At 38.0% G+C, this 123,321-nt stretch overlaps 7 protein-coding genes across 7 annotated transcripts; 1 reads left to right on the top strand and 6 right to left on the bottom strand.

Moving 5' to 3' along the window:
- Window positions 1-12,857: 12,857 nt before the first annotated feature.
- Window positions 12,858-18,866, bottom strand: oacyl (O-acyltransferase like). Its single transcript, XM_054613170.1, has 15 exons — window positions 18,851-18,866; window positions 16,777-16,910; window positions 16,613-16,691; window positions 16,377-16,512; window positions 16,058-16,260; window positions 15,714-15,926; window positions 15,520-15,622; window positions 15,328-15,429; window positions 15,027-15,192; window positions 14,866-14,945; window positions 14,663-14,773; window positions 14,388-14,511; window positions 14,034-14,220; window positions 13,066-13,208; window positions 12,858-12,962 (listed from the first exon to the last, which is right to left on the bottom strand). Coding segments are annotated over exons 1-15 (1,887 nt in total). The 5' UTR covers window positions 18,852-18,866.
- Window positions 18,867-21,930: 3,064 nt separating this feature from the next.
- On the bottom strand, window positions 21,931-29,328 carry znf532 (zinc finger protein 532). Its single transcript, XM_054612857.1, has 8 exons — window positions 27,013-29,328; window positions 26,680-26,861; window positions 25,750-25,926; window positions 24,848-25,010; window positions 24,309-24,620; window positions 23,292-23,404; window positions 22,541-22,684; window positions 21,931-22,430 (listed from the first exon to the last, which is right to left on the bottom strand). The coding sequence occupies exons 1-8, from the start codon at window positions 29,326-29,328 to the stop codon at window positions 21,947-21,949; spliced, it is 3,891 nt and encodes a 1,296-aa protein (XP_054468832.1). The 3' UTR covers window positions 21,931-21,946.
- Window positions 29,329-39,158: 9,830 nt separating this feature from the next.
- grp (gastrin-releasing peptide) lies at window positions 39,159-40,308 on the top strand. Its single transcript, XM_054611849.1, has 3 exons — window positions 39,159-39,309; window positions 39,903-40,129; window positions 40,223-40,308. Exons 1-3 carry the CDS (start codon window positions 39,159-39,161, stop codon window positions 40,274-40,276), a joined length of 432 nt encoding a protein of 143 aa, XP_054467824.1. The 3' UTR covers window positions 40,277-40,308.
- Window positions 40,309-42,344: 2,036 nt separating this feature from the next.
- On the bottom strand, window positions 42,345-44,506 carry rx3 (retinal homeobox gene 3). The gene is made up of 3 exons (XM_054613114.1): window positions 44,242-44,506; window positions 43,639-43,877; window positions 42,345-42,791 (listed from the first exon to the last, which is right to left on the bottom strand). Exons 1-3 carry the CDS (start codon window positions 44,504-44,506, stop codon window positions 42,345-42,347), a joined length of 951 nt encoding a protein of 316 aa, XP_054469089.1.
- A 6,324-nt stretch (window positions 44,507-50,830) lies between these two features.
- On the bottom strand, window positions 50,831-55,735 carry cplx4a (complexin 4a). The gene is made up of 3 exons (XM_054613140.1): window positions 55,572-55,735; window positions 53,666-53,753; window positions 50,831-51,058 (listed from the first exon to the last, which is right to left on the bottom strand). Exons 1-3 carry the CDS (start codon window positions 55,733-55,735, stop codon window positions 50,831-50,833), a joined length of 480 nt encoding a protein of 159 aa, XP_054469115.1.
- A 2,519-nt stretch (window positions 55,736-58,254) lies between these two features.
- lman1 (lectin, mannose-binding, 1) lies at window positions 58,255-70,122 on the bottom strand. The gene is made up of 13 exons (XM_054612130.1): window positions 69,849-70,122; window positions 68,417-68,571; window positions 67,551-67,658; window positions 66,938-66,999; window positions 66,512-66,611; window positions 66,218-66,341; window positions 65,507-65,565; window positions 65,216-65,348; window positions 64,845-65,032; window positions 63,924-64,003; window positions 60,153-60,315; window positions 59,934-60,058; window positions 58,255-58,756 (listed from the first exon to the last, which is right to left on the bottom strand). The coding sequence occupies exons 1-13, from the start codon at window positions 70,108-70,110 to the stop codon at window positions 58,720-58,722; spliced, it is 1,596 nt and encodes a 531-aa protein (XP_054468105.1). The 5' UTR covers window positions 70,111-70,122; the 3' UTR covers window positions 58,255-58,719.
- Window positions 70,123-78,134: 8,012 nt separating this feature from the next.
- ccbe1 (collagen and calcium binding EGF domains 1) lies at window positions 78,135-110,729 on the bottom strand. Its single transcript, XM_054613005.1, has 11 exons — window positions 110,503-110,729; window positions 110,319-110,399; window positions 89,469-89,521; window positions 89,126-89,260; window positions 88,258-88,395; window positions 86,932-87,041; window positions 85,442-85,550; window positions 84,460-84,599; window positions 82,976-83,011; window positions 79,736-79,771; window positions 78,135-79,296 (listed from the first exon to the last, which is right to left on the bottom strand). Exons 1-11 carry the CDS (start codon window positions 110,604-110,606, stop codon window positions 79,024-79,026), a joined length of 1,215 nt encoding a protein of 404 aa, XP_054468980.1. The 5' UTR covers window positions 110,607-110,729; the 3' UTR covers window positions 78,135-79,023.
- Window positions 110,730-123,321: the final 12,592 nt, after the last annotated feature.

Here is a 123,321-nt window from a genome sequence, read left to right as displayed (position 1 = left end):
GAACCTTGGATCAAAACAAGATCAAAACTTACATTCGATTGTCTTCGTGGAAGGAGGGATAACGATCTCACTGAGAACTGTAAAATAGTCAAAAAGAAGACATTTTAAAAACTCAAAAATGTGACATATACAAAAAAACAAACAAACACACATTTATGTTGTAGATTGTTGTTGAAGTTAAACCATGATTTCTATACCTTCATATGTGAGCAGGTAGTCCAGGGTGACTGATCCATGTGAACTAGTGAGCTGACACTGGTACTTGTCCAAGTCTTTGTGAGAAGCATTGGAGATGGTCATTGACACTCTGCTCTCGTCCCCTGCACTTCGGAGAGAGGCACAGTGTCACAAAATGGTATTAAATCCGAAATTTTGATTCACTTTTACATTTAATTATACACATTATGGCAACCCAGGATCATTCCTATGCCTTTGGTCAAAATAGATAGCTAAAAGTGTGATTTGTCTGTCCAGTGCCGTCATGCTTTTTTGAGAGACTTTCTAGGATTATGATCTTTTAGTGGGGTTTTTTTTGTGTCTATTGTCTGTCTTTGTTTTTTTGTGATAAGTTAACTACATGTGTCTTCTGTCTTTGGGGTTTTATGTTTGCTGTGTTATTTCCTTGTCCCATTTTATTCATTTGTTTCCTGTTTTATCTTGTTGGTTAACTTCTCATATGTCATGTTTTGTTTTACTTCCTGTCTTTGTGTGTTTTCCCGCCTTCGTGATTGTCTTCCCCGCCCTGATTTGTTCCACCTGTGTCTAATCACCTGCTCTCCTTCTGGTTTGTGTGTTTCCTCTATTTCAATCTCTGTACATGATAAGTCAGTTCCAGTATTTTAGTATCCCATTGTCTGTTTTTTTTTTTATATGCCTCTGTTGCCTGCCTGTCCTGTAAGTTTATTTTTTGTTATTAAATCATTAAACACCATCTGCTGCCTCTATTTGTCAGTGTTTTCTCAGTTGTGACAAAAAGTAGTAGATAATCAGTTGAACTTTAGCTTAGCTAAAGGTAGTTAATGAATATTTATTTAATAATTAGCTAATAGTAATGGATGAACAGTTGAAATGTTTAGCTAAAAGTAGGTTAATGGATAAATGAATGTCTAATTAGGCAGCTAGTTAATCTGTTTGGTAAGTTACTGGTACGATTAGAAGACTGGTTGGTACATTGGGGTGTGAAGCTGAGTTATATGAAAGTACAGTGTAAAGATGAGGATAACTTTGGACAAAATACATTGTAAAAATCCTGTAAAATGAACCAAAATACCTTCTCTTGCTCTCAGACAGGACAGTGCCCCCTCTGCTCCAGGTGATGGTGTATTGGGAGGAGACGGCCGTAAACTGACACCACAGGCACAGACTCTGAGGATCCCCACTCACTGAAACCACCTGGATGGGCTGCAACACCTTGGGGTCTGCAGACATTGTGATATGCTTTTATTATGTGAGGCTTTTACAAACCATCATGCAGGAGAACAGGTGGACAAATTGTGTTTATAATCTTTAATAGATGAATAGTCAAATGCATATCCTTACCTTCCTTTGGTGGGATTTTCTGTTTGACCACTTCACTGTAGGCCTTCTTGCGAGTTGCCAGGGTGTCGACCTTTGGCTCCTCTCCCTTTGTCTGGATAGAAACGTCTGGCTTTGATAGTTTAGTCTCAAACACACCGACAATCTTCCCAAACTTATCCTCTGACAGACGTGGTCTTTTTATAACATCATCGTTCAAAGGACTGGCAAAGTTTATAGGTTGGTGGTCTTTATGATCTGCATGATGCGGAGGTTGTTCTCCCTGGGAAGCTTTAGCTTTAGCTTCTGGTTGCTGTGACTTTTTCTCATCCGACTGATCTCTGTCCTTCTGAGCTTTCCCAGCTTTAGCCCCCAGCTTGGCCTCAAACATGTCAATCCTTCCTCTTGTGGTCTTTGCTTTTGCTCCGTTCTCTACTTCCACCAGTGGCTCCCCTACACTTTTTACTCCTGTTGCATTCGGAGTGTGTTTCTTTTTCTTCTTGCCATGGGGCTTGCTCGGAGCCTTCTCAGTTGCCACAACAGTTTCAATCACCAATTTAGCCTCCTTGTCCTCAAACCCGACTGCAGTGTTCTCGCTGGTGGGATTTTCTCCAGTGAGAGGATGAGTTTCTTGCTGTTTGCAGACCTGCTGGGCTGGAATATGATGAGATAAAGTCTCCTGTTTCTTGCATGCTTGTATACCATGATGATGACCAGCGCTTTTGTCCTTTTTAGAGCGTGCTTTGCTCTCTGAGGTGGATTTGTATGTTTTGTGCGGCATCTTTTCAGCTGTTTTCTGATTCAGTTCAGATTGTATGCCTGTGGAGATTGGTTTTGCAGCTCTGGAAACAAATGGGTCATTTATATCTAAAGTGATGATTGCAACGCAGTTCCTCTTTGAGACGATGAAATTATCGGCAGGGACAGCAGCCCAGTTTGATAGTTCTCTACTGAGGTCATGAATCTCCTCAATTGTTGTTTTTCTTGCAGTGATCAAGTCCGGTTGTTCCTCTGGTGAAGACTTCTCGGCAGACTTTCTTGTGTTTCCCTTTTTATGAATCAGCTCATCACCTTCCAAAGATTTTTGGTCAGTAATCCCCTCCGAGGTTGGCAAGAGGGCGCCGGTTTGTATGTGATCACAACAGGGGTCTCTGTTGTCATTGAGAGACCTTTTAACACAAGTTTGATGTCCTTCCAAACTTCTGCTTGTCCGACAGACGAGGGAGCTCAGTGCGAAGATACCGAGAGGGGCTAAGGGCATAATAAACTCAGGATTTCCACACTGTGGCTCCACCTGACTTGCTCCGTCAAGGTCTGGTAAAATGTCAGACGACACGTGTGTGTGAACATTAATATCTAAACCAGGTTTTGTGGGCACGTGTGAGCTGGTCAGAGCATGTTGGGTGGGATAATAAAGATCCGTTTGAGGTTCAGTTCCTTCACGATTGACCTCAGCTGGCCCACGGCTCCTTTTCACTTCCTGCTCAGTCACCGAGTGCCACTGGGAGACACTGTGTTCATCTGTCACTTCACAAACTTTATCTCCAAAGGGCTGAAAATGAAAATAGACAAATAATAATAAAGATGTGAGGCAGTTTTATAACGCTGAGACCGTGATATTCATTCAAACCAAATACTCTTAAGTAGAAGACTGCCAGATAGTTAAATAACAAGTAATATGACAGCATGTAGTTATACTTTTAAAGTGCTGGTGTCAATAGCATTAAACTCTAATATAATTATTTTAAAGGCAGGTTACAAAAACACAACATTCAGATTGGACACATACCTTTCTCTAGAGACACAAAGCAGACGGTTATGAAACACCATGCTCCTATATCCAATCCCACAGTCCATATGTCCTGCATGCAACTGAAACCCACACAGTCGCTGTTATAGACAGGAGCTCCAGCTATGCCCTGCGTACCTTAGCCAATCAAAAGCAAGTCTCCTAGACCAACGAACCTGTTGGCGTCCTGATTCTGGGTTTTTAAAGGAGATGTGGTGGGGAGATGGGTGTGTATAAAGGGTGTATACGTAAAGGGAGAGAGAGAGAGAGAGAGAGAAAGCGAGGGAGGGTCATGTTTCATTCCTCAGCTGTGCTCTCCTCTCACCTCTCTCCCCCCTGACACGCCATGGATGCATGCTATTATCACTGACCTGCCCGCTATTATTAGATGCCATTTCTAGCCATCTGAAGTTTTCCTCTCATGCACTCCCGCTTCCTTCAGCACACACAGCTGTCAGTCTTTGAGATGGGAGCCAAAAGGACTTATCCACTAATACAGAATCATGACTGGGTGAGAGTCCTTCATGGGTGCAAAATGAGTGGCACCAGTCCAAAGTAAGGCGACAATACTCGTGAGTCTCATACGTGGATTTCTCTCTCTCAGAATTCTCTCTAAGTACCGGCTGACTGTCCATCAATGCAGTAGGTATGACAACACCGACAAGGGCAGGAGCGGGAATGTCTCTTAACGTTCTGGCCATGTTTCCAAAGCGCATGACTTGATTTATCTGTTGGCCAGCTCAACTGATGTGAAGGTGATTGCTTGTTCTTTGCTCTAGCATAAAGGGTGAATCTTTCCGCTGCTAGATCTGTCAATCTGCCACATACTTCAGTGAACGTGGTGTGTGTTCGAGAGTGTGTGGAGAGGCTGGTGTGTGGAGAGGCTGGTGTGTGTCTGACCCGACATACAGGAAAAACAAACATACCTTCCACAAACACTCATATTTCATGCTTTTCATATAAATACAGCAGAGAACAAGTTTTCCACCTGTCACTTATTTAATTGTACGGGATTATAATGACATTATAATGATATATTTTGTAAGTCATCTTACCTTCTCAATCATCAGTTCTCCAGGTGTATTTTGTCCGTCCAAATCTGTATCCTCTGTTATATTCAGCAGGATTTGATCTTCTTCATTGCTGATGAAAATGTCTGACTCGACAAACCTCTCGAAGGTATAAGGGTTAGGGTTAGGGTAAGAAGTAGATCCAGGGATCACATCTACACTGTGTCTTCCAGGAGAGGCCACCATATCACCGGATGATCCCATGGTTGAGTGCTGGTGTGTGGAGCTCTCAGCCTGGCTGCTCTGGATTTCTTCCGACTCCCTTTCTTCTTGTGCGGTAGCTGTTGAATCACACAACGATTCAACGCTCTGGGATCCCTCTCTGTCTTTGAGCTCAGGTCCTGCAGCTTCAAAACACATAAAGAGACAGCCCTGCCCAGAGAGGACGGAGTTTTCTGAGAGGTTTCGCACCTCTGAAGGCTGATCCTGGACACCCATGGGTGGCTGCGAATGTGCCCGCACTGCCGGCTCTTGACCCTTTCCCTCTTTGGGCGTCTCTGTTTCTAAATGAGTGTTTACCTCTGCTAGTGCCTGTGTCAGAGCATCTATCTCTGCCCCTATCTCTGTGAAGGCAGCCGTGAAGTCCTCTGGTGGAGCCGCGATAATCCCAGTCCAGTCAGAGAGTGCACTGGCCCAGCTGTCCACGGATGACCACCTCTCAACCGGTGGCCCCCAACCTCTGGTGTCATCGCTGGACCAGCCAATCCCTTCCCCACCATCAAGGCTGTAACCTGACACTTGTGTCTCTCCTGGGGGAAAGACAAGTCACTGGTGAGCCCTCCTGGCACCACATAACACCTTGTCTTGTCCAAAACGTTCCAGTCTTCTGTATCCTCACCTGCCAGATACTGGCATGCATCCAGCCACAGCTCGATAGGGCTGCTGCTTTGCTGTGGCTGGGGGGTTAAATCGATAATCTCTGCATTCCCTCGCCTCCCATCGTTTACCGACATCATGCATGCCTCGCCGGCATCCGCAGCAGGTGGTTTCGCATGTTTGCTCACATCTGACTCATAGTCCACCAGAGCTCGTTCCTCACTGGAGCCGTGATGACATTGTGTCACCACGTTGTCTGAATCACACATCAGAACCTGTGCATCGCAGTCAGGGTTCCCCCCTTCCCCAGGCTGGTATTCAGGACATCGAAAGTCCTGGGGATCTACGTGGGGGCTCAGGATGAAGTCCTGCGTCTCACTTTCAAAGATGTAAAGGTCTGACACAGGTGCTATAGTTGAATCACTCTCACAACTATCTGACCGATGTGAAAACGATCTTAATAGATAAGTGTCTTGTCTGTGTTCAGAGCTGGAGAGAGGCTCAGTGATAAATGGCTCCATCGAACCCTCTGAAGTAGATGACATGGCCCCAACAGGTTGAGGTGTACTATCATCTGGTATTATAGAAAAGGAGAGTGCTGGTTCTTGTTTAACGTGAAACTCTGAAAAAGATTCAGATAGAGTGGAAACAAGGTCATGAGAGAATTGAGGTAAACGAGGTAATACAGGTTCTGATGAGCCAAAATAGCTACAAACCCTGAAATCATCATTCTTTGGTGCAGGCTGGGTGCAAAGTGACAAACACTCTGACATATTAAAGCTGGATGATGATGATGATGATGACGACGAAGGCTTCAGACGGTCTGAGTCGGTGCTTCTCTCCTGAGCGAGGCATTTTGAAGCGTTTGATAAAGGCTCAGTGGATTTGTCTTTAGGGTCTGAGAGATGTGACTCTGCTCCTGTCTCTTTTGCAGACAGCATGTTTTCTGTGGGACTTTTCAAAAGAGAGAAAGTCTAAATCCTCAGTTTGTCTGTAAGATTCTGGGGAGCCCGTTTTGCCATCCGTGCAAAGGAGTGACAGATTCTTCGGGACTTCTAGTTGCGTTGCTGGAGGAGGTTGTCAGCAGAAAAGACTCGGGCCAAGTTTTGGGATAAATTGCATTAAGCTTTTCTGGTGTCATATCCTCCTCTCGGTCCAACTATATCCTTAGATCCTCAGATTCAGTTCCTGCAAAGTGAAGTCAGAGAGTTAAATAATCTTTGAATTAAGGCTCTTGTGTATTTAAACCTCCCTGATCTGAAGTATGCAAGGTAAGGCCCACTATCTCCCTCAAGCTGTTTATCTTAGTTGAAAATAGATGCAACACGTCATTTAAAGTGTCACTTTAAATGACGTGTTGCGTCTATTTTGGAAGCTTTTAAAGGACACTTGACATGCCTTATCACCAGGAAACCTTCCTGTTGTTGTTACTTTATAGCTTATAAAAAGTCTGGTGTGTGGGTGGCTGTGTTGTTACCATCAGCACACTACACTCTCTAGTTTCTATTGTCTTGCACAAGTAAAACATGCGCTGTCTTTGCTATCAATATATATTGATATACACTAATATGTTGGTTGTGCAATAGAGAGTGAGGGATTCAGCAAAAAGTGATATTGATCTTGTACAAAATCCTGTTCACTCACTATTAAGCTATTTACAAGATAAAAAACAGGAATATTGGGTCACAAGACTTAGAGCTGCAAGTAGTTACATACAGAGAGAATTGTTAAGAATCACTGGTATCAAAGGTAGGACAATGCAGTAAGAAATATTGTCAGGAAGGTACGATCTCCAAATTAGGAATGATTCCACTTCTCTTGTATTGTATAACTAAGTTGAAAATACTGCAAAGAATCCAGATATAAAGGTTATGTAAAGAAATCTGTAATGCAAATGTAACAAACAACATTTTATTTTGCATTTCAGGTCTTTCTGATTTAAGAAAGTTGATGCACACATTCAGAGAACCGGCTGCTTTCATGCCAGATATGTATGTAAGCTAGAGTCCACGGATGTTTCTGTGGAATCACTTTTGCTAATGCCCTCAACATTCATGATACTCCAAACTTCATAATTTGGTAAGAGACATAATCAAATTGGAGGAATTTCCATCTTAAAATGTTGATACACTTGATTAATAACACCATGGATTTTTCATTTGTTATTTTTTAGATTAAAGTTACATTGATTTAGAGACTTAAAGTGACTTTAAAAGCATAGCTGTGTCTTTAAAATCTCAAAATCACATTGCCCGTGTTGCAATCTGAAATAGAGGCCTGCTATGAAGTGTTGAAGGGGGAATCTTCAAAACATGCACCCTGATATACAAGATTGCAGGAGGAGAACTAGTGGCACAGACACTGGAAAAATACCAGCACATCTTCACCCATGACCTGCATTTGTCACATTCCTGCTGCAGTGAAGGACGCAAGCCTGAGATGTTGACTATGTTGTACAGCACTAACTCTAGTTAGGCTATTGACAAACAACCTTGAATTCACAAATTTCAGGAAAAGCACAATAAAACAAAAATCAGATTGCAATAAGTTAACCCCTTACCACTCCGAATTCCGGAGGAAATCGGAGTTGTAAGGGGTTAACTTATTGCAATCTGTTTGATAGCCACAATCACATTTACTACACTGACTCCATATTTAATTATGGCATGCTTATTAATAATCCCATATATCTGAGTTGTAACCCACTTTTAGAAGCACATGGAAGGCTAAGTTGAATTCAGAAATCAGTGTGGCTGATTAGTGGATTAGATAGGACTTGATCTGTACCGACATTAAAAAACAATAAAGCTGTCAGCACCTGCGTGACTGAGAGCAGGAAAGTGTAATTCGATTTCATCTTGACTGCTGCCAAAATAGACCCATCCCCGGTCACACAACACCCCCAAGAGCCTGCTGCATCTTTAAAGCGTCTGTATGTGAGCGATCTTGCTCATAAGAAGTGAGCTTGAGTGAATATGAGCCCAGTTTTTAATATAATATTAACACTTGCTGCCTCAAAACATCACACCGAGTAGAGAACTGGACAAATATACAACACACTTCATGGAATCTATTCTGATGCTTGACAAAGTGTACCCTGTGTATCATGCAGCACAGCCGAGTGTGTCAACCTGTCAGCAGTGTGAGACGAAGCAGTGTACTTTTGCCAAAGGAAACCACAAACTAATGTCTAACATGTTGTTAACTCGCAGCTGAATCACACAAGATAAAATAAGATCACTCCTTGAGGCATTAAAACAGTTGTCTCAGCCCATGAGGGGGATTTTCAGCCGTGCATGCGGTACATACCCGAGTCATAGCCTTGTGGTTGAGGATATAGACCTGTGTTGTAGGACTTGAGCATGAGCTCCGGCTAGAGCCGGAGGTCTCGGGGTATGAGTCTATTTTAAACTTTTGCCCCCCTCAAGTACAAAGTCAGTTACCTGATATTGACGACATGTGCCGATCTTAAACATTTAACTTCAATATCTATATTTACAGGCTGTTTCAGTGCTGGTTAACTTTTGTTTATACACTAAAACTTGTGTGTGTTATTGAGATTTAATTACAGGAAGTTTTGCCTCTGGAAAGTGAGATAAATAATAGAAAACTTTGAGGAATCGCATACTTGAGTAATAATGGTAATGTTGCCACAATTAGACATCCAATATGTCTGTCCAACTCAAAACTGTATTAAGAATATAAGAAATAAAATAGAGACAAACAGCTAATACAATATTAAACATAAGGTGGTTTGTTTTTTTCTAAAAGGTTTATTTTTCCAATGAAGTATATAAGAAAACACTCACACTACTAAGTGTTTTCTAATTTCTAATTTTCACCTTGTAAAAAAGATTGTATATTATATTTTGTGTGAGAAACCTTTAGCACATTGAGCTCTTATCCACTTAGATTCAAAAGGTGCAAAGAAGCAAATAAACGGAAAAAAAGGTTACAGCTTGATGTTTAGCCTGCATGGGAAAAACCTATAACAAAATATATGTTAGCCATTTTCCACTTAAATTATATAAGAATGTAAGTTATGATATCAATGTCTGTTCTCAGTGCAGCCGTGACATCGAGGGTCACATTTCTGGCAACATCAATGCCCGTCTAACTGCTTTGGCAAGGCAACAATGTGCTGTTGTCAGTGGCCAAAACAACCTAATGAGGACATACTTTTGTTGGCTTTTAAATAAAAGTATTAGTCGCCAATTATCTCACAGTGGTGTGACGCTGATTAAATGTGACTTTGCCTTTCATTTAGCCAAATCACTCATCTGATAGTGGACACAAACTAATCTAACCCTAATGACGTAGATGCCAGGTCAGTTTTTAATCATTTGAATGGTCCAATGATTCTAATTTATTGGAAAATTATAATTTGTTGTTTGTACTTAAAGGCATGAAAACAATTATGCGGGTTTCCAAGTTCCCAGAGTTCATAGAATGCTTTGGTAGAAGAAAAAATATATATTTCAGTGGAGTGATGATGCTATGATTCTGACGGGGATTTAAAGGAATAGTTAGACATTTTTGCTTTCGAAAGTAAGATGAAATAATTGACACCACTGCCATGTCTTTATGTTATGCTAATTTTGAAGCTACAGCCAAAGGACTGTTAGCTTAGCTTATCTTAGTTTAGCATAAAGACTGGAAACTGGGAGAAAAAAACTAGCCTGCCTCTGTCCAAAGGTGACATTTTTGACTACAATACTCCAATGGTCTGATACATTTGGTTATTTAGTCAGCTTTGGTGCAAGTATGAGGCTTATTTGTTTTAACCTTTGTACAGAACCAGGCTAGCTTCTTCCCCAGTTTACAGTCTTTATGCTAAACTAAACTAACCAACTGCTATCTACAGCCCTATATTGAACAAACAGATAATCTACTTATCTAACATTTAATAAGGCAGCAAATTAGTGTATTTCACAAAATGTCGCATTATTTGTTTAAGTGCCGTAGCACCAACTTGACTCAAAACCTTGAAAAAGGTAGCAGGCTGTTCAGGTGTTGAGCATAAACTAAAATTAATTTTCATACAGCAACTTTTTACGATCTAAAGGGGCCACTTGTTACACTTCTTTTTTTTAAAAAACACTCATTATCTTGGGTATATAATTTCACTTTATATAACTTTAAATCTTTACATCTTGGTGAGTCTGTTTAATTATTTTGGGAATTTCTCAGGCTCCTAAAGATTACTGTCTTTGACTTGTTTACACTTGAAACAACCCTGGATAGTGGTCTGTTTGGGTTGTATGACAGTAAATGATAGATTTATAACCAAGAGTAATGTATGGGTCTTACATCATTGTTCTTGTGACAGTTGGGGGGGACAGATACCTTACAGCTTTAAAATCACCCATGTTGTAAATAGTGGTTTAACAACAGAGACCCCCTCAATAAAAAAAGAAATGTCTTGAATCCCTTTTTAAAAAATGAAGCAAGAAAATATACTTTTTTATCTTATTAGCTACTACTACTGCTTCCCTACAACTCATTTGGCAAAGCAATGTATGAAGTCACTTTTGTTAGTGACACACACACGCACACACACTACAAAGGGTTTTTATTACGAGCGCAATAAACAGAAGAGGATGAGGACACAAACCATTAAAATGATGTCGTAACCTTTTGCTCTTTTCGTGTCATTATGTAACACTTGTGTTTGTGCACCTGTTCTTACCGTGACTTGTAAATCTACTAAGCAACAGAGGGAATATTATTGGACTATGTGTGTGGGAGTTGTTGTGAAAAATATTTCATGGCAGCTTTATTACTTTAATTAAGTAAAGCATAAAGAAATAAAAAATAAAGAAATAAATGAGAGCAATGTGATTTAACCGTTAAAATTAAGCTTTGCTCATAATGTGTCACATCACCTGACAGACTGTTAGATTAATTGAGTCCCCAAGCAGCACTTAAACAGGACTTTAATAAGGTACATACTTTATATCATGTTACTTTTTAAAGATAAGTGCATGAGATTTGCTTCTCGGAATAAACACATTTATGGTCTCTGCAAGGAACAGCTGATGGGTTGAGATGGCGAGTGGACTTTTGGGCAACAAATCAGTTAGAGGCTGATTAAACAAAACCAAAAAATGAACCACCTTCTGTATTCTGATGCCGAGTACAAGCGTATGTTATCATCTAAAAACAGGCAAATTTGAAATAACACAATAATAAAACGTATCTGGCCACAGCATGAATAGTTGTATCTCCACCATGCTCAGTATTTCTTGAACTATTAGCATACTCATTTTTTTCCTTTTCCAAAACAGTGTTGTTAAACATTTGAAACAGTCTCAGACATGTTACACCCTCTTGAGCATGTTGTGGTGGGGTTTTGGATTGGACGTGGCCCCATGGACTCTTGTAGTCATGGTAAGAGAAGTGTCATCTTACCAAAGCAAGGTATATTTTTACACCATGTTGTTGCTCAGTCTGCCTCAGCTCTGGCGTCTACTCTCCTTCCCTGAGCTCCCTGCCGGGACCGGGTGGAGAATGATGTGCATCACAACCACACTTTGCTTGCACGCTTTTCCAGAACCAATTAGGGCAGGAATTACCACAGCAGGCAAATGATAGATATGACACACATCTTTAGAGCCAAAGCGTTATGAGAGAAATAGCAAACCATATTTGGCTTTTATCTTACACCACTGAGCAAAGTGGTCTTGACTTAACTAGTAAATAAAACAGGATTTAAATAAGCACATTGGATGCTAAAACTGTAAAAAAAAAATCACCCCAGTGAAGATTACGCATAATATGTTAGTTTCTGTGTGAGTGGAAAAGACAAAAAGTGGCAGAAGGATCAAGGTATTTATTTGAGGTTGTTCTCGACGCATTACTCAACTTAATGCAATGTACATCAGAGTACATGCCCGGCATAACTAAAGTGCTACGATGGAAACGTTGGCTGCGCACTAATGCGTCATAAGAAACTGAAAATCTTTGTTATGAGCTCATCAGCTGAGTCAGTGTCACTCATAAATTCTGACTCACTACCATGGAAAGTGCACTGAAATATGTCCCGTGTTATTGTGATGTCTTCCAACAGATAGAGGGGAAGGATGGCAGGGGGATACGATGTGCTTTGGGTCACAAGGAAGTCAGCCATACCGGTCTTGTCCTGGCAAGAGGGAAGTACTTCAAGTCATTTTCTGTAATCTTAGACCCCTCATCTTTTTATAACTTCAAAAATTGCAATGAGGGGAGACAGAAAAACATGTCATGCTTTTTTTTTTTTTTTTTTTTTTTTTTTTTTTTTTTTTTTCTGATTTGTAGATTTTTTGGGTTATGGAGATGAAAACTCAAATAAATTTTAAATATAATTTCACCATTACCATGTAGAGGTTCATGAATGTGTTGATCTTGACCTTGATTTTTATGACATTTGCAGGATGTTAAACTATTTAAGGCTATATAAACTGTTGAACAATACTGCTTACACTGTCAAAATATTAACACTCATAACTCAATCACTATAAAAACCTTCTGACATTTATTTTTCTTGGATTTTCTTTTTTAGAAACAAACAGGTTTATTATCGACAAAAGCAGAATTGAGCACTGGCATAACTTACAAGGCACAAGCAAACATAATATATATATATATATATATTTATAATGGTGATAGCTAGATAAAGACTCTTCTTGTTATGTACTGCTCCATTTTAGGAGGAGGTATGGCTTCTCAACCAGCAGGGTGAACACATAGCTGACCACCAGTGTGAGCAGCAGGTGGCCAAAGAACAGGTACATCTAAAGAAGACAGGAGACAAACAATACATAAGAAACACAAGCAAATAATGGTAAAAACTGAAACATCTTCACTGAAACCACTGAATGCAATGTGCTGATTTACGAAGTTGATGTCTGTGTAGTGAATCGGGGTCTCTTGCAAGCCGATGTAGAGGATGATGAAGACGGGATGTGTTAAATAGCAGGCAAAGCTAATGTTAGAGAGAGGGACCCAGAAACTCAATGACAAGAGGCTCTTGATACAACCTGGAGAGTATGAAACACAGAAAAAAAATGTAGCATAGATTTTTAAATATATATTTCTGCAAGAAGTTTACAGATATGCTAATACTGTATTTCTATCCATATTTTTTTAATCAAATCATTGCACTCATAGCCCATTTATTATAATCTGCTTTAATCTACGATACATTGTTTAAATCATCTATGTAATGTTGTTGCTTTTATGTGTTAAAATGTTTTTTTTAACTTATTGTTATTGCTTTAATTGTTTCTGTTGCGGTTTTTACCATGTAAACATTTTAAAGCTCTAAACCATAAAATATTATTATGATTATTAGGTTTTTAATCATGACTATTATTATAATATGTGTTCTTATTAATATTTTGTTAGTGTTGTTAATAATAATAATAATAATAATACAAATATATTAATAATAATAAAAATAATAAAAACAATAATCAAAAGGAAATAATTTTGGTCTCAAATAATGTAGATTGGTAGGTGAGGGTTTAAAAATATATATATAAGTATTGCTTATGGCTGAAAAGGTAAAAATCGCCCAATTGTACAGTATATTTTTCTCATATTAGGAGGTTACAAGGTTATTTATTGTACTTGTACAGCAGGGCTATGCAATGAAATTAGGTTTGTAGTCCCATTTTTCTACATAAGAATAAACGCCATGAAGTTAGAAATCACTAAACAGCAAGTTACTCTATAAGTGTAATCAATGATTAATCAACATGATCAATAGTTACAGAATGCAGAATAAACAAACACTTGAATATTTGTTAAGATGCATATTAATATTCTATTTCATGGAATATGGACTCTGTTCTTGGTTTCACCTCCGTAACCCTCCTCACAGGCCAGGATGATCCAGGTCACAGCCAGAGCCCAGAGTGGCCGGTGCAGTCCCTGGTAGAGGGCATGTGGCACAGATGGATGTGCCGGGGTGTCCCTGAGGACGTAGGCCAATCCCACCAACGAAGCCATGACTGACAGACAGCAGAACCAACCAAGTGCTGCCTGCCACTGGATTAACAGCAAGACAGGATAAGCGAATGAGTGTGATGGCATCTTAGCCGCTTGTATATGTGCTGAATCTGTTTGACTTGACAATATCAGTAAAAGAGCTTATGTTTACATTTCTACAAAAAAGAATAAGATGTGTGAAGCTATTCTGGCAGTGATTTCCTCACCTTTTGCTTTAGCAGCTGATCTTTCTTTGTTGTTAAATAAATTCCAGTCAAGATTCCTATTAAAAATGGCCCATATCTTGTGTGCGGTCTCACATAATAATACAAAACATAATTCTCAGATGTTCTGCAAAATAAAGAACATCAGCCATTACTCTCTTTTAAAATGACTTTCACTGTATTAAAGTAAAACATTGACATCCCAGTCACTTAACATTTCATGCATTAGGTTCCTAAGATGTTTGCATTAATATTTGATCACATTCACTGAATCTTACAGTGTAGATGGCTGAAAGACTGGCAGCTGCAGGAGTGCAGTTATGACAGCACTGGCCACAGTGGTCATCAGCAGAAGGCCTCCAGCAACAACCACAAACACACCTTTGTTTCTGACAGGATGAAGAGAAATAAAGTTGTTATAGTGAGCTGTGGCCAATATTAATTATTTGAAATTTGTCCAAGGTAGAAATTAATAACATACAGTCTGTAAAAATAGACCAACAGAGGAGTGGTAGCGTAACACTGGAAGTCCAGAGACAGGTACCATGTCCAAGGAATACACTGAGGAGAGATAATGAAATAAAGTGTTAAGAAATAAGTAAATATTAGAATTGGAGCTACTGAATTATTCTTCAAACTTACTATCTCATGGACCGGGAGGAGATTGCTTATCAACAGTAAATTAGCCCACCAGTACGTCTTACAATCCATCATCGTATCTATAAATGGGAACCAGTAGGGTCCCCACTGGACCACCGAAATGAGCCCAATGGTTAGACACATAATGAATAGATGCAGTGGTTGAATCCTGTAACAATGGGAAGACAAAGAAAATTCACATTTATGTTGCTGTTTTTAGATCACACATACAATCAAGAGCTTTGTTTTTATAACAAAGAGAAAAAATAATTAAGAATGACACAGATAGATTATAAAACAGAACCTTTTAATCCTCCTGAAGAGGTATCTGGCCACCAAACTGGGGCTCAGTTTGTCTTCAGCTCTGTCGATGGAGCCCAGCAGAGACCTTGCACTAAGCAGACCCCTACAACACAAAGAAAGAAATTAATATTCACTTTTTCTTTCCTTTTACAGACACTTTATGCCTTTAAACTTTGTGTTATTTCAGTCTCACCCTAGCAGTAAAAATGTGTCCACAGCCAGAAAAACAGGTCCGCTGATGGTTAGCACATGCAGAGGGTTTCTTTCAATTGTTTTCTTCCAGTCTTTGTAATTATCTGCAAAAGAGAAAAACACATATGAAAGAATATATAAGTACGTTAATCTCATGCAGACTAAATTATCAAGTGGCAGGGAGTGCGGTCTTACCGATGTTGTTTATTACAGGGAACTGTGCCGAGTGTCCACATATGATCCACAGCAGGCTGAGGACACGGATGCCATTGAGGGAGGAGTAGCCTCCTCCTGCGATGGATGAGGAGGTGCTAAGGACGCCCTGGCTGGTGGTCTGAATAGAGAACGCCTGAAGGCACCGGTGCACACAGCTTCGAGGAAAACACATGGGATTGGGCCTGCTGCTGTCTAAGAAAGATGATATTCAAATCAACTTTTTCCGGTGTTCAATGTTGACTCGTAGTTCACATACAGACCAGCATTATGCTTGTAATGCATCATCTGGGACACATTTTTTAGGGAATACACATAATACTTACTATTGCTATTGTCCTCTGAGGTGGCACTATTGATATCGCCACTGGAGGTGCCATTTGTCTTCAGGGTCCCATAAAGGTTGAGGCCGGTGTTCAGACAGGCAGACTCCGCTGTTGGATTGACCTCCCTGTTGCGTTGCCATGTTATTATAGCTGTAAACAGCGTAGCCGCAAGAGGTACTGCTACCATTACACAACACACAAACCTGCAGGAGAAAAGGTTTCTGCTTGAAACGTAAAAAGACACTTCTCCTGTGCAGTTTAAAAGTACTCTTGCATATAAAACAGTAAAGAAAAAAGGCCCATCCAATCATATACTGACAGACAGGTGACGTCTGACGCATCAGGGGCAATGGTGTTGGACAAACAGTGGGTCATGATCATCTCCTGAGTGGAATGATTGACCAGGATGGGAGGTAAAGGAGGAATGAGGGAATTCTGGCCAAACTGAAGTCTCCCTGTTAAAAAAAAAGGTGAAAGAAGTCACAAGTAACACAAAACAAGTATTGGATTTACCAAATGATGTGTCCAGAGAAAACAGATTTTAAAATGACTGACCACACAGCACCAGCAGATGCACATCGTCTTCTCCACAGGAGTCAGGAACGCAAATACCCACAAAGTACTGGACTGTTTCCTACGATGGTAAAAACACTTTGTTCAAAATCTAAGCCGACTGTCAGGATGACATTTTATCTTGCATGATTATATTGATGTTTTACCTGCCTGAGGAACACCTGGCAGTACTGTCCAGAGAAGGCAGGACCGTGTGCAGAGCGACACTGTTGCAGCAGGCCAGGCTGGTTGGCATTGCCTCCTTTGACGTTGCTACCCATCTTTCCAAATGCATCATACACTGACAATGCACAAACAAGCACCACCAGAAGAAAACACAAAAAACCAACAAATGCAAAGAACAAAACAGTGATCCTCAACAGTCCTTTTGGGTAAAAAGAGAGACTGAATTCATAACAAAAAACATGTCAAATTTGATATTGATAATTGTTTATGATTGCACAAATGATCTGCTTCCTTGATTAAAGAATAACAATCCTGGCGCCTCTCCAAAAAGCGTAATTCAAAGCTTTTAACAGACTAGATTTTAACAGATTTGACAGATTTTAACAGAATAGATAATTGACTATTTAATTGTGTGACTATAACCAACATAATGAAGCGCAAGAGGAATATGTCTTATGATTCAACACAAATTAAGTTTTAATATATACAATGTAAAAGATAAAAATGTAAATACAAATAAATCTCAAAAAGGGAAATAAGTTTGGCCTGTTTTGAGTACAAATTTAAATAACACAAATAATTGGAACTCAGAAATTTACTAAATAAATACTATTTTCCCAATCATTTTTTAATTCAAAGATATGAGGACAGAAACGTTATTTCGTTGTCTTCCCCATTTTTTTTCATCTAGTTGATTTAATCGAGTGAAACAGCGCCCCCATGTGTTACCGGTCAACAATGGCGTTGCACCCACACATGTGGTGAAGACAAGACGCGTGAAGTTGTAACTTAAAGTATCAAACAATCATGTTGCCACTGTAAAACTGTGAATGGACAAGTGTCTGGAAAAGAAAATCAAACGTTAATTAATTAATTAACGTTTTTCTGTGTTGAAAGCTTACCTAGAAGTGTTGTTGTGAGGATAGCAGCTAGTTTTGTAAGAAAAAAACAAAACTATCTAACTAAATGGACATCTGAGCAACCAGTGTAAGGACATTATGTAACTTCATCCCCATGAATGAAAGAAGGACTGACCTCAAAGGTGAGTCAAATCTGTCTGTCTGTTTTTCTCTGTCTGTTGTCTGTGTGTAATCAACTACCATTACCTGGCTGCTGTGTAACTTAGTTATTATGGAGATCATAATATGTAGGCTATACCCTAATATATTGTTTTATTATAGTGTGCAGGGGTATAGCTTTCATGGGCTTTAAATCATTTGTAATTTCTCAATTTCTTTACATCTGCAGGTTGTTCATTCACCTGTTAGTTGTTTGTAATTTTTGAATAAGCCTGAGCAGAAGGTATGCTATCTCTTTGTGAGAATTCATTCATTCCTGTTTGGGTTATAAACTCTTCTTATACACTTTATCTGTAAAGCACCTTTCATAGACAAAATGCAGCTCAAAGTGCTTTGCAAATATTAAAAAAATAAAATAGCAGACGATTTAAGAAGAATTACATGTTTTAAAAAGGAGGAAGAATGTAAAATAAACAATCAAAACAATGAAATGATCGTAACCATAAGCAAGTTCACCTTAATAATAATAATTGTAGTTTTTTTGCATATCCTTTAGCATTAATAATACAATGAGGGGGGCTTTTTGTAGGCTACACCTAGATAAGACAGATATGTATAAGACTGTGTAAGTCATGTATTGGATACATGCATTGATGCTTTTTGATGTGAACAATAACTCTTATATCTTGATTTAATATTTGTAGAACAGTATATATTTCTGGTTCACGTGCATTCTCTCTTTTTTCGTTGTGAACAAAGTCTGTCGTCTTAACGTTTATGGGTTTTGTTGCATTGCACTGTAGTGATACAGTACAAAAAAACATGTATTGTCCTGTTTTGAAACATTTCTTAGCTGGCCTTTCTAACTTGATTTCTGGTACAATCCATGGCTTAAAATGAACACTTAAATTTCATCAACTGGTCCCTTTAAATGCAACCTGAACCTCCACAGCCCCAGACACATTGCAAATGCACAAGTGACTTTTCAACTTAATATACAGAAAGAAAAAAAAATTCAAAAGTAAGCAACACTTACTGAGAACAGCATATTCCTTCGGCCTGTCCTGGTTAATTTCCCAGAGGAAAGTCTTGGTGTCCTCTGTACATTTTTGAGACACAGTTAAAGCCTTCTTATTTTCCAGCGCTACACTACTACCTGCAAACAGAAGGAACGCCAGCCAACCCAGGGCCATTTTTGAGAAATGAGTGCACCTTTTTAGTGGAGAATGTGTTTAAATAACATAGGAGGGGACACATCATCACGAAGAAGGTAGCGTGAAATTCATCTTGCATGGGGTAGGATTGTAAAACTGCTTTGGCAACTGCAGAGCGTCATCACCTGGTTTTCTGTATTAGGTGTGAACAGGATTTGGTTACATGAGGAGGAAAGGCGAACAAAAAAAAAAAGTGCATGCTGTGATTATGGTCGCCACACAGGATCAACATAATTAGAGTTCATGTCGAATAATGATGTCTATAAAAGTCAGAGTAGGGTGGTACCATCATTACTTCTGGAATGACAGATGTTTTACAAAGTATCTGATTTTATTTCCTCTTATCATTGTTTTCTTCCTGTTATTTCCCAGTGTGTGTTTGTTTTTTACTGAAACCATTTGTCTTGAGCTAAAAAATTGGAGAAGCAGCACCACACAGTCTAGTAATTAAAATAAATCAACAATGGCCACTAGAGGGTTCCCTTGTTCTAAAGACCAATGCCATGACAACAGTGAGGGAAACTCTCTACACACATTCACTATGACGAATTAAGAAATAAATAAGAATTAATAATTTAGTAATGCAGCACCTCTTGTCCGCAATCACTTTGGGGACTTTTGGACCTGAACACAAGTCATTAGAGCTACATGAATCATTTAACTCCACAGCAGGAACTCAATTTTGTGTCTCACGGCGCAGCATCAAAGTAAAAACTAGTAACTGGAGAAATGACATTAATTTACTAAAGCATTTTGTCATCAAAGACACATTTGGTTTATGTACGGTTTTTTTTTGCAGTCCAGGAAATGTTATATTCTTCTACCACACAGAAGTACCAGACCATTCAACATTGAGGGTTAAACTGGCATTAATTGATTTTTGGAACTCTTGTGTGAATACAACAAGCTGTAAACTCAACACTGACATAGTGTCACCTTATATTGTTGATATAGTGAAGTTCATATGGCAAGACAGTTGTCTTTAGACACATCTAGTATGCATAATGCAACATTAATATTGATTTGGGTGACCTAACGAATGTTTGTTGAATTGTCTTCATTCACACAAAGAGTTTTCAAAGACCCCTGCCAAACCCCCCAGACAAAATCAAGACATTGTTTACATTTTCCAAATGTCCACTCTTTTAACAGAAACCACTGCTAGGTTAATCATGCTTTAGTTTCCACAAGTGGATATTTCAGTGAAAGCAATAAAATATATTGTCATTTTGCAACTTTGCAGATGTACCTATTAACAACTTTCCTTATTGATAAAAAGTTGAATCCGGAAGCCATTATGTTTGTTTCAAAACCTATTTTCTGTTTCAAATAAGTAGTGTAACACCTTTTTTTATATGACAGGGTTGGCATTTAGGATTTAGGTAAAGGGTTTATGTTTGTTTGATATCATTCAAAATAAGACAACCCCTGCCACTCAAAAAAGAGAGCTGTGTGAAAGTCCAATTATTCATAAAAAAAACTGAAAAAATATCTGCTAATATCTTTCTGTCGAGAAGAGCTGATGCATCATATGCAGTCGCCATAAGATTTGACTTCAGGCAGGTTTCATCATTTATTGACATAAAGAACAGCTTTGTACACAAGCATCAGAAATGTCTAAAAACAGCAGCAGCAGCAGGATACATTCTAATCAACAGACAATTCACAGACTGCTTCTCACATGCAGTTTTACAGCGTCAGACAGTATAAGTTTCATTGTCAGAGTAGAAAAAACTACTGTCCAAAAACAATCATGGTTTTTTTTTGTGGAAATGCTCGGAACAGAGAAAGTAATAACAATGTTGTGGTTCTCACAACTTTCAGTTATGTTAATTTAATTTAACTGGTTGTCTTGTATACATAATTCAGTTTCACAGCCAAGTTTACTATCAAATGAGTTTTTCTCCAAGATGTTTTCCCCCAGTGTTATTCCTGTCAATGTACACACGGTATGATTTCACGTTAAAACAAAAGAACCAACAACAGAAGAAATAACACAGAAATGGAATGGTTATGATGTAAAAAAGGCCGCTGTTAAAAGAAAGGCAAGTGCTATTCTATATCATTTTAAATATTCAGGTAAATACACCTTCTTCCCATGACCTATAATCACAAAAAGCTGCCATATACTGTATATATATTAAATCAGGAATGAAACTTAAAAACAAGTAAGACATTCTTTAAAAAAATATACCTTTGAAACATATTCAAATTTGGCCCATATGTGTTTTTTTTAAATACTTCCTGTTTCTGATGTGGATATGTAAATTATAATAATTTCACACGGTATAATCTTTATATTTCATGCAATTTCAATCGAAACGTAGAAATTTTGTTTTAGCATCAAAAGTTTCAGTGGCAGAGTTTATTGTAGAAGTCGCAGAGTGCTAAGGGAGAAAAATTTGTTTTCCATGAAACTTAAAAAAAAATGTTTATAGCTGATCTTCTTCGCTACTTTTAAGTTAAGTGAAATTGAAGACATCAGCTGAACTGGGGAAACCTGAAGCTGCCAAAGGTTGTATATGGTTTGTTTAGACATTTGTTTGAAACTAGCAGCATTGAAAATTCAGAGCACTGCTGACTGGATGAGGATTAATCTCATTACAACAATTATACATACATTATCTAGCCCTAGTGAGAACAATGGAAACTCTTTTTAAAATAAAAAAAGATCTTCTATATAAAAAAAATCTATTCAAAGCCTATACAAAAACATCTATCTATCTTGTTATGCATAAAGTGACTTTGACATATATTACATATGTGTGTAAGTATATCGTATACATATTGTAGTACCCTACATGTACACATATATATATATATATATAAAGCGTAATATACTGAAGGTTGTCTCCGACGCTTCAACAATCTGTATTCGTTTAAAACAGCAGTGCTTTAGATGGAATGGTTTAAAAGTGTCACTTGTCGGCCGCGCTCAGTCTCTTGGACTTTATGAACGCCATGCCGTGTGTCCTCATGTGAGTATTCAGGTTTCCCTCCATTTCAAACATCCTCCCGCACACTTTGCATTTGGTATTCGGCGTCCCGTCCGTAACGTCCAGCTGGTTCTCTCGCTGACTCTCATCGTCGTCCTTGCCCCTCCCGTTGTATCGGCCGAGACCCTGCGGCTCCCTCAGCCGATGGACGATGAAGAGGTGTCGGGCCAGCGAGCGGTGCGAGGTGTAGCACAGGCCGCACTCCTGACACTGGAATGACGAGCTGTCGGACTTGTGCTGGGGAATGTGGCTGTGGAAGGCTGCGATGTCCTCGGTGGTGAAGCCGCAGACGGCACACTTGTGAACTTTAAGGATGTTCACCTTGAGCCTCTTCAACGGCTGTGAGTCGGTGCCCCTGGAGTTCAAGCCCGGAGACCCCTCATCCTCTTCTTGCTTCCTTTTGGGGCTTAGAGTCTGTAGAGGACGTTAAAATCATCGGTTAGGAATTAAAGATCCATGAAAAGTTAAAAAGATTAACTTCCTCCTAATAAATGTATGTCTCAAAATGTGTGCCACGGTACCGTTTCCTTGTCAGGTAGAGCCTCCATGTGATCAGAGTTTACAGTTTTCCCATCTGGGTCTTTGACTCCATGCGTCAAATTGATGTGCTGATCCAGCAGCACTCTTTTAGTGAACGACTGACTGAGAGCTGGACAGTGTCTATCAAAGTACAAGAAAATAACAATTAGAACCCTTTTGCAAGCTGATTTTTGTCCTTCTGTTATGTGCATACATTCAGTTTGCTTGCATTTTTATTTTTGTTATTATCTCTGCCAGGAGAATCATGTGAACCCTTGTTTCTATGCATGGGTCTGTGAGTGAGTGAGTGAGTGAGTGAGTGAGTGAGTGAGTGAGTGAGTGAGAGTGAGTGAGTGAGTGAGTGAGTGAGTGAGTGAGTGTGCACCTCTGTATCTGTCCAGGGCTAATGTCGCATTCTGCTGCAGCAAACTGAGTAATATATTGTGTGGCCAATTATGGCCGCATGCTCAAGGACATCTGTTGGCTGCGGTGACTCACACTTTCTTAAAACACCTTTTATTGCCTGTTTTATACTGACATTGACTGCCTTCTGACTCCTCAGTCACTATTGTTAACCGGCCCTTGCAGGCAGGGGTCTTTAGTGATAACACAGCTAAGTGCATCGCCAATCCACAGCCACTACTCAGCAGCCAGAGATGTAGTGAAAACAATAGACTGTATGTGTATGGCAAACTCTTATATGTGTCGTTCTGGAAGGCATGAACCAACAAGTATTGTGTGTACTCACGGGCAGGTGTAGACCTTCCGCATTCCCTTGTGTTTGAGACGGTTGTGTCTGCAAAGACTGTGGGAGGAGCTGAAGGATTTGTCGCACTGCCGACATGGGTGTTTCTTCAGAATCTGCAATGCAAGGAGAATGCTTTATACCTTTTTAAAATAAAGACAGTTGTGGATTTTACTCTAGTGTGACTTATGGTGGAATGTAATTAAGGACATTCACTCAAGTTCTATACCAAGTTCAAGGCACTTGTACATTTAAAGGGGAATATTGTACTGTGTACTCAACTACAAGTATTTGACAGTTATAGCTACAAGTTACTTTACAAATTAAGATTTTACATTCAAAATGTATGAAGTGCTTATGGATTTTGTGTGTTGTTTGAGATTAAACTGACAACAGTGTATACAATTAAAGCTAAAAAAAAAAGTTGATTAATCAATTAGTTCATGGACAGAAAATTTACTGAGAAACTGTTTTGAAACGTGTTTTATTTCTATTTATATTATGCAATGCATTATCTTGATATATATTTTATTATTATTTGTTTTAGTTAGTCCAATATTGTTTTACAAAACGAGCAATGTGAAGGTGTCACTTTAGCATTTCTCAAGTTTTACCCAACAAATTATCAATAGATTGATAAATTGAGAAAATATTCTACATATTAGTCAATAATGAAGTAATCATTAGTTGCATCATAGTATACGATATTTAAAAATTAGCACAGACTCGACCAACGATAATATAATGTACGATATTATGACATACATTTTTCTGCGCTGAGCACTTTTACTTTTTGATCCTTCAAGTACATTTTCCTAAAAACTTTTTTACTTAAGTTACATTATCAATGGATGACTTTTACTTGTAACAGAGTATTTTTACAGTGTGGTGTTAGTCCTTTTACTTTAGTAAAATAATAATGAAAAATATATTTTTTCTCTATTAACTATACTTCAATTTCAAGAAAGGACCATTTGACAGATCATAAACTTCCTATAGAGAAAGGTTCTTCTCATTTACCTTGGCATGTTCGCGCCTCATGTGAGCCACAAAGACCTCCCTGGAACTGAAGAGACTACTGCAGTCTCCACATGTGTATCCTGAGCTGGGCGGGTTCTTGAGGTCCACTGAGCAGCTAATGTTTTTTTTCTTTAGAGTTGAAGGTGAAGGCTTCTTTTCTCCCTTGTCTTGACCTTTGACATTTCCTCCATCTTTGTTGTTATTGTTACTGGGGCTGTTGGTACTATTAGAGTTAGTGGGTTTGGTGCTGAGAGGGAGGTTGATGCCCAAGTTTGGTGGACCTTCGATGGTCTTCAGGGTCCCGTGGATCGTCTGGAAAGGATCCGCAGATTTAATTACAACATAAAATCTGTAAAGCACTGGTATGTGAAACATTTATAGACTAAAGTTATTAGTAGTACTCATATAACTGACCTTGAAAATATAAATAAAGATAGTAATATGGTGCCACACATCATTAAGTCACAGCGTGAGGTACATACATTAAAAGTGGGTGTTATTCTCAATCAGCCCCAGAAATAAGTGCTCTTTATGCCCACCTTGATATGGTCCAACATGAGCTGTTTCTGTGCGTAGTGCATGGAACAGTCGGGGCATTTGAACACTGAAACTTTATGATTGGCGATATGCTGGTCAAAATGCGAAAAGAGCAGGGACTGCATAGTGAACACGGTATCACACATGGAACACTTATGGATCAACCTGAAAGACAAAAAAAACATCCATAAATACACTGCGAATTTACTGCAAAATGCACAAATTTATATTCAAAGGCAACTTGCGACCAATGTATCTCCAAACAAATCTTTTAAATAGATTTATATGGTGATGTGATCAAATAATTTAACATTGTGAAATAGATTTTTATTTACTTTGAATATTGTTCCACGTCAGATATTTTTATTTAGCTTAGGCTTGGGTCAAAAGCAGGGCCAAACCAAAACAATGGTAAAAGAACACCTGCTCCTGAGCACCTGTATCATCACTATTGCTCATGATGGACGGTATGTAAGTCAGTGAAAGGTTTCCATGTGGAAAAAACAAATCCAAGTTAAGCCTCCATGTCTCAAACCCACAAATCCTGCTACTGATGAAGCAGCGAGGATGATTTTTCTTTGACAGAGGAATTGGCTGTGGTTATCCGGTTACATTGGTGTGAGCCTGTGTGAAAGGAAGAGTGTGTAGATGTGTGTTGACAACTCTTTGATAAAAAAGCTAGTGGATTATGTGTGTACTGAATACTAATTGTATTTAATATGAGTTTACATTTTGTATTGAATTAAATTGTGTCTATTTCAAAATGTAAACTTTCATGTACAACAACAGGAAAACATGTTGCTGAATTCTGTCTTCAACCAAATGTAAAAATGAAATACATATATATATATATTTATATATTGGCATTTATAAATAATAGGTGCTGAAAGTGTTTTTGACCTACTTTGGCTCCCCTGCCTTCATTCCTGGATGCTGTGTGTTCACATGAGAGTGCGTTCCGGGTGCAGACTTGAAGGCCATGGGGCAGAGAGCACATTTATAGAAGATCTCACAGTGAGAATTCTGGATGTGGGATTTTACAGTTGCAGCATCAGCAAAGATGACACTACAGTGGATACAGCTGGAAGGAGAAGGGATAAGAGGTTGCAAAAGTCAGATTTATATATGATTTCAACATACAGAAAATCAGTTTAACTCATTCCTCGGGCAGAAGCACTTGTTTATCTTTGCACAGAGAGCACAGTCAGGCAAGCTGTTATGCTAAGATAGGCCAACAATCTGCTGAGTGTGGTATCAATGGTCTCGGTTAACTATCTGAACGAAACTAAATAACCGAATGGCTTTGAAAGTATCATCACCAAACTGCAAAACAAATATAACATTGGAGATTTTAACTTTAAGACAAGAGAATCATTTCATACTATTTTGAAAGATCAGACTCATTATTGAATCATAAATGGTCAGATACTGAGTTTTCAGTTTTAATGGTTTGTATCTTGGTTTACTCCACATAGTAATTGTCCAGTTTCCCCCATAAAGTCAATTGTGAATTATATCACTGTCAGTTGTATGGGATTGTCAAGCTGAGGCAACCCTAATGTAGTAATAATAACTGTAATTAGATATGTCATTGTAAGTGGCACTTAAAAAGAAAAGAGCAAGAGACATTAAGTCAGTCTGTAGCCTCTTGGAAAGGAAGAACCCTGCTCAATGGTAAATACCATGAATTTGTATTCAGATTTGACTATCCTAAAAAAATCAGGGTCTTAAAAAAAATACGTTGGAAATGAAAGTTGAAAAAGCTACACCTCCACACAAGAGAAAACTAAAATTCAAATTATTAATGTTGTGATCTTAGTTAAGGTAGACTGACCGGTAGCCGACTCTACGGGTGTAGTGCAGGCAGTTCTTTGTGACGTGTGATTGGAAATGGACAGAACGGCAGCTGGCACCGCACTCAGGGCAGATATAAGGAGACTTGTGCTGGTGGATTCGCTGGTGTGACAGAAAGCTGCACTGATTTGGTAGAAGCATTTGGCAGATGGTGCATGTTTTCTGAAAAGAGGAGATAAATAAAAACATCATGGCACTGTAAAGATTGCACGCAAATACTGTAAAGGATACTGTTATTTATGCATGTTTTTGTGGATCTAAGCTGTAGAAGTGCTGTAACTGAGTCACATACACAGTTCATACATAAACACACCTGCCCACTCGACTCTTGTGCCTGTTGGTAGTGCATTGCTAGCGAGCTGTCATCCTGGAACATTTTGTTACACTCCAAGCACTTGAGGCTGTGCCTGCAGAGCTTCGATGAATCATCCTCCAAGGGCATGGCTGCAACAAGAGGAGCACTGCATGGAGCTGAAATCACTGTACTTTGGGATCCTGAACCAACAACTCTGCCTTGGATTTGGGTGGTTGCTTGTGCTTGGGAGATGGAGGTAGTGCCAAGGGTGTTGGGTGGGCCTGATGAGGGTGATGTGGTTATCATCTGATCTGCAGGGATGGGTTTTAGGATTAGATGTGAGCACTGCATGACAACCCCTTTGTCCTTGTGGCCCCTGGCATGAGACAAGAGGCTGCATTTGTTGTAGAACAACAGACTTTCGGCACAGTGGTTGCAGGTGACCTCGATCCGCACACTGCGACGCTCGTAGTGATGTGCCAGGCTCTTCTCAAGAGCGAATGAATCTCCACACTCCAGGCACTTGTAGCCACGTGAGGGGAGAGCAATACAAGCCGAGGTTGGCGGAGAGAGGTTTGGAACGTACACAGGGACAGGATTTATGCTACTCAGGACTTTGTTGAAGGCGTCCACTACAGAGCTTTGAGAGCTGTTGAACACTTGAATCCTAGAGACTTTCTTTGAGGTCCGGCCAGCGAGAATTGTATGCTGTTTGATTTGCTGTGGTTGTTTAGAGGAGGACAGGGCCTTTTTGAGATCACAGACAGCAGAGGATACAGTCTGAGGCAGAAGATTGACTTTACCTAGGTGCACTGTCTTTGGCACAAGTTTGGCATTAGCCAGACTGGAGGCAGGTACCATGACAGTCTGTTTCTGGATGGCATTAGCAGCTTTTAAGATGGCACTGCTGGCACTTTGCACCGACGCAGCGGATATGACTGTTGCTTTAACTGTGGTATTGTTGGCTAGCTTCAGGTTGAAGACTTGGGAACCAGCTGTCTTGACTGCTGAGACAGGCAGGAAAGCTGTCGCCACAGGTTTAATAGTAATTTGCTTGGTTATTTCAATAGAAGGGCCTCCAGCGGTGGCTAATACTGTGGTTGGCAGAGAGTGCCTTGTAGGGGATGAGAACATTGAACTGGTGGTTGCCATGACAGACACGCTATTCTCTCTTCTTTTCAGACCTTCAGGATCAAACTCCGGTACAACTCGGGTGACCATACGCTTGATCTGGCCAGATGACGTCTTGATTGTTTTGATTCGGACCTTTGGAATGACCGGGGTGGTGTCTGTACCTGAGGCAGGGGAATCTTCGCTGCTGCCCTCACTGATGACACTGGAGGGACTATCAGGTCGTCTTGTTAGCAGCCTCTTTGCAAACTCTAGGGCTGACTCCTGCTCGTGTGTTTTCTCTGGAGCTCTGGGATTTTTATCGGCAGAGGTGGATTCTTTCTGTGTTGAAGGAGAATCCAAAACACCAAAATCTGTAGCGCTAGCCTTTTTGGCACTGAGGGCTGCTATGGCTGCTATACAAGACGAAAGTTTTGCAGAGGACTTGGTTTTGACTTGAGACATACTGGACACATTAACAAGCTCCCTTGGGTCTCCAGTCTCCCTGCACTCCTGATATTGAGACTTGAGTACAGTTTTCTTTAGTTCCCCCTCAGGTAAACTTGATTGACGGAAAGATCCCAGAGTTTCATTGGTGTTCTTGATTTGATCAGGTTTTTGGTCTCTGTTTGCTCTGGCCTTAGAAGCATTGTCCAATGATACAAGAGATTTGGGATTCTGGTTCTCAGTCTTAGTATTGGATCTAAAGGATGACTGGTCTCCCTGCTTGTCCATGGGGTCATCTACCTCAATTTTATCATCATCATCAAACTCTTCAGCGCTTGAGATGGGGCTGAATTGATTGAAAGTTGGTGAATGGTTGTTAACTGACAGTCCTTCCTCCCTGGGAGCTTTCCATCCATTCTTCGTGCAATGAGTACCTGGTTGTATTGCGGCCAAAAAGCTATTATGAAGTCCATCGCCAATGTCATCAGATGGGGGTTTGGGATGGAAATGCCCATCCTTCTCTGATATGGTTCCACCATGCTCCCTAGAGTCTGGGTTTCGGATGTTCTTGACGATGACACTAACGCCAACGTCAAGTCCTGTTGAGGGGTTGTGGGACTCATCTTCACCGGTAGTCACCCTGCCACTGGGATGCTTGAGCTGTCCGCTATGGTCATCATGGGGGCCAGATTCAATAGCGGCTTTAGGATCCACCATGTCAGGGATGTCGAAGGCCGCCAGCAGGTCATCAAAGTCTGGTGTCTTCATATCTCCCATGGTCCTGCTCCTGTTCTGAGGAGATTACCTGGGGAACACAGAAATGGTAGAATAATCAGTAAAATAAGGCATGTTTACTATTGATTTGAAGAACAACGTGCCATTGTAGTTGATCGGTTGTGATCTGGTGTTGAAATTACTTGGTGTTTTTTTTTGCAATCTGCTCATTAGATCATGAGATGTCTTATGTGTCAAGCTAATATTTTGGTTTAAGATAAAATAACAGCCAATAATATCCATGGATCATAGTTTCCACAATGTAAAGGTTCTTATTCTTGTAGACATGAATTTTCTCGATAAACGTCATGAACGACTAAACTTACTAACATCATCCCAAATCCATCTTGGGTCCCAAATGAGGCCTTTTCTCATGATGATGGCAATTCATATTGATAGTAGAATTTGTTTAGTAATGAAAATTATATTTTACAGGGCAATTATTGTAATTCTCTCCAAATTTGGAAGCATAAGGGTACTGTAATATGATCATGTTTGTGAGTATTTTGTTGGAAAATGAAGGCAGCAATGCAACAAACTTTGGAGGAAATCTAAAATTATAGATGAGAAAAGTTTGAATAAACTTGTCTTATCAGTAAAGGAAACAAAACAAACATACAAAGTAAATTTACATTTAATAGACTGTAGATTGTTGATTTTAATGGAAACAGCTGCTTACATCTTTTTTTTAAGGCGAGACACCCCAGGCAAAAACATTGTTTTTTCGTGCAGGGGTCAATTTTAAGAGTGTGGTCTATTTTGCTTCCATAACATGTCTTCTATCAGACTAGTGAAAACAAAACTTACAAAATACACAATAAGGTTTTTCTTTACTAAACTTAAGCTATTTGCGTTTGTAGATTTATTGTAAATTCATTAATTTCCGTTAGATATTGCCTTATATGCTTATCATAACTTTTCAGAAAACTTTAGCCCTTACATACACCAAACTTTCCAATTTCATTCCTATATCTATATTCTGAAGGATTGCACAGAGGTATTTGTTCATATATCATTGATAAGCTGATTTATTGAACATTTTATTCCTAAAATCATGGCGTAAATTGATTTTCATGGCTATTGACAGTATTTTCTGACTTATGGAAAAACGTCTCTGAAAAAACCTTTGTCTCCAGTATGTCATCAAAATGAAACAACAATTTTTAACCTGGCTTTATGCAATATTCAGATTTCTGTTCTGGAAATGTATGTTCATTAGCATATTTAATAAGCTAGTGCCTAATTTGCATAACATGTCTTAATGTAATTAATCAACTAGGGATGTTTCATGGTGATATTTATTAGTTAAATGTTACTCTATCCCAAATTTATATTTAATTATTAGTGTTATACAATTCAGATTTCAAGCTTTGGCAGATGATGGATCAATGTACTTGACAAAAAATGTTTAGGGATATTTTTGTTATTTAGTAAATAGTCCAAATTTGTTCCTATATTGTAAATTACAGTATGACTTTCTGTGGATTAAGGTCAAAGCACATACACTTGATTCACTTGATTTTGTGTTGCGGTTTCATTCGTCACCACATGGTGCACCGGTGTCCACATATAGTACAGCCTATGAACAACATGACTTAGTCGCTGCTTTCTTGTATTTGATGTTTTTGCTTTTAAAGTATGCATTAGCAGACTGAGTTTAGGAATCTCTCCTGCTACATCTTTAAATCAATCTGTGCATCACATTGATGCAAAGCTCCTCTGAAAAAAAATTGTCCATCTGACCTACAATTCGTTCTATTTATGCCTCATTTGTCCTTACATTGGGCAGCTTCATTGAGCTGTTTCTGATAGAAACACCGGGAAACCACTTGCGGGTCCACAGGGGGGTAGATGTGACATTTTCATGACATTAAACGTGGATTCTTTGCAAAATAAATTCCTCGTAAATGACTTCGTGTTCAGCATTGCTATATTTTAACAAATTAAATGGGAAGAAAAAAATATATACCAGTGTGCTAATGTAATCGATTTGACTTTTCTTGAAAAGTTGCTGGCATCAGAGAGTTCCTCTTTTTTAATATTTATTTACTGATATATAATCAAGATGATGATTGATTTGGTCCAAATGATTAATATTAATATAGAAGATTACCATTTAAAAAAATATATATTTTCTTATCAGTGTACTGGTTTTGGGGTGAAAAAAACTTCATGAAATATGAATTGTAGATATGAACATGATGACAGGTGAAGACTTTTGATAAGGTGATATGGAAAATGTAATGATGGTCACTCAAGGTCAACACAACATATTTATTAATCAAAAAGAAACCAATGTTCATAGAACATGTTTGTGTTGGGGAATGCTTCAAGTATATTGTCTGATACAGTATTATTCAATATCAGAAAAAAAACCTTTCAGTGGGATGTAACGCTTCCAAAATAAACCAGTCTTTATTTTTTAATAGTGAACACTGCAAGAGACAAGATGGGACTGAAATGCACTGTGTCTGTATGTGTCGTGGGTGTCTATTTGTACTGAACCTGCAGTTAAACCAGTACTGCTCTTTGATCCAAATGCATGGTCAAACACATCTGCACACACACAGACCCGTATATTGTAGCATCGTCTTTGGTTTCAAAAAAGCTACAATTCTCAGTTTAATCTAGATGACGGGAGAGTTGTAATAATAAGGTGAACATTAACAAAATGACAGAGAGAAATGTTATGGAGGGAAAGGGCAGGCAAGAATTGCAGTGAGGGGAGAAAAAAAATGGCTGCTGAGCTGTGTGAGGCTGCAGCAGAGAGGAAGGCCTGGTGAAAAGAACAGCTAGACACAGCCATGACAGCCAGAGCAGCCTAACATAGAAAGTAAATGAAGGTTAAATACAGAAAAATATGAAATAAATACAACACAGAACCCCTCTCAACAACAGCAGTTTAATACACATGCTTCATCACCACCTGAAATCCTATGTAAAACTATAATCTCAGTAAAGTGAATGTAAAACAACAATGGTGGAAACATGCAAGTGAAGCAGCCACTCCTCACCCTCTTGTCTCCGTCCCTCTCTCCAGCCACTAGTCAAACCTTACTTCCTTCCTTCCTGCCATCCTGCAACAAACACAGTCACAACACTACTAACCCCACACAGAAAAAGCCACCCACCCCAACCTGCCGGGGGGTAGGGGGGAAGAGCCTGCTTCTTCCCAGCCATGCAAAGGCCTAGAAAACCGGGTCAGGTTACATCCAGCGATCTGGTGAGTGGTGGTGGTCCTGTGTAAGGATCCTCCTTTGTCATCCTCTGCACCACTAGAAGCACACAGACATACAAACAGACGGGCAGATCATGCTCTTGTGTGAGTGTGTGTATGTAAAGCTCCTGGCTGCAGATTCACAAACTCCCATGCAGCCACGTCCTCCTGCCCTCTCCCCTTCCCAGATCTCCCTGCCCCCCCTCGTTATGAGCCGCGCTGCGTAGCACTCCGACATCCAGCAAGCAACAAGCTGCAGCGGCAGAGTCTCTGTCTGTACCATGGTCGCCAGTGGCAGAGCTGTGAAGGACTGCCATGGAGTAGTCTGGGCTATCTCTATCCCTCAGTGGAGCACAGAGACGGCATTGTTCCTGTCAGCCCTCCGTCTGCCTCAAACCGGTTTCATCTGGTTCCGGTCACCTAACAAAAAGCCCTGTGCTGCAATACGGCCTCAGAAACACACAGGCAGAAGCGGTGTGCCCACCTCCATGGAAACACTGCAACGGTTTTCACTAAACTACATGTATCTTCTTATGGATTTAGTGAAACAACAACACTGTATTTTATAGAGAGGTGGCAATATGTTTGAATGAGATTCTCTACTCTGATTGTTTGCACTGGTAAAAATACAACAATGCAGAAAAAGGTGCTGTTTGGACAGGAAAGAAGATGAGAAAGAAGATGAGAAAAAAGATGAGAAAAATCACACACTGTGAACAAAAAATAGGTTACATGACATAAGAGTTAAAACAAAATGATATTCGACTTTACACATTATAAGGAAGAAGATAATGAGGTAACCATGATGGTAGTAAAAGCTCAGTCTGGTACCTTGGCCTGTTTCTCCCCCAGTGCTTTCACCCCAGACACACTGGTTGTGTTCAAACTTTCATGCAGCCCGCAGCAGCAGCATTACACCCAGGACAGACAATCTGCAATGGGGGAACACAGGCCATTCATGCACCCATCTACCCAGATTTACATCAAAGACATGCCACCCTTGCCCACATATGCCACCACAGAGACACACACAAAGATAACCATGCACGTACATGCATATATAGAGGTAAATGTGGCATACCCTTGTCAGATTTTTTCCACTCTGTTAGATATTCAGAAAAAAATCTTCCTGTCGAGGCCTCAGCACCTGCCTTTACTCAGCCCCAACCATTCCAGTCCCCATCCTCCTCCTCCCCTCCCACTCTTTCCCACTTTCCTTCACTGGGTCAGTCCTAGATTTTAGTCCCAGTCCAGGCCTCGCTTTTTTCCTGAAGCCACCACCACCACCACTACGGCCGTGCATGAAGGGACGGATAGAGAAAGGGGGCAGTGTTCAGCAGGCGAATCAGGCCTTTTGTCTGTGCCTGTGCAGGGGGGCGAGGGGACTCTCCTCCCTGGCTCTGGAGCAGCAGCAGCAGCAGCTGGTGCAGAGAAAGAAGGGAGAGAGAGAGAGAGGGAGATGAAGACAGAGGGAGGTGGGGGATATAGAAAGGAAGAAAAAGGAAATGAGCAGGAGAAGAGTATAATAAGGGCTTGAATATGTACACCATGTTCATATTTAGGCCTTTGCTATAGCTTAGCCAAATGAGCTAGTGACGTCAGATTATGGGGGATGAACTTGAATATATCCTGCATTTTCTATTAAGGGATCGATAACATTATACATTTATTACATAATGTATAAATAGCAGAGACCTGTTTAATACCAACTGCCCATTTGCATGTTGCGTATGCCAAGGTCAACCAGTCTTGTGTCTATTTTCTGTTGTTTAAGATGAAAGTGTTGTAAATTTATTCAGCAAGACCACATGCATATATACATATCAAGCACAAATCAATATGAGAGAAGGTACTTTCAACCTAAAAGGCTATGATGTAACACATACAATAATGGCAACATTTTATCCTGCACATGAAGGCTTTTAACTCATAACCATAGAATTTCACAAATGCAAATATGATAATGATATGCTTATTCATGTAGCCAGCTATATAACATCAATAACAAGGCAATAAGGAAAAAGATATCATCATATTACAGTACGTGTGATAGAAAAATTGGTAAACAAAACGCAATAACCTACCTGGGAGACTGCAGAGAGAGGCTTTCAGCTGAATAAGGCTGTCTCTCTTTGGCCTGCTACCACTCCTTCATACACCTGGCAGACCTATCAAAGACAGCCATGAATACTGCAGCATAAACTAATTATCCTTCATCATTCAAAGGATCCTGCCAGATTTATTCATCAGACAACACAAATGCATTTCATACACTGCAAGGCAGCTGGATTTGTGCATCTGCATTTATCATAAAAAAGGCCCTTGTGGTGCCTCCTGCCTCTCTACAGCGTGACAGATTCAGTGCAGGAGAGGAGGTTGAGGTTGCCGTGCTCCCCCACCCCTAACAGAGGCACAGTCACATGACGTCATGTTGTCTCCACTCACGACGGCTAGAAGCAGCAAAGAGGAGCTGCTACAAGACTTGCAAGGGAAGCAAAGATATATAATAATTCAGATAGTCCTGTTCTGTCATACAGTACATTTCTTTTCTCCAGATAATTATATTATTAGAATATCATGGTTTATATAGATTCATATTGTTAGTATTTTATGTCCAGATCTTAAATGTTAAGCTATATAAAAAGTACATGATCCTAATATTAACTCCATAATAACCTGTATAATAGAGGTTGCAAATATAAGATAAAGCTCTGATAGCTTCCTGATGCCTTTAGGCTCCATTTAACCGAGTGGTTCACAAGCTTTTTGACTTGTTGATATATTTATATATACATATGTGTGTGGTACTGTCAGACATTGGGGAATAAGATTCTAACCTTAATGGGAATTTAAAGATATAAGTGGAAAAATCTGTCTAGTGGCATTTGCACAAGTCGACTTCTTTGTTTGAATGTATAAACTAAGGCAATTTGTTTCTTGAGTAGTTTTACACTCTGTATGAAATCAACTCATTTGAAAAGAATAGAGGAAGTAATAATAATAATAATGATAATAATTTTAATCTTAAGTGTTACTTGGTTGAAATAGGAACACAAACAGTACAGCAATTAAATAAAACCACACAATTACAACAACACAAATTAAAATGGAAATATTATAGCGAAAACACATTAAAAAAAATAATATATATATATAAACTTAAAAAGAAATAACATCAAAAAGATAAGAAATAAATAAAACAATGTGTTTGGATTAAAAAAATCTTAGGTGTAAAATGGGAGTCATTCGTATTCTCTCTCCGTCTGTTGTGTAACAGTATAAAAGCAAAGCAATATGTTTCTTTAAATCCGAGCGCAACCTTCAACGTCTCTGATTGGACACATGTGGGATTAAGTCGAAATGTGATGAACAGCAAAGACCTCATAATGTCAAACTGTCTTTGTTTAATTGACACTTTCCTGCTGAAAGGCGCTCTTTAAATGGCTCATTTTTACTTTTCATAAAGCCAATATTATTGCAGTTTTGACAGAACCATCAGAACACTTAATGTATCATATGACATTTCAAAAGAATGAACAGTATGAATAGAAACCAGAAAGGGCATTATTTAAACAGCTCAGAATATTTTCAGAGCGAGATCACTTATTTTTCAAATATATTCAATTAGACTCAAGAAATATGTAACATTGCAATGATAATGTTATTTTTTTATTATAATAAAGCATAATAGATTGTTATGATACATTAAAAATGTAAAACCAGTAGTTCCATGCTGTAAGCATCATGTAATGATACATACGTATGTCATATAAACTTCAGTTATTGGCACATACATACATGATGCTCTCTAAAGTCACCCCACAGTGCCATCTGCTGTTTATACTCCAGTAAGTAAAGTAAACCAGGTTTTTATTTTTATTTATGCATGTAAAGACAAACCAATATATGGAGAACATAACTTTTCAAATGTAATCAATCACAACTTATAATTACCAGCTTAAACTTAAAAAGAACAGTGTGACGCGGTCAGTGCCGGCTATTCAAACTTTCTAAATAATAATTTGTCTGGTTTAATTGTGTGGTCAAGGGCACGCAATCAGCCATGAGTGATTGTGAGTGAACTCATGATTTAAAGGTTGGATAATTTAAAAATCCTTGTCCTCTCAGTATGCGGTATCAACCTTTATTGTGCAGTATTTGATGTTTGACATCTTAAGCATTTGGTTTTGTTGAGTAAACCGTGCAAGATGGAAAGTCACTTTCATAATAATTCCCAATATCATCAGTTCAGGTTTTTCCATCAGGTTTTAAAGAAAACATAAAATAAATCTTTATCATTATGTTAATGAGTGATTTAAAACAAATTAAAAACATTATTTTAGTGGTACATTTAATAATCCTGGAATGTTTTGACTTGCAGTACATGATCATATGCAGGATATTGTTGTCTCACATAGAAAATAAACCAACAAATATTTCAGATGGCACTACCTGGAACTGCCCTTTTGCCATAAGTGACTCATCCTGTTTTGTTAAGGTCAACCTTGGACGATGATAAGATACATAATGAGCCAGAGATACTCTCCAACATCTATTATGGGATGTGTGTTGGGCTTTTGACCTGACAGTACCCAGAGGAAACCTACAACCTTTTCAACACAAAATGTTACTTACCTGTGTGGACTCCTTATCTGTCCTCATCTGTTCTCTTCCTGCTACAATCTGTCCGTCAATACAATCATGAAAGGGTTCAGTCAATTATGAGAATTAAACACACTGTTTGACGACTGCTTCATTCAGGCTGTTGACCTTTCCAGGAGGATGAATAAACTGTAATACACTGTACTGATTAATGATGCCAACTACACACAACAAGCTGGCATATGCTGCATTGTCAAATTCTTGTAACCGAACACACGACAGGTGTTGTCCGCAACAAAAATATGTATCATCGTTGTCCATTACCTGGTGTTCCTTCGCAATCACTGTTGATTTTCTAAATCTACTGCGTCATTTCCTCTGCTCTGAAAACAAAGGGAAGTTTAGAAAATGGTGATTCTTGTTTGTGGCAGCACGGTAAATGTCACAAAGCACTTCACAATAATAGGAACTCTACAGACAGAACACAAAAAAATAAAATGCTGTTGCGTACAGGCCAGATATGTCTTCAAATGCTGTGGTATGAAGTCACTTTTTGGGGTCTCGGACTATTCATAGGGCTTTTCTATTTAATTCTGCTCTGATTCATCGGCTTCTTATCTGCAGGTTTCCCCTCACCCTTTGATTAAGACACTCATTGCTTAAGTTAATATTTTCTCTTAATACTTCTATTTCAAAGACAATATTGTATGTTTTACTAACTGACAGCTGTGCAGTTTGAAGCTTACGTTTTTACGTAATAAACACATTCAAATGTAGGTAACATGTCAATGCATCAGTAATATAAGCCCATAATATTATATACAGTATAATATTATAACATTCGGAAAGGGGGACATTCTGCATGATGGATACTTTCTGATCATTTAAATGGTGGAATGGACTGAAAAGGCTTTCACTTGCAGAGTATTTATATCTACACTGCGGCATTGACAATGGTGGACAGTTAGTAAGCACTTTACTGAAAGGGATAAACCAGTGATTTAGTGTTGCTGCTCCATAAAGTTGGGAGTCGGAGACATTCAAAAATACGGTCAAAATGAAAAGCGACCTGATGAAATTAAAGCACAAGGCCCGAGCTCCAACATTACCCATAGTGCAACTAATATCATCTTTTTTTTTTAGACCTTCACTGCCTGGTCAATGCCCAGACACAAAACCATTTGAATCTCTTGAAACCATCGGGCGGTTTTCATTAAATGTGTGGGTTGAAATGGTTCAATTTCATATCTTATACATTTACGTCACCACATTACATAATCAAATATTGAACTTTAGATTTATCTGACAGCTATACTACTTCCAACTAGTTTTTTCACATTAAGATTTAGCATTCAAAACATATAGCTTTATGAAATATGATGTATTGCTGTGGTAGTCAAATGTGCTCCACCTCACCCTGAACATTGCTATTTCAGATATTATGATTAAATAATAGTAAGAGGCCATTCTGCATGATTTGTACTTTTATGTAGGTTACATTTGCTCGTTTACTTGAACTGTATAACCACTTTGATATTGATACTTTGTCTTACTTGAAGAATCTGAATGCTTCCCATTCCCATCCCCTCCCCTACATTCTGAAACGGAAGCAGTTACGCAGAAGTCCCGTCCATCATGGTGAAATGACGCTGACACCTCCTGCTATCACTCTGCACAAACAATGGCGAGCAATAATACTAATAATTGCGGGGCTATAAGGTGATCATTTCAGTCATCATGACTTTCGCATCATCGTGGTGCTTTTAAAACACAGCCCGCTGACGTGCAGCTTGTATCAGGAGGGGCATTTAACTTTCACCATTACTCATTTCCATCACAGGGCATCGGTGTGTAACTTCATCAAGTCCGCAACTGGAGCTGAGATACCGGTCCACCCCAGCTAACATAGACTATGGTGCATCTTTTCTAAAGTTAGATCAAGCTGAATAACTGCACCTAGGGATTGAAACACTGCTGTTTTATATCTGACTGTTTTGTTTTTTTGTCTGATACCATGGGCGGAGTGTGCGAAAGCTGCTCCTGGTCTTGCAGACCGGTGTGGCCACTTTTTATTATTCTGGTGACAATACCGTGTATGTTGCACTGCTCAGAGAGCCCTGCAGCAGTAGGGAAAATGTATCCACGCGGCAACCACTGGGCAGTAGGTAAGAGAAACTTCTTATTTTAAAAAATATATTAAAAAAAAAAAAAAAAAGAATATTTAAATATGTTTTTCATGCATAACTTCAAATATTGTCTTTGCTTGATTGATTTGGTAATTTGAACCATATTTGGGGATAATATTCACAGCAAGTCATATAATATCTCGCAGGATCAGAACATATTTGAACTTTATTTATCAGAACTTATTACCTTATTTATCATTGCTCATTTGAACAAATATGTGTTCACATATTTATTATTTATGATAATGCAGGAACTTGACGTATTAAAGTCTGGGTCAGCTACAGTTACCTTTTCATGTAATAGATTTTCTTCTTCTTCTGCTGGACAGGTTCACAAAAGGAATAAATTACAGTGAATTGCACTGAAGCAGCCTAATTAAATATACGCATTTTGGTTAATAAAGCTGTTTGACACACATTGTGTTTGATCTGGGCTTGCAACGTTGTGAAAGTGAAGATTTTTTTATTTTTCAGCATAATGAAAGATCACAATGTTATTTAAACCAAATGAAGTTGAATCAACATATTTATTCCACAACAGTTAATGCATCCCATTACGTCCAACTCCCCAGGTCACTTAATGGGAAAGAAGAGCACCGAGAGCCTGCCTGGACCTACGGAGACTAACCATGACAGTGAATACCTCCAACCCTCAGACACAGCTGTGGTCACAGAGAGACTGATGGAGGCTCTGATGCAGCAGAAGAACCAGAAACAGACGATGCCAGAGACTGCAGACAGGCTGCTTTGGCTGCACAGCGGCTGGAGAGAAGAGGACAGAGACAAATATCTCAGAGAGGTCAGTTTCTGTATTAACAGTTCATCAGTTAGTCTTCAAATGTTAGCAGTTTGGAAATAATATGTAATTGTTGCATGTGTTTCTCCATTGTAGAAGTCAGACCTGCTTCTTCTGGCTTTGAAACTGCGGGACAATAACTCCACCTGAATGCAAGCCGAAATTAAAGAAGGGTCTTCTTCACCTACTTAACATTTTCCCTGTAATCACATAGTTACATTGTATCTTTTTTTTTTCTGTTGTAAGAGTAATGCTGGAAACCCAATGGAAGTTTATTTTATGAATGATTTAAAAATTCTAATATGCACATCATGCAGCAGTTTGATTACAGACGGACATGACGAAGTTATGTTTGATGAACTCAGAATGTTGAATAAATTTAACGTTGTGATAACTGCATTGTGGATGTCTAATCATGCTTTGCACGCCACAAGTAACCTTTCAATTAATATTATGTTAACACAGAATCAGTGTTTTTGTTCTCAAACATATAAAACTCATAAAGCTCATTCCACCTGTAGAGTAACAAGTTTGTTCCACCAGATGGCGCACAACATCCGTTCTGAGAGCACCTGTAGTTAACAATACCAGTAATTTACCAATAAGGTAAATATTATTATGATTATATTACAGATAAAGAAAGCAGTTTATGGCCCTTTCAGTTTGATGCAGCTTTTCCCCATCTGGAATAAACACTAATGCACCCCAGTGTGTATTTAGGACAGTAGGAGAGATGATGACAAAGACTATTATTAGCCCTCATGGGGTTGCAGACAATAGGACATGCTAATTGAAACAATTTGATTACACAAATGTTTTACTTAAAGCCAAAGGAAAGTGTTGTCTTCTGTCCTCGTCCCTCATTTGTCGCGGATGATTGGCAAACAATAGAGGTACAAACCACTTTCACCCCGTCATTATGAGACTAATCCCAGGAGCGAATGGGATAAAGTTTACAGGAGTTAATGAGGAGCAAATAAGTGGGTTAACAAACCTGTAAAACAGAGGGAGGAAGTCTGGGAGTTTAAGCTGCTCTAATCTTGTCGTTTTAGTGAAATAAAATGTTAACGTAGTGTGAATTGATGCCATAACGAGGTTAAATGGATTTAAAGTTGCATTTACATTATGATGTTTGGCCCTATTTGAGCATTTCAGACAGTTTCTCCAAACTCACTTCAGTGTGAATAACAGAATTAATCACAGAAAATGTAATTCATCTTCCCTGCACTTATTGTTAAATTTACCTTATCAACAGGTCATAGCTATTCTGCTATATATTCACTTTTGCATCACAGTCATTCCTGATGTACACACACATATATGGTTCATCCTGTCAGACATTTCTGAAAACTGTCAATGTCTAAAATGTAAAAAAATGTCAAGAAAATCACAATCAGCCACAATGTTGTTTATGAATTTTACATATAAAGTTTATTGTGTAGAGAAATATTCACATATGTTAAATGTTTAATGATGAAGATCAGAAAGCAGCAGGGAATGATGAATCAAATGAGGAGCACTCCATTTACAAAAGTAGAATAAATATGGGTTCTAACTTGTTATATTGGCCACATAACACTGGATAAGAATGATAACGGGTTGAACAAATGTAAAAGTTAACAGTTAACACAACTTTCAGCAAAGATAAAGGAGAAGAAAAAACACCAGATCATCAGTGTTCATTAGTTTCATATTTTTACAGGAACTTCACAGTTAGTGTCACAGATTTAGATTGTTGCTTGTAAGGGTGACACTTTACTTTTAGTCCATTTATTTAGCCGTACAAACATTTAATAAATGATTTCTAACACATTATAATGAAGTTGTGAGCATCTTTGGATAATTTATGCGTTAATTAATGTACAGTATTTGTCAATTATAACGTTTCCTATGAAGACATATTATTACAACAACGTATTATCTTGTTATTTATTATCTGTTAATACCTCAGCCTCTAATAAACACTTATATCTACTTCATTATAGTGTGTTTTAAACCATTTATTCAATGTTTAAATACTGCTTATATTATACTTAATGGGAGAAGAAAAGGGTTACCCTTATAAGTGACGAGGACGTCTCTAATCCTGGATGTCAACTGTAGATTTCACTCTTTCAAAAATAACAATCCAGTCTGCATGATGTTGAAGTCAGTTTCTCAAAAGATGCATCACGACGCATTCTGGGTTTCAATGTCCATTTTTATCCTCCACTCAGCATCACCACGTCTTCCCAATAGACTGAATATGTTCCTTGGCCTTCATCCTCAGTGAGGCAATACTAGAGTTCCTGGGGTCAGCCGAGCAGTGGTACGCCGGGGGTGGAGGGCACATGGAGCCCATGTGGGGCAGGTGAGGGCTGTGTCCCAGGGCGGAGGAGTTGAGGAAGGAGGCCGGCAAGGAAGAAGGCATGGAGGGGGGAGGAGAAGGGGTGTAAGTGCATGGGAGGCCCTGCGAGCCCGTGATGAAGCCTGGGAGGGACTGCAGGGAGGTGGAGGTGGTGATCGGGGTGGAGAGCCAGGGGTCCAGCTGCAGACTGGAGCACAGGGAGCTGGTGGGAGAGCGGCTGAAGGAGAGCAAGGAGGAAGAGGTGTCCTGGAGCTTGATGGAGCTCACCTCCAGCTTCTCCTGACGACGCCATTTTGCTCGCCGGTTTTGAAACCAAACCTGGAGAGAAAGAGGAGGATTTCAATTTTCAATTCAATTAACCTCAATACAACTTTATTCAACCCTGACAAGTAACTGAACAGATACATACAATAGTTAGGAGAAGAGTGAGAAAAAACGTTTAAAGCTAAAACCAATCAAAGGCTTAAAAAACTACAGCTATTAAGTAGAATTCGATATTATTTGAAAGTATTAAAAAAATTAGAAATATGTAGGGTGACAATATGAGATTTATGAGTGAAAATAACAAAGCACTTTGCCTTAAATTAAAATGCTATAATTAATCATTAGTGATTGTTACAAAAGATATTGATTGAACTGATGGTTTTTCAGTTTCCTTTAGGGTTGAATCGATGATAAAAGCCTTAACTGAAGTTTCACATTTTTTTAAACAAATTTGATTTAGAAATCTGCCAAAATAAATAAAAATAGCTTTTGCAATTGGACACTAAAACATGCACTGTCTTCACTGATCCAAACAATTTGATTTATATCTGTTTTATATTTGTGATCCCTAAACAAGTTAAATATACATGCAAAGAAAATATATTTTATCAAATTAAACGAATGTGTTACAAATTGGTTCACTCAATTTCTAACGTATCTCTTTAATTTAATGTTAGAATTGGAAGATCTATCCAAAAACAAACTTTTAATGTAAACATTAAAACTATAAGGATGACTTTTTGAGGGATATATTTCTTGTTTTTCTTCTTTTATTTATTAAAACTATTACAAATGTTTGGAGATAAGCCCATGTGCACGTATGCAGCCATCATGCAGGCCAAGTACGCGTGTACAGTGAGAAGAAAAGGCCGATGGAAGTGGATGTTTTCTGGGTACATACCTGGACTCGGACCTCCGGCAGGTTGACCTTCAGCGCCAGCTCCTCCCTGCTGTACACGTCCGGGTAGTGGGACTTTTCGAAAGCTCTCTCCAGTTCGTGAAGCTGGAAGGTGGTGAACGTGGTCCGGTTCCGACGGTGCTTCTTCTTTGGGTTTTCATCGTCGGACAGTTTGCCGTCTCCGTCCGGTGAGTCCGGTGAGTCCGGGCACACCGGAGCTTCAGCGGCGCCGCAACACACACCTGCGGAGAGACGAGAGTGTGAGCACCGAGACAAAAAGCTTGGAAAAGTACAACTACACTATTATAAATATATATATCATTTTTTTCCCTATTTTTCAGATTTTCAAGTATCGTTTTAATGTGTTTATTTTTTAATTTGTGGGGTTTTTTTGTGGCATTTTTTTTATAGCCAGTCAACCTGTTTGCGCACCGATTTCTTATTGGTTGAGAATGAAATAGTTAAAAAGTTATGTTTACATTTTTTAAAAACCCTTTAGAAACTTGAAGGCTCAACACTAAATACCACATGGCACGTTAAGAAGGCTTCATTTCTGCATTTAAATTGAAATGTGGAGAAAAAAAAATCAAAAAAAAATCTACTTACTGTCAAAACTTTCCGTGGAATGGCCTTTCTTCAGTGGGGTCATTATTACATTCCGCTCAGCATCTTTGACCAGGACTTTCTCCGTCATGCTGTAGCAGGAGGCCGATTTGTGGAAGATGGTGTCCTCTTTAAATCCCAGTATCGCCTCTATGCTGTGGACCGTGGACGGGTTGTCTCCCGGGCTCTGGACGGAGCGTGCGGAGGGAGACATGCGCTCATCCATCATCATCATCATCACTTGGGAAGCTGATCCAAGAAGCCACATTGGTCGGTGTAGTCCAAAAGATGGTCACAAGTACACAACTTTTTTTTTTTTTTTTTTTACAAACGTATTTGCTTCTTTCTGTGTTTTGGTAAAGTTGTAAATCGCAAACCAGAGCCGAGTGGAGGAACTTGAGCAGAAGACGCACACCGGTTATAGCCTGTCTTGCTCAGTGGATATGGAGCATCTTCAGACGGAGCTTTTAAAGTGGTGCCTGCTGCAGGACTGCTCATGAGGCACCCCCGCTGCACGTCAGAAAGGGGACGTCCCGTTGGATTTGGCCCTGGATTTAGGGGTAACTGTGCGCCCAAGCAGGCACCAGCTCGCACACCCTCCTTCTAACTCCTCCCCATCTCAAGTGCATCCGTCAGTGCTGGCTCTAAACCTACTTACATAAATCTTAAAACCATCTTTCCACTCCTCCAGATGTCATGTTCATGTCAGTCTGTGAAAAAAAAAAAAAAGAGAGGAAGATTAGGGCCCACAGATTAAGGTACAACAAAATCATAATTACAAGATTTCTGGTCAGGACACGGATTGCAAGATGACAGCTTAATATTTAATCAAAGCGTCAAGATATTGTTGCCAAAACGAATAGACATTTCATTTAGTGGAGGAATTATTGTTTTATTGACCTTAAAGACAAATCATGCACCTCTTGACAAACAAAAACTTAAATACTTTCATAGGCTTATACAAAAATAAAGAATTATTCATAAGTCAGAATGAAACTATGAGGGCTTTCTTTACCCTGATTTGTGTAGGTGTTGAGTCAAAGAGGGTAAAAAGCCCAAACAATAACAGTTTTTGAGCTATAACCACTTAACAGCAAACAAAGATTGACAGCAGTGTGGTAATCCTCCTTAAGGGGATTACATTATTTTACTCAAAAGAGTTAAAACCCCTAAAACTATTTAGCCTTTCCTAATTACAGAAGGTGACCTTATCCTTTGTGTGCCTGAGAGGGGGGGGTCAGAGGAAGGGAGATGCTTACTGAGCACTGATTTAATGAACTGCAAAAAGTTGTGACTTTAGCACATGCAAAAGTTCATTTATATAGCAAAACTTAAAAAAAAAAAAGATGCTCTCTTGTGTTTACATGTGAGGAGCTCTGACAATGTTTTATTTTGATAAGAGGTTCTTAAGATGTATGGTGTCTGAAAATGTTAATTGAGTGATTGTATTGATTCCGTTTTATTTTCAGTTTTTATTAAATTAGGAAAAGACTGAATATTAAGTTTCTATCTCACGAGCTCTATGCTCAGCTGCTGGTTAGCCTTGACGGCAGCATGCACACAGGCTGAATGGATCTTCTGCGTCAGTATAATAACCTCCTGTGTTCAAAATACCAGTAATGAAGAGATGACTGAACACGTGTTGCAGGTTTCTTACACTTTTCAGTGGTAAAAGGTTGAAAAAATGTTGTTCAAACTAAATTTGAAAGTCATTGTTCTTTAGTCCAAACAACTTTTCCAAAATCTGAGATGACCAACTATGTCCACCATTCTAAATATAAGATTGAAGCTTGAAGATAATAGTTTAACAGTTTAACATTTTGGGAACTTTGCTGTTTTGTTTCCTTACTTAGAGTAACATGAGATGATTACTGCCACTCTCTGTCTGGTATCATTAGTTTAGCTTAGCACAAAGACTGGACATTGAGGGAAACAACTAGCCATGCTATGTTCAAAGATTAAATAAATAAATAAATGTTTGCCTATAAGCACCCCTTAAGCTCATTACTTAACACAACCTAACTTCTTAGTTTAATCCACTCAAAAAGTAAAGTGTAAAACCAGCAATTTATTGCTTTTCTTGGTGGTTAAGGGCCAAACTATTTTATGCCTGGGAGTACTAACTAAGGTTTTGTAAAAATAAAACAAATATGATATAAGTGCTAATTAGCGAGTTTTAGAAGTGCTGCTAAGCACATTTTGTAGCCTTCAGACAGAGCCAGGCTAGCTTGTTACCTCTATTTCCAGTCTTCCAGTGCTTTACTAGCTAACAGCAAAAGAGAGAGAGACAGAAAGATTGAGAGAGAGAGGGAAATCCAAAAAGAGCAATCAAATTTGGCTTCATGTAAAAAAAATAAACTGACCCCCACTCCTATCAGTTTAGAGCCCTGAAATGCCAAGAGCTGAGCAGAGAAAATAGTCCCCTCAATCAGCTGGTCCTCAGGCTAAGTCCACTTTCCAACCCAGTTCTGCCCCAGGACCAGTCTGACAACAGATCCATTAGATTCCCCCAAATTATAACACATCAGAAACAAAGCCATATCACCAACTGGAACGCACAAACAAAAGCACAAAAGCTAAATGCAGTGCTCTCTGGCCCTAAAAAGAAAGTACAGTGCAGCAGGTTATCTGACCACAATGACTGACTCCAAACAAAGAACTACCTTCACAAAACAACTGACTCAGTGAGAACAACCTGGCCATTGAGACGGGCCGATACAAGAAGTCATGGCTCCCCAAAGAGCAGCGCATCTACCAGCTGTGCAAGAAAGACAAAGTGGAGACAGAGCTGCACTCTCTAACAGAATGCACCGAACTCCAGCCAGTCAGAAATAAATATATTTGCCTAAATTTAAAAACAAACATCCCGAATTCAACAACATGAGCAACATTAACAAAATCCCAATCCTGTTGGTAGAGCACACAGAGAGCTGCAGTGTAGCAGCAGAGTATGTCTTTACCTGCCCCCACCCACCCAGAACACAAACACACACACAAAGCAAATCATATTACCACAGACACGCACACATTGTTAATTATTATTATTAATATTATTGTTATTATTTGTTGTTGTTCATCTTGCTGACTGTTCTTTCCCATGTTTGTACCACCTTGTACAGTACAATGTGCGTTGGCGATGCTGTGTACCATTATGGTCGTGCCAATAAAGCATCATTGAATTGAATTGAAGAGAGAGAGAGAGAGAGAGAGAGAGAGAGAGAGAGAGAGAGAGAGAGAGAGAGAAAGAGCAGGCTGACAACCTTGGCTCTGCTGATCCTATTAGATGGTAATCTCCAGACTTCACAAATCCTCAGCCGTTTAAACGTGTGTTCATGTGAAACTCTAAATGGTGAGGAATCCTTCCTACCCCCCTCTCCCCCCCCACCCCCCCCCACCCCCCACCCCATTCTGTCTAATCATCCCTAACAAGTGTTTGGATAATGCCTAATTAAATTAAGACCTATTTCTTTATTCACTGCGTTAGCTCTGATTCAGGTAGATAGGATTAATTGAAGTTGCTCGATTTTTAATGTGTGTTGGTTGTACAACAGGATTTCTGCGTGACTGACCTTTAAAAGGCTACTGAGGATTTTAATAACAAGCTTAAAGCCCCTTACATCAACATTACATTAAACAAGTAAGTCTTTTACAGAAATCTGGACCATTGAAAGTTTAAAATAATAATAATTGGACAAGACTTGAAGTTTGAGTATTTGTATTTATGGTAAAGCTGAATATGACTGTTGATGTGATATGTAAGATGTGTTACAGCATCCAGCTTCACAACACAAACTGCTATATTTCAGTCTAAAGTATTAGAATACAGTACCTCCATGTATTTAATCTGTTTTATGTCCATTGTTTTTAATGGAATAAATTATTCAGTATTTTAAAGTTGTGTGTGTATAACATACCCTTCTGTCACTTTTTATGACATATCACACATACTATACTAGAATTTAAAAAAAAAATTGTATAACACTATACCATGACTTTTTATGACATACTATACTCTGATTTTATGCCCTTATGGAAATAAATCTCAACTTTTTATGATGTACTAAAATTTGACTTTTCATGACATACTATGCTATGACTGTCATTGCTTTTTTACAACATGCTTTACTATGACTTGTTTCGACATGCTATACTATAACTTTTTATGACATACTATACTATGACTTTTTATGACATACTTTACTATGACTTTTTTACTTCATACTTTACTATGACTTTTTTATGACATACTTTACTATGACTTTTTATGACATATTATACTTTAACTTTTTACTTCATACTATACTTTGGTTTTTTCGACATACTATACGATTACTTTTTTCGACATACTATATTAAGACTCTTTTCTTACTTCCTTTGACATGCTATACTATGATGTTTTTAGGCATACTATATTATGACTTTTTTATGAATTGTTTTGACATGCTATAATATGACTTATTCATGCATTTTTTTAAATGCTTTACTTTGAAATGTTAATGTGTTTTTTAGACATACTATACTATGACATTTTTAGACATACTATATTATGACTTTTTTATAACTTTTTTGACATGCTATAATATGAATTTATCATGATTTTTTTTTTTAAATGCTATGCTATGAAGCTTTTATGGCTTTTTTAGACATGCTCTACGATGACTTTTCATGACATTGTTTGACATGTTGTACTATGACGTTTTTATGGCTTTTTGAGACAGACTACATTACGACTTTTTCATAACTTTTTCTGACATACTATATTATAACTTTTTCATACATACTATATTATGACTTTTTAAGACTTTTTTGACAATATTACTTTTTCATGCATTTCACGACTTTTTATGACTTTTTTAAAACATACTATACTATAACTTCTTTTGTCACATCATACTTTGACTTTTTATAACTTTTGTTCATACTATGCTATAACTCTTTAATAGAACTCTTTAAGACATACCATACAATCACATCTAATGACTAATTCAACATACTATGGTACGACTTTTTATGACTTTTTTCAAACTATTTTTAATTTGACTACCTCATTACTTCTTTTTACATATTTTACTGTGAATTTTTACGACATACTATACGATTACCTTTTTAGACATTCTTTTCTATGACTATTTTATGACCATTTTGGCATGTTATACTTTGACCTTTTTAAAACTTTTTTCAACATACTATACTATAACTAATATATTACGTTTTTGGAAGACAATTCAAGTAAACTATGACTATGACATTTTTTAACTCAATACATTTTTTCATTCCATCTTTTTTTGGCATACTGTACTTCTATTTGATCACATTTAAAAAATAAGCTAGTATGACTTTTTGGATGATATTTCTTGACTTCTTGATACCTTTGAATTTTCATGGCATGCTGTACTATTTTTCTTTTCAAATTTTATGACATATTATACTATGACTTTTTTGATTCAATTAAAAAAGTACTATACTATAATGTTTTTGATGTGACTTTTCAACATACAATATAAAAAAAATTCTCTAAGTAATTTACTATGACTTTTAAAGTTATGTTTTATGCTATTTTAGACGGCAAAAATACCAATTTTTTAACATACTTTGCCTAGATTTCTTTTATGACATTTTTATGACATACTAAACTATGACTTCCATTTCTTTTTTATGACATATTATACCATGACTATTGAATGACATGCTATTTGAACAATATATTTAGAAGTATCTCCATATGTTTCATATGGATTTATGTAAATTGATTTTATTTTTAAAGAATAAATTATTCAGTATTTAAAGTTATGATTTGTGCAAATCTGCAAAATGTCTCTGCAAATGTTTCAGGCTCAACAGCTTTTATTACACTTAAAATGTGTATATGAGGAAATTCAAAGTAAATCAACATTTCAAGACATATGAAGATTATCTGCTTTGTAATAACACCAAGAGAAAAAAAATCTAACTGTCATAGCTAATTCAAAGATCACTTACCAACCACATAACCAACAAAACAAAAGGAAAGTTTAAACACTCACACAGGATTGAATTTGTAACTTACATACGTTTTTTGGGGGGGGACTTTTATAACGAGGCCTTGGTACATTGTTATTTATTTGAATTAAAATGATGCTTTAAGAGACTTAGCTGTTTCATTTAACAACAAACGAAAGAAAAGAGTGAACATAATATCACAAGTAATCTTTTTTTTTTAAAAATACATTATGGCCTGCGACTGGGAAAGATCTCATGACTACACTGATCTTCAGAAAGCGGCCATGTGGACAGATGGGGTATTGTGGTTGTATTTTGAAGTATTTTCAGTTTAAATTACTATCCATTTAGTAACAAGCTAACAGGAAAGCTTTTACAGTATATCCTTCAGTAGATGCAGAGCTGTAGCAGTAATGATATAACAGACCTTTTTTATGTTACAGAGAGATGATTTGCCCTTTCTAGAGAATACATTGTAGGCGGTTGTATCTGAATCACAGACTTATTAACGCAGCTCAGTCTGCAGATTCCCAGAAAGTGTTAAAATTATTTTTCTTATGTTCTTCTCTTCCTCTTCTTCATCATTCAAACACAGAAGACCCTCTCCGACTGTTCACATGACAGAGCACTTCTCCTCTGCTTTGCTCTTCAGCTCGGTGACGGTGGCCGAGGCCTTCTCCTTCAGCTGATCCATGTCCATGTTCTGCAAGTTTTGAAACTGGCCCATGATGGAGTCCTTGCCCTCCTCCTCTGTGGCGTCCTCATCCACCATCTTGAGCAGCTCCTCGGGCACGTCCACGTCGTCCCCGGCTATCTCAATCATGTTCTCATCCTGCTCACTCTGCAGACAACAACACCGGGGAGAAAACACGGTCAGGACCCAGAAATGCAGACATTTGACAGATTTTCCATGAAGGGTGATTTTTGATATTTAGGATATGAGAGTCTGTTTGGTCAACAGTGGTCCTCATTTGGTATGCAACTGTAAGCTATCCCTGTATCTTCCAAACTGAATTGTTAATTCAAAAATCTTGAAAGGATACAAGTCACAATATTTTCTTTTTGAGACTGTTGTAAAATGTGGCGGGTAATTATTTGAGACCTTCCAGGATTCACATTTATACATTCTTTCTTTTCTCTGTAACTGTAATAGATTAGTTAAAATATTTCTCCCTAACTTTTTACTTTCTAAGTAAAAATGAGGGAGGGCATATTTATGTTTCCCTGATTGTATCATAGACTGCATATTTATAGCATATAATTACTATTTAGAGAAGTAAACAACCTTAAGGCAGACTTAAAGGCTTTTTACAGGATTAAAATGCTGTCTGCAACAACATATATATCTTTGACCTTTAACACTCTGATCTGACAAACATGTATATATTGACCATAGTTTATCAGAGGACACATAGGATGAACTAAAAATAAACCTAATTTGTTGACCAATTTTGTATTCATTATATTGTCCTCCTTTGATTTTACTTTTGTTCTAATATAACACATAAGAACTTTAAAATACAATACATTGGTCCGTATTGGAATACAGATGCAGACCAAGAATATCAGCAAGCAATCAGGCAAACTAGAAAACAAAAACAGACAGACTCTAGTATCTGGATTTCTTTTTTTTGTGAAGATTTAAGTCTCCTTTGACTTTACTTACATTTGGCTTTGCATCATAGAAATTCTATATTTAAAGCCTTACCAGCAAACTCAATCTAATCACTTAATATCTGAAAGAGTCATGCAATAGGCAGTTCACTGGGACCTCTTTAAACTTCAATCTCTGGGATTATCTCAGTCCTGCCTTAGCCTTTCCTCCAAGAAACCCAACGATAGTCTAAAGATATCTTCTATAGCGTTGCACGGGACTCTAATTCCATTAGACTAACAGCACCAACTTCCTGTTTCTACTCATAGTGTACAATTGTACCATTATTATTTATTCTAACTTTCTCTTAATAGCATATAGGTGTGTTCTCAACCTCCTACCCATTAAATGAAAATAATCAACACAACAGGATCCCTTTAGGTGCCTTATTGTTGTTGAAAATCCATTTAGAAATGCATATTCCAGTTCTATTAAAGACACTTTGTCATTTGTCCTTTCACACTGGCATGTAACGTAAACATTATGAGAAATAATTAGATTTAGGTGTATGGCCTCCAGCAATTGTCCCCATCAGATATGTGTCATTTCAATTTAAAAGACAAAGAGTAAAAAGAAATGCACTCATTGTTTAAACCAGAAAACTGAACAATAGAGTGTCTGTTGCGTTGCACCATAAGAGACGCCTCCAGCAGCCAAGGTCATCCATGCATTCAGATAAATAAAATCATTAGTATTAGAAAAGCTGTATTGGAAAATGATTTTGCTCTTTTGCAGAAAAGATATGAAGTTCTTCACAAGCAAGTTTTCACTTCTAGATACATTTACAGGATTAGAAGACACTCTCCCAGTATTTATCATTTAATGGCTTAAAAAATCTCCACATACCTTATTTGCTCCTTCCATCACAGCCTATTTTTCTTTAATAGTCCTTTAAAATGGTGCAGTTGCACAGTTTATATCCACTAAAGTAGGTGTTGTTCTTTCTTAAAGCCAGTTCACACTGCCCAGCGCTCCCTAATGAGCCTGGGACACCTGCTCAGCGGCATTTGACTTTGTAAGACTCAAGGTGTAATACGGGACACATAGGCTAGTTGAACGTCTTTCCCACTAATCTATTGGCATGGCTTCCACATCCTGTCGTCCAAGCTGAAGTTGCCAAGTGCTGCTCTTAGATAAAGATAACCTCAACCACAAAGCATCTATTTGTTTCTCTACCTGCGCAGGCAGGACACATAGCTCACTCACCAAATCATACTTTTTCACCCGACCGCTGGACAGTAAAGCAAATTAATAAGGAATGCTAATTATAATTTCCTGTCCTTATAGACTGAGTATAGGATCATATAATCTGATGAATAAAACAAATAATTGATACAGAAACCTCATAGTAAATGTTGAATTGAAGCACTTGGTAATACTATACCTCCATAACACACTACAATGTAGTCGTAAGCCGATACAATTGTTTATTGATTTATTTGTGTGTTTATTGTATATTAATGCATTTGTCAACAACTTTAACTTTTGTGGACATCCTTTCGCTGAGGTTGTTGTATAAACAAATAATGAATGTAAATATAGTTAAATGCAGTTGTAATAATAAAGCATGTCTTCATAGGATAATTGTTACTTACAACTGCCCTTCTATCTGACTACAACTCCTTTATAGTGTGTTATTAACCATTTTGTTCAATATCTATATAGTGCTTTAAAGAACTTTATTGAAAGTCAACCATTATGCCTTTTGTTCCTATTTAGGAGAGTTTGTTAATAGAATAAATTACATTTTAAAATATGAGTAACACAAGAACTGTAGGAATAAAAAGTGTTTACCTTGGGCAGCCTGTATTTTTCTCTGAGGCACACCCTCAATGTTGCCCTTTCTGCCTTCTTGTGTAAGAAATCTGCATCTCTCTCCATCCTGAAATGAAAAAAATATATATATTATTAACACAGTAACCTTTATTGTTGGCCTCAAGAACATCCCATTGGTTTAATGGGGGAATATGATTTATTTAATTTACAATATTTTGTATTTTTTTATAGAAATTACAAAAGGGGAAAGCTGCAAGAAAATAACAGCAAGGTCGAATTTTATGACCTTGTGTTGTCTTCAGTGTATTCAGCGTATTTTAATGAAAAATATTTTCCTTCTGATGGCTCAGTCTGTTTTGTTTATGCATACAAATCAACCCAATCAGATAAATAACAGAGAGACAATTTAGCCTAACACAAAAACACTTCTGAAATCTGAAATCTGTAATGCGTGCACGTTAATTCATTTTCCTTAGTCATTTAATAACTTTACTATCAGTTACTCTTAGTTTACTTCCTTTAGATTCATAGAATAAAAAATAAACTGTGTCACACATTAAATTAAATGTTGTTGTGACATACGTGTTAGCAACTTCTTAGGCTTTTAGAAAATATCAGTGATTCTAGTTTTAATCTATTAATCAAAATATAAAAGCAAGTAATTATCTTCTATCTTGAACCTATGTATTTCCGTATTTTCAAGGCTAGACTCGCATACTTTCCCTCAGTTAATTAAAGATGTGATTATTAGGCCAGACTGACGGAAGCAGATTTGCTATCAAGCCAAGACACCGCAACTTGAACTCTAGTGAAACAAAAACACAGTGGACAGGGGTTTCTAACTAACTATACATTTGCTGAAATGCTTGTTCTCTTCGCCACATTATGCATACATTTATACCATTTTTTTAGAAGAACTTTCATGTTCTGCCATTTCAATTTCTATAGAACATTTGTGTGGTTCTAAATGTGGTCCTTTCCTTAACATAGGAGTGGTGAGGCTGGTTTAATCTTGTTATGTAATACAGGATCTGCCTGATGCTGCAAAATTTACTCTGCCTCCCAAAAGTCCAATTTTTTTAAGAAAGTATTATTAACCCTATTTCTTCAAAGTTTTATTAAGGACGCCTTAATCAGAATGTTGCTGAGTGTACAATCATACATATAGGAAAGCAACATAGTGGTGCACAAAACCAAGTTACCTGCTGCTCATATTTACTTTTAAAACTCATAAAATATAATAAATTTGAAATATATTCCACATGGAATAATATAAGAGTTTTAGCTTTTGATATGTACAACCTGGACTACCTCAAATGGAGATCCAGATAAAATAAATAAATAAATAAATAAATATAATTTTGCAGGACTATGATTACTTTTCTTTTGCTGCACCACCACATATCTCCTCAATCATAGGATTTTTAGTGTTACACTTTAAATATTAATATATTTTCTGCCCACAATGCCATTTTTTTGAGCTGCAAATCAAACTATAATTTAATTGCTAACTTTTTAAAACTAGAAAGCACCTCGAATATTACCTACAACTGTTCTTGATGCAAAAACAAATGACGGATTATGGGAGATTATTGATCCAGGCATGACCATTGCCCTCAGTGGGTTATGTTGAAAAAAATCCACTATGCTGGTACCTCTGCTGTGACCTTCAGCAACAGATGTATCTCTCAAAAATACAGCTTGCTCTTTGTAAGCTCATGAAAACAATTCATATATAAGTGTTGACATTTAGTTAGGGGTTTGGCTAAAAAATATGGTAGTGGGGAAAGTAAACAGTGGAGAGGAGTATAAAAGGAGTATAAAACAGCTTGTCAAGGTCAGATTTTACATTCTGCAGCCATACTGTTTAACTTGGGCCAATGGGACCAATTGAAAATGGAGCACTGTCCAAGTTACTACTTACTTCTCCTCCACCACTTGTTTTTGGTACTCTTCATACTCCTCGCGTGTCATCCCTGCTGCCTTGGCTGGATCTGTGGGAGCGGCCTCCTCTTCCTTGTCACCTCCACCACCAAGACCGATCCCTGACAGGGGGTTCCCAATCATGCTCTTGATCAAGAAAGCCATCTTGAGTTGCTGTGCGACTGTTCACTCTGCAAGGGTGCGAATATTTTTTTTAAAAGGTGAAAGTGATGCTGCTCCCCTTATGGTGCGCGCCGGTTTCGGCTTCCTATAGCTGTCAAATCCAGTGGTAGCTCTCTAGCTAACCTGCTGCTTGTCTATGGAGCCAAGGACACACTGACGACAAGCAACAGACACAAACACACACACACACACAACGGCCATAATCTGGATTTAATCCTCCCTGCTCCACTATGCTAAGAGGCAGATGGCCTGTTTTCTCTCTATTTTTAAATCATGCAGACCTTTGTAGATCTTTCTTTTTATTAATTCTGACACTTTGTGCAACATTTTGAAGGTGCTGTGCTCATCGTAAAAATATTTTTGGACATGGCTGTCTTCAGTTTGGGACCACACATACGCTGCTTCTGCCCACTAGTGCGTAATCATATTAGTAAAGTACTGACTGGCCCATGTGCAGCTTATACTGGTGAGACCAAGCAGAGTAGAGAGAGAGAGAGAGAGGAGCGGGATTACAGTCTTGTTTATCCCCCACTGGGGCCATCACTAATGCCTGCTATTGTTCAGTGGGAGGATGATTGACAAGAGGATGAGAGATGGGGAGGAGACGTTTCACCCTATCACTGCACCGCTATCTGAGAGGTTTGGTGAAGAACTTGTAGATTAACCTGATATTTTTCAGCACCCAAACATTTCAGACATGCTCATCTGCAACCAAATATGTCATGTGATATCTTTAGTTTAATGACATGCAAAATATAAGTTTCATTATTTTTCCTTTAATCAATACTACAGGAAATGTTGGGATTGTGAGTATGTGACATTTTTACATGTGATGGATCTTAGACCACTAGGCCCAAAATATATATATTTTTTGCCACTTGTCGGCTTCTTTGACAACGACATGCTTGATTTTATTAAACACCAACTCCATTGACTATACTGTTTCAAATACTATTAGATGGATTTTCAAAACATGTAGTAGGCTACAAACATTTCCATTACCATCAGGATAAGTTTTAATAAGTTTGGTGATCAATATTTGAATGTGTACAAGTTTGGGGGTTTATGAACAAATATGTTCGCCCATTGACAGCTGAGGTCGGCTCCAGCACCCCTGCGACCCTTAACTGGATAAGCAGGTTACGGAAAATGAATGAATGAATGAATGTGCAAAACTAATGACTCATCAGTCTCAGCTGTACTTTGTGTTTACTGCTGATCAGTAAATGTTAGCATGCTAACACCCTAAGTTAAGATGGTGAACATGGTTAGCATTATTTACCCTAGACATTGGCAAATTAACAATCATTGGTGGAATGTACAATGTACTTATGTACTTATGTACTGTTTTCTTTCATTTCACATTGTACTTCTACCAAGCAACATTTCAGAGGGAAATTCTTTACTTTTTAATTCCCTACAGCTTTAGTTAGTTACTTTACAAATTAAGATTTTTGCATACAAAATAGGCAATCTGAAGAGCTTCTAAATTACAATGTTTTGTTATAAATTAAGTTACCCAAAAGTTTGAGAAATAAGTTGAGTGACAGACAATTTATTGTCAACCATTTTTATAATTGTTTCTAAAATTTAGAAAAATTACCCAAATGGTTCCAGCTTCACTACTTTTCCTGTAATGTATTTAAATCAATTTAAAATCAATTGGTTTCGTGTTAAAGTACATTTACCGAATTAAACTTGCATGATTCTTCCTAAGTAACATTGTTAAATCAGTACTTTTACTTGTAAGAGAGTATTCTGACAGTGTGGTATTAGTACTGAATACTTCTTCCACCACTGTAAGCATTTAGCTCAAGTACCAATATGTGTCTTAGCTCAGCGTCACAGAGCCCAGATTGTGGCTGTAGATTCTTGGTCTTCTTATATCTTTTCTGTGTATAGATACAGATGACGTGGAAGTGGCACAGACAGGGCTATGTGTTGACAGACAGTAGCTTTAGTGTAAATATGACTAATACTCTATGAGGGATTTATAAAGTGTTGTAAAAATTTTTTTAGTTGTAGACAGATTTAAGGGAATTTTTAAGTGTTTATTTATGTATTTATCAATAATCTTTAACCTCTAACTGTTGTATAAAGAGATAATGAATGTGTTAAACTGTAGCACACTGCAAGGATTTCTTCATGTGTGTAATTGTATCATGCAAACTGTTTATTCACAGAAATGCCACTTTAAAATATATGTAGTGAAACAATCAGATTTGATAAATGTCCCTGTAACTACATAGTGTGTTTTAAACCATTGATTAGGTGTTTATGTGCTGCATATAACAATAAGTAGGTGGTGTTTTTATGATGTTCTACTGATGAGGGCACTAACATGTTGCTTGTTACATTTCTTTTCACTTTACTCTAAGATGTACAGTTATAAATGTATGTGCTGTAGGTGCTGAGTGGAACAAACTGTTATGCAGGTGAGATTCAATGCAGATGGAAAGTAAATATGTGTAAAAGTATCTCACATGATGCAATAAGCAGACTACACAGAGTGATTTAGGTTTTCTGTTTATGTAAATTGTTCATGTAGAGTACATGTCAGATTCTGACATGTTTGACTCGATCAAAGCAGATAAACAGAAGCAGACATCTGCTGTGAGTTCTTCACCAATAGTTCATTATTTTATACAAAATTGCACATTTTAAAACACAGGTTTTTTGTTTTTGTCAATCCGGGTTTCATGAAATGGGATTCGGGGGAAGATTTTGACTTTTGAAAACAAACTCAAAAATGATCCGACCCTCCAAAAATACTGCAAGGAAAATGTTACATCATGTTTGAAATACAGAAGACAAGCTCATATGCAATGATTTACTGATCAAATTAAAAACAACAAAACTAATTTTTTTCAAGTACAATAACTTACAATCTGAAAATAATCAAACTAAAATAATTACCAAAATGGACATCCCTCATTTACACGCTTTCTTTTCATAAATGCATTTCATCAAAAGAACTTCTTTGCTGCTGCTTCTTGTTGACTTCTGCAAGAGAAAAGGAGAAACAAAAAGTGTTAGACACAGTGTTGGAAGAAGTACTCAGATAAATCTTCTTCAGCAAAACCGCAAAGTAGAAATACTCCGTAACAAGTAAAAGTCCTGCTTAAGATCTTACTTCAGCGAAAGTATATAATTATTAGCATCAGAATATACTTAAAGTAAAAAAGTACAAGTAGTCATTATACAGAACTGCCCCTTACAGAATAATGTATATCATATCACTGGATTATAATTGGTGATGCATTAATGTAAATATCACTAATGTTGCAGCTGGTAATTTCAACTACTTTATATACCGCCGGTAATCCATAATAGTACATTATAATTTATTAGATGATTTATAATTTGTATTTATAACCTGAATCCACAAATTTACTAGTAACTACTGTTGTTAAATAAATGTTGTGGAATAAAAAGTACAATATTCAAGTTAATACAATACACAAGTTAAGTAAAAGTACTTCAAATTTGTACTTTAAAAGGAAAATTTGCAGATGTTCAACCGCATCTCTATCTATCTGAGTATACTGTGAAAAACGATTGCAGCTCTTGCAGATGTTCTCTGTGTCTCTGGAGCGCAGCTGTAAAATCTTTTGTAAACTCGTCCTTCCTGCATCCAGTGACGAGGCGGTGACTTGCTCGTGGTTAAGAAGAACTAAAAGCTATTTCATCTTGGATTTCTGGTCTCCACCGCCACCATCAACCACCGTAGCCGCGGGGCGAGCTATCGATGCCCCTCAAAATACATAACTTCTTGTTCTCTTTGCTTGTATTGCAAACGGCGAAAGTGGCATCCACATCAACAAAATATGAATGCATAAGTTATTGTGACCAAACCAGAGTTGCTGATTGTTGGAACAGTGGAGAGGCTAACCAAGATCTGTTTGTGAGTTTATTGCTTAATTTACCAGACTAAAAAAGATAGAAGAGCTTGTGTAACAAAGCAAACTCGTACCCTGGAGATTTGCAAGCAGGAGAATCAGCTTTCTCAGTCAACATAACATGTATTTGAGAATATATTTCTTCCACATAAAAAGGTGTCAAATTTTCCCTTTAAGTACGTACTTTAGTAAATGTACATAGATACATTAGACTAGTGGTTTAAGAGTTGTTTAAATTCACAAGCACTCGTATCTCTAAATGAAAATAAATGACGTCTTACTTGTACATGACGTAGACGAAGAACAGGACCGACTGGACGACAATGAAGATGACAAAATGAACAGTGGATAAGCAGGTCGGCATGGGAGGCATCTCGGGGCACTTCACAGCCTTCTCAGCTGGATTCTGTGGGTGAAAACATACAAATAAACAGGAGTTCAGAAAACCCTGATCTATTTTATAAACTGCTCCATGTGAGGCTCCACACTGGGATCCATACCTGAGCATTACGCTGGACCAGGTGCTCCACGTCCCTTTTGACTACGTGCAGATGTTCCTTGATTTCGTTGAAGTGCTGAATGGTCTCGTAGGATCCTATGCCGCCTGCGTTCCCCTGGTGTTGGACTGAGCCGATCTGTTTCAGCGACTCGTAAAAGGAGTTTCTGCAGGGACAAAGAAAAGACACATTAAGTCCCTGTAGAAGCGAAAAACATTAATACTGCAGCTGCTTTCCCCCAAAGGACTAAATTATATAATCTTAAATGCAGCAGGCTTTTAATACCAAATAAAAACCTCTGCAATAGAGTCAAAATGTTCTTTTGACAATTTCAGTCTATGTTGGGAAACATGATGTACAGTAAATATGCTGTGTGGTATCATTTATTTACAGTAATACAAATTGTCCAAAAATTAATCTCTTAATCCCTATTCGCTGGAGGCTACATATTGTCAAAGTTTGAAAAACAGAAAATTACCATCTGATAAAAGAGGTCATGATTGCTGAATTAATCCCTTATCAAAACATGTTCTTACAACAGATTACAAGTACAGGAGGTTAAGAAACAGACCGCAGAGGAACGCTATCTGGAATCCATAGTCTAGTCATCATGCTAAAGCCCAAAGAAATAGTGATTGAAAAGCTGAAACGGAATATGAAAAGTGAAAAAACAAAATAAATGTAATCATCGCAAACGTATTGTGCCCTTTATTTGGGAAGAAGCAGTAAGTCTTTCCAAATTGAACAATTTTTTCACCATTATTGGTTTGTTTGCTAGTCAGAAACTTAATTGTCCTCAATGGGGAAAACACGTCTTTTTTTGGTTTGTCTGTGTCTAAATCAGAAAAACAAAGTGTGTAGCTACAGTATTTTTAGTAAAACATTTCCTCTTTGTGTGTCTCTGTGATGAAACCTACTGATGCGTTTACACCTAAGTTTCTGCAACTTCCAAAAACTTTAACACTGTAGCATTAGCAGTAATACTAGACCTCATATAAATATAGTTTATTATATGTTTTATCATATTTTGGCTAGTTGGGTATGACAAAAGGTTAAAAAAAAATAATCCCACCAGCATCTCTAAAGTGCACTTACTAACATTTTATATTCCGTTTAAATAAACCTTCGTATAAAATGATGTGCCATTTGTGGTTCTGGCGCCATGACTTCCTGGCGTCACTGAGAGGTTGCCAGGCAACCAGAGCAGACTCAAGATAGTCAAACTACTCCTTTAAGTATGTTTGAGATTGAGAGGAGCAGAATTAATGGTTGAGAGGGTTAAAAGTCATCACTAATATGTGCTAATGGTGTTTATGTTTCTAGTTTTTGTCAATATAAGTTACCCAAAAACTACACCAGATAAAATACACACTGCAAAACCGTTACTGTCATGGCTCACCAATTATAAAATGTCACATCTGTATCCTCCACTTTCAATTTCATCAGTGAATGAAATACAGTGTAAACCGTTCTCAGAAGAGAATGAAGACATCTAAGCCTGGATCATATTTCTCTACAAAATGTAATTTCTTAAAGTTGATTACTTACAGGGAGAAAGCAATAAGTTTCCCTTATCATCTTAAACACATCTAAGACGATTATGAAAAAATAAGTGAGTTGACAAATGAAAGGACCTCCAGCAACGCAAAGTACGAAGGCCCCGAGGGGAAAAGAAATCAATTGGAGGTAAAGCGTGTTTTGCCCGTGTATGACAGATGTTTTTAAAGACTACTAATCTGATAAGGACAAAACGGTGCTAAGATGGTGGTCTTTTCTTGCTCGGCCACATGGCTGAGGTCTCAAAGGATGGACAGGGATGACACATAAACAAAATCTAATTTGTTTCACAGAGAGGGGAAAAAAGAAATCTCCCTTGAGAAAGTAAGTGAGCATTTATGAAAGCCTACATCTAATCTTCATCTGCTACAAGTGACCTATTTATGAGCAGAAAGCCCTCCTTGGGGTCTGAGATGAAGTCCTATCATAAACTCTGTGTTTAAAAGATGGGCCAGGATAAACTAAGAGCTTAATCTACAAAGTAATACAGATCAGTTGCTCACATTAGCGCATTAGAGGGAGCAGCTGCAGCCTTTTGCCAGGGTATAAACTTATATTTACAGCATCAATCAGCTCACTCCTGTTCACTTCTGATAATGTGCTTTCTTTAAATTGAAACATACAGAAACACTTTCCTCACAATTATAATTCACTTGGGTGGAATTAGCAAATGAGACACGTTGTAAGTGAGAGTCTGGGTCCATGTGAGTTATGGGTCAACAATATAATAAAGAAAATCATGTATTTGAGGATGAATGTCTTGTTGGATTTAGGGCATATAAACAGCTTGGTTTCTTTTATGACACACGAGACTAAGAGATTAATGTTACATAAAATAAGATCTTTAATATCTTGTGATTCTGATTAATTCTTAATGCAGATGGTGTATAAAAATTAAGACACACAATGAAACAGCAGCCACAGGACAAACAAGTCCTTAATTAATAAATAAACGCAATTTCTTTGTTTAAATTTAGATTTTTAAAAAAGGGTGCAAAATGCTGATGTTAATTAAAGAACTAAAGACAATTAAAAGCTGAACATAGAAGTAAAACAGTTGACTACAAATAAAAAGACTAGTTGGAACATTCATAACTTAATTATTGGTGAAATAGGGAAAAGAAAAATCATTAGAATCCCCTCACGATTTTATGAGAAGGGTTTTGAAGAGGTAATTGTTTTTAAATCTGTTGCGTGCTCATAATGACTAAGCCCACAAGCACCTTAGGCGAGTAATACAAAAGCACAAGACACAAGCGCTAAACATCAAAACATTACATTCTGAACACCTAATCAGGCTGACTTACTATAAGTACCAGAATCAAACAGTCATGGAAGGCACACCACCATAAAATCTGTTAAGCTGTATTATCCGAGCATTCAGGCATTAAGGAGACCATATTCATAATTAAAGAAGGAGAAGAAAAAGATTACAGCTGGATATTACTATATCATGATGTATGTATCAGCACTGATATCAGTTTTATTCACGGTGATGATAAAAAACTTTTAAAAACCGAGTCACGGAAAGTCCAATTCATTTTCTTTACTTACTTCCTTTATTATATATATACCGTATATATATTTTTTTTGTTTAAAGGGTAGAGGTGCGTAACGTTTGTTTTTGTTCCGGGTCAAGCGGGGTTGGTGCCCCCTCTTTCTAAAAATACATGTCATTTTTCCTTGATGGCACATCATAAAAGGCAATTGTATTTGTATTTGATCCAAATATTGTATAATCCTGCAAAGCCCAATAACAAAGGGTTAAAAAAAGAAACTGGATGAAATCTTTAGGCTGCTGATAAACATCCAAACTCCTGCTGGGAAGTCCTGTTTTTACAACAGGTGTAAATTATGCAACTTCTTAACTCCTGAAATGCAATTAATTTATTATGTCACAACAAATGAGTAAAATAGTCTAGAGCTAAGATCAAGGCGGTGTGATGATTATCCAGTTTAGCGCTGAAGCTTCTAGCGTGTCTTTGTGTGGGAACGTGCATGTGACTGACTTACTGCTGGATTATCGGGCTGGCAGACACCTGTGATGTTGCAACCGCTGCATCCTGAGATTAAATATGATTTAAAGGATTTAACTGCCAGGATTTCCTTTGTTTTTCACAGTAGTATCACGGATCTCTCTTTATGTTTGTTGCAAAAACAACAGCTAGTTTTTAAGACCGACCGACCGTCAACAACAATGTCATTGTTGTTACTTACCTCAGATCATTCAGATTTTTCAGAACCTCCTGCTGGTTGGCCAACACGGAGCCCAACTGTTGTTGACCTGCAGTCTCCAGCTTAAAGAGAAAGACAACATGATGGTCTGAAGGTTAAAACACCCAGATTTGATTTGATAAAGCGGTCATAAAAATAAAAAAAGGTTAGTAGTTTTTATAACCTGTTATTAGAACCGTTAACAGTTAAAACAGTAAATAATACGGATATGAATTCACTGGGCTTTTCTTACGTGGTGATAATGATGAGCAGGCATTTTTAAATCAATTAACTGACATTCATAAATCCGGTACCATCCAGTGTTCATTTTGTTAACGGAAACTATGACAAAATATGTTCATCAACTACCTTTTCCTCCATGACTAAGATGAGACGATGACGAGATGGCATCAACTGTCTTTAAACGCGAACGATGAAGATAGCAAAGAAACATGAAATACGGGACGAAAAAAGACGAGACTAAAATGTAGTTTACGAGATACAAAATTTCCCAAAATTTCTCTTTATTTTCGTCATCTTCCAACTTTTCTTCTCCTCTCTTTGAAGCTGTTTTCTTTAGATAATGGTAAGATGAAAATGTATGTAAAGCAAGTTTGACTAAATTGACATCATTTTTGTTTTGGCTGGAGTAGATGGACTGAAATAGTTAATATAATCTGATGTAAAAGGACATGGACACATCAGAACATAGCTGACAAAATTAAGAGAGAAGACATTCTGCCCAAAAGTATTGACTAAAACATTTTGAGTTGTTGTCGACTAAAACTAGAATAAAACTATTAAGGAAGAAAACGACTAAAATGTGACTAAATCTTATAATCATTTTCTTCTAAAGACTTAGACTAAATCTAAAATCGCCTCCAATATTGCAACTGGTACCATCGTTTGCATTGACACGCTCACCTGTCCCGACTCGGCGTTCGTCCCCTTCTTGGCGACCTCGTCCGTGATGACGGAAACATATCGGCGCTGCTCGTCCAGGATCATAGCGAGCTGTCTGTGGAGCTGTTTGATCTCCAGGTGGATCCGGTTCTGGCCCTCAAACACCTGACGGATCTCCCGGTCATTCACGGTCTCATACAAGTCCTCAACTGAAGAGGATGCAAAAGATTTAAACCAATTAGAATAAAATCTACATGCATTATATTTTATATCTTCCAAACCATTTAATTTGGCTTGTTTAGATTATATAAAACAGATTACAAAGAGTAAAAAAAAACAACTTTAAACTTTATGTTTCTGATCACTTCATGATTTGGTTTCAGAGAACTCACTTGGCTCTCCCTGGACGTCTGGGTGCTCTTTCTGAAACTCCTCTTTCTTTTTGTCGAGCTCTTGCTGGAAGTTCTGGAATTCCTCCTGGTACTTGTCCTTCTCTTCTTTAGGAATCTCAGATTCAGGTGGAGGCTTCAGAGGGAGAGACAAAAATAATGACCCTCTGAACTCAATAGAGGCTGTGCTTGGGCTACTCGTGCACATACATGCATGCGCACACAGAGACACACGGCTACAGAAAAGCTCACATTGTCAAAGTATTAGGAGCTCTAGTTATAAAATGTAGGTACCGGTTGCTGGCCTGGCTCTGAGAGTCTGAACAGCAAGAAGGACAAAACGTCATGGTCATCTGATGGAGGAAAGAAATACTGAATTAGAAAATGATACATATTACAAATGATGGTAGTCTTAACATTAGTGCGCAGTAATAACAAGGTTAGAAGGGGGTTAGAATTTAGGGTAAAGGGTGAAACTGGGGTCATAGCAAGGCAATAACAGTTACTTTGTAAAATCCTGATTATAACAAAGGTAATATACGTATATTTTTTGTAATAGGGGGATGGCAGGTCAGAAACAAATCAGTAATACTAGGAAGAACAGCTCAATAGGGGACACATTCTCATAAATAACAATAAGGCAACATAATTGTTTTATTTAGGGTAAAACATCAATACTGGGCTAATATAAATTAAAATAAATTAGTTTTAGAGAGTAATAATGGTGGTAGTGATAAAGTGCCGAAATATACTAATAGGGTCATTTATGGAACTAATATCAGAAAATATAAAATAATATAAAAATTGTCCAGGAAATCATCATATTGAAATATCTCTTCTTTCACAAAATTAAAATGCATATCTGCCTGTTTGTATTTATTTAGTCTGGATTCTAAGTGGCTCAAGAGGGACAGTATAGTTTAAATAAGGACTAAGAGGAAAAAACTCAAAACTCACATTTAACTCCCAACTTAAAGTATTTTCAACACAGAGAACCAGTTATACCTGCTAAACCACCAGTGGCAGCTGAAATGCCAAAGAAGCCTTCAGTGGGAATGACCATGTTGTCCACTTTAGTGCAGAACTCATAGTCGTCTCTGTCGGGAGTGAAACCGTTGTTTATCATCACCTGAGGAGGAAGACAGAACAATGATTACCGCTGACTGTGCTGATCATTAAACACGTGTGATATAATAAGATTAGAAACACTGGCTGAAAAGTGTCAATTATTAATGACTTAGACTTCTTTTGTCTTCATAAAGAGCTTAATTTACAATCGTTGTTTTATGGTTCTCCTACCGTCAGCGTCTTCTTGTAGTACGTTATTTTGGCTCGGACGGGATAGGGTTTGTTGCGGAAGTCTCGTAAACATGTGCCGAGGGCTTGTGTGGTGCCGTCACTGGATCAAAACAAAAAGAAATTGACAAATTATAACAATTGCATTGAGCACAGTGCTCCACACAGAGACTTAACATGAGGTGGAGTATTTTAAATAAGTGAATAACATGAATGTATGTTTTTGTAAACACTTGTGTGATTTCTACGATAAACTGAAATGGCATTGAAAAAGTGATTTAAAGCTTTCACTGGCCCGGGGGAGATTAGGAAAGATGGAGGATTATTTACTTTCCAAGCAAATATAATCATATTTCCTAATCTTCTTTAAGTTGTTAAAATTAGAGTTGGTGATGACATTGGAGCAAAGTGAAAGAACTGTTTACTTACTTTGAATGGTCATAAACAAGTTTGCCGTTGTTTCCCACAACAACTATAGCTGGGTTATTTTTCTGGAATGAAGATGGAGGAAAACAAGGAAACACATTAATCCTTTTGTTCTGAGGACCAGAGGTGGCTTTGCTTTTATGTAATCTCGTTTTAAAAATATCAATCCCATACCTGAAATAGATAATATTAAACTGTTGTCAGACCTATGAAAACATTTGTTTTGCATAAAAGTGATCTATCTATCTATCTAGTCTATAAAAATAAATAAAGACAAAACAACATTTTTAAAGTATTTAAATGACCATACATAATAAACACATAAATACTTAAAAAGTTGGAGCAAAAGTAAAGAAAACATGTACATGTGGGTTTTTCACAAAAATTAGCCAAAACTTTAAGATTGTGAATATGTATATGTAAAGTAAATCCGATCAGATCATAATTATAAAAAAATAATGATTTCAACACTCTTCCTGTATGACTAAGCCCGTTGATAATAATCAAACAGAAGCCAACAGATTGATTTTGCTGCTTAGAATTCATAAAACTCTTTCGGTAACACCCTTGGAAATATACAATCATAAATAGTTACGGCTAAACAATAAACACCGACCTTTCCGTCGTTGTCAAAGGAGTCAAAGAAGATTCCAATTCCATTCCACTGGTCGGCGGCGCCGTACACGGGACCGTCGAGGCCTTGTTCAGTGGTGAACCACACAGCCTGAGTGACAAAAAGAAATGTGGTGCAAATGTTAAGTTTGTTTAAGCTTCCTTTATGAAACTAAAGTCAAAGACAGCGGCTATTTACTCTTTCAGGTTTCTCTCCTAACAAATAAGTTAAGTCAGGTCAACAGTGAATATTGGAGTAATTGTTACAGGTATATGTGTTATAGTGCCGCTATAAATTGATCCAACACAAACAGGATGTGCACCATCCTATACGTGCATTTGTTCCATATCGGATATGCAAAGTCTGAGAGGCAAAAAGTATCTTACTTCAATGTTGTGACAGGATAAGGTGAATTCTTAGCTCTATTCCATGTGGTAATGGTTGGTTTATTCATCAGCTATGAGGTTGGAAATCATTTGGGTGTTGTGGATTAAGTGTAAACAGCAGGCTAGTTCAGATTGGTATTGGGTCATTATGATAGCTAATCTACAAACCAGAAACTCAACCAATAATTCCTCTTTTTGGGGAATATTAATATGTTTTCATTCATTGCTCATCCTGCATAAAACATAACAAAAAAAGTAAGTTCCATTTTACTGATTTTGATTATGAAACATGAGATTAAAGTGAGTAAGAACATGACCAAGCATTCAAAGCCAGATTCATGATGCTCAATGCTACAAATACAGTTATGTGGGAACTGAAAAAGTATTAATACGCAGCCCTAGTATAGTAGATAGAGTATGTCAGTTCAGTGTTGTGCAGACAACTGCCTCATTAACCAACACAGTTGTGTCACCCCTGCTTACCAAACCGTCCGCTCCCATCCGGCCTCTTCCAGATACTCTGAAGGTCACCTCGGCCTCCCAGTTGTCAAAGTTGACTTTGTTTTTCGTCCACACGGAGCCCTTCTGACTCCGGAGGGACGGCGTGATGCGAACCTGGTCTGCACTGGGAATTGCATCTTGGATGGAGAGGAGAAATGGAAAGAATTAGCAGGATATTAGTAACATGTTATTTTCTAGGATTTCAACAACATATGTAGTGTTTTATTTAAAAAAAAAACACACACACACAAAAGTAGTAATATTCTGCGAGTCTGTTTCTTCCACTCGAGCTGACCTGTCAGTAAATTCATCATACTGTTATCATGAGCCAGCATTGCCAGGGTGTGCCTCCTTCTTATCTTTTTACTGCAGTACCTGATTAACTAAGTGAGGAACATTATTGCTTTGATTTGTTTTAACAATCTAGGTTTACTCCATGCAACATAAACATTTGCATACTTGCGTACTGAAACGAGTTAATGTTGCTATTAAAAACTTGCTGCTTTTCTCATTTCCATATCATTGTAACTTGAATAACTTTGGGTTTTGGAAACATCTTGAAGACCTAAGCCTACAATAAAGCTCTGCAAACTTATGAAGACCATATATATATTTGTTTAACTCAAATTCCCAAACAGAAGCTAGTTTCAGCTCCCCAGTTGTGAGGATTTGCATATGTTCTATGTTTTCTAAAGCAAACACAACTAAGGTTTCGTACTGTCGGTTGGAAAAAAACAGTTGGTGGCCTAGGGGTTGAAGTTGATCATGTGATCAAAACCTCCCTGGTTTGAGGCTTGTTGCACACATACTAGGCCATACCACGTCCACCTGTCAGTGTAGAGGAGTGTCTTGTCAACATTATGCCTTAAAAAAAGGAGAGAAAATACCCCCAAATGATACTTTATGATGTCATCTTTGACTGTGGGGAAAATTTGATGGACCAAAATGATGAATCAGCAGATGTCCCCATATAATCAATGCAGATATAGGGGGGGATGCATGCAGATTAATCTCATGTTGCTGCTTATTGAATGCTCATATCAGTAAGTGGACAACTCACTGTGTGATGCAAGAATCCAAAGGCCAGAGGGAAAGCTCAACACTTCTGCTGCACGTGTCAGACTGTAATAGACAGACCTTTAACACAATCAGCCTAGGACACATTGAATATGGCTTTAATTATTACATAAAGGCTAGGGTGCTTAAATGCATGAATTCCCTGCTGCAGTTTTGAATGGACAAAGAAAACATCTGATTTCTGAACATCCCTTGCAGAAACACGTCCCGTTATAAAAAAAAAAAAAAAAAACCCTGACGTCAGCCGTCCTCGTGTCATTTTGATACACTAGTGTTTTGCATTAAAACATCAGCTGACCAGCAGCTCTGTGATGTTGACAGCTGGACAACAACTTACTTCCAGTGTGGATCCAAAACGGGATACCGCCGTCGGTCTGGGACAGGTGCGGTCCCTTGAAGCTGTATTTGTACTCGAATCGCCGGTGAGGAAGCTCCTCCGACGTGGAGGCACCGGGGGAGACGTCGGCGACACCGCGGTGCAATATGACCGATGTGAGGAAAGTTATTATCAACAAACGAGCGCTTGCAGCCGGGCGCCGTGCTATGGACACCGCCATGTTTCTGTACCACTGCTGACGTAGCGTTGAGGCAGCGAGCATGACGGGATGTCTGGAGGGCCAACAGGGCGGTTTCTGATTGGTCGGGGGGCTTTTTTTCTTTTTTTTGGGTCCTTTTTTTCTCTTTTCTGCTTTTTTTATTTTTTTTTATTTTAAGGTTACAGCTGAGGTCGACACGACAGGCCTTCTGAGCATGAGTCATGTTATCTGCAAAATGAATAAAATTACAGACATTAAATACAAACATCTTTATTTATATAAAATAAGCACTGCAACTCATTTCTTTCATAATTAATCTGCCAATACAAAATGTATTGGTTAGTATACAGTACCAGTCAAAAGTTTGGACACACCTTCTCATTCAACTACTTTGAAGAATCTAAAATATAAAACATATTCTGGTTTGTTGAGCATTTGTTTGTTTACCACATAATTCCATATGTGTTCCTTCATAGTTTGGATGTCTTCAATATTAATCTACACTGTAGAAAAAAATAAAAAATAAAGAAAGAAAAACCATTGAATGAGAAGGTGTGTCCAAACTTTTGACTGGTACTGTAGATTTAAAAAAAAAAAAAAAAAAAAAAAGATACAGACTAAATACAAACATCTTTATTTATAAAAAAAATAAGCACTGCAACTCATTTCTTTCATAATTAATCTGCCAATACTTGTTTAAATGTATTGGTTAGTATACAGTACCAGTCAAAAGTTTGGACACACCTTCTCATTCAACTACTTTGAAGAATCTAAAATATAAAACATATTCTGGTTTGTTGAGCATTTGTTTGTTTACCACATAATTCCATATGTGTTCCTTCATAGTTTGGATGTCTTCAATATTAATCTACAATGTAGAAAAAAAATAAAAAAAATAAAGAAAAACCATTGAATGAGAAGGTGTGTCCAAACTTTTGACTGGTACTGTATATTTAAAAAAGAAAAATACAGACTAAATACAAACATCTTTATTTATAAAAAAATAAGCACTGCAACTCATTTTTTTCATAATTAATCTGTCAATAGTTGTTTAAATTTATTGGTAAGCATATAAAACATCAGACATTGTCAATCACCATATCCCAAATTGTATTTTACATATTTTTACATTTAAAAAGAAAAATGCTAATCATAATGTGAATGCTGATACTGGCTAATGTTATTGCAAATATACTGACACTACTGCTAATGCTGACACTAATAGTCTTGTAAGACTGATGGTAATAAGCTTATGCTAACGGTAATAATAAAAAGATATCCTAATACTACAACAAATGCTATTGTGACTAATACTTTGCTAATACGTATATTAATGTTAACACTAATGTTAATGCTATGTCAGAAAACAGTGAAAAAGGCTCATCACAATTTCCTAAAGCCCGAGGTGATACCATTAAATGTATTGTTTAACTTCACCGACTCTCCAGAGAAGAAAACAACAGAGCTGCTTTTCCTAAATGACAAGTGAAAATGTCTGTTGTGATAAAGGCCTATTTCAGAATTTGACAGATGATTTCACTACTAAAGTAAAATATCATCTAATGTAGGCTGTCAATAGTTACTTTGTGCTGAAATAGGGGCCAAACATGTGTTAATCTAGTTTTAGCTGTTGAATCGTTTTAGTTTATAGTGTGCTCACATGTTGCATATTCCTGAATAAAGTTCTGTTTAATCAAGTGGACACAAGAGAAACCAAGGGGCCCGGCAGCAGTAAATTAATCCAGCCATAGTATATATATAAATGTCACCCCATTTGTCCAAAAATCTATGGTCTTGCAGTGATGATTGTGTGTAGGCTACATGAAAAAAGATTCTTAAGGTATCCAGAAATGTGCTTTCAAATGATGTCATTTACATTGAAATATGTTGAGCTAATATGTTCAGTACATGTGGAATTAAAAAACGTATTTTATGATCCACAAATAGGCCTAATTAGCAATCAAAGACCCACACTGTAACAAGCAACAAACTTATCTGTCAGTCAAAATCCTAATAGAGGTTTAACTCCTTTCAGCCGCTGTAGGCTCGTCAGCCTGCACAAGGTCAGTGAAAGGTCAAGTGACCCAGCAGCGCTGGCTGCTGCTTCTGGAGCTTTCACTGCCGTCTGAAAGCCTCAGTGGGAGACGGGAGGTGACACAATTATGTGTCACTCGCTCTCTATTTACTTTAAGCCTGCTTCTTCCTATTGCTTCTGGAGGTGCAGCATCACTTTCTGTGAGGGCCTGTGATTACGGGTTCAGGAACGAAAACCCCAGAACAAAACAGGCCATTGTGGTGACACTAATCTAGAGACTTTGACTATTCTGGCAAATGATCGGCGAATAGTAAGGAGTGATTTTCATCAGGTTTTATGCTGCAGTAAATACACGCAAAGGATACATTTTCTTTACAGTCACGCAACACAGGGAGGGTCTTTTACTGATTGCTTTTAACAAGTTAAACATTTAAACATTTCTTCACCTTTTCAAATCCACTAAAATCACAAGTAGACAATGAATGTGGTTTCCAAACAGAATGTTTTACATAAATGGTGCCAATCCTAAAAACTATGATCTCACTAGTTCGACTTAATGGTCGACAAAACTCACAGGATGGAGGACCATGAGACAGTTGTCTTGTTTTTGGTGTGTGTCTTTGCTGAAACATATATTACATTTACATTATTTTCATAAATGTGTTGCCCTATAAAGAAGAAATAACCTAATTATGGGAAAAATATTTCCCATAGTTCCATGTCAAAGTTTAGTTGAGAAAACTGTAACTTAAAAATGCATTGCATGACAGGAATATGTAAGCACTGCTTCTTATCAGACTGGTTCTGTGTAATGTTTTAAATAGTTTAGTTATGAATGACAGTGACTGTACATTCATCTCTACGTCAAGGGAACTTTGAGTTATGCAACTCTGAAAAGTAAGATATATGAAAAAGATTACCCTTAATTATTTCTATGAGATACTCTGAATTAAGATGTAGTAAACAATGTTAGCACATATAGGGAAATACAATAAATCTAAGAGGATACATTCAATCATAAACCAGACGATTACTCTAATGTAAAATGTCAAACTTATGAAAAAGTAATAGTTTTCCAGTGGATTTAGAGAGCAGATAAAATAGAGGCCTGTGTCCTTTGTCTGAGGAAGTCCTCATTAGAGAGTTAAACCACACTCTTTGTAATGAAATGTAGGATTTAAATAACAATAGCAATGCTAATGGTTCCATTTAGGGGTTCACAATGGGAACCTGTAGGATGTTAATGGGTCACTGGGACTGTGAATAGCCTATCACATGAGTCAGCACAAATATTTGGCCAGTGAATTATAGGATGCTGTAGTAAACGTATGTTGAGGAGGTTTACTGGAGCATGGCCTATTAATGTTTCATTAATATTGAAATATATATATTTGAACTGCATTAGATCAATCCATACCCATAGTTAATGTAGTTTGATGTATAATTCATATTTTTTATTTATTTTGACCACAATGTCTCATATATTTAACCCCAACTTGCTGTAGGTATTTTAAGACATTATTTGGATGATTCATAGTGTAGAGATTCTAAACAGGCTTAATCAGATAAAACAAATAACAGTTGTGTTTTGCACGGGGCTACTTGTTCCTGGAGGATCTAAAGATGTTTGTATTACCCATGTCACATTAGGGGGAAAGAGAGAGTGGCTCGTCACCTCCTGGTGTGACACCGCGGCTTAGTTAAATGAAGCCTGTTGCCTCATGGTGTTTATTCATACCTGAAAAGCACAAAGCAATCAATTATCACATGAACGAAATGTCGACTTAGACGACAGCATGTTGAGGAAATGTCCTGTGGTTGAACCCGCTGTGCTCTTAAGTTTTCCACCATGATGCAAATCTCTACCTGGCACAACGGGAGGACCAGGCGATTATGATTATTATATTTAAATATCTCAGTGAGCAAGATTTTCTTTTAGCATTCTCGCAATGTCACATATGTGCATCAAACAGGAGAAACAAAGCCCAATTTATTATAGATAAAACCAGATTCTGATCAGGATACTTTCAAACTGATTTAATGATCACTCCCAATATAGTATACCTCTCTGCTGTGTTATTTGCTAGCTCAATTCTGCGCACATAGTCTACATACTCACCCTGAACAATGCAGAAGGACTAAACCTTTATTTCAGATTGCTTCAACACGGCCCAGTGTGGTCCAGGCCTAGAGAGGGCACTTATTGTCCACTAAGGACTTTGGCACATTCATTTGAAGAGCAGCCCTTTCTCATTATCAACAGACACACTAAACGATGGGCCCCCAAACAATACAGAACGGATCCCTTTATGTGCACAAGTGCTCAACGTTTCGGCAAACCACTGTGTGCCCTCCACCACTCCCTCTTCTTTTCAGATACCTGCACATAAGTGAAAGATGTAGAGGACACAAAAGATATTCTCAACTTTCCTTTTCTCCCATTCTGTGAAACAGGCCCATTTTAAAGCTTTTTATTTGTGCAAAGCCTCTCATTAACTCTGCTCATGCTGCCTCCCTCGGCTTGCCTGTTGCTTAAGTACTGGGTGTTTGTAAAAAAGCTACCAATTAGTCTCTCATCAGCTCCAATTAGAGGAGACAAAGCCTGAGTAAAGATAACTCAATGAGAGGGAGAGGTGGAAGGGTGAGGGGCTGTCTACGTGTGTTTCTGTGCGTGTTTTCGTGTACATTTGTGTAGTCCGGGCCGGCGCAACATAGTTTGTAATCATTGAAGAACTTGTGGCCATTCACTTTGACCCGCTGGAGCACAGGTCCATTCATTCGGCAGGCTCCTCAGCGGACCCTTTTCTCAGGGCCAAGTGTTGTTGTGCTGGGAAGACAGGCCCCCCAGGAGTCCCAGAAAGAGAGCCATTCAATCCTCTCTACCTGCTTGCAGCACATAAAGCACTTAAGGCCAGGCCGATCTCTCATTATTGTCTCCTTCACTCTCAATACTTCCTTAAACTTAGGCCCCGACAAGAGCGAGCCCTTTTCGAGGGGGAAACAGGGGATGTATGTTAAGGGGGTGCCTTTCACCTCATTAGAATTGAATTTGCTCTGTCTTGTAATTACGTCGGAGGGCAACAATGTGTTTTTCTCATCGTAATCTTCACTGAATGGGGGATTTTTGGGGCAGTTAATTTGCTGTCCACACTAATGCATTAATTAATGAATTGGGTAGCACTAATTTTCTCTATGCTGCCCCTCTCTGTTTGTTTCCTCCGTCGGTTTCCAACAGTTCTGGGCAGCCGCTACTAATAAAATTACCTCATTAAGGCCTTTATCGCAGCACAGTAACTCACTCATTCATTTGTTATCAAACATTTTCTTTGGAAAGGGGACTGAGGGTGTTCCCATTCAGTGTTCAATCTTTTTGTGGGTAGTTCTAAATAATGAGGGGGACAAGCAGGGAGATATAATTAGGAACAAGGGGGCACTTCAGCAAATATTGGAAATCTTTTAAGGCTTGCCCTTGTATGATTGTGATTAATTACTTCCAGAAGGGATTGTGGAGAAATGTATTGCCAAGTTTTTGAGACGCCTCAAGCTTGTTAAAAGGATGTGCACAGGACGTTAATATCGGCCCCTCTTTAATCAAATGAGAATCCTGACATGTACTGTTCTCTGAAAATGGGCTCATTGTGAAACAAATACACAACAATTAAACAATGACGCAGCGTTTAATGAAGGTGGCATCTGACTGTTTTGAAGCATTCCTTGGCGTGCACTGAGAGAAATTAATAAATGTGTTTTTGTTCGTGATATTGAGGTAATGATGATGATTAGAATTGTGTTACTATTGATAACTTACTTATTGTAAGTCGCTTTGGATAAAAGCGTCTGCTAAATGACTGTAATGTAATGTAATGTAATAATTGTGGTGAAGCAATTGTTAATTTTGGTCGACAATGAGGGCCAGTGATGTTTTTTGATTTCATGTTAAATTGTAATGCTTTTTTCTACCAGGAACAAAATGCAACAGGTTATCACAAATTGGTGATAGCAGGCAAAGTCTATCAAATTATTATTTTCAGTTAATGTCATAAGTGGTGGCTGCCCACATTGTTGTCAATCTTTGAGAGAAAAGATGTTCAATATTGTTGCATAACATCTAATTTCAGGCATTGAGTCCAAAAAATAAACAAGAAGACACACATTACCTACGCTGAGTGAACATCCCCACAAAGCTTTATTCATAATTGTGTTCTGATTATCTCCATGTGCGTCTCTGTGAACTACACTGCACAGTTTAATGAGTTCAGTGAACACTGAGTGCTGTGCATCGATCAAAGGGGTGTAATCACACAGACCATACTTTATAAAACTTAGAAAAGACTGCCACCTGGTGGACTCAGAGGGGCAATGCATGACTGTCTGCATTGTGTATTGTGGGCAGTGGTGGAAGAAGAATTCACAGAATTAGAAAAAGTTCATTGTTAACTGAACATTTAAGCATTGTTTGAATATTGCAGCTGCTAAGGTGGAGTTAACCTTTACTATACACAACATTTTGAATAAAAAAAAAACAATAATTAAAATATTACTCAAGAAAAGTGTGCCAACATTGTACTTAAGTATAGTATTTGAGTAAATGTACTTAGTTAAATTCCACAGCTGACAGTTGGTAATACACATATTCACTAATAGCTAAATGCAATTCATCAGGTCAAAAATGGGTGGATACAGAGTACATTTTAGGGGAATTACTGATGAGGAAAAAGCCAACAACCAGTTAATAACATTCTTAAGCATGTTTTGTCTTTGTTACACATAGGTCTACTCTAACTACCTGGCCCATTGAAACATCTGGCTGTAAATTTATATTGAAGTTCAGGTTGCGTATCGACCAGATACGACCAAAACACTTGCTAGAATGAGTGGAGCCCAGAAATTTCATAAAATGACAACATACCTTAAGTTTCCTTGTAAACCCAGACAGCCTCCACATCTATGGGAGTCGAGGAGCAGCACCGGGGACAGCAGAGGAGGCCACAGACTGTAGGCTGCTCTTGATATTTGGCTAAACATATAATCAGCATTTGAAAGAAGTATTCAGATATTTCACTTCAGAAAAGTAAAAGTTTAAAAAGCAAAGTGTACATGATTAAAATAGGCAATGAAAAGATACAAAAATACTTATCATGCAGTAGATAATGGATTTATAAAACACCTACATAAAACAATGTAAATCAATAATGATAATAATAAATTAGCTTTAGATGTTGAAATGTTTTAATTAAAAGATGAGCAAAATAAAAATGATCATATACTCACTTGACAGATGTAGTAAACCACTAAGTACTTGGAAAACAAGTTACATAAAAGCCTCAGGTTTCTTGAGCGTGTTTTGAATCGTATTTGTATGTTCTTGTAATAAATAAAAATAAAAATTACTTCAGCCTGCTTTGATCTAGCAACCAGAGATTATATCTTCAATTAATTTCCATCCAAATAATGGACAAAGTGAGACAAATCTAAGTTATGGGAATGAGAGGCCAGACTGTACAAAAAAAGGTAAAACAAAGTTTATGACCTTAGAAAAGGCTTCACTTCCTCCAACATGCAGCCTGAAGGCAAGTGCTTAACCTTCATTCTCACTTCAGAGGCCAAACAAGTTAAAGCTAATGAGTTCATAGGACTTCACAAAAGTGTGGAGACACAGCAAAGATTAATAAATACATTTTACATATTTAAAGTTAAACATGCTTTTTTTAAAGCATATTTCAAAAGGTCAATAGTAATGAACATCTCTTATTTAATTAGAAAAGCTACTACCTCTTCACAGCCCCCATTTAGCATTTACAATTTATTTAATAATGATTTCATAATTTTGTTGTAAGACACTAACTGATGCAGATGTATTGTTGACTGGTGTGTAGGTAATGGCATAACATTTGTCATCATAGGATAAGTTAAAATCGCTGGCAAATACTGTATATTAACAAACACTTAATTGTCATTATATCTGCTTATAAATACATAACAGGGTGTTAAAAACCATAAATTACATGTTATACTGCTTTTAAATGCAAATAAGGGAGACTTTAAGTTCAAACGCCATGTGAGCTTTTTAATAAAAACACCAAAGATGCACTTTTTTCCTGTACAAAGAGAAAAACCTGTATTTCATTTGCAGGATGAGCTTCTATACAATCATTTAGTTATTATTAGTTTGCTCATCCCAGTAATTATCCTGAATGACTGAAGAAAAACTTTATTAGGCGTCTTTGAGGATGTCTCCCTCTGGTGGAGAACTATCAGTATACTATGATCCACACAGCCATGCAAAGTCTTTCTTCACATGCATGTATGTTCATAACAGTCCAATGTTTACGTTTACCTCTTTATTCAGCTTCATGTCCTTGTTAGTACATTGACAGAAACGAAACAACTAGTTCCTTATATGTGTACACATGATTGGCCAACAAAGCTGATTCTGATTCTAAAATAAACCTTAGACAAAAAGAAATGCAAGTATTCTTTTCCATTGTTATTACTTTGCCGCCATAGCAACTAGAAACCACAGGTATGTGTCTTACAAACACAAAAGGACTAATGGCATTTGAGTCACAGTCCAACATTCGTGCTGTTTTAATCCCTTTTGTGAATTTATATTTTTGATGGATTCATCATTTAGGTATTGTGTGCAATTTGTGTGAAACTGAATAATATACTGTCATAAGGTAATTCAGTAAAAATCTGCTTTCATGGGAGACGTGTTTAATGTGCCACAAAGAAGCCATATGTTTCTGAAAACAATAGAATAATAAAAACATGCATTCACGCAGTCTACTCACACAGTTTAAGTATTCACACAAACTCTCGTATATTATACAAAAATAAACATCTGTGTTCAAAAGGCATACAATACATTTTGTTTAAATAATAATAGCAAACCACTTCAATATTTACACCTGACATTAAGTATTGAAACCCACCCCCCCTTAAATATTCCAGTCAAAGTCTGTTCTCTCTCGCGCTGGTTTCCTCTTCCTGTTCTTCTTGGATCCTCCGCCTGTTTGAGGTGGAGGATCCTTATGGTCCTCACCAGAGCCTGTTTCCAGATTGTCTTGGTTGTCCCGCCAGCTGTCAGGGACGGAAGGAAAGTCGCCTGGAGAGTGCATCGTTCGACCGTACACCTTGCTCTGCAGGTCAGCGATGTCGTTACGGATGTCCGCCATCAGCAGAAGCAGGAAGTCAAAAGAACCTGGAGGGCCCTGAGGGTTAAGTAAAACAAAGTGTAATTATTTATCAAATAATATGTTTATTTATTATTATTATTCTTTATGGAAATATATTTAAAGGCTACTGTACTTTTTCATGGAATGATTAAATCTCTTCTGTCTCTCTGTATTTATTTCCAAGCCACAGAGATAATCACAACAGAAATCCAGCTGATCAATGGTCACTAGCTACCAAACTGTTACTCATGATTTGTTAATATTAGCACCATCAGTGTTTATCTAAAAGGACAATGCTTACTCTGTGCTGGAAATAATTTACCTTGAGTTTGAAAGTTTCATTAACTGTGTTGTCTAATGTCCAGAGTCCCCAGTGGTCTGTTTCTTAGACATGCTTTAGTTGAACTGTATTGTTCTGGATAATGGTAACAAGTTACACTAGTGTGGCATCAAAATAGACAGCTAGAAAACTTACTGGTGGTCCGACAGGCCCGGGAGCTCCTCTATCCCCCTGGTGGAAACGAAACAAATATTTATTTTAGATGAATTACAGTTGTGAGAAAAGCATGAGAAGAATTCCTGTAGTTCTAGTTTGGGAACTTTCTTTAGAGAGCTAGAGGAAGGGAGAGAAATCTGAGATCAGGATGAGACTCACCACAAGCAAGCATATCATTTTAAGCACATGTAACGTGAAATATTACAATCAGATTACATTTTGTATTAAAGCTTCAGCAAATTCAAAATGGTTTGACACAAGATAACATCGATAACACTCATGTCTGTGTGTTAAGAATGGCAGTGGAGCAGGTAGGTGATTATGTTAGCTTAGCATGACGACTGGGAGCAGGGGGAAACAGCTAGCCTGGCTCTCTCTAAAGTTAAATACAATGGTTGTCACCTTTAAAGCTCACTAATGAACCTGTTGTATCTGCTTCATTTGATCCATGCAACAACTTGATTAAACAAACACAATACAACATGTTTGTTAGTGAAGCTGATTCCTGCTCTAGCTTCATGCTTCATAGTTAACACAGAGCCATGAGAGTAGTATTTGTATCGATCTTCTCATATACCTTTTTGGCAAGAAATTTCCCAAATTCTAGAACTATTTCATGAAACTGTGCCCTGTTCATATAACGCTAAACAAACTGTACATGAGGCTCGACAAGTATCATGGCAGCCAGTTGACCTACGGTAGCACACACGCACACACACACACACACACACACACACACACGCACACACGCACACACGACCACTGTGGTGGTTAGCCAGGCTCAGGGTCACACTGGGGTTGTGAGTGTTTTGGCAGATGGTTTGGATTTGTTACTCAGAGAGACAGATTACCATCAACCTCCAATCTATCCACACAAACATCCCAGCTGTAGTGCAAGAATACCAAGGTACTATGTCAATAAAGCGGATGCACCTAAGTTGTTCCATACGTGATCCACAAGCTAAGCAAACATTGGCTCTTGGATCTTGTTATACCCCTAACACCAACAGACCACACGCTCTTCAGCTTTTATAGCTCGTACTTCTTTTAGTCAGTGTGACATAGATGACTCCCCTAAAATGGGATGATGATTTCAATTTGGGTTTCCTTACCATCAAAACCTGATTCCTGTCTGACTACAATCACTTTTAGGCCTGATAATGTGTCCAAGTCTACTATATGTTAGCAGCCCAAATTACCTCAGCTGTCTGCTCTCAGTCTAAGTTGATTCTGACATCCTGCTGGATCACAGAGCTTCAACTCACCATGTCCCCGTGGAACAAAGAAGGGAAACCTTACCACTGTCACTGCACAACGAATCTAGCAACAAATCAAAGATTTACAGGAAGTTGACTTTTGAGTTTGAGAAGTTGAGTTTTTTTTTTTTTAAAGGTGGTTAACCTTTTATACCACTATTGTTGCCACAGTCTCAAATTATGTACACATTTGAATGAGTGTAACAAAGCACACTACAGAAGTCTGAAGCCCAAAACAACATCATCTGCAAACAGCAGAGATGCTGATCGTATATTTCTGACTGCAGCTGCTCTTTGATTTTCTTTTCTAGGAATATCACAAAATAAGAGATAAGGCACAAGCAAATCTGGTTTAAAATATGTGCAAATGCAAATCTCACCATAACCAGGGCGGAATCTGCATTGTGCCTCTTTAATCTAAGGCTTAACCATCTGCTGGAGCCTCTTTTTTAACATTTTGCCTCTGGATTCGTGGGGAGGCGAAGCAGAAAAAAACATTTCCGTTATCCTTTTGAAAGATGGTTAGTACCTTTTGTCAGCTGATCAAAGGACACTGTTCACAAAACCCATGTAATTTCCAGACAACTGCAGTAGCCCAGAGGTAGAGTCCTCACACTGCTGGTCAGGAGGATGTTACTTGATTGCCACTTTAACAGACTTGCTGTTGAACTCAGCCTCTTGTGTCGATTCTTACTGAGAAACTTGTGTACAGGTAAGAGATTATGTCACTTTTAACCAGTGTTACCAAACTCTTTCTTTCTGGGGACACACTTTTTAAAAATGACCATTGCGAGCCCAATTCCCAATAGGCCTTATCTATAACCCGTGAAGAGCAAATGCGTAAATGAACCTTCCTGACCATTTATACCGCCATTTCCACATCACCTCATATTATCTTGAGTAGGTAAACCAGCTGTTTTCAAAAAAGTATACAATTTGTTCACAACTTCGTTTTATGCATGCGTTATTGAAAACATATACATATGCTAAATACTTATTATTAATAAGACCAAATAAATGCAATTAGGCAGAGTTAACAGGCTGTGTCATTCTTTTAGTTTTCTTTAATCAGTAAAACAAACACAATGTACGCTAGCTTTTCATATTAGAGTCAATGTTATAAGTTGGCAACAATTATCAGATCAAACACAAAATTCCGGATTCCACATGTGGCTCAAAGATGTGGTGCAAATATTAATAAAATATGTCATGCTCCTGCTTTATGTGGGTCCTTACCCGGTCTTGACTGCTTTAAACAAACAGTGATCCTTTGATAGAGTCTGTAATCTCAAATCTGATTGAGCGACTTCAAATTTGTCAAAGTTTGGTCCAAGATGCTCGTGAACCGGGTACAATTATTAACACCTACATGCCCACTCAGATACCAAATAACAACATTCTGCTTGTGTTCACATTGAGAGGCTTTTACATCAAATCCTGCTCCTTCCCAACAATAGCAACAAAATAGTGCCTATTACCATTTGGCACACCAGTCCTCCTCTCTCTCAACTTGTAGCAACTTGTAGTGATCTTATCATCTGCATGGAAAAACTCTGCCTTGTGAAGCATTGAGCTAATGATGTGTGAGAACCCTGACACCTACTTGCCTTCTGGTTTCCCCCCTCTGTGTACATTTGTACGTTGAGAGACATTTTGGCTGTTGAGAAATACCTTTTGACAGATAAATGGTGATGGCAGAGGAGCCAAATGTATCAAGTTGGTATTTGGGAAACTTCTGCATCTCTTTCTCATCGTTCCTTTGAGAGAGGCCACGTTCAGTGAGCCAAGAGTCACATTCTGCTGCCAACATGAATGAATCCTCTGCTTGAGGGGCAACATGTTTGAGCCCTGTTCTACCATGTACAACTAAAAAAAGATTATCATCTAGAGAAGTTAGCTTTTACAGCAAAGTTACGTTACACAGATAGGTCAAGATTAGGTGACAAATATAATCTGACCTCACCTTTAGTCCGTCTTTTCCTGGTGCTCCTGGAGGCCCCTGTTGAATGTAGAAAAAAAGCGTTTCATATCTGTTTTCATATCAGTTTCCTTTCACTCTCCAAAGACATAGAATTGGATTCTGTGAGGGGGATTCGCATGCATGTGGCTATCTGATCGTGTTTCCCACCCTTGCACTCAGAAATGTGTTAATGCTCAATTCAATATCATCCAGAGAAAACTCATTTATTCTAAATCTTTTTAAATTCAAAACTGACATCTTCATCATGCTCCACCAACATTGATTAACTGAGATTAACTTTGTCCCTGCCTCCAGGCCATTTTTGAGTGACTTCAGCTCGACAGCAGAGCGTGCTTTGATCTCTTTCCTGGGATAATCGTCATTATAGAAGTGTGAAGACATTGTATAGGGAGTAGAGCCAATATTCAGATCAGAACCAAGCCTGTGAGGCCCCTTCATCATCTCCGAAATGCTAACATACAGACAAAACATATGTGACCCTGTTGGCCAAACCCAATAACTGTGCTCAGAGTCTAATCTAGGATTTTGTGCGGAGAGAAGAACAACTCTCTTTAATTCAGACCTCACCAGCATGTGCACTGATTAAATGTTCTAACAGGTCATGAATGTAAAGAGTTATGAATTAAAACACAGATTGAAATGTCAGACGCACACACAACGCACTAGATCTTTTTCTACTATAAAAACAATGATCCAGACTTTTGGGTTTTGGCATCATCCAGTTTTTGATATAACTAATTGGAGGTGTTGATGGTCTGATTATCAATAATGAGATTGCATAAATATCCAAGCTTTAAAAACTAGAAATATGTCACTATGGCCACTTCCTGCACATTCTTGAATTAGATCCCACACTTTAACACCGAGGGTTCACACTTGCAGGCGAGACCGAGCGCTGCACAAAGACACAGCAAGCCAAAGAAAACAACTAAAGCTGTAAATGGATTCAGACTTCTCTGTTATTACTGCCATTAAGTGTTTCATCCTTTTTCACCTTGTGGAAGTTTTTGTTTCCTTAAGAGCGGGATTAATGGGATGTTTTTTTGTGAAAAAGTGTCAGTTGAAAAGCGATAGATACTTGGTTGCACTCTACTAATGCTCCCCTTTTTAAAAGACAATTCAATCCCAGCTCTCCGGGGCTAGACTCACGTTCAAAAATGTAGTGTACAAAACTACCTGGATAAATTTGGTGAAAAAATGTAACTCTGAATCAATCAATTAAATTAAAAAGAGCTTTTCAAAGTTTAACGGCATAGTCATTGTGAAGTGAGGAACTGAACCAACAGACTAAAAGACAATATAAGAGACTGGTATCCATGAATTACTGAGGATTAAGACATTTTATATTGTACATAACATGCTGAGTAAATACATCTATTGTTTATGGGATTAGCCACTGTGTGGCAGAGTTGGTTAAAACACAATTATTTATAATAATTGAGAAAAAAAGGTAGACAGTAACTGACCACAGGTCCTCTGGGGCCCCGTTTGATGTGAGACAGGTCTGGTGTGGGTCCAATGGGTCCCATCAAGCCCCTGGGACCAGGAGACCCAGGGGGGCCCAACTGCCCTGTAAGTCCTGGAGGGCCCTCTGGTCCTGGATCTCCTAAAACAATCCAGACTGATATTAGTCATCTAAAGACAACTGATCACAAAAATGGTAAGACATAGAGTAGATGATGATTTTTGCAAAATGGATAAAATGCTTTTAAGCCAGGCCAGTGCTCTATAAATGTTGGTCAGTTGGTCAGTCCTGCCATGACATTTTAATCCCCCCTAACTATTCCTCTAGTGCCACCAGCATCCAAGTTAGTTTTCATTTATTTGGTAAAACATCTACTAAATATCTACAATAAACATTGACTGGATACAGTCTGCAGGCACAAACTTTGGAACAGACATTCACGGTTCCCAGATTATGAATCGTAATGACTTTGGTGATTTTAGGATTTTTCCTCTAGGACCACAATGAGGTTGACATTTCTGGTTCTGAGTCAAATCCCCAATTAATCAATAGATTACTGTGATACAATTAATCAACAGATTATTGTGATACATTTTAGAAATTGGTTCTTTGAGGGTCGTCACCAGGTCAATCATTAAACTTGTCCGGTACTTTAGTTTATAACCAAATCCATGCAATACATGACAATATAATGACATTCCCATCAGTCTCAGTTGTAGTCCGTATTTTATTTGCAAATATTAGAATGCTCACATGCAACTAAGATGGCAAACATAAAAAAAGATCGTCACTGTCAGCATGTTAGCATGCTTTCCTTAGAATTTATCTTACGGCCCAGCTGTGCCCAAGTACAGCCTCCCAGAGCCGCTGTCAAGGCTGTAGACTCGTAGTCTTGCTGCAGACTAAACTATCCTTGGTGGAGTCAGGCCAGTTTCCTTCTGCAGAATCTTGTAGTTTTATTATCTCTAGCTTTATGTTTTTACCTGGAGGACCGGGGAGACCTGGAGGCCCTGGTAAAAATATGGGCGACGTCAGGGTTTTCTCACTGGTCATCTGCTCAGGGACGTCAGCACTGTTTGACAGCATGGCCATCTTGAATAAGGATGCAGAAAAGAATGGCTTTATGAGCAGATCAATGACAAGTCATCTACAAATAACTGAATGAGTACTACATCATTAACAAGAACATAGCCAACTAAAATACATATTTTTTCATAGTATGAAAGCTTTTTTCCCCCTCAGTTTGTAAGTGATTCAACATCCAAATCTGTAACAATCATTTGATTGTCACTTCTACATATATTGATTCATAAAGTCCTGCAGTGTCAAACAGGACAGGAAAATTACACCCTCGAAGGGCCAACTTCAAGTAAAATTACATTAAAACAACACACCCAGCCAAAGATGAAAGCTGATCTTCCATCTGCTACAAGCTGTAACCCAGACAGACGGCGGGCCAGGCAACCCCTCTGCATTATTCAGCAAAACCAGGAGAGTTCCTGCTCTGCATGCTGAGCGGCATCCTCAGGAAAAGTTATCTTTGATCTCCGTATAACATCATATGGATCTGGCAGTCCCAGGGGGACACATGCGAAAGACCTCGCTATGGGGTAAGGGCCAACAGGTCAGAATTTACGTGCACAGACATACAAGCATATGTCCACACACACACACCCACACACACACATACACTGAGCAAGTCATGGTTCACCTGCTGATCAGAGATTATTATTATATATACATTATGCTGTGACCTTGGGTGTGATCCTATGTTCATTCTCCAACCGTCCCATGATACGAGTAAATAATAATATATGTTCTCGTATGCTGAAATAATATACAGCATTTCTGTTAAGATGTCCAAATTTGTTAACATTAAGAAAAAAAAGAGGCATATACTGTATAGCTGCATGAGCACACAGACCCCACAGCTGGAAGCCATATACAGCGCGTTACAGCCGAAGGTGTTGAATGCCACTGTTGACAGACTCGTGCTCAGATAGGTTCAGACGCCTGTGATTACAAACAGGGAAATGTAACCTCACTGTTGAGTTTCACACAAATTGACCACCAATTCCCACTTATGGAATAAATCAGCTACAGTGAAGGAAGTTTGTTAAGACATTTTTCTATTAGAAAATAAAGTGCTATAAAGTGCTGTAAAAATCTGCCTGATGTTGTTTCTGAAATAATGTCAGACATGGAAGCTTTAGAAAAAAAGCAAGATCTTCAGGTGGTGATAAAGAAACGGAGCACTTCTGCAGATATTTACATTCAGCTAAATAAAGAATGTGTGTTTAATGCTCACTGGGGCCTTTTTGCAGCCAACCAGAGAATAAAAAAAATAAAAAAAAGGCACAGGATGCAGAAGTATGATTTTAGATAAAAGTGGTGAAGCATTACGGGTAAATTGCATGGATTCAATTTCATACTTGTAAGATGCATTTTTTTCATTTTCTTGTCTGAATCTTACCTTCTGTTTAAGCTGCAAGACAGACATCCTGATCTGTTGGAAATCGTCACATGTGGCTGAGCAAGTTCCAATATTCATCACGTTGTCAGACTTCTCAAAGAGATGCAGCGCTGGGATATGGGGAAAAAAAAGTCACAAAAGTTACCAGAAAAAGTGTTTCAGAAAATCAGCAGAAAAAGGAATAAAAACACATCACCTTGTTTACTAATTATGTGGTAGAATTTAGTATGATTAAGCAAGTATGTCTTAAAAATGTTTACTTAAAATAGTGTTAAGGCATCCAATTAGAAGAAAATGAATAATTTCCAAGAACCAAAAATAGAGTAACAGTAAGGTTGATGAGTCACACAGTGACATGTCTGGTGACAGTTTGATGGGTTGTTGCAAACTGTGTGAGCTAACTATGGAATGACTGTCTCATACAGTGAAGGATGACTCTGTAACACTGTCATTTTTAAACCCGAGTGTTGCGGTTCACTTAAAATCCTTGATTTAGACAGGAACGTGGTCTAGTTAATCTGTCAGAGCCTCCTGGCAGACTTGTGCTAAATTAATGTCGGACTATTGGCTCTGCTGGGGGTAAAACAATGCAATATAATAACATATTTGCATGTTTGAACATTTTGACAAAAAGATGGTGTACTAAGAACATGTCTTTCTCCAATCAACAACTCTTTATTCAGAAACCACATAAAAACGTTACCAACAAACTTCTATTAATCCTGAAAAAAGAAATAAAAGCATGAAACGCACAGAGCTCGGTCTACTGGTTGTGTCTCTGGCCTGTAGGAAAATGGCCCCTTCTCTACGATGCATATATTTTATGGAAGAGTGAAAGTGTCTCGACACTATTTTCCCCACTATGTTACCAAGCAGCAGGGCATAAAGCAGGAGCATGACTATATGAACCATTGTTTCTCACTCTCCAGCTTCTCCTGAAATGTTATAGTTGGTAATGGAAGATAAACTCATGGGAGGAAGTAGCAAATCTGCAGCTCCTGAACGCTTCATTTGCAACTCAATCTGGGGCAAATAAATACTTTATTATCGCCCGCACCGTTTGTGATGTTTTTCTTACATGCATCCTGCAAATCTGAAAAGACCAGGAGTCACGGGGGCAGCTCTATGTTTAGGAGACAGAAATGTTCTGACATGCACATGGAGCTGGGATGTGTAATGATTACCAGGTGTCTGTGTTTGCAGTACCCCGAAGAACCCCCAATCTTCTTTTCTCCCACAGAATAACAATGTGTGGTCAGCTCCACATCACAGTCACATGTGACCTTGAATAAAGAGAAAATGTCTGAGTAAAAATAATTTTCTCACCTCTCTCCCCCTTGGTGCATGTTTTTCCATCTTCTTCCAGGAAATAGCCTTTCTCACACTCACACCTGTAGCCCCCAACAGAGTTGACGCAGATCTGAGAGCATGTAGTCATGTTTTTGTCTGTACATTCGTTGATGTCTATATGTGTTAGTGACCGACAGAGAAAATGAAGAAGAGAGACAAAGAACAAATTAAAGAAAGGCCGTGTCAATCAACAAACACGTATCTAATAACAAGGTAAAAAAACAGAAAAGCCGTTACCACCATCTTGGCACAAATCAATAATTTGAAAACTGTATAAACATCAACTGCAGTATTCAGCAAAAGGATTTGATACAGTCATATTATATTTTACATACGACTGTAATTTACAATGTGTAATATGATACATAAAAATTAATCCATTCCTAACAAACAATGAATCTATGTAACCTTTATGTGCACAATTTGGTCCAATGAGAGTTGCTAGGGGAAACGATTATGGAAGATAATAATAATCTTTCACAAATTGCAGTGTGTTCCCATTGTCGATGGAACACTTAATTCATTTGAAAACCAGCAAAACAAAAACATGTTATGCAATGTTTTATTCTGCAGTAGTTTATTTCAGTGGAGCAAAACTTCTAAAGGTTTTTGCCAAGCTTAGTTGAAATTGCCAATGACCAGAACAAAACAATCCAGAGAGTGTGTGAAATAGTTTGACTTCTTGTACTTAAAGATTGCTATTAGATAGTTAGAAGAGTCCTAGTTTGTACTAACTGACATGCCAAGCTACACACTTTCATTTCCGATACAAATATGAGAATGTAAGGCACATCCTTGTTTTTAAAGAGGAATTATATTTAGGAGGTTCTGAACAAGGTCTCACCCAGACAGTATGGCTTCTCTCGGCTTCTGTGACGCTCGCGGTCGTAGCGGTATCCAGGGTAACAGGTACACACCACTCGACCAAAATGGTCCGTACATTGTTGCTCACAGGTGGCGCCAGCACACACATCATAGTCTACAGAAATAAACAAGGCATTTCATCACACTCACTTGTGTGAACACAAAAAAAGGGGGATCTCTCAGTTTTTGTCACTCAGTGAGGCTAAAAACACAAGAAAGTCAAGTGAACATCAAACATTTACAAGACTAAATACCTTATGGAACATGATAGGAGAAAATTCCCAAAATAATCACAAAAACACAAGACAAAAAGTTTCCCTTACCTTCAGGAATGCACTGGCCCAACACAAACTTGAAGCCCTTGCAACATTTCTTTCTGTAAAACATCAAATGGACATACATATAAGCAGGCAAATCCAAAACACTTCTAACAATCACAGAACAGGCCCCACATTTCCATACGACTTGCATAATGTTTGACAAGTAACATTTATAAAGATCTGCAGAATTTGTTGTGGTCCATTGATTGGCTGTTTACATTTTTGTTTGTTTATGTGGAAAACATTGACCGAATACTGATCTCCACTCTTCATCTATTGTGTTTCTGTCACCTCCATTTCTTTCTGCTCACTTGTACTTCTTTTCTTTCCAATTCTCTTCAGAGTTTCCATTCAAATGTATTCATCTGCACTCAGATATTTATTCATGTAATTTCATAAAGGCCAAGATGAATGAATAGATGAATAACGCTATCAAAACAATTGATGTGTGTGTTTGTGTGCTGGTGAGACAGAAAACAATTTTAAAAGGAAGCAACAAACTAATGAGCTTTCCTTTAACATCTTGTATGCTGCATTCTTTCCTCATCTGTGTTAAGTTTTATTAATACCATCTCCATGATAACATATTGTTTCGATATTCTATCAGCATGAGTAACATCATCATGAGGTAATATCCATCCCTGTCTCGCACTCAGCGCTAAGGAAAAGTGCTACCAGGTGTTACTTTCAAAACAAGAGGTGGTAAAAAATCCAATTACACCATGAAGTCATGGCAATATAGTGCAGTCAAATTCACTTTGATATTGGTATTGAAAAACGATTACACTGTAATGCTTCACAGCTTTCATTCAGGAGCTGTTGTGATGATTGGGAATTCCTGTGGGCCTGTCTAGTAATTTCATATAATGAAAGTTCTCCCTTCTCTGCTCACCATCATTGAAAAAACAATTGATGATGTTTATTTAGACATTTAATTTAACTTTAATTTACATGATAAATATATGCTCAATGAGGTTCCCTCTAGGAGAACAAAACTCTACAGCTATGCTAGTTGCTCTGTGAGTCTGAATGCTTACATGCTAACATGAGCAGCATGCTAACATTACACGACAACAATATTAACATGCAAGTTTAATGTCCAACATTTTAGTTTAGTGTGGTAGCGTGCCGATATTCGCCAATTGATCACACAAGTCATTGATTCATCCTGAGGAGAACATCAATGTATGCTCCAATTTTTAAATGGAAATCCATCCTTAAATTGTCATAACATTTCTTCAAATCCCAAAATGTCAAATTCATGATGCTCGAGGAAAAAGTAAAGGGATCAACGAAGCAGGTAGCATTTATCCTCTGGTCACCAATTTTCTCTGTACAAAATATCATGTCAACCCAGCCAATGGTTATTAATATTCCAGTCTGTACCAAAGTGGTTGACTGACCGACAGACCGACTACTCTGCTATTGTGGCTTGAAACTGTCTGAATTCCTGCTCCTTAACACTACAACTTAGGAGCCAAATTATCCACGAGGGAAAATGTAAGGGGAATGTTGTGGGAGAGTAAGGAAAGCAGATAATGTTATCTGAAGACAGTTAAACTGACAGCTTTTAGATTAGTTTCTGAGATCTCTCTCTAAATTGGCCCCATAGAGATGTGGAACAGAATGAGGGGGTATAACAGACTGTCTTAATTTCTGTTACTCATCTGATTAAAAGTAAGATTTTCCATTTGCTAACTGCAATTTTATTCATGAATCAAATGACGCGTTCTATAAAAACACAAATATAATCCTCATAAAACAAAGTAAATCACTGACTCTGCACCACTGCAATCCTATGGGTCTACCTTCTACAGCCGAGTGCTTTTACAGGCATATTCAAGGGTACAGACACAGAGCGGCCAAGTACTTATTTCACTTACACAATTTAATATTTACTACCTAGAGAGGGCAACAATTGCATCTACATGTACCGTCTTTGTGCAATTTAGTGTGCAACGGTAAGTGTCTTTATTTAGGGCATACGTATGTGTTTATTGTGGGCTTGCATTGTGGGAATCTAAACATAACGGGAGATATGGGGGAATCATAAATTGAAGGTCTTTCCAGATATTGACTCTGATTGATCAAATTGACATCAACTGGTGATTTATTGGCCTCATAAAGTTGTGTGCCTTCTAAAAGCGCAGTTGTTTCCGATGTGTGGTAACATTTTTGTGGAGGCATACGTCAGCTATTGTGTGGCTTTGTGCAAATGCTCTGTAAATGTAACACGCACTTCTAGCTTCAGCTGTACTTTGTGTTTAGTGCTAATGAGCAAATGTTACATGGTAAACAACGTTGGTTAACATTTTTTACATTTTACCTGTTAAAAATAGCATGTTGGCATGCACACATTAGTATAACAGTCTCACAGAGCTGCTAACATGGCTGTAGACTCTTAGTCTCGTTAATAAGCTCTATAGTATGTTAAAAGTTTGTTTATATGTTTGTTAAAGCTAGTGACCGGAACACCCTTAATTTGTTTTAAGAATGTAGGATATTTATTAGGCATAGAAGTACTGCACAACTGCAGTAAAATGCACCAGTGCATACCAAACTGTGGAAAGTTGTGTTTTTTGTGGAGGAGAGAGAGTGCTGGTCTGAGGACGGTTTCCTGTGTGACCTAATATTTCATGTCACAATAACATCCTCATGGAGAAAGAAGGTACTTATAGCAAATAACCAGCTTAGCAAAATAACCAGGGTAAGTCGAACAATCATGTGAAAACAAACATCTATGTCCGTCTCCAAAAGATCATGAGAAAGGCAACATCCCTTGGAAACTTGGTTCATATCTGTGTTGAAGTTAATTTTCTACTGAACTGCATCTTTATTAAATTATCATTCAGGGAAATGCTCATTAGCCCAATAATATTCTACCTTATTGTACTTTATCTCCTTATATCATTAGATAAATAAATCTAAGTTATATTTGGTTACTTTTTACAGATTAAAGCACTTTTAAAACGAAATTACATTATTATCTGGAATTGTCCTTTCAGACAAATTGATTTAATTTAAAATTGTTGAATTCTTAGGTTGTCCCTTTGATAACCTTTTCTATTTTGACACTTGGACATGAAAACAGGCAGACCAGGGGAAAGGTTGACAAGCAAAGCCATGACGGTAATGATATGACTTGTCTGCAGGTTAAAACAACATGCCTCGTAAAGACACTGGGTGATAGATACTGAGCTGAAGGTCAATGCACTAAAGCAATAAAATAACCTCAAACCAACTACACGATTTATAGTCTGGGGGTGGAAAATCTGTCAGGTCTCAGAGATAAACTGCTGATCCATATAAATAACATTCTCATCACATAGACGTATAGCTTTGTTAGCGCTGAAATTGTGCTTAAAATTTGTCTTTAAGTTTCGTTGTCCACTAAGAAAAACATTAAAACTACTGCAGTAACGCTGTTGGTTACTTTGGAATGTATTGTCTCATGACGTGTTGTGGCAATGGTTAAGTCTGCAATTAGTTCTCGCAGTAAAAATAGACCCTTTCCAAAATGGTAAGGGTTAAAGTCGCTTCAAGTAAAATTCTAATGTTTCCCAAAATGAGTGCCAGCCTTTTACCTCTACAGCACGCCTGTAATAAAACAAAAAGGATATAATTCTTTCCCCCCAAAAAATGTCTATGTCAATATCTGGCATTGATTCTTAAAAGGGCTATAATAGTCCACCTCAGCTCCTCTCACTGTGTTTGAACAGCAGAAACACCTCAGATCTAAATCACTGTCCACACTGACACACTAGGGGACAGTCAAAGAGCATGCTATGAATGTGCCTTTGTTGTTTTGACATCTAATAGAATAAATCCTATCCAAAAGATTATGCATGGGTAATTAGAAACGAAGCTCTTTATAATATTCAGCACACGACAAGACCATGCTGAGTCATTATGCACAGAGCCTTAGAACGTTACAAAAACAACAGCTAGGAATACAATGATGTGCAAGCTTGTTAGGGTGCTCATGTACTTCATGCAAATAGGCAAACAGAATTCAAAACACATGTGGATTTCATTCATATTCATGAGTGAGAGAACAAGGGGGGGAAGATATCCCAAAAGCATTCATGACACTTTTCTACGAGAATATCAATGAGTTTCCAGAGTCACATGCCTACACACATAATACAAGCTTTTTGATTGACATTTTACTTCAGACGCACTAGACCTACACCTGTTGAGAATACGCAGATCACAGAAAATCTGATTGTTTTGCCACCTGTGCCTTTTTTTCCATTTAAAAGGTTATTTAATTTTACCAGTGATCCATATCATTTTACAGGGGCCTCCCTGAAATCTAGACATAGATTAGTCTGACCTCAGTTACCCAGGTTGAACCACAAGCACTCTAATTACCTTATAAACAGTGGACCTCCCCTGAACCAACATGGTGGACTGACCTGGCCTGGCTTTGTCTTGCTTTGTGTAATGAAACACACTAATTCACATCGACGTACATGAATTAAAGTGAAAGCTACTATAGCTAAAGCAAAAACTGCATGAGTATGCAGAAGATGCATACAGCACATGCGCCTTCGCATGAGAGGCCCTCTTCATCGCATCCCAGCATGCTCTTCTTTCTAACAGGGAAAACAATTACAAAACTAAAGGGTATCACACACACACAAACACACAGCTGTGAGACAACACATGCAGTCTGCTCAGTGGAGGCTTATTATTCTAAGAGTGATATACAATAACATGACTGCATTCCACTCGAGAGAAGATGTTTCTGGAAGAGGAGAGGACACAACTTCCACACTCATCCTTATTAGCCTGTTCATGCTGAATAGTGTGGATAAAGAGTGACATAAAAGAACACAAATCAATTAAATCATTTGGTAAAAATGTGAGGATTTGCTGCTTTTCTCTGTTTTGTATCATTGTGAATCAAATATTTTAGAGTTTTGGTCAGATAAAACAAGTAATCTGAAAATGTGACCTTGGAAAGGTGTGATGTACATGTTTCACTACTTTTTTTAATTTTTATTCTTTACATTTAGACTTCATCATTTATCAATTAATCCCCAAAAATGAAATCGTTAGTTGCAGCCCTAATTATTCTAGTTGCCCATATACAGAAGACTTATATTCAGTGTCGCTTAGCTTGTAAAATTGTGGCAAGGTGCCACATGCTGCAGTAGCACAAAGAGCTGGCAGAGTTTCCAGCTTGGGAATTATGAATAAAGGCAATGGCTTCTTGACTGAAAGGTTTATTAAACTCTCAGTCTCCAGCAAGGTTTGCTTGCAGTGCAAACAAAAGGTCATCAATATAATCAGCATCAGTTAAGACATCGTTTGAAGGATTGTTTTATTTCTATTTTTATTCACTTGTTGTAGTGTACCAAACAAAAGTAACCTTGATGGCCAAGAGAAAAACTCATGTTAGATATAATATAACTGTAACAAAAATAAATAAATAAGTAGATTTCTGGAAAAAATAATCAAAGTTTACGTCCAGGATTTGCCGCTTTTTCAAGATTTGCCTCTAACTACCATAAACTTCTCCCAGGGATATCACTCGCCTACTTATCAAATCACACTCATAAATCACCCTTCACAACAGTGTTAGGCCTTTTTATCGCATGCAACAACTCGTTTCATTGATTGTTTTGTTCACTATAAATCTTTCCCACTCTCACCTTGCATTATTGTTGGCTCTTGTATCATTGTTGGGAATATTTGGCAGCCACAGTATACCTAGTAGCAGATGAAAAGCTTCACTTTTTCCCCCATAAAATCTTAACCTCTAAAAGATGCCAATATTGTCAGGACGTGGTGGCTCCTGTTTATATTTCCAAGCATTGGTATGAGTCAGTCAATTGATTATTGTGAAAAACGTGCAACAAAGGCACAACCAATTCAGCGTGTTTGCACAAAACCATCTGTTAAATCAGACATTCCCTCATCAGCAGTTCCCTCCAGCCTCCAGATGATTCAGCTCATCCAGATGTAGCCTCATTACTGGATTCTTCCCATCTTTTTAGCTGCTAATTCCAATCCAAAACCCCAGGACTGGCATCTAGACTGATTAGTAATCCACAAGACAACTGTTCATCTTTAATGTATTTTGCAGATGTACTGCTACTTAGTATTCTGTGCACTCCACTAGAAGGGTCAACTAATTATCAACTCCACACAGCAGGCTCACTCGTTATCTGCTATTGTAGACTCAAAGGCCGGTTATCAAGAACTACCGTCATACGTCAGTTTACAAAAAAAAGACTAGACTTTCCAAATATCCAGTTTTACTGTTGTTACTTTTACATGAACCCTCTCAGTTACACACACACACACACACACACACACACACACACACACACACACACACACACACACACACACACACACACACACACACACACACACACACACACACACACACACACACACACACACACACACACACACACACAGTGTAATATAAATAAAGGAACAAAAGGTGCACTGCAGTTTGTAAGGCCTCCTGGTTTGGACGTTTCTTCTCGAGATTCACATTATGTCATTTGGTAATAAAAATCCAGCATGTCAAAATGTGTTTTATTTCTGTAAGCACACACTGGTTGCCATGACAAACGGGAGATAAAGTTAAGCAATCCATTAGCAATTCCAGAGCAGACAAAATACAGTATATTAAGAGGGACAACTTAACTTCTGCCAGTTCTGTAGCCAAAAAAACAACCCCCGAGGAGAACAAATTTATAGGGACACATTAAAAAAACAAAGTACAGTGAGTCCATCCTCAGAATTAATGGATACCTTTGTGTTTTCCAAAAATCCAAACTGAAAAAAACTCCACTCTTGGAAAGGTCATTTATTCTGTTAAAAATACTACACTCAGAAAAGGAAGGAATCAGACATCAGGGATTGTTGGAGACCATCATTGTCTCAATAGTATGAGACTTTTAGTCATGATTCATAATGCAGCAACATTCCTCTTTTAAACGTGTTGATGTCACTTCAATTATGCTGTAATATGTCCCATTATTGTCAGTAATTATAATGTAATTACAGGCGGTTGTTTGGTGATGCCATAAAAGGTAATCAATGTTGGAGAAATATGTTTTTCCACAAGCTGATATCTGTTTGTTAGAGGCACGCCATTACAGACACCAGCTGTAGTATTATAACCCCGGAGCACTTAGCAGTATAACTCAGTGTAAAGACTAAAGGGACATTTCATAGACTGAAGGGTCCAACAAAAACTCAGCTGTTTAAGAACTTCATGCAAGATATGAAATTTATAGAGTAGAGCCAGTTGTTACTGGCTCAATACCTTGACAACACAAATACAACATGTTTAATATATAACAGCATCTGGTGTTGTACTAAGATAACACCGGATAGAATATGCGTGAACGTACTGATAATTGTGCGAAGGTGATTATTGCAGATAATTTAATACCTACATATCTTATAACATAGTTCACATGCACCTTCAAGTTTTTCCAGCAGCTGCTATTTGAGGATTCAATAAGAAAAACTTAACTCAATGTATATTTCAAGCTACATTAAAACATTTCTAGCTAATAATGTGCAGAAGAACTCCAAGGCAAGCTGCCATACACACAGCACTGACAGATTATCACATTATACAACTGGCTAATGTTAGAGAACAACAGACTACTACCACATCCAGCAGGCACACAGCGACATCAACCTATTAGAATCCATAAAACCCATACTGGGAGTTTAATGAGGCTAAAAGGCTCAATAGAGCAGCAATATGCAAACACAAAAAAATAGCGTGGACCCCTCAGGAATCCTGTACTTACTGGATGGCCCAACTCTCCTGCAGTCCTGACCAACAAATGGGGCAGTACTAAAAACAAAATGCTGTTGATTTCGACAGAAATATATCTCATTGATAGGAACGCCCACAGAAAGTAATCCTAATTCAAATGTAGATAATAATACGGTAATTGAAATCAAACAAGGAAGCCAAAAACAGAGCAACGGGGAAAGGAAAGCCACGTTACAGAGGTGAGATATTAGAAAAAATGAGATTCTTAACATTTTGCAGAAGAAGTGATATCTTGTGTCCCACTTTGGCTGGCCTTTTACATTACAAATATCTTCTTAAATAAAATCGACTCTCTGCAATTTAAAACGAATTGCTCTCTGCAATGCTGTTATTTCTGTTTAGAGCGGGCGAGCGCATACGTCTTCCCAGAGAAATAATGACGCCCCATTTGATCACTAACATGGTACATTAACATAACCTATTGGTTAATGACTGTCTGAACTCAGTGTTCAGGGCCCATGACAGTCACACTGCTTTGGTACAATACCCCTTGGTAGGGCCCCTCATTTAAAACAAACAAACAGTCTGGTTAGAAAATTGTCCAAATGCATCGCTCAATTTAATGTAACTAATTCAAACTTCTGCTTTTAATTCTTGCCCTTTTATTTTCATTTTCTCTCTTGTGACACAACTCCAATGGGAAGGCCTGGTAAATGTTAAAAAAGGAGGAAAATATGCTGTCAGAGCATGTAGCAACACAATAAAGTCATAAGTTGAGGGGAACTGTTGCTGCTTGTTATAGAAAAGTCTATCATTATAGTCTATTAAAGAAATACACTAATTTGCTTACTTGCAGAAATGTGGAAAGATTGATTCCACTCTCATATCTGTATTTTCAATATGAAGCTATAGCCAGCAGCGGGTTGGCTTAGTTTAGTATAAAGATAAGAAACAGGGGGAAACAACTTGTCTGGCTCTGTCCAAAGGTAAAAAAATATGTCTACCAGCACTCCTAAAGCTCATTAGTAATTAACATGTTCAATTTAATTAGTTTAGACAACAAGCTGCACCAGCTTCAAATATATCAGTCAGAGTGGTATCAATATCATCGTACTCTTAAAGCAAATAAGTGTCTTTTTCAAAATGCAGAACTATTCTTTTAAAACAAATGTATGCGTACTCCATAAAAATGTATCCATATGAATTATTGTTTCTGCCAAACAGACTCACAGTGGCTGCATTACCAGCTTGGCTTGGATGTGTGAGCCGACATTAATGTCCCAAATGAAAAACAGTTAAACAAGTGTCCCTGCCTGCCTGACCGATATGGAGCCATAAATGGAATGAATTATTGTCATAATACATGGCAACGGAACAATGAATACTTTTTGTGTGGCAGAAAAAGGGTCATATGAAATAAGGACCTTTCTCCATATTAACTCTGCAATCCATCTGCTGTTAGCAGACACTTTGGCCATGTACTGCACTCATGCTGTGCTGGCATCTGCAACATAATCCAACAAAACCTGCAGTTTTTCTATGAGACTCACTGCAGCAAAGCACTCCAGCTTGGCTCAGCTTTGGTGGACAGCTGGAGCCAAAATACAAGCAGTCAGCGATAACAGAGGCAGCCCAGGCAACTGCCTCTTTGCAGCGTTTCCTCAGTGGTGTTCCAGGCTCAAATATATGAGATTTGACTCTGACCACATGCAATAAAATGTGTAGTGTAATCCATAATGAAATCCATCTTCTTTTATGTCACATTTATAGCTGAGAAACTTGAGAAAAATTTCATTTATATAAACCTTCACTTAAAAAGCTGAGGTGCAGAGGTGTGTGTGATGTCTCTGATACTGACACTTCAGGAAATTATACACAGCACGGCTGTCTGTCGTATGTTACTGTAAACCATCATTAGCCTTTCCATGTGTTTCTAACTCAAACCATTCTACTGGACACAAGCCAGATATCACCAATCCCCTCCAAACACTGATGTTACTGTGAAAGCGTGCGGCCTACAATTCAGGGAAATGTTAAAAGAATCTCGGAGGGATTATTAGTATTTTAATTAATTTATTATTAACAGATTTAACAGTATATATATTTACAGAGTGGGAAATTAGCTGCTTAAAAAGAAGCACTGGCTGCAATATGAATGGTAATACTATGCAAATGGTGCAAAATGTATTTTGGGAAAATGAGTCCCTGAAGAACTGGCCTCCTGAAAGGTGAACTAAAATCAACAGTATTTTATGAGGGATTATTTGCCTTTTTAAAAGGAATATCTTTCATCACAATATAGAAATGTCAGGTTCACTCCGACAATATTCAAATAGATTTAGATGTAAAAAGCACAGCTAAGACCTTTCAGTAGTTGGTGTTGGTTTATTGTGTCACCACCTCCTCCTAATGATTTAACAAGAAATATGTACATTTCAATTTAAAAAAAGAGCTCTCAAAAATAAAACAATCAATCAATATACAATCTATTCAAGCCACATAACAATGAGGCTTCAAGCCAGTACGCGAGAGAGAAATCAATATAGTTATTTGCTGAGGAAATGGAAAAGGCTTAACAGCAATAACACTTGGGAGCTTCCATTAAGTGTTATACAGCTAAGTGTACTGACTGGTGCCTCTTGGTGTCCAGAGAATAGATTAGACAGAACTTTTTAATACCTATGGCTCACATTAACTGTTTTTGTCACATGTGTTTGACCAGCAGTGTGCTGGATTCCTGCTATTCTCCCTGTTATAATCCATGCTGTCAGCCCACTGTTTTTGTCTAGACTAAAATATCTTCCAACAACTGTTTAATTGGTTGCCATGCAATTTTGTACAGACATTTGTAGGATTGATCCTACAGACTTTGGTGATCCGCTGACTTTTCTATTAGTGCAATCAGCAGGTTCAAGTTCTCACTTATCCTGTGAAATATCTCAACAATCTACTCGATGGATTGGGACAACATTTTGTACAGAGAGTTTACAGATTTAATTGAAACTATTATTTTCAACAGCTCCTCGATGGATTTCCATGATAATTGAAAAGTAGGATATCTGATGTAAACCTTGTCCTATACACTGAACAAAGGGAATTGTTAATCAACTTAAAAAAGGAGTTAAATTGGTAACACTCAACTGATTTTCAATTTCAAAGCAATTGTGTTGATCTTTTGTCAACTTGATGGGAAAAAAGTTAAAAAAAGCATTTGGGGGTTTCCATTTGAAGTAATTATTATAAATTGGTCAATAGGTTTTTTTTGTGTAGTTGTGTCATGGCTGGAGATTATTATGTCAACATGTGAGCTAACTGTATTATATTTATACTGGTATATATGTTCTTATATATGTTCATGCGTGAGGTTATTGATATGTGTGGTATGTAACATGTGTAACCCCACTTGAGGTTTGTTATTTTCCTGTTATTATAATACTTGCATGTAGTGAAATGTAATATTCTGTCGAGGGATTGAATTAGCCGGCATTGACCAACTCAGATTATAATTTAAAATAACGCTTATTAACGTGCATGTTTCCTTATGAATGAAACCTATCCGGGCTTCCTAAATGTAGAGAGGAGGGCACATCAAGAGAGCCGATAAATGTCTGCGTAATTCAAACAGCATGATGTAGCTCTATAACTGCTGTAAAACATGGTCTTGACAGGTGGACAAACACACTGATGGTGGTGGTAGTGGTGAATATGATTAAATGAAATTACTACTGACTGACAACTATTGAAATTCAGCAGTGTGCAAGCAAAACTCTCAATGGAAGGGGCAACATCTGCGCAGCCAAAAGCCACCAAACATGAATCCCTCTTTCCAAAATGTGTTATTAACATTGAATGGTGCAGCTGTTTACAATTTAACATGACAGGACTGGTGTATGTGTTCACTGGTGCTGGCGGACATTTTCTTTGGCTAGCTGCTGTCCTTCAGGGCTGATAAATTAGCAGTTTATTCCTTTCACTTATGGGAGAATAAATTAAGGTTTCGAAGGCCCAACAATTTGCTATGAAAACAAATGCACATTAAGTTTAAAACACACAACCAATTGCTTTTCAATTAGCTGATTAACTTGTCAAGAAGATCCTGTTATACAGTAGGGGGTGCACAAATACAGTTTTTATGCAAAGTGATGCTATAATATTATTTTAATATATTTTTTCTATTTTAAATGTAATAAAACGTTGAATACAACCAGAGCAGTCTTGAATATACAGAGCAAAGGCATGGAGGCAGAAAACCACAGCCTGTAGTTTACATATCACCACATCTCTTAACCATCGCAAAACCACAGCATGACCAAAGCCTGACCATACTACAGTTCTCCATGGAAAGCAACAGATGGGTGAATGAGCAACAGCCAAAGGAAACAAGAGTTATTTTAAGAAACCAAAATATCAGAAAAAAATAGTTGATACATGGGTTAAAGAGGGAAAAATGTCTGGGATGTGAAAATGTTAAGTTGAATGTTGACCAGACCACACAAGGACTCAGAGCTCACCGGACACCAAACAAATCTTGTTATAAATTTGGTTTAGGATCTACTACCATTTAGCTTGTACTAGAAACTGATAGTTAAGGTCTGAACATGTAGAGAATAGTAAAATGTGTGAACAACAGCATTCATTCATAAATGAACACAGATACTAATTCTTTATATCTGTTTCTGTGTTAGCACACATGTACTTTTACCTTATGAAATTGCTCTGAGGTGCACTATAGGTGCAAAGAGGCCGAATGGATGCCCTGTAGTTATATATAGTCCTCATTTCCATTTACAGTAGGTTTTCAGCTAGCTTCACCCTGTCCATTCCTTTGAAGACAGAGGGAGAACATCCATCTCCATTCCCAGCCTGTCCTCCACAATACTGGTTAACTACTGCATAGTGCGAAAGAATGTGTACTCTGGGCGACAGGTCAAAATCATCCAAACAATAGTTGTCAAACTATTCTGATAAAACGACTCTTTATGAGACATTGTTAAGTAAGAACTCTCAAAGTCTTTTCAGTAAAGGCATGTTTCATGTTAGGTTGTTCTTTCAAATGAAAACAGATGGCAAAATGCAAAAGGAACTAAATCAAATGACTCCTCAGTTATACGAATTATTATATAAGAATGTTTGTGTTTCTAATTATTCAAAGAAAGAAAAATGACAAAGAAATGTTTTATTCATAATTGAGAAATTTAATGAAGTGGGATTATATTTGTTGTCCTGTTGTTTTAATGGTCAAATAAATATGATATAGTGAATCCTGTATATTTCTATCACACCACTTTAATTCATAAAGCAATGCACCAGAAAAAAGAGAGGAGATAGAGAGGATGTTTGCTGCTGCTTGTGCTGTACATCCGTCACTAAGGAATGCTCCTTAACACTAACATGTCCTCCCCTGCTCTCGCTATGATAACTAACACTTCACTGCATCTTCTTTGGTGCTTTTAAGGAACAGGATGGGGATTAACCCTTTCCCTTACAGGGTGTATCACCACTTAAAACAACTCTTTTACGTCTCATCTAAAATGAAACAATGAAGATGTGCTATTAATGTTTTGCAAAATATCACCCCCTACGGGAGCAAAGATGAATGACGGATGTCAAACCTGCCTCCACCTCCCACTCACAACACAGTTCAACAGTGAGAACTTCCAGCAGCACACTAATATAGTAAAGACAGGACCTGCAGAAACGACTCAAATTCAACTAGTTCAACGCCGATAACAATATTTTTCATAATATGGTGTAAAGCGCCAAACAATTAAAGTGACACAAAATAATGCCTGGCTCCAAGGCAGCAACATCATCAATAATATTTCTATGGGACAAGATAAAAAAGTCTCCGAGCACAGGCATTTGGGAAAAACAAGTGATACTCATAAATAAATAGAAACAGGAACATTTAAAAAAGCCTTGTGTATTTTTATTTTTTATTGTAAATTACTTTGGGGGGTTTTCTTTGACGCATGACAGATGACAAGATGAACTGCACCATGTTTTGTTAACTCGGTTTAAAAAGGAAAAGAAAATAATTAGCAAGGTCTGTTTCTGAATAATACCACGGTATCAGTTATTTCAGAACTTGTTCCAAAACCAAAAGAGAAAACTCTCTGTCAGCCTAAGCATCAATTATGAGTTGTGCCCAAGTGGGTCAACAAAACACTTTGGTACAGGAGACCGCAGTTTGATCCCATTTCCTACAGACAATAAATGTTTTTTTTTTATAACAACAGTGCTCATTCCTTGACCTTGAACAAGATGACGGTACTCAAACTCAACAAAGAAGTAATCTAAACCCAAACCATGCCGTTGCCCTAACTTTAATCAAGTTGGGTTAATTTCTAAACCAAACCCAATCGAGTGTCACAAGGTCGTAAAAAGTTTTAAAAGATTTGTAATGATTTATTGAATGCTGTTGTCAAGCCGAAAGTTACGCCAGATCAGAGAACACTTATACACCCATGTTTTGTTCTGGAGTGCAAATGTATTTGGTATTTTAAGTTTTGGGACTTGTTGAAATAGAAAAAGGGAACATTTAACTCCACTGACTCTAAGCTCAATTTATTCTGCTCTCAATTTGAAAGAATGAGTCCATCACGAACAGATAGCACTGTTAGCAGACTTTGCACCTGATCGACACTAAGGGTAAAGTTACTGACATGTCTATGAGTCACCAAAGAAAATAATAATAATAATAGTAATTGCAGGTTCAAAGTATCTATTTGCATGTGTTTTTGTCTTTTATATCAGACGGACTAGGATCGTTAGCTTAATCCGACAGCTGACCTCCTGTGTGCCAATTGGAATCCTTTTAATGTTCAACTGTGCGGGAGATGTCATTAAAGAGAGCGATACCAAATGCTCATGTCAGTTTCTTGAATCCGAGGTGCAGCCTCTGTAATACAGCAGTCTACAGTTGACAGGCTACACATTCTCTTTCTGAATATTGATAGAAAACAGATGTCGGTGTCATTTCTTTGACAGGTTTCATGTATCATTTCAGGGATTTGGAATAAGGGATATGGGATACATCAGTCCGATCTTATGGTTGTGTCGGTTATTTAGCACATATATTCAGCAATGAATGTAAAAAGCAAGAGTTTACAGCCTTAAATAATATACTTCATTGTGTAAAGAAATGGTGTACACTATAATAATAACAGTTTTCACTCTAACCTTTTCTCTGATTACTCTGTAGAGTATCAAAATGCTGGGGAGCAGCACCAGGTGCCGTATGCATTTCAGGCATTTTTGATTGGCATGATTTTCGGTGGTGTTATCTCATTCTGCATCTAATTCCAGTAAACTCAAAGGACTGTTGAGCAACAGCTTGGACTTATTCCATGCTCCTTCCTCTGACAACTTATTTACATTATCATGATGCATTTTTGTCTTCTAAACTGCATTAGCTTATAATGTTGTCATTCCTTGAAATCATTTTCAGTCTGAAACACGTTGAAAAATGTTTTGTTAGTTATTCCAGATGTGCTTTTGATAAATCTAAAATATTTTTGATTTGGCACTTAGTCTCTGTGTGTTCGGAAGCCAACAAGTAGAAACCACTAGAACATTGTTTACAACAGATCAACAGCAAGTGTATTTTGTTGTTTTGCTTGAGAATTATCTGCCAAAATCTTTTGACATGAACTTTGCAGCTCTTTTTTTCCCCCTACAAACAAGAAGACAAGACAAGACAAGTATATCTTTCAAGTTTACTAACTGGTTCTCTGACGCATAACCAGCAGGAGATGAGGTGGCAGATAATTGGATTTCTAAGTAATAAAAGAGAAATCAAACACCTGAGACTGAGAGCGGAAGAGTCATTTTAAATGTCCTTATTTTTTCCATCTCGCTCATGTGCAATCATCAGTTTTCCAGAAGAGGGTTTTCATTATTTCATTCCATAATAATCACTGTGCTTAATGACTAATCATACTGTATCAGTTTATGTGTAATGTTATCAGGAACCCTTAGTATGAGCAGACATTCAAAACATTTAAGATTTAAATCTATTTAAAAAGGGACTCCAAACTATCAAATAACTTAATTACAATAGTGGATGTGTGCCAATGGCTAAGTTGACATCCATTTAGTAACATTATAACATCGGGGCTTAACTGGGTTACATCTACTCCTGAAAGATGCCCCTACGTTGGCCATAAAATGTAGGCTCATTCTGCTTATCAATTCAGAACATGTATAGTTAAATCAGAAATGTAGGAGCCCAAAAGGACAAAACATGACTAACTGGGGCCTGTTGAACTCCCTTCTTGGAGCTACAATCACTGGCAGGATAACAATATGGCAACACAGAACTCCAAACTGTATTTATTGTGTTGAAAGCTATTTGAGTTGGGAGATGGAACAGAAATCCAGCTGAGAGGATTATTCCAAGGTGGATAATACATTTAAATTTGATGCGAAAACCAGATTTGAAAACTAAGGAAACAAGAGAGACTTGAAGCTTTGTTGCCAAGTTGAACAATCAGACTGTCTGGGAATCACAATATAAATAAATAACTCCTTTTGCAGTCAATGGAAAATCAACAAAAAAAAAAAAACTTCTGGCCACTGGATTCACAATAGTACAATGCGTAACAGGATTAAGTAAAAATGAGAGACACAACAGCAAATACCTCTGAATAAATTCCAGTGCATTTCATTGGAATGAATGGATGGATGGGGACGTTTACGAGACACAAACAATGCTGTCTGGATCAGCCAAGTGCATGAGTAGTATCATGAGTATCGTGTCTCACGGGGGGGCTGAAGAAATGTTATCCGCAGTTTCCTTACTGCGTAAACCAGTTTCCTTTTAATTCCAGAGCAGAGGAGGACGGGGGCAGAGGACAAGGGGGGGAACGCAGCAAAATGCTTAGTACCCCCAGAATTATTTGGAGCAACAATTACAAATGCCACACATCAATTACTTATAACTGTTGCAGCTGTAGAGTGGAAAGACTCACTCTCACTGTGTTCTGCTTATTTTCCAGAGAAGCATTTCCTTTACAGGGTAGGTAAGGCAGACATCATATACACAATAAATCAAGCCAATGTAATCACTGTTTCATGTACCCTCTTGTCACCTGAGAGAAGTTATAAACAAAGATTATTAATGTGCCTCTATCCTATGATAGTTAACACATTGGATCTGGCTCTCATCTTGGATTTTCAGAGATGTCATAATGATACTTAATCTCAGCAGCTGGGAAAAAACGTGGACATTCTGAGTAAACTGCAATAAAATGTACTGTGTTCGACTGAATCTTAAGTACATACACTTTCATTAATATCCGTTCTGTCATTCTCTGCTGCCAAAGGATAAAGTGATTCAGCTTAAAGTAGTTTATGAAAGCTCAAAAACGTGCTGTTTGCTAACAGCCGCTGTAAAGTATGTTTTCCCCAGGGGGTCCGTCTCACAAAGCAGGATTATGAAGTTAACTGGATAACTGCTGAGTAAAACCTGGAAGGTCCTCAAATCTGCAACATGGACTCAAATAAAAACCTCTTCTGGGTGATACTCAGCGCATTTGTCCAGCTAAGTCAGTAATCTTGCTTTGTGTGAGGCAAGTGCACAGAAAGTGATGGGTTTATGTTTTCAGCAGCAGCAACTGTGGTTTGGAAAAAAATAAATACACTATAAGGATTGAGAGAATGGTTCACATGACCAATGATAACTACAACGGGCATACTAACAAAGAAAAACAACAAAAAAAGGACAACCTAATACAGATGTAATCCTACTACTGCCAATACTGATGACAAATGGATGTCTGGGGGGGTACATTGAAAAATGCAACAGTAGTGAACGCCGCCTAACACTAGAGTTGTTGCCAAATTGGAACAAACAGCACACACCTTATCATTTTAATCAAACACTTTATTTGGCTTTTAGCAAAGCATTTGTGTTGCAATCAAAGCAACTCATGAAACAAAAACTAACACAACCTCTCACATCTTATTTTTTGAGCTGAGCATATTTGACCCTACACCCTGTAAAACTACAAATATACGCATTTATTTTGACACATTTTCACATTAAACATGCCAGGAAGACGGTGAGAGAAGAATGTGCCAGCACTGTCAGTGAGACAGATATGTCAGCTGAGGCCCTGGTACTTCTCTTGTACTGTGACATATGCTCTCTGGGTCTCTGGTGTCTCCTCTGATGCTGTTTCACAATATGATGAACGCTCCAAGGATGAATGTTTAACTGTGCACACAGTGGAATACCAAAGTCAAAGGGGGCCTGTTTAAAAATTCCTTCAAGTGGTCTTTTGCTCTCCACTAAACCTACAGAAGACTTGAATTTCAATGCCACTAAAATGTTTGACATTTTGGGAATATGATTGTTCGCTTTCTTGCAGAGAATTAGATGAGAAGATCGATGACACTCTTCAGATTTGTCTGTTCAATATGAAGCCAGCAGCTGATTATCTTAGCTTAGCATAAACAGTTGAAACCGGGGTTAACAGCTAGCCTGGCTCAGTCCAAGTGCAACAAAATCCACCTCTAAAGCTCATTATTTGACGGCTTACATCTTGTTTGTTTATTTCGTCCAAAAAACTAAATTTGCTGTGTGTGGAAAAAATCTGATATGCATTGAAAGGCTCTTCAAAGATTATTTTAAAAATGTGGGGGCTTTTCTTTGCCTATGCACAGAAAATTACCTTCGCAGTTATCCCAAAATGAGAACTAATTTCATCCTAGTTACTTCTTTTTTTTTTTTCTGACATGAAGGGTGAAGTTATGGTGTTTACTGCACTATGTGAAATATGAGCAAGCTGTTGGTGTCCTTGTAGTTGCAAATGAATTGTACGTTGTTGCTGTTTTAATCTACTGCACTACTAAAACAGGACACTGTCACTCATAAGTGCTTCACATTATTGTCAATTTGTGTATGAAAAACAAAGTTCAGTCTTCTTGTTGTTACAGGGGGTTATGTGCATTTTTTGGCTGAGAGCAGTGACTTCATGGAGTCTCTGCTTGTTGCCTGGCAACAACTGCAAAGAGATGTGAGAGTCACATCGGTTTTCTTTGTCTGTAATGTACAGTATTTCTATTTCTTTTGCAAACTGGTGAAAACTGCATTGTCAAATGCACCAAATTCCCAAATAAGACAAAAGTGTTGAAAAACTAAATCCAGGATGATGATCACATTAATTAAACTGTTAAGTGACAATCAAAACATCCTTTCTAAAAGGTAAGCATGGGAAAAAAAAACCTGTAGTTGCCCCATGAAGGAACTGCACATGTTTATTGTAAGCTTTAGTAGTAAACAAAGCTTATCTAACGTCTGCAGTTCTATGGAAAAAATAAAACAAAATAATCTGTGTCCCATTGTCTTTTTGGCCATCAAACTGCTATAGCATACCAACATGTACAATCAACAACTTAAAACATTAATATGAAAGTGTTAAAAAAAACAGTAACTAAATGTTCCGGGATGTCCAGTCACACTGTTACTCTAGAGAGAACCTAATGAATGCCATATTTCTCTTTGGCATCAGAGTCTTGCCAACTTGAATCACGCTTAGTTCCCTTTGAACTACATCTTAGTCATGCCAAGGCACAATAACACTGGTAAATGATGCAAAATCCACATTCATTTTATCAAATTAAGATCATTAATCTGAATCTTTGGCACTACAATAAGACTTCTCTACTAATCATTACAGGTCTGATGGGTAGTCATCAGCTCACACCATGCAGGTGAACTGAAATGCACCCAGGGCACATTATCTTGGCTCTAAGCTGAAACACTTTTTTCTTCTTTAAATAAACATAGAGGGAAACAACTGTAGCCACAGCCAATAACCATAAACCAACATAATTATGTTAAGAATGTGTTTGAGATTTGGGGATCAAACAGGATGTCACTGAGAGCTTGTACCACGGCCAGCAGTTTGTCAAGTGATGCCGAGATGAAACCTTTCAAAGTCTACATTTGGAAAGATTTATCGGAAGAGATATTCAACAATCTGGCATTACTTTAGTTCTTGATGCACTTTCCCAGATAAGGACATAGAGAAATAGACATGCTATGATTCAAGTTGATTGACAAAATGTTTCAAATGAGTTCCTAAATAAGTTGCATGATTTAGTTTCCTTAGTAAGTAACAGTACACCTATCTTGACAGCCTGTCAATCATATACTTAATAACTCCTAAAGTGGACCTGTAAGCAGTGTGGGGTTTTTGGGAGAGTAGCATGTCTCTAGTTGAACTCCTTTATTAAATTATTCAACTTTCAGCTTCTATACATCACAAAGACAACAGACGTTTGTCAAACTTTTTTGTTGTAAACTATACCTAATATATAATTGGCCTTTAGGGAAGAACACAGTGGATATTTTAATTGATTTTTGACTAAACCACTTCTTTCCGTTTTTTCATTATGCCTGTGAGGTGGCCCCTCGCAATGAAGACAGATTAGGTTCTAACAACTTAATCTGTAGCCTCTGACATGAGTTTTGCTGCGAGTAGACGCTGTGTCCACAGTGTCTGTGAACTGCAATAATTAAAACCAGTGTCAGAGTATAATAGCCCAATCTGGAGGCTTGTGGTTATTTAGATTGCTTTGATCCCTTAAAATTCACAAAAGGATGATTAAGAGGGAAATCTACCCATGCCTCCCCAGAAATCCCTTGATTTCCATAGATACAGCATGACATAATATTTTACGGTTCACAGAGTTTTTGTAAGATCTGTAATGATAGGCTGCAGGAAGCAGACATTTTACAACTCATACAAACATTTGACCAACAGTTTAGTCATTGAAAAATAAATAAATCACATGCATCGTCAAAAGGTACAGTAGAGGATGTTTAACAGCCTGCTCATTTTTTTCATTTAAAGCAATAAGCAGCCTCAAGCAACACAATTTAGTGACTTTGTGTGTTATCTTTCCATGCTTCTCATACGAGTTTCCACTTACATTTAAACCAAGCACCATTTAAACAACCTGCTTGCTCTGAATACTTGCAATCATTTCCAAGAGTATAAAGCACACTTGACTGCAGGTATTTAACTTCCCACCATTATAACTCAATTTGAACAGAATCCAAACACATAAATCACTCCTACCTGTAACACGTTGTAACTTCTCCGGTCGACTTCACGCAGGGGTACTTTGTGGTAGAAATGTTATTCTCTGAGCACTGTTCACTGCGAAACCAAAAAACAATTTACAAAATGTTTTGCATTTTCCATTTTTATCTCATGCGCAATATATCCATATATATATATATATATATATATATATAATTACCCGTGACTGGCATCCTCCTCTTGGTAGGACCAAAGCAAACCTCCTGAGAAGTACATGCAGGTGACGGCGAGCAGAAGAGGACTCCTGTTGTGTTTGAGGATCATCTCATCGGTCCAGTCACCTAGGCGCGGACAGTAATGCGCACTTTGGAATGATCACCTCCACCTCACTGCTACAACTTCAGGGACTACAGTGGGGGAGCGCAGCGGCAGACCCTCCCACTCTCCCCCGTGCTTATGGTAACTTTCCCTTCTCTGTACTTTTGACAGTTCATAGTCAAGACCCGGAATAATACTTTTATTTCTTACTACTTCAACCTTTTCTTTAAGCTAAGAAGTTATTTGACACACAAACTAACATTTATTCCTGTTGAAACTTGCCAGGAACATGTTTCTTAATGTTTATCCCCATATTTCACCCCCGCCCCACACACAGGGGCGAGCACCTGAGGACGAGCGCGCACACACACACACACACACACACACACACACACACACACACACACACACACACACACACACACACACACACACACGTACGCGTCATGACGTCTGCTTCTTTGCTACCACCGCGTGGCTGTTGCTGAAATAACTGCTCAATCATGAATTAATACGTGGGACTAGTCCATCATCAATTAGATGAAGTTATATCCAATTCCGTCTGACACTTGAGTGGATGCTCATAAAACCAACACATTCTCCACCTCTATTTGAAGATGTAAGCATAAATTATTCATTGATTGATTTAACAAGATTTCATAAAATATTAAGAGGGGCATGCCACTTATGAAATTGAGTAAAATACAGCATGAGAAAACAGTAATTGCATTTCTTCTGTGGTCACCGAAGTAGCTTTGTGGTTCAAAGTTTCAGATATCGTCACAAACCAGCTCTTTGAAAGATAGTTGGTGAAATAATTGAGCATCTAGAATAAAATGTAAACTACAGGATTGCAGGACAAACAGGATATATTGGGGTCAAGTGGCAAAATATGTACTTCATTATTATGTCTAAACATTAACTAAATAACAATATTAGAAGTATTACCAACAAAATGTTCCTAAATCTATAAAAAGTGGGGGGAAAAAACCCATATATAATTGTTCATTACATTGTTGGATTAGCAAGTCTGTATTATTATGTGAGTAGCACTGAGATGCTACAGTGGAACTATATCTCACATGCTCATTTTGGGGTTTTAAACTTAATCTGAAATCAGTATCTATAGTTGTCAGATAAAAGTATGGAAGTAAAAAGTACAACATTTCTATTTAAAACGAGTAGAAGTATGAAGAAGCATACAATTCAAATACTCAAGTAAAGTAGCAGTACTTCAGAATGGCACTTAAGCATTTACTCAGTACTCTCCACCACTGGATTCCAATCAGCACTAGATATAATCATGTACATCAGCAGGAACTAAGCTCTACCTTTCATGCTCCACTCACACAGGCTCACCTCACTATCTTCATCCTCTGGATCAAGTGATTCAAAGGGAGTTAATGACACGAATATGCCGGTGACTTTCATTACATAATGACCTTGACCCCTGTGTGACCTCTGCCAGCAGGCCTGATCTGAGCACAAACGCTGTTCACTGGCATCCGCAGAACCCAGGAGGTCTTCAGTTTCTCAGGAATGCAGTGTGGCGTTACTGGGAGTTGGATAGCAGTGCTACTGAGGAACCTGTAAAGGATATCCTAGTGAAACAAGAGAGACTGCGGTGTCACCTTACAACCACTATGGTATCTTTTCAATTTGTGAGGTCAGTCAGGTATGATTAAACTTTATTCAGAATATCACATTAGTCAGAATGTCTTTTCAGGTGAATTGTAATACAATATTTCCTCTTACTATCATGTTTTTTCATTCAATTGAAAGGTAATTGTGCCCTTTAAGGTATCATTTAGAAGAAAATAGCACCTTGAGCCTGCTTCAAAGGGCCTCCTCAAGCATGACCACTTCATCTCAAGGGAAAGCCGTCGTCCACCTGCTTCATTACAACAGAGCCTCTATGGCCCATCGACCGCCCTGACGGTGCAGTTCAATTTACGGCCACTTGATGGCCCTTTCAACCAAGGGATCCCACCCCCGCCCCTCTTTTGCCACTACCGTCATCATTGCCCACAAAATGGATGACAGCTTTTAGAAATACCAGGGTGCGTCACGACTCTGAGGTGCACATGCTGAGCCATTTATGTTTCCACCTGTTTTGATGCCTCAGCAGCCCGAGAGGCAGAGAATGATCATGCCTGCTAAAGCACAAGTAGCCCATTAATGTTGCAGCCTGATACTGTATCAAAGCTGCAGGGCTAATAACTATAATGATTGGCAACATCCTCTGCCTATAATTATCTATGACTCTTTACCTTGTCATCAATAACCAGTAACAACAAAGGAAGCATTTCTACCCTTTAGTCTGTTGGTCTACTTTATTGTCTGTTTCAAATAAATTACTTTTATTGTGTTGTCTTGGTTTCTGAGTTTAGTTAAAGCTGGTTTGCTGTGACTGTTGGTATGCTTGATTTGATCAGTCCTCTCTCTCTCTCGGTTTGTGTCCATCTAGTTGCCACATTCCAAATTTACATTTTGAGATTATCTCACAATAGATTTCCTATTCTCACTGTTTACCCAATCACCATCAGTTTTGTTTCTTCCAAACTGGGTTTTTCCTGAAGAGGAAGGATTGTTCAGGGAACAGGTGGACTGTTTTTTATCCACTTAACAGTGCCACCTGAAAAATACTATTATTCTAGCCTTACTGCCTCGACGGGAAAAGGATTCACACCACAAAGAGAACAAATGGACCGGAAATTAAATCAGAGGAAAGAAAAGTGATTGCGCGAGAAAGGACACAGTGGGAAGAGTTTATGTGGGGACAAACAAAAACCAGGAAAAACTAAAAGTGTCTGTGATTGGACTTGTTCCTCTTGATTAAGGAGCTGTCCTTGAGATTTCTGCAAGACTCTGAAACGGCCTGAGTTGAACGGGAGAAAGGTGGAGCACAACTACACTGCTAATCCAAGATGTGGTGGTTTAAGGGTTGTATTGCACCAAACTGACTTTGTTTGGTTGTTTGACAAGGCAAAATCTCAAAAGAAACAAGTTTTAGCAAACTGACGAGCTGTCCAGTGAGAGTATGTGCCTAGAAACCTTTTCAGTGCCTTGTAACTCACTGTCATCAAAATTAGCATTCAACTTTTCATGCTTAATGGATGCTTCATAATGAGGCGCTGCAGCAGTGGACTTATACACACACCTCTTATCCTCTAAATGCTCTCAACACATGGTTTAGCGTCGAGAATATTGCGGGGCACGAGCACCACACTGTCAAAACTCCTCTCTCTCCATCTTTCTCCCTCTTCACAGTGCAGCACTGCAGTGCCTCTCTGCACATGCCCAGAACGACTGGAGGAGAGAGCCACAGCAAGTTTGAGCTCACTGGAAATATTAACAGGCTGCATCACAGAAACATTCATGTAAGCTGGGTTTGCATCGTGACCAAAAGTCTCATTTGACACAACTGAATATGAATATCTCTCATCTGTCGCATAAATGAAACCTGTGACTTCCTCTTTAAAGAGATTTCTCTTGTCTCAAGGTCACTCTGCCTCCCACAAGCTTTTTATGCAAACTGTTATATAGTCGGTGCAGCTTTAATTTACAGTATCACGCTCCCTCTCTATAATGTCTGTTTCGTTCTTTACAGTAATTCATTTTAACAACCATGCTTCAGCTTAATACTATATTCAACTACCTATCAATACTATCTTTGCTAAGTACCTACTTAACCAGTTTAAATATCAGCATGATTCCTTTTTATAAATATATTTATCAAACTAGTCTACCCCAGTTATAATAATGCCATTGCAAGCTACAATAAACCATTACTAATTAAATCAGAGAGTAAATATTGTCTAATTTTCAAACCGTGTGGTGGCTTAGTAACTTTGATGGTCAGACTTTTCTCTTTTTTTAGAGTAATCTTGGTATTTGCATATCTTTCTCTTCATTTGGATTTTTGAAACAGATTTAGACCAATGATGCAGTCAAAAAGGTTACAGAAATGTGACTCATAGCTCACCAAAAGACTAGAATAGCAGAATAAATTGCCCTAAAGGAACTCAAGTGATGAAAAGGTTAAAAAAGAAATCAATGAGACCTGTGGGTGTTGTTGTTAGGGCTGGAAAATCAAGGAGTATGTATCTTTTTTGCTCTATTCTACAAACAGAATGGAGTGGAGACCAGGTAGAGGAGATACAGTCTGCAAATGGTCTTAAAGGGTAGGTTCACATATTTCCAAGTCGGTCTTAAAACAACAAGCAGAAATAAACTAGTTTTGGTTGATGTTGGTCTTCCTCCTCTCCATACTGATCATGAAGAGATCCCTTCCAATTGCAGCTTCAAAATAAGCTTGAGGATACTTCAATTCACATCAAACCCAAAGTGAAAGCTGTTTAAGTCCACTATTAGATTATTTTTGGAGGGTTTCCAATAACTATCAAGCAAGCTGATCAGGAAAGCAAAGCAGAGCAAGTGGAGCACAGCCATCATCACTGTGGCTCTCACTCCTCCACTGTTATGGCAGCAGGTTAATACAGAGTTTTCTTCCTGTCATCTCAGTGAGAGTGATTTCCCCCAACACACGTCACTGTGACTCTATCTCTCTCTTCACATGCACCAGCTTTTCAAAGGTTCACCGGTGACTCACACAAGGTGTAATGTGATGTGTGAGTCTTGCTTTTCAGCTGCTGTAAACAAGCCCACGTATAACACAGAGAACGCTTCAGGAAGCATGACATGGATATAAGGAAGATGACAAACATGGTGAATGTCTTCAGCCAAAAGAGCATCTTCAATAACTCGTCAAAAAAAAACACTTAGTGTTTTATCTATTTATATTTCGTATAATCCTACAAGTTCAATCTTACAGATTCACTGGGGAAACAATCAAAATCCAAGCCTAAGCCGATTGAAAGCACCAACCACCCCCGTCGATTAATACACAAGAAAAACTGAAACAATTACGGTAAGATTGTAATTTACTTCTACTACAGTACATGTCACTGCATGTGTCCCCTCAACGGTGCTGCGATCAATAAATCAACCTCAGTGCAGTGTCCTTGGGATGGCCACATTTCACCGCCACTCCCTGCCGTTACGTCTCTCCCTCTCCTCTGGATCTCCTGGCTCATTTCTACTGCCCCTGATACACACACACACATGCACAAAGATGCACACACATGCACATGCACACACACACACACACACACACACACACACACACACACACACCCCTTCCCTTTACCCCTTCAGTAAAATGCGTGACTGGACTGTTGGCAGTTCCCATATCAGATGGATGCCTTATTTCTTTATTTCTTTACACATGGAGAATGTGCTGCACATTTCTTGATCTGGATGCACTGAGACGTACAGCCAGGGAACAGATGGTTGGACCCATGCGGAAAAAAAGGGATTATTTCTCTCCAAAAAGGCCCTATGTACTAGTGACATTTAACAGACCTAAAATAATGCATTCATATGTCACCCAAATATATGAAAACTGAGTATTTCTAAGCAAAGTTTCTGTTTTAGTTCTCCAGTCACAACTTTTTCTTAATATGGTAATAAATTAGCTTCATTCCTCATATCCTCTTCATGTCCTCCAACGCTTTTCTCTACCTCTTCCACTCTTCTTTACTTATTAGCTCCTCTGGGCTGTGGTGGTGATCAGGACTAGCACAGGTCTGGTAATACGGCTCATCATCATTTAAATTAGTTCTGAAGCATTAGGCAGAATTGGTCCCGGGTATCAGCGAATTTATGGCCTGGCTGTGGCAACATGCACCGGTACACCTAGCCATGCTGCTTAGCCTCGGAAACCATTACCATACCCGTTGGTTTCCTTTCACTGTCACAGGATAGTGACACCATTTGCAGCAGTGACAGACATCATCGATTTCCCACTCTAGCAGTCGTTAGTTCGAGATTAAATTCAGGAAGCTATTTGGGAACTGAGCTAACAAAGTGTTTGGTTTCGATTGTTTTCCAACACAGTGTTAGGTAGGTCAAAGGTTGACCTGCATGTACATTTCACTGTAGACACAATGTAGAGGTGCACCTTTCACTGGTACACTGATCATTCTTGGCAACCTGTAAACACAAAGGTGAGGATATCGCCTCTGGATGAGTTACTTCCCTGTCTGTCTTTATTTCTCATACACGGCTTTTCCTGGACCAGACACCTACTCTAGAAACAAAAACATGTACTTCTATTTTTTTTGTATGTATACATGCAATTACTCCTCTAGTTCACTCTTGTTTTGAACATTGTACTTCCACAGTGTTTGTGGTACAGGGTCCCATATCTTGGATCATCTTATAATATTAATAATTGCAAAATAAACCAAATTTTCCCCACTTGGCCTTATTAAAACCCAATATGTAGATCGAAGATGAAGTCGTGAGTCTTTATAACAAATGGGACTTGCAAATTTGATTAAGGTGACCAAATACAGAAATTACCAAAGAGTTTTGGAACTATAGAAGTGCAAATATACTTTATATGTTATATGGGCTATATGCATATAAATATATATCTAGTTTGTTTGATAGAAATAATTCACAGTTAAAGAAATGTACAGCATATTATCCTGTAGTGATGTTACTTAGGTTTGGGGTCATTAAGACCTCTTTGGACCTGTACAAACAGTTAAATCTTGTTAAAAACGTTTTAGGAGGGTTTGTGCTGGTTAAAATAGTCTGTCAAAACCACCACAGATAAACATCCATCGTTTTTAGTCATGTTGTACAGCTGTGGTCACTGAAACCCCAAGCAGAGGTAAAGCCTCATTTTCTGTAGAAGATTTCTGAGTCATGTCATCACATCAAGAGCAAGAAATTCACATTAAATACATACCATGGCATACATGTCATACCTACATGTCTAACAATTATAAGAGCAACTTTTTAGCTCTATCTGCTTTTAAAATGGAACACAACAATATAGTATATGTCAATTTAAGCTTTGCTTTTAAACTTTACTTCTGAGATGCTTTGCATTTTCTGCCTTTTTCATCCAATGTTCGTAGGAGAGATGTTAATAAAAGCAGAAGCCATCATTGGTTTGCTTTTATAGAAATCTTGGAATCTCAGCAGTAACTGGCAGCCTTCGTCAATAACACTTCCAAACACCCGATAATATAATTACTGCCAAAACTCTGTGACAGGTTTGCACTTTACAACATCCACTGAGCCAGATCTTTCCCCATTATGTATTGGTCTCTATGTCCAACATTATTTATAGTCTTTCTCATTTGGGCTAGTAAAAAACTCTCCGTCGTTCAGCTCATGCAGATTACTGCTACTCTGTCCAAATTACCTGTCCGAGAGGTCATTAACTGATTGATTCAGCTAATTGTATTACATGTGAACTGTTCAAGGTGTCAATCATATAGTCCACAGCCAGCAAAAACCCTCACAGTTATCTTATTGTAATTGATTTACCCTTCAGAAATGTCATAATTGGTTAGTCATATTTTAAATGTCAGTACGGTGGCAACAGTTGGCCGAGAAGTAAACAGAAAGTTAAACTAAGAACGTAGGTGGTGGCCACAGCTCAAAATGACTGTGGGTCTCACACTGTGGCTTCTGTCCAGCTGTTCACAATCTTTGGGCGCGAACAATCACTACAAAAGCTGCTTGGATTCAAGTGGGGAGCATCCTCGGGTGCATAGCCTCAACTTTCCATCAAATATAGCTGTATGCTGTTTTTATATGTTGCAACAAACAGCCCAAATTCAAAAGTTGTGATGATCTACCTGCTTTTCTTATACTAACGAAACCCATAAACACACACACAAACACACACACACACACACACACACCTCCCTGCAACATGCTGATAAGGTTTTCCCATCAGTCAGCTGCAGCTTCAGCACTTTCTCTACGGTGGGTCGCAAAATGTCCATCCTTGAGGACACCTAAACTGTAATTAATCTCTGGCATCTACACATAGCACATATGCACTGATATTTAAAGCAAAATAAAGAAAGCTGAACTTAATCAGTTATGATATGTGGCCCCAACGCAGCTTTACTGTGTCCCAATGAGTAACGGGATGAAAACAAAAGGCAAACTTCCTTCCACTCACACTGATTTCTCTCATTAAAATACCTTCTTTCCCTATTTTAAAGGTTTAATATTTCGTTGCAACACTTGAATCTTACCTGATCATTCTGTATTTAAAATAGTATTCACATTTTTACAATTTATATCACTCTAAGAATTCAGGTTATTCTGTTTTGGTACCAATTTAAATGTAAATGTAAATTTCAAATTCCTCTAAACAAGCTTCCTGTTTACCATGTTGTTGATTCTTTCACAAGGCAGCCAGGAAATATTCAAGAATACCTTGAGGAGAAAAGCTTTGAATCTGAATATTATATAATATAAAAATGGCAAGCTTACTGCACTAACAAGTTTGAATCAATGTGCAAGACGTTGTGAATGTTCCAAGTTTTTTCAATTCTGACCCATTAAAATAAAACACTGTCTTCCTGTCATTACTTAAAAATGCACAATAATGGAATAAAAAATATTACAATGTGTGTTTCTTACATATATACATGTTTATATACACATACATATGGGGCTGTTCTTCTCCATAGCAAACTAACATGAAATCATAAATACTACATCAACGTTAATAAATGGAGCAAACTTTAAAAAAGTTCAATAAATCATAAATGCATATGGCATTGGGATAAAAAAAGAAATTTCAGGTCCAAAACACATACACACAATTTATGTAACAGACTCATCCTAAATGAGTTTAGCTGAATGAGAGTTGGGGCACACCTCTGGTCAACATATAGATTATTACAACAACTAGAGCATAATGACGAAGAGCAGCCTTATTAGTCTTGGAGCAAAGATTGGATCTATAACCGTACATTGCCATTGTTAAACTCCTCGAATGGATACAATTACTGTTGATACTTCCTCATCCGCAACAGACAAACATTGCCTTTACGCTTTAACTGTTTATGTACTCCCACGAATGAGTATTCTGTACAGGCCACTAAAGGTACCGGTAATAATAACCTTCTGAGTCTGATGTGCTGTGATGCATTGTGCTCCTGAGTAGACATGAACAACACCATTAGCGGAGAGGCACACAGCATGACTGTTGTGTTAACTAACTGGCCGCTTACTTGACGCGCATGAACATCATTCTGAAACTATTTTCACACTTCACACATGGTTCTCCATGGATACTTGTACTGTGCAATACGTGCCGTTTTAGTAAGCGTTGGCACTCCCGGCATTCTGCCTCTCTGCTTGAATGAGGGCCTTAAAAATAAAAGGTACCAGTGTTAACTAGCTAGTGAATATGAATGTAAATATATGCATTAACTGTAGCATTACATATCAAACTCCTCTCATACTCTATGCATTGTTCAGAACAGTTGGAGCCCTCAAGCCTTTTAAATAATGCATCAAACGGTACCGTTCAGGTCACTGCTGGGAGGCGGTGGTGGTAAACACAGCATCAATATGGATAAGTCTCATTCAGCCTCCTCACTGGAGTCTTCGCTCCCTCTCTCTCACCTCAGCCACATGGTCATCTCACTCTCTCTCTCTCTCTCTCCCATATAACGTGCACACACACACACTCACACACACACATAACTTGTAGGGCGTGATTGCATAACACTGACGCTCACAGCTGCTGGTTTATCATTTATTAATGCTTCTTTCAGTAGCATAATTTGTGCTCTGCATAGGACAGTAATAATTCAGGTGATATGCTGGGAAAATGTGAGGAAATAGATCTAACAGAATTTTGGAGCAAAAAGGGGGGTTTTCTTTCCTCCACTACACATCAAGTGTTCATTTAACAACCCAAATGCATCAGTATATGGCGGAATAATCTATTGAACCCCTAAGAGAAAGGTCACACAACAATTAACAAATATTGAATATATAAGGATAAATTCAGCTTTTAAATTCATGATTATCTGACAATACTATTGTATGTGTAATGTGCTGTTTTCATGCACTGACGGACAGGAAACACACAACTACCATCGCCATGTAGGCATGCGTGGAGGGGTATAAATGAGGCTCTGTACAGAATTGATTAGCGATAACCGTCGTTCAACTGGAGGGCTGTGAACTATATGAAATGAAATATATGAATAGGTTGTAGCACCTGTGCATTTCATCCTGCTAATTTAATTAACAGGGAGCCAGGCTCAAGGACAGAGGATGGTGGTGACAAACTTGAAATTCAGAACATGAAAGAAAGAGACGGAGAGGATAAAAGAGAGGGGAGGGGCGCACTGGAAGACATGACAGAGTGAGTGACGAATTTGTTCTTCTCAGTCCTTCATAGCATTAAAACACTGTTGAAGGTAAGACAAATTGTATATGTGCACATACAAAGCTTTACTGCAGCATTTTGCATAAACTGCAAGCACGTGACTTTATTTTGACTGAGGCAATAGTACAGAGTGTTGCAGTTAGTCAGCCGTTAAGAGATGAATGCATGAATGACTTTCACCAGGTCAGCAAAAAAAACTCTTTTCATCTGCTCGTCAGAATTCAATTTGGCAACATAAGTTGACTTATGGCGAGGATGGACTGAGGGCACACGCTGTCTTCATGGCTCTACGGATGACTGATGTATGAAGTACAGGACTTTATGGTCCAGAGCATTCATCCTGAGGGGAGTTTCTCTACTTGTGCTGTATTTTCTATATCATGTTGGGGATAAATCCTCAGAATGTAGGAACTGTTCTCTTGATTCATAATACACACAAAAATTGAACTTTATAATCTATTGTGAAATGAATTCCAAAATCTAAAAATAAAAGATTATAAATTCATACAAGAGATGGATTTATTTAGAAGATGATGCAGATTATTCGAACATTTCTAAGCTTTGTATGGCTACAGAGGCAAAATATTACTCTGAATCATAAAAATATAAAGTGAACAGTGAACAGAAAGTTGATGATGGTGGACATAAACAATATAATAATTACATATATTATTATTTTTATTTTTTTACTCATTGTATTTTTCAAATTAAAATAAAAAAGATTGGAAGCTGTTTCCATGTTACACAACATATTTAAATGTTTTCTTTGCTATTTATTTAGTTTACTAAATGAGGATTTTAGTTTTCTCAAAAGGCTGGATTTGATGAATTCTGTTCCTGGTCTTTTTTGGGGTCAAAAGATTGGCGCACTATTTCACAACAAACAGCACAGTAGTTGTAACATTGACTTGGCATGACATCTGTCAGAATTGCAATTCTCCTTTGTATAAAGGCAAAAATATCCAGGGTTGGGTGCTTCAAATATTATGCCTACAGTGTTCAGCGTGACAGAACAGTGCAGAAAAATCCAAATAGAACATTTAAGTGTTCAAATGAAACCAGCGTGCAGAGCAGCATCTGCCTGACAACTTAAGTGGCTCTGTGTTCTGACCTGCCCATGTCTTGGCTGAATTTTCTGCAGGGCCATTATAAACTGGAAAGTATTTTTAAGCTGTCAAATAGAGTTGCTCAATCTCTGCTGCTGCTGCCTCTTCCTGTGCAATCACACCGCAACAGCCTGCTGCCATCCACCTGTGGATGAATCCCCAGTTGGTTACTGCTGATTTTCTGCATGGCAGAGAAAAAAGAGACTGATGCCAAAATGAAATCTGTATGCATTCTAAATAAGATGTACAACAACAACAACAACAACAACAACATTTCAAGGTAAAATGCAAATAAAATCAAACATCTTTCTAGAGTCAGATGTGATAATGCACCAGCAAATGATCAGGGTATTTGTGACTTCATCCAGGAGTCAACCAAGTCAAGTGACCCTAAAGGATTACTATTTTAAATAACTCATGTGTGTGAATGTAGATACTGTAAGGGCTTATTAAAGGATGACGCTGGTGTGAAATGATATATAAGGGCCAGTGAACAACGGACTTTCAAAGGCTTGCAGACTTCTTAGATCAAAGTTGGTATATTGCTGGAGTAACATGGATAAGGCATTATAAACACTGAGCTATACATAACCCACACTACCAATAACCCAATGCTCTGTTCAAGGACACACTATTCCTTCCCTGTCCTGTGCTGTACCTTCTATTCTCTCTGAAGTCAAGATGACATGAACAAAATGGATGTTGCTCTGTTCTGGGAGATGAGAGAGGATACTTTGCTGAGCAAGTTAATAGCATGAGCTCGAACAGGCTCTGAATTATGTCGTGTGAGTTGCAGCACACAGGCGACTTGCTGGTCTCAGCATTAAAGGACTAAAAGGCCTCACAAGACCTTGAGTGTCTTCAGTTTCCCCCTGCGATGTTTCATTATTACCGATCTCCACTACGGTCATAATGCTGACTGTAAATCACATCCCTTGTTTTTAATTATTAGGGGGAAATCCCAGGTTGCTTTTACCAACGTGACTCAAATACCTTTTAATTAACAGTATTTTTAGGAGCTCAGTGACTTCAGGCCAGTGGCATTTAAGAGGCAGGGTTAAGGATCTCCTTGACCGCTTGTAAAAACAGAAGAAACCATCACTTCTCTGTCTTTAATCATCTCCATAAGCACCTTAGACACTTTTATTTATTGATTTCCTTTGCTATTTCCAAACAAACTGCTACCTCTTTAAATTTTGATTTCAAGATTGTCAGAGGGATTTCAAACTACCTGACTTGTAGAGTAAATGATATTCTGTACTCAATAGGCTCAGGGTTGTGTCCTGTCCACACTACTGTTTAATATCTTTACAATAATACAACATCA

This window comes from Anoplopoma fimbria, chromosome 14 (genome assembly GCF_027596085.1).
Source record: "Anoplopoma fimbria isolate UVic2021 breed Golden Eagle Sablefish chromosome 14, Afim_UVic_2022, whole genome shotgun sequence".
NCBI classification, from domain to species: Eukaryota; Metazoa; Chordata; class Actinopteri; order Perciformes; family Anoplopomatidae; genus Anoplopoma; species Anoplopoma fimbria.
The sequence above is the reverse complement of the archived record's forward strand: the minus strand, read 5'-3'. Positions and strand labels throughout refer to the sequence as shown.

Bases quoted from the DNA above. Each gene is read 5' to 3' on its own strand.
- oacyl (XM_054613170.1), bottom strand. The intron at 14,946-15,026 runs GTAAGTTTGAAG...ATCTCTCCTCAG, and splicing joins TCCTCCCGGTCCATGAGATA to TGTATTCCTTGGACATGGTA. The intron at 13,209-14,033 runs GTGAAACCAAGA...CATACTCTCCAG, and splicing joins CTGTGAGGAGGGTTACGGAG to GTTGTATCAAGAGCCTCTTG.
- znf532 (XM_054612857.1), bottom strand. From the start codon at position 29,328: ATGGGAGATATGAAGACACCAGACTTTGATGACCTGCTGGCGGCCTTC. The intron at 25,927-26,679 runs GTCAGTCTACCT...TTCTCCTTCCAG, and splicing joins ACCCGTAGAGTCGGCTACCG to CTGTATCCACTGTAGTGTCA. The intron at 24,621-24,847 runs GTGGGCATAAAG...GATCCTTTCCAG, and splicing joins TCATGTTGGACCATATCAAG to ACGATCCACGGGACCCTGAA.
- grp (XM_054611849.1), top strand. From the start codon at position 39,159: ATGGGCGGAGTGTGCGAAAGCTGCTCCTGGTCTTGCAGACCGGTGTGG. The intron at 39,310-39,902 runs GTAAGAGAAACT...CCAACTCCCCAG, and splicing joins CGGCAACCACTGGGCAGTAG to GTCACTTAATGGGAAAGAAG. The intron at 40,130-40,222 runs GTCAGTTTCTGT...TCTCCATTGTAG, and splicing joins GAGACAAATATCTCAGAGAG to AAGTCAGACCTGCTTCTTCT.
- rx3 (XM_054613114.1), bottom strand. From the start codon at position 44,506: ATGTGGCTTCTTGGATCAGCTTCCCAAGTGATGATGATGATGATGGAT. The intron at 43,878-44,241 runs GTAAGTAGATTT...GTCTCTCCGCAG, and splicing joins TTCCACGGAAAGTTTTGACA to GTGTGTGTTGCGGCGCCGCT. The intron at 42,792-43,638 runs GTATGTACCCAG...CTTTCTCTCCAG, and splicing joins TGCCGGAGGTCCGAGTCCAG to GTTTGGTTTCAAAACCGGCG.
- cplx4a (XM_054613140.1), bottom strand. From the start codon at position 55,735: ATGGCTTTCTTGATCAAGAGCATGATTGGGAACCCCCTGTCAGGGATC. The intron at 53,754-55,571 runs GTAAGTAGTAAC...TTTTCATTTCAG, and splicing joins AAACAAGTGGTGGAGGAGAA to GATGGAGAGAGATGCAGATT. The intron at 51,059-53,665 runs GTAAACACTTTT...TGTTGTCTGCAG, and splicing joins AAAAATACAGGCTGCCCAAG to AGTGAGCAGGATGAGAACAT.
- lman1 (XM_054612130.1), bottom strand. From the start codon at position 70,110: ATGCTCGCTGCCTCAACGCTACGTCAGCAGTGGTACAGAAACATGGCG. The intron at 67,000-67,550 runs GTCGGTGTTTAT...TCTTCATTCCAG, and splicing joins CCTTTGACAACGACGGAAAG to AAAAATAACCCAGCTATAGT. The intron at 65,566-66,217 runs GTATAACTGGTT...TTCCTCCATCAG, and splicing joins TGCCACTGGTGGTTTAGCAG to ATGACCATGACGTTTTGTCC.
- ccbe1 (XM_054613005.1), bottom strand. From the start codon at position 110,606: ATGATCCTCAAACACAACAGGAGTCCTCTTCTGCTCGCCGTCACCTGC. The intron at 89,261-89,468 runs GTAAGGGAAACT...TTATTTCTGTAG, and splicing joins GGGCCAGTGCATTCCTGAAG to ACTATGATGTGTGTGCTGGC. The intron at 83,012-84,459 runs GTCAGTTACTGT...TACATTCAACAG, and splicing joins GGGGCCCCAGAGGACCTGTG to GGGCCTCCAGGAGCACCAGG.